A 144,179-nucleotide genomic window follows, 5' to 3' on the forward strand; every position below is an offset into this window, starting at 1 on the left:
CTTACCACCGTCCAGACCCGGCAGGCAGGCTCCCCCGTCGACTCCGCGTACTCCTCGCGGCGAGCAGGGTTACCGGAGTCGACGGGGAGCACTTCTGAGTTCGATTTATCGCGTCCAGACAAGACGCGATAAATCGAACCCAGAAGTTCGATTGCCTGCCGCCGAACCAGCGCGGTAAGTATAGACAAGCCCTTAGTTTTAACTAGAAGGACAAGAAATCCTACCTTCTGCTGACACCTAGAGCTGTGCAAGTGACTGATTTTCAGCTCACTAGCCATGCCCAAAAAAAAAAGTCAATAGCCCCGACACACCAAAATGTTAAATTTTTCACTTCAAAATTGGTTTCCAACCAAAACAACTTGACAAATTCAATACAACCTTGAGAAATATTCCAGTAAACCTAAATCTGCATTTTTTGCTTAATAAAGATTCAGCTAGAAAGATTCACCCAGCTCTAATGCCTGCTCTGACTGTTCACTCAACTGTTCTCCCTTTGTTTACCCATCTGTAAATTAGGGAGGATTGTTACCTATGCCATGTGGCAGGGTTATGATTGGTTAATTAGCGTTTGGTTAATATTTGCCAGAATTCTCACAATATCCTCCAGTGGCTTCTAGACCTCTATCTTATTAGCATATTTGTCCCTAGCATATTTGTTTTTGGCCACTATACACAGACCCCAGCAAAAGCAGTTGGGCTCTGGTTCTCCTGCAGCGGAGGCTAGGCATGACCCCCAACCCCCAAATCATGTTGTTGGCATAACCCAAAACTGTAAGGCCGGGCCTGTGTACAGTGGTGTGCTCACAGTGGACAGGAGGAAGAGAAGTGGGTTATAAAATTGTTCCATCCAAAAATGCTAACTCTGGCTCTGGCAAAGTGATAAAAAACAGAGCTAGTTGAAAAATGGTAGCTTTTAATGAAAATTGTGGACATTTTGGAATGTTGAAACTAGAATGTTTTTGACCAGCTAATAAATATTCTGTAGCACAATACAAAAGAATGGTCCTTAATAAAACTCAGTAGCATCCTTTTTCACTTACTACTGCTCTACAGCGTTAGCAAGAGGTTGTGCTAGTCTATGCAAAGTGGGAGAGATACTGAACTCTATCCTCTTTAATAATTTATATCAGGGACTCTAAAGATCTGCAAAAAAATTGAAGTTAGAGTTGCTTTTAATATTTCAAACATTATGAATATTCATTTTCCACTTTAGCAGTCTCACGCATCCACAAGTGACAAGCACAACTGTTTAAAATGTTTTAAAAGCTTTGTAGGGTAAAAATGTTGTTCTCCCTTTTGCCATATTTTCCCTTCATTCTAAAAATGTTACGTGGTCCTTCATTTAATTACTACCTGTACATAACCCCCACCTCCCAAAAACACTATCACCACCACAACCCACAAAATGAAAAACACAAAAAAACCCAACCTCACAAAACCTTCCCTCCTATAAAATCTGATTTTGGATTCAAAGCAAAAATGCCCCGAGAAATGCACTGTGCTATAGACAAACTCGCACAGAAATGCTAATTTTTGTGGATTCTGTAACTGCATAGCACCTCTCTATTGGGGCAGGTGAATCTTAGAGAGAAAAACAATCAGATATATAGCCTGATTTTCAGTAAAATGCTATTCCACTTGTTTGAACCAGCTGCCCTTGGGTGGTTGCCACTGACAAAAGTATGCTGCCAGTATTTTAACAAGGCGCTACCACCAATTTTTTCTGCCTCTATCTGTGTGCTTGCAGAGAGCAGGGAAGAGGGCCCCTTCTCCTCATGTCTTCTAGGTATAATTAAGGAAGAAGGCAAGAAAACGTGTCAAGCAAACTTATATGAAGAACTCTTACTGGAAATGTTTATATGCTGCACCAGAGACATGTTTACACAGTTGAAGAGGAGTGAGCGGTAAAAGGGTCCATGGCTGTCCACCCCAGCAACAGTTGGGGAAAAACTTGCCATTTGGTGCAATCAAAGGCAGAAAAAGTTGCTCTTTAGAAGTGGCGTTAAGAGCCCTAGGGATCATTCATCTCTAGCAGGGATGATTTAACACTGTACAGAGATGGACGAGAAGTCACCTCAACTATCCATCAATATTTTGACATAACAAGAGGCTGTGGAGCAGGGGTGGGTGGTCACTGGAGGCTGATGGGGCTAAGTCACACTATTAGAGCTACAGCTATGTAGTGTGCCTGATATACTTCAGAGTACTATATCTCTTGCTGGCACTGGGGGTTTCTGGCAGGGCTGTCGTGCTCCTGACCCTGGAGTCGGCCATCTACCTGGAAGCCATCGAGGTACTGCAGGCAGAAGAGGGAGGAAGCACAGAGCAGGGAATTAACAGCTTCGGGTGGGCTAGCCCCACAGAAGCAACATATAAGTCTGTCTGCACATGTGCCCCACTGTAGCTAGTCCTCATTTTCCAGACCCAGCAACAAGTGGTGGTTATGGTGGGGCCTGTCCTGAAGGAGCTTCTGGTCCTGGTGGTGGAAGGTGCCAGATAGGAAGGGAAGGAATTCTGAGCTTGAGTATATTTGCATTTTTAGCATGGAGGGGTGTTGTATTGTTAGTCTGGGGGGGGGGGGGAGCAAATTGCTACCTGCCCCCCATCACTGTTTCTGGTAACAGCTATCACTGCCCCAGCAGCTTCTAATAACTACCTTCAGCTCAATGAAGGTGACATGATGTTCACTCTCTTTATCTTCTGAACATTGTCAATAGTTATTTAATACATTTTCACATGTGATAGGAGAAGGAGACAGAATCAAGATACATTAAAAAAAAAAGACCCAATTCAAACCTCCAAGCGAAACTTGAACAAAAACCATTTTAGAGAATTGGAAGAGTTTGAATAACATTTTCTCCCTTATTCTTTTTCTTTTCTGGGTATCTATCCAATCTTCTTCTGTTTCCTACATCAGAAACCGAGCATGGTAACAAAGGTCCTGAATGCAACCAAAGTTACCCAATGCAATCAGTCAGATTATGGGCCATACCTCAGGATCAACGAGAGTCTCTATAGACAAGGAAGATTTTTCTCTTCTTCCACCCTGCCTTCTTTTCTTCAGTCTTCAGAGGAGTTACTGTGGGAAGGCTAAAGAAAAATCATGATGTGTCAACATAGCAAGTGCTAGGTCCCTGTGTAAGAATGCAAGTTTGTTTTGTTGAGTCACCCTAAACTCAGTTGCTAGAAGCCTTCATAAAGATGCATGGTAATTTCTGAGATTCATGCTGACAGGTGGAATTTGTCACTCCATCCAATATTTCTTTGAGGCTCAGGAAACAAGGGACTGGGGCAGAGGAGGTGTCACAGAGAAAATTCTAACAGACAAATTGAAGTTGAGTTTATGTTTAGATACTATATTATTTAAGTTACCTGTAAAGTCAAATCTCAGGGAATAAGTTTGGACTACATAGAGCAGGGGCAGGCAAACTTTTTGGCCTGAGGGCTACATCAAGTTTCAGAGATTGTATGGAGGGCCAGTTAGGGGAGGAGGTCGTGGCTCAGTCCCTACCTCCTATCTGCCCCTCCCCACCGGGACTCCTGCCCCATCCAACCCCCCTGTTCCCTGACAGCCCCCCCAGGACCCCTGTCCCATCCACACACACCCGCTCCCTGTCCCCTGACCACCCCTGGACCCCCACTGCCGCCCCATCCAACCCCTCCTCTCATTCCTGATGCCCCCCGCCAGGACCCCTGTCCCATCCAACCACCCCTTCTCCCTGTCGCCTGACTGCCCCTGGAACTCCTTCCCCGACTGCCCCCTGCCACCCCATCCAACCCCCCCCCTTCCTGACTGCCCCCCTGGAACTCCTGCCCCCATTCAACCCCCTCTTCCCCCCCAACCGCCCCGACCCCTAGCCACACCCCCGCCCCCTGACCACCACCCCGAACTCCCCTGCCCTCTAGCCAACTCCCCCTGATTTGTGCCCCCTTACCGCACTGCCTGGAGCACTGGTGGCTGGCAGCGCTACAGCCGCACCACCCGCCTGGGGCCAGGCCACACCACCGCCGCCACCATGCAGCACAGAGCACCACGTCAGGCCGGGTTATGCAGCTGCACTGCCCCAGGAGCTCACAGCCCCGCCACCCAGAGCATTGTGCCGGTGGCGGAGCGAGCGAGCTGAGGCTGCAGGGGAGGGGGGACAGCAGGGGAGGGGCCGGGGGCGAGCCTCCCGGGCCAGGAGCTCAGGGGCCAGGCAGGATGGTCTTGCAAGCCATAGTTTGCCCACCCCTGATATAGATCATGTGTATATTCTGTTCAGAGCAGGGTGTTTACAAATGGCTCTTATATATTTTTCTGAAGGTAGTGTAATCTGTGGTCCTTCTAATATATTGCAGAATAGGGTTTCATAGCTCTGGTCCAAGTACTGAGAAAGTCCAGTTCCCTGCATCTGTGGGTTTCACCTTGGACAAAGTCACTTGGAGGAGAAGTTACTCACCTTGTGCAGTAGGGATGGTTCTTCAAGATGTGTCCCCCTATGGGTGCTCCACTGTAGGTGTGTTTGTATCCCTGTGTTGCTGATCAAAGAACTTCAGTAGCAGGGTCTGTTAGGCCCACATGTGCACTGTCTCTCCTTGTGCAGCGCCATGAGGCTAGCCAGCATGCACAGGCTAACTCCCCTCTGTTCCTTCTGTACCACACAGTCATTGACAAGAATTCCAAAGTAGAGGGGCAGATGGTGGGTTGTGGAGCACCCATAGGGACCCACATCTTGAAGAACCATAATTACTGCACAAGGTGAGCGTAGAGGAGCAGACTCACCCCTGCGACGCCTCCTGCTGGTCGTCCAGGGAATTAGCTCACTAGCCTCTGGAGTGCCCTCTGCAGGCTGGTGATCCACCTTGTCCTCTTCTGTACTGCCCCCCCATGTCCCTCCCAGGACCCCAGTGCCCCTTGCTCTGGGTGCTGCCCCCTGGCAATACCCACACACGCTGGGTCTCCCCTCCCTGGGGAACCTCCACCCCCTAACCCCACCTCACCAGTGACAAGGCCACTGCCAGTCACCAACTAGCCCCCACTCTCTGGGGCAGACTGCAGTATAGGCCACTCATCATCGGCTAGGTTGGGTTTGGACTTGCTGCCTTGGCCTAGCCCTGGGCTGCCCTCTGCAACCCCCAGTACCCCTTGGCCTATTACCAGGCCGCAGCCTGGGGCTGTCCAGGCTGGAGCTCCCCAGCCTTTCCCCAGCCCTGTTCCACTACAGGTACCCTGTCTAGCTCCCTGCAGCCAGGCCCTTCTCTCTCTGAAGGCAGAGAGAGACTGTTTGGCCTCTGGCTCCCAGCCTTTTTATACAGGCCAGCTGTGACATGGCCCTGCTGTGGCTGATTCCCCAATTAGCCTAGCTTTTAGAGCTGCAGCCCTCTGCCAGGGCTGTTTTAAGCCCTTCCCGGCAGGAGCGGGGTAGCCATCCCACTACAGTGAGTAACTTCTTCTTCTAGTATTGTCCCTATGGGTGTTCCACTATATGTGACTCCCAAGCAGTATACCTTCTGGAGGGCTGTATAGAATTTCTATATGCCTGGGTAATCATAACTTTAATAGTAACTTTAATATAATTTGTAAAACAGATAGACCTTGTACTTGTGAATGTATGTGTGGTCACTACCCTTGGTCTTTATGTGTTCTTAGAAACTCTAAATCTGGACGCAAGTGGCAGAGGTGACTTTCACTCTCTTACGCTTGAAACTGTAGCCACCAGAGCCAAACCCACAGTGGTGTAAAACCACATTACCAAATTCATTTTAAATAAAATAAAAGGTTACACGTGCCTCCTGAATGATGGCCTTAAATTGGTCACGATGTGACTCGGGCAGTTGTTCAATAAAATCATTCCATTTTGAATAATTTATGTAATCATATTTCACTGTGAGGGCTTGGTAAGTGGTGAAGTGTGGCCTTCCTCCCGAAAAGGTCCAAATGCTTCCCTATCATAGGGAGTGGACCTCATCTGGTGTGGATGGCCGTGGGAGTAAATGGTTTCCCCCACGATGGAGTTGGGTGGAAGGTGGGAGAAAAGGAATTCAGACTGCCTTGCTGGGACATAATAATATTTTTGTCTGCCCGCTTGCAGGTAGGTGCCACTAACACTGGGATCTGCCAGATGGTTCTTGCCAGGTCCAGAATGGCATCATTAATGGATAGGGGGATCTTTGAGAAAGAAGATGAGTGGAATATGTCAAGGAGCCGATGGTGGGTGTCCTTGACTTCCTTCAGTGGTATTTGGAGAGTGTCTGCCATTCTCTTTGCCAGGTCCTGGAAAAGGCAAAAGTCATCCACCAGGGATGGCAGAGGAAGCATGATGGCCTCATCCGGGGAAGAGAAGAATATGGTCTTTGGGGTCACTTCTTCCTCAACTGCACCCTCATGTTCCTCCACAATTTCTTCCAGAGCTTCTGAAGCTCTAGAAGCCATGGCCAAAGGGCCGTGGCTTGAGGGTCCTTGGGTGGGGCTAGAAGTTTGAGAGGTATGGTGCCAATATGTAGCCCCTGGGTCCCAGTATGGCCACTGGGGAGGTGGTAGCGCACATGGGTGACCGTAGCAAGATGGTGGCGATGGGGCCATCTGAGGGTATAGTTGAGGATCTGTTGATACTGGGCACTGTAAGGAGCCTTGGAAGAGTACTGTGATGACACCTCCTCAGGTTTACTATCTGAATCTTCACTAAAGAGAGGGGGGAGCATGACAGGGCAGCAGGGAAGATGCCTGTGCCAATCAAAGACATGGTATGGAGGTTCCAGCACCAAGAAGAGGAGACTCCAAATAAATGGAGGTCATTAGTGTCAGAATTCTGGCGGTGCCGACTGACTCGATGCTACTGGCAGTACTGGGGGGAGACGAAAATATTGTCTGTACTAGTCACTTTGGTGCCAAATGAGGTGTCGATGATGGTACCGATGTAGAATCACGTTCCTGTAATGCCTTCTTAGTGCTTACTGCTGTCCTTGTCCCTTGGCACCATTGACTCAGTGCCCGTACTCTTTGGGGCCATGAGCTTGTTAATGGTACCTGCTGCTGAGGACTTCCATGAGCCATAAATACTGGAATGAAAAGGTCTCAGTGCCAGCAGTACCAAGGATACTGAGAGTGCTGGAGAACATTTGTGGCTGTCTAAGGGCTCACTGTGAAGACTTCACATTCTTTTTAAGTGATCTATGACAGGGGTCAGTGGCTTGTTTTTTTAGCTCATAGCCTTTAGATGTTGAGAGCTGTAGGGAAGATTGACATCTGCCAGGTGACTCATGGTGCATGTCCGGAGAGGGTCAGAGAGCCGCCTCCATGAAGATAATCTTCTGTATTAGCTCTCTATCCTTATGAGACCGGGGCCTGAGTTGCTGGCAAAGGCCACACTTTTGTTAAATGGGGCCTAACCTGAGGCAGAAAATGCATTGGGAGTGCTTGTCTTTGACAGGGATTGCCACTTTGCAAGAGAGACATTTCTTGAAGCCCAGTGAGCCAGCATTCCTCATTGGGAGAAGGGTCCCCAATGAGGAAAAGAAGCAGGAAAAAAAGAAACTAGTCCTTTATGTTTTTAAAGGGGAAAAAAATAAGGAAACAGAAAAAGCTACAGCTAGAACTACGACTAAGAAGTAGGAGGCTAACTTTAGAAATGCAAATAAAAAGTAATGGTCCTAGCAGACTGCGAATATTTCTGGCGATTGAGAAGGAACTGACATCTGCTGGGAGAGCAATATAGCAATGCAGAGACAATTCAGGAAGTTTTTGGAGAGTGTTGGGGACAACTTCCTGATACAAGTGCTGGAGGAACCGATTAGGGGCCGTGCTCCTCTTGACCTGCTTACAAACAGGGAAGAATTAGTAGGGGAAGTAGAAGTGGGTGGCAATCTAGGCAGAAGTGACCATGAGATGATTGAGTTCAGGATCCTCACAAAAGGAAGAAAGGAGAGTAGCAAAATACGGACCCTGGACTTCAGAAAAGGAGACTTTGGCTCCCTTAGGGAATTGATGGGCAGGATCCCCTGGGAAGCTAATATGAGGGGGCAAGGAGCCCAAGAGAGCTGGCTGTATTTTAAAGAAGCCTTATTGAGGGCACAGGAACAAACCATCCTGAAGTGCAGAAAGAATAGCAAATATGGCAGGCGACCAGCTTGGCTTAACAGTGAAATCTTCAGTGATCTTAAACTCAAAAGGAAGCTTACAAGAAGTGGAAATTTGGACAGATGACTAGGGAGGATTATAAAAATATTGCTAGAGCATGCAGGGGTGTAATCAGGAAGGCTAAAGCACAATTGGAGTTGCAGCTAGCAAGGGATGTGAAGGGTAACAAGAAGGGTTTCTACAGGTATGTTAGCAACAAGAAGGAGGTCAGGGAAAGTGTGGGACCCTTACTGAATGGGGGAGGCAACTTAGTGACAGATGATGTGGAAAAAGCTGAAGTACTCAATGCTTTTTTTGCCTCGGTCTTCACAGACAAGGTCAGTCCCCAGACTGCTGCACTGGGCAACACAGTATGGGGAGGAGGTGAGCAGCCCTCAGTGGTGAAAGAACAGGTTTTGGACTATTTAGAAAAGCTGGACGTGCACAAGTCCATGGGTCCAGATCTAATGCATCCAAGGGTGCTGAGAGAGTTGGCTGATGTAATTGCAGAGCTATTGGCCATTATCTTTGAAAATTCATGTCGATCTGGGGAGGTCCTGGACAATTGGAAAAAGGCAAATATAGTGCCCATATTTCAAAAAGGGAAGAAAGAGAACCCGGGGAACTACAGACTGATCAGTCTCACTTCAGTCCCTGGAAAAATCATGGAGCAGGTCCTCAAGGAATATATTTTGAAGCACTTGGAGGAGAGGAAGGTGATCAGGAACAGTAAACATGGATTCACCAAGGGCAAGTCATGCCTGACCAACCTGATTGCCTTCTATGATGAAATAACTGGCTCTGTAGATATGGGAAAAGTGGTGGATTTGATATATCTTGACTTTTGCAAAGCTTTTGATACAGTCTCTCACAGTATTCTTGCCAGCAAGATAAAAAAGTATGGTTTGGATGAATGGACTATAAGGTGGATAGAAAGCTGGCTAGATTGTCGGGCTCAATGGGTAGTGATCAACAGCTCAATGTCTAGTTGGCAGCCGGTATCAAGCGGAGTGCTCCAGGGCTCAGTTCTGGGGCCGGTTTTGTTCAACATCTTTATTAATTATCTGGATGATGGGATTAATTGCACCTTCAGCAAGTTCACAGATGACACTAAGTGCGGGGGGAGAGGTAAATATGCTGGAGGGTAGGGATAGGGTCCAGAGTGACCTAGACAAATTGGAGGCTTGGGCAAAAGAAATGTGATGAGGTTCAATAAGGACAAGTGCAGAGTCCTGCACTTAGGAAGGCAGAATCCCATGCACCGCTACAGGCTGGGGACCGCATGGCTAAGCAGCAGTTCTGCAGAAAAGGACCTAGGGATTACAGTGGATGAGAAGCTGGATATGACTCAGCAGTGTGCCCTCATTGCCAAGAAGGCCAATGGCATATTGGGCTGTATTAGTAGGAGCACTGCCAGCAGATCACGGGAAGTGATTATTCCCCTCTATTCGGCACTAGTGAGGCCACATCTGGAGTATTGCATCCAGTTTTGGTCCTCCCACTACAGAAGAGATGTGGACAAATTGGAGAGAGTCCAGTGGAGGGCAACGAAAATGATTAGGGGGCTGGAGCACTTGACTTATGAGAGGCTGAAGGAACAGGGGTTATTTAGTCTGGAGAAGAGAAGAGTGAGGGGGTATTTGATAGCAGCCTTCAACTACCTGAAGGGGGGTTCCAAAGAGGATGGAGCTAGGCTGTTCTCAGTGGTGGCAGATGACAGAACAAGGAGTAATGGTCTCAAGTTTCAGTGTGGGAGGTCTAGGTTGGATATTAGGAAAAACTATTTCTCTAGGAGGGTGATGAAGTACTAGAATAGGTTACCTATGGAGGTGGCAGAATCTCCATCCTTAGAGGTTTTTAAGGCCCGACTTGACAAAGCCCTGTCTGGGATGATTTAGTTGGTGTTGGTCCTGCTTTGAGCAGAGGGGTTGGACTAGATGACCTCCTGAGGTCCCTTCCAACCCTAAGCTTCTATGATTCTATGACTGAGGGGGATTAGCCTGCGCGCACTGACTAACCTCATGGCGCAGCACGAAGAGACACCACACCTGCGTGGGCCTAACGGACACTGCTACTGAAGTTCTCCAATCAGCGCAGACACACCTACAGTGGAGCACCCATAGGGACACTATTCGAGGAAGCAGCACTACTTGCCTTGGTAGATTGCAGTTACAGATGTAGGGTTACCATTTCTGAAATATTTAAGGTCTATCCCATTCAGAATCTTTAAGCTCAAAAGCAGACACTGTACTTACTTTTTTTGTCCTCTGCGTTTCCTGAATCGTTGAATGTGACATGGAGACATGAAAAGCTTCCTATTCCAAATAACTCCTAGGATTAAAGGTTCTGATAATTTTACTTCCCGCCTCTGGTTACAGTAATGGCGAGACAAGAATGGACATGGGCAGACAGAGGGTGGCAGAGAACATGGGAATTAGCACACTAGATCATAATAGTGGGCCATGTCATCTGGTATCCAGTCTCTGACAGTAGCCAAAATGCTTCTGAAGAAAGTTCATTAAGTCTACACTTCCCCCACACCAATTTATGACTACTGAGACCTTTCTTCCCTTATATTAAAAAAAACCCACATCTAATATAAATGCCAATGTTCTCATTATCACATACATAGATAAACCTTTTGAATCCTAGTGTGGCTGGGGACACTGATTGTTCAAAGCCTCATTCCCATTGGCCAGTTGGCTCTTTTTCATGATGTCACTCACCTACACCAACTAGCAAAGTGGTACAGCTGGTGCCCCAAGGCTGCCTGTTTATCTTTGTCACCTGCCTCCATCATCTATCCCCTGCCCATGCTTCTAACTAAATGAGTGTAGGATTTTTTTGGTTTTCAGTGACGAGGTTCCAGCTGCAAACCTTTCTTAGTTGGGGTATGTGTCAACACTTTCTGCATCCTATCTTGCAATACTCAGCTCAGGACCCACTCCTAAAAATCATAGGACTATTTATACACATATGGATTTGCAAGATAATGTCCGTCCAGTAAAAACTCCTCAGGGCAGACTGCATCTTATTATTTCTATGTAAAGTATCATGCACAACTGTGACTATATATACAAATGTTAAATAATATTAACAACTCATATAAATAAATGTGATATAAATGCAATTTCTTATAGTGTTACATCTATAATGTGCTGAACTATTGTGTAATGTGGACTTTCTATATAATCTGATATGATGCAACAAATTAAGAGATGATAAATATAATATTAGATTGTTATAGAATCTAAGCATTGGTCCAGTTGTTGCATTGATGCTTCACTGTTTTGTCTGTTCTGAAATGGTGACTTAGATTGGGAATAAACCAGAAGCTGCAAAATATTCTGCAATATGGGTTGTTGGTGGTTTTAAGACTGCAAGTGCTAAAATGTTAGGAACTCCTGCTCCCATTAGAGTCTCACTAATTTTAATATACCCTCATTAATGAAGGCTTTGAGTCAATGTGTTGGCGTACAACAGCCAGCTTAATGTTTGAAATGAAAACAAAAAACATTCCTTAATGAAATAGCAAATAACATCAGAAAACCCCCAAGAATGTTTTCCTTCCAAAATATTCTTTTTTGCTGTCAACTCCATCTCTAACTAAAAAACATCTTTGCAGAGGCTAAAATTCTTTCACTTGAAGAGAAAAGTCATGAGTAGTGTCAAACAGTTATGCTGTTCAATTAAAATAAAAAAACAAAATGTAGTATATTTAAATTAACTTTTAATAAGTAGTACAAAAAGATAATGTTAAGCAATATTTTGCATGTGGTTAATAAATATTCTTTAACAGCAAGCAAAGTGACACATTCAAACATAAGTCAAGTTATTTCTTTTACACTTTTAAAAAAGTAACAACTCTGTCCAGTTAAAACAAGGTCACAAATTACAGAATATTATCATCCCCTTTATTTATTTATAATTATGAAACCTAATAAATAAGTGAACTGTCACCCAGAAGTTTTTATATGATGTTGATGTTCAAGGTTAAGTATACTTACATTTAACATGCAGTTTCTTTATTGTGCATGTGCTTTATATTTAAAATTGTGACTATTTTTTTTAAATGCATCAACTTCCTTCTTATTATTTCCTGGTACTTAGCAATATATACTAAGCAGCTATTCTTCAAGCTCCTATACATTTTCAAGCCCTGGTGACACACTGAAATAAACTTACCATCAAGTGTTTAGGTATGTTCTGATTCCCATTTAGTTGAGAAATTACTACCAATGATTTCTCTCTGAATCAAACTTGAATTTGTAAATGCACGTGTATTAATATTTAGTGTGATCACTTCCAACAAATAAATTTAAAGTGCCCTCAAACAATTCTGAGTAAAGTGACTATGTGTGGAAGTTTTTTGTTTAGCAGCTGGATATTATTTATTCAATAGTTTATACTGTGTGTACTGTACATGTGGATTCTAATATATAGCTGTAAAGTACTAAGTTGCATTCAGTTCTAAAGCTAATCTACAGTAGCCTGTTAACTGATTAATTCAGCCAAAATGAACATCTAAATACAAAACTACAAAAACCAGAGAATCAAAGCAATATCTTATTCCATTCTGTATTTGAATCCATCCCAGAAAGCCTAAAAACATAAGATGGAAAACAAAGATGACCCTTGAAGCGTACCTCCTTTAACAGTCTACAAAATCATTTAGTGAAATCTTTGAACACCTTTAATGCATATACATGAGCCCCAGGCCAGCTGACAAGAGTGAAGAATTCACAAAGTTATGTAAAATAAGCAATTAACATTTCAAAGTATAGCTTCATTTAAATAATTAATCATCAAGTTACAGAATAAAAATATTTCTATGTGTGTATGTAGACACCAGCACTAGGAGAAGGGTATGAACCATCTTGCATATTTTAAAACACATTTCAAATTATGTGTTCCTATGTTTTCACAAGTGTTATTCCCCACTTTTAATCCATAATATTTTCACAATATTCATAAACCAACATCAATACAGTACTGGGAGTAAAACAGGCATGCTCAAGGCCCAATTTTAAATGTGGTTGCTTCCTTTATTTAAAAGTTCATCTTCTCAGTGTGAAAAGGTAAATAATCGAGGAACTCCCAGGGAGGGCTGGATCTGTCTCCCATTAGTCAATGGAAAGACTTCTATTGACTTCTGTAGTGCATGGATAGGTCCTTAGAATGTAACCAAAGTCCTGTAAGATCAATGGGAGTTTAGCCACTGATCTCAGTGGGAGCAAGATCAGGCCCTCAAAGTGAATACTTCTCAAGTAAGGCTCTGATCCTGCATTGAGAACCACATGGGCACAAGGATCCACCAGGTGGCTCTGAGCACAGAAGCATGACCTAAGTTTAAAAATAAATGGAGGTTTCATTGAAAATAAAGTGAAAGATAAATATTTATACACTAGAAGCAGAGCAAAACAAGCTATCAATGCAATTAGCATGGGCCATTCCCAAAATTAAGTCTCAAAGTGTTTGCCTTTTGCACCCCTATTTGTGAAGTGGGGAATCTGTCAGCTCACTTGTGGATCCCTGAAAATCCTTATGAAACTGTAATTTAGAAATCTAAATTCAGGATAATAAAACCATATTTTCCAATTGTTAGGGATTTGGATTTATATACAATAATGAAGAAAAAAGTCACCCGCCATATATAATAAAATTAGCATAACAGAAAGTATGTTAAAGCTTAAAATTATGTTGAAAATTAGTTATCCAATGGAAGACACATTATACAGTTCCTGAGGGAAAATCTTTGATATTTTTGAATTAATAGGTTCCCTTATTTGGAACCCTAACTAGTAATAGTTTTTCAGGTAAACATAATTTGATTAATGATTCTAGTTTTTTCAAAAGACTTATTTTTAACTAAAATTTAGAGTTCCTTATTTCTGTGATATCAAATGATAAAGCCCTGATCACTGTGGACTCTATTTAGACTTGTTCCTATGTTTGCACACTTATCCTTCTACTCGCTGTTTTTGAAGGAAGAATTAAATAACCTTTCTGGTTCTGCCAATAACACTCACTTTAACATCTTTTTTTGCTCGGCTTCATGGCTCTGTGTTCTGCTGATCTGAACTTTGGTAGTATGGGCCATGTCTTAACTCAAAGTGGGATTGGGACTGATCATAATTTCATATCCAGATATAGAATTATTTTTCACATAAACACTTAAGTTAGGAGTGCAGATTCTAAAAAAAGTGCAAATAATGGTATTTGATTGTGCAGAGGGCCAATGCACCTCTGAGGCTCCACTTAGGTCCTCAAAATAAGGCATTACATACAACCTGAGGAAAATGTATTGGGAACTAACAGGATTTATTTTGTTCCTGACGTATCTGTTTTCTTTTCAGGAGTTGTGAAGAGATGGAAGAGCACAAAATTAAGCACATAATATTTATGAAGTGGTTAGTGGCATTGCCAATCCAGAGGATTCAAGATTAGGAGTCAGATCACAAAAAAATCATGATTACAAAAATCTATTGGGGTCTGATCTGCCTTTTAGCCTTTAGTGCAAAGCTGTCTGCCCACAATTGGTGTGTGATAACTGCAGGTTTAAAATCCAACCTCAAATGCAAACACAAAGGTACGTAAGCTTTCCCAAGGGCTGTTTAGAAAGGGACTCCACTTACCATCTCCTCTGGAAAAGTGGAGCTGCCATTCTATCCCTAGCTGCCCCATTTCTTCACAATTGCTCCCCACACTGCTCAACCAATTGCCTGTACCTTTCACATTCTCACTTCAAGTACCCACAGTCTCCTGAGCCCATATCCTTCCACTGTTTCCCTTCAGACCCCTTCTCTTCACATTCTTCCTCAACCTTCTCTTTCTCTTGCACTCCCTTCAGTATTTTGCCTACCTCCCTCAACTGCACATAGTTTCTCTGCCAGTTTCCAAACTACAACAAAGCCTTCATGGCAGACATTTTCCCTGAGAGCATCATGGCTCAGATCCTCAAAAGATATTTAGACTCTTAACTTCCATTGATTTCAATGGAAGTTAGGAGACTAAATACCTGTGAAGATCTGGGCCCATGTAACTTCACACCAATTGAAATAATAGGACATGGTGGCCAATTTGAATAAGGCCAAAAATTTGCACGAAAGTGCTGGGAGAACATGAGGACATAAATAAAACATCACAATAGCACAGGAGTTTGCAGCCGCATTAAATATAAATGAAAGGTGAGGTTATTTTGTGTGTCTGAAAATATCAACAAGAATGTTTGGAAGCCAGTGCATTACAACAAATGCACTAAGACAGGAGACTACCACAGAGGGTGCCAAGGCTGATAAACCCAGAGCTCTCTATCTTTTCTCACCCCCTAATTCCAAATTACTTTTAATATTTGGGTACTATTCTCTAGCCTTATGCATCAAGGAGTAAATGTTGCAGTCCTACATCAAAAAGCTATTCTTTAACCCTGGCTTGGAACCCTGTTGAGCCCAGTGCAAGTTACCACAATGTTAGGCCATTTTATTTATTTTTTTAAACTTTTAAATTATTAGTGTATTTGGTTTTTGGATCATGTAAGAAATGCTATAGAAGGCTTGGGAGGATGGCCTGGGAGGGTAGAGGGGGTGGGAATAAACTAGAAAGGGACAGAAGTTAGGCCAAAAATTCAAATTTAGGTTCCTACATCCATAAATAAATCTCTTAAATAAAAGTGGGCTGATTTTTGGAATTGCTTAACATTAACAAATCATATTGAAATTGATCAGGCTTCCAAGGCTATGTCTACACAGGGATAAAAGACCCGCAGCACGTACGCAGCTCACCTTAGTCAGCTGACTTGGGCTCACAGGGCTTCGCCTGTGGGGCTAAAAATTGCTGTGCAGACATTCGGGCTTGGCTGGAATCTGAGCTCTGGGACCCTGGAAGAGTGTAGGGTCCCAGATCTCTGGCTCCAGCTCAAACCCTAACATCTACACAGCAATTGTTCAGCCCCGCAGCCCAAGCCCTGTGAGCCCGAGTCAACTGACCCAGGCCAGCCATGTGTTTTTTCGCGTGTTGTAGATGTACGCCAAGTGCTCAGCATCTATAAAAGTGCCTAAATATGAATTTAAGAGCCTAACTTTTTGGTACCAGGTTTGAAAAATCTTGGTCACAGACTTAAGTGAATTAAAAAAAACCCCTAAGGCTGGCATTTCAAAATTCGTGTTAAGGTCTTGTGTTTATTTAAATCTTCGCATTCAGCTATACAGTTGTCACTCTTAAGAACTCATCAGATTTATTTTTAGTCATTTTCATCATCATAAATGATTTAACATTGGAATCATAAGGACAACTGACAGAAATTGCTTAAAATGCAATAAACAAAAGAAGCCAACGTTAAATCTAGACCAACTGTACAAGACTTTGAGCTGAAACTCCGCTTTTAGATATACCCTTGCAAATCCTACTGACTTCAGCAGGAGCTGCATGTAGTTCTCTGAAAGGATATTTGTGCACATAGATTGCATTTAAATGGTTTTGTTTTTCTACATCTAAAGTATGTGCTAAAGGTCTGGTGGTTATGCAATTTACTCTAAGTGTTGCACAAGTCCATAGGGACTGTTCAGTGAATTAAATAGTTGCTCCTAACACATTATTTCTGACCCTGCTCCCCAAATTCCCATTGATTTAGGTGGGAACAGAAGCAGGCCCTCTGTGAAGCTGAAGGTGCACAATTTACAGCAGGCCCAGTGCAGCTATAAATTAAGCATATTAATTTTCTGAAGCGATGAAAGGACTTGCTTGATTTTGTAAGTCAGATACCTCTGTGTGTATTCCTTTAAAAAAAAAAAACAAGGATACACAGCTCTCTCCCATCACATAATTAAATGCACCTCTGGACACACTCATATACAGTGCTTAATTTGTAATGAAAGAAGTGCCAGATTATGTGCCATGGCTCAAGTCATTTTTTTTGTATTCATGACTGATTCAACAAGCCCAAAGGTGCTGGGCTGGGGCTCAGCCCTGGCACAAATTAAGCACTCCTCATGTATCTAGAGGGCAGAGTTCTGACTTCCCACTATTTGAGACAGCAAACCTAACTTTGTTAAGCTATCTGGGATGTAACTGGGGTAGAATACAGATCTTACTCTTTATAAGCCCAAACCTGTGAGGTGCTGAGAGTCCTCAACTCCTGTTGAAGTTAATGGGAGTTGAGAGCTCCCATCAGGTTGCAGGATGGTGCCCAAAGGTACATGAAAACAGTGATCAGCCTACTCAGAGTCTGAGAGCAGATAAGCTTGGGCCTCCACTATACCACATAGTCAGAGCCCTTTGCCAGAAACAGAGAGAAACATGAAAGGATTTTTCTACAGGACCAATATTTACAAATATTCTACATATGTACATATGTATATATGTTATACCTGGACACTATGACATTAAAGGGATCTTTTATAGTTTACAAATAAAACATTTTTAAAATGTATAATTATACCATGAAAAAACTTTTTATTGCTTGCCTTCAGACCTTACACACTTCATCACCCTATTGCACACATTTCTGTATTACATGGAAGATCTACATTTATATATAAATATAATATATGAAAATAAGGATATTTCTATTTTAATGTTTTGAGTAAAGTGCTTGTTTTTCAACTATCGTTGATGAATTAAGATGGATTTATTAGAGGGGATGAAGGGAATACACATTTCACCAGTGGTTCTCCCTTCTATTTTACTGATGTCATATGGAATATCTTGTTTGACTAAAGTCAAGTCTGTCTTCATTGTAAAGTCTACTAATAAAATGCATTTGTGACCTTGGCATCTATACTGTCATGCAAAGCACAAAATAGAATCACATTAAAAACAAAGAAAAGACAAGAAAATTAAACAGCAAAAAATGCAAGGTTTGATTCTTCTTCGTTTTTGCTAGTTTCCATGTCTTAAGATAATTCATTTATTCATTTTAGAAATATTTGTACAAGTTTGTCAAACTTTGAACATACCTATTTTATGCACTATACTCAAGTACTGTACAAAACTGCAATAAATGACACTATACGATGACATATGTTTCTACTGTAAACACACCATCATAAAGGTGCATCTATTTTAAAAGGTCAACTAATAACTGCTAATGTATATGTGAATCAAAATATTTTTGATTGGCCAAGTATATTAAAATCTAAATACAGTGCACAATTATTAGTTATGCCATAATTTACCAGGCCTTTCAGGGCATAAGGAATATTTGCAAAGGTTCAGATGAAAATTAATTTTACTAACATTAAATATTCATATAAAATTGCAAACGGCAGCTCCAATTTTGTTATATTTTGTGTATAAAATAATTGACAATTACTGATGATGCACTGAAGTTTATTAAAAATAACATTCAAATCTTAGCAAAACCCTTTCTTGTATATAAAGTTAAGTTATGTCAGTGAAATGTAAAGTTGCAATTTACAAAAGCAGCAATAAATCTTATCCATGAGGACAACTTCCTGGATTGCAATCACAAACTGCTGTTTCCTTTGAAAACAGTGGCTTCTATGGGCAGATGTGAGGAAGCCTTTTTAAGGCAGATTTTCCTATAAATACTAAGCAGGAAAAAGAGCATTTTATGTTTCTGATATGCTTGACCCTGAAAAATTTCTGAGTGTCAATTACCAATATTTATGAGCCTGACATCAATCTAATTTAAAAAACAAAAACAAAGAAAACCACACCTTTTCTGACCTTGCTGAATAAGGGAACTTGGTTCAGCAACCTCAGAGAAACAAACACCGGGGAAAATAAAACAATTTTTCTAGTGGAAGTTGATTGATGCTAGAAATTTGATTAATCACTACTGCTCACTTAAATTAGTTGGAATACTTCATTAACAAGTTCAAAGCAGGTCTAGAAGTAAGGAACTATGGCCTTGGCATTCCAATACTCTTTACTAAGTTTTAAACATAACTACTTTCCAAAATGGTTGTGAACAACAGAATAGTTTGAGCTCATCACTCTATAATATACATGGGCACTTCCATTGTATGAAATAAGTTTTTTAAAAAAATCATTTTTAATGACAGCTTTTCTCATTAAAGTAGAATCAGTTATTTTATAGAAAAATATTTTAACTTTAAATTAAAAAAATACTGTTCCTAAATAATTATGCAGGACCATATTTTCCTCTAATTGTATGGAGAAGATATAATTCTGTGTATTTGAATCCCAGTTTTGAGGAAATCCCCTGGGTAGAACTTCTAAAGAGCTGGCTATATTAGCCATGGGTGTTATCTGTTTACAGATCCATGAATAAACATTGTGTGTCTCCTTTGGAGATACACGGATAAGTTATCTATATACACTCTGTACATATTGGTTCACAGATTAGCAGTTATTAGTCGTACTGTACGTAGCAAAACAACCTATCTGATATAATGATTCTATACATCCCCAGTGTAATTTAGCTTTTAGGTTGAGGGAGCAAACCCAAGTAAGACAGGTTCCCTGTTTAAATATGTAGCCCAGTACACTAAGTTAAAAGTACCAAATAAGACTGGAAACACTATTCTAGACATTCTGTCAATTTTGCTAACACTGTTGAATGTTTTCTTTGCTTCTTGCGGCTTGGCTTCTGGCTTTGCCTTGTTGGGTTCTGTGGTTGTAGCACTCTTGGAGATTGTTGGTAGCACTGAGTCCTTGGTAATATTTGGAGCATAATTGGCAACAGCCACTGCATAGGCATTGTTTTTCTTAATGACAGATGCTTTCTCTTTTTTCTATTGGAAGACAGCATGGAGTTAAATATTTACTTCATGGGACATTTACCAAATCAGATTCAATAAAACAGCATTTCAAATGTTTTTTTTTTAAAAGTGAAGATGGAAAAATAAATGTTGGTGATTGATAAAGCACATGTAGATGATGCCCTCAGTCTCCCAGATGGAAGCTACAGAATAGTGTCTCAATCTAGTAAAGAAATATGGAAGCATAGGCCCTTATGCCCACACAGAGTCCCACTGAAGTCAACAGGAGTCTCCAGGGGAGAAAGGGTCCATGATGGTGGATATCTTTGAAGGACTGGCTACTACCTAGATTGATTGAGTAGGAGCCAGCTTCAGTCTCTAGTCTTGACTTGAGGCCCACTGTTCTGATAGAGCTAATAGTAAACAGGAAGCAGGGAATGGATCAGCAAAAGGGCCACCACCAGAAAAAAAAGGTAGGTGAGAATGATATAATCCACTCTCATTGAACTAATGCCCAGTTCCTACCATAGTGAAATGAAAGGACTATTACGACGACTGCTGGAGGGGATAATTAAAGATTGATTGCACAGCCAGATGACTAAGGTTATCTGTCAGTACATTAATATAAAAATTAGGAAGTGGGACATCTCTCCCCCCCAAATCTAATGTTTGCATTACTCATACACCCCATAATTCCACACCAATAAAAATACAAACTCGTACTGTAATTCAATTATTTAAAAAGCAACAGAGGGTCCTGTGGCACCTTTAAGACTAACAGAAGTATTGGGAGCATAAGCTTTCGTGGGTAAGAACCTCACTTCTTCCGATGCAAGAAGTGAGGTTCTTACATCTGAAGAAGTGAGGTTCTTACCCACGAAAGCTTATGCTCCCAATACTTCTGTTAGTCTTAAAGGTGCCACAGGACACTCTGTTGCTTTTTACAGATTCAGACTAACACGGCTACCCCTCTGATACTCAATTATTTAAGATACTCCGGTTATTTGCATATATTTTAAATTATATTTATATTGCTTGCTCGGATGGCTAAGGATATTTTAAAATCCTGCAATGGCTAAAACCTAGGGAAGAGATATCTGTGAGTGAGTAACAGCCCTACTTCCCATTATCATCACTACCTGAGGTATATATCTACTTACCCCTGCCCCAGATCTGATGTCAGGATTGAAGGTAAGGGTAAGCAGGCCTGCTAATGGCCACCTCCGCACCCTGACCCTTCATCCCCTTAATACACAAAAGTACAAACCTGTAGTCTGTACAGGTAGGTTGGCTGTCTATATACCATAACATGGATACCTGAACAAGATGTGAACTAACAAAGCTATGGCTTTTCAACAACTGTGGTCCAAAAAAACCTTTCCACTCTCTTTCCTGCACTACCCAGGATCAGCTCTGAGGTTATACAAAAGAACACATTTTTAAAATCTAATCACCATCTCTCCTATTTGCTTACTTTTTGTATTTCATTCTGCTTGGCACATGATTTTGAAAAATAATTTCCATGTTTTTTTCAATTTATATTTTTTTCTTCTGTGCTAACACAATGCTGCAATGTTTCAGTTGCAAACGCTGTAGTGAAATGTTCAAATCAAAAACAAAAAATTGCTTTTACTGGCATTTTTTTAAACAATCCAACCACCTGAAAAAATATTTCTATTAATATTAAATGTTGTAAAGCTTAAGTTACACAAACTCTATATTTTGGCCTATATTCCTTGATGGTGACATCTTTGACTACGCAAAAAGCAAATGTAATAGTAGACCTAATAATCTACCTTTTCTAAAATGGTGTCAATCAGATATATGAATGAGTGAGCAAATGTAGGTAAACACATACAAGTCTGAGCCATGTCTTGGGTCATTTTTTTCCCCTGGAAAATAGGCCCTCATCTTGCAAAGTGTTCTGTCTGAACAGAGCAAGGTTGACTTCACTGGCCTGGCTTCAACAGTCTGACTACATGCAAGGAGGTTCAAGATCTGGACTTAAAAGACTCAATTTTCCAGGAGACACCACCACCCATTTAGGCAGCTATACACAGCAGTGTAGACACAGCCTGCCTTTCACTGCGGTGTGTAGCTACACATACCCTCACACACCACAACAGTGGTGTGAACTGTAGATGTAGCCTATATTACATGGAAAAAACACTGCTGTTGGTGGCCTAGGGGGAGGAAATGTGATCAGATTCCCCTTGCTGAGTTTCATTCCAGTTCTCACCTCATGTGGGGTATGGTGTGAATTGGTGTACTGACTGGAGTGTGAATGTGGACTGCTATTTACTATGGAAATTCCTATGACCCCCACCTCAGTTCCCCCGTGAAATACAAGTTCCAAGCCTACTTCAGAGTTAGAAAAGAACCTCAGTGGAATGTAAACACAGTCATTTCCCCTTAGAATCATAGAATATCAGAGTTGGAAGGGACCTCAAGAGGTCATCTAGTCCAACCCCCTGCTCAAAGCAGGACCAATTCCCAGCTAAATCATCCCTTGACCCTGACACATTGCTTATTAGCTGGAAGTGGCTGAGCTTTGTGTTGTGTTCATGGTGAGGGTGTGTAAAACCAGAGAGAGAGAGAGAGAGAGAGAGAGAGAGATCCATATTAGCTAATCAGCAAAATCCCTTTTTTCATACCCAGGAAGTGTGATTTTAAAATATTTACTACAGTATTTGCAGTCCCATTAATGGGATTTTTTACATAATGATAAATTGTGGGTTTGGTATTAGAAACAATTGAAATATTGAAAGCTTAACTTTTAGTCATTAGATGATTACAGGGAAATAGATATTTCAGTACTGTAGAAAACCCCAATATGATTTTGTTCTGAATGAAATTTCTAATTTTCAAATATTTAGACAATTGGGTATGGGAAGACTGTAATTATTGAATAGGTTGTTAGAAGACAGAATATTTTCAATTGACAATCGGTAAGTAGCCTTTATAGAACTAATCTTGTCATATAAGAACTAGATGAATTTCAGAATGGACAGTTCATGAGCAGTAGAATTAAGGTAGCAATACTGAAAGAAAGGATGGAATGACTTCCTACAGTAGTCACTTACATAGGAACAGAGCTAGATTCCACATCATTACATCTGAGAGTTGTAAGAAATAAAATAAGGAACAGGTCAACTACCCTGCTCACAAGGAAAGGGCATTTAAGATCAAGAATGACAACCTGAAAAGACACGCTGTTGATGCTGGGTCACTTGAATTTTGCTCGTTTTGCCCAGGAAAAGCATACTTTATCTGTTAAGCAGCTGCCACTTCTGAGATCATTCAAGAACACTGTTACACTAATTTAAAGAAACAGTTGAAGGATGATTGGAGAGTTCAGAAGGTCTTCCTACATCATTTATAATGGAGTGTCAATGTGCCAGTCAGAAAAGCTGCATTTGTTTGACATGCAGATAATCTGTTGGTAAGTAATTCAGGATCTATTCCTAGAATCTAGAAATTGTTGCCTGAAGTTGTGGGTACCTCATTCTTCACTAGGAGCAACAGGTGTTAAGAAAGGATGCACTGTCACTTTTTCTACAGTTCTTCCTTATTATTAATATAATATTTGCACTTATATGTTCCATTTTACATATTTAAAGCACTGTGCAAACATTAACTGTTAATCTTTGCTTCACTTCTATTAGGGAAATATATAATATTGTACCCAGGTTTGGGTCAGGAGCAACCACAACTTGAAGTTTTCCTTAGCAGAGATTCTCTCTCATTAACTGAATGAGGGTACGGTAGAGAGAGTAATTATATAATATATTAAGTCAAGAGACAGCAATAGCATTTGTTCTGTGTTATTTACAATAACGATTTACAGGACTTGACACCAAATCTTGCAATAATGCAATGTAATCAGGTGATTAAAACACTATTATATTAAGTTAAAAGTTTCTTCACACACTGTCCCCTCTATACCAATATCAAAAGTACTTTATGTTTTCAATTGATTCAAACTTCTGTTGGTCTAAGGAGTCCCTGAGGGTATGTCTACACTGCTTTTGGCTAACTGAGCTGTTTTCAAATCCTCTGGAATCCATTACAATTAGCAGTATGTGTCTGGTATCATCCAATTGTGTTTCTGATCCTCAGACACCACTCATTTTAATATACATTATTTCTCATATTCTGTGATCTTTTTGCTACCTTCACTCCAATTGGATTATATTAAATGGCACTGGTCTTGAAAAATGACAAGAATCAAAATTATAATTTATTTGAGAAACAATATAAGTTAAAGTGAGTAATGTCTGATGAGCTAGAAACACAACTGGACAATAACCAATACCTACTTCACTTTAAAGGGATGTTTAATAATGGAGTCTAAGTGATTTGAAAACAGGTGCAACAAGCCAAAGTGTCATCAATATTAGTATGTTTTTGTTCAGAATTTAAAATAAATGAGCTAAATCCTGAACTTCTAATTCAGGCAAAATTTCTGTTGACTTCAGCAGGAATTTTGTCTTAAACTAAGTATGTTTAGGATTTGATAATATATAAATTGAGAGCACACAAAATTCTGGTGTGTGAAGACTTTTTAAATGAAATATTATAATGAGAGTTATTGCAAGATATTGTTGTAAGTCTCGTAGTGTCTTGGCTACTGCTATTACAGTATGTAATATGACTATGTGTTATAACTATATGTTTTCAGTAAATCCAAGAGTGCGACTGAAGATTCGATCTTGAATTGATTCATTCAGATGTCATTTGTTGGCACTAAGAATAGAACATACACTAATTTCAGCTTGTTTGTGGAGGCAGGCAGTCACACTGTGGAAACTAAAGATTCAATTTAATGCCCAGAGAAATCAATGTGAGTCTTTCCACTAACTTAGATGGGTGTTGGATTTGGGCCTAAAAGCTATCAATAGGCAAGGAGTCTTCAGGGTAAAATATTCAGGACCACGTTTTCAATAAGAAGTGCCGAAGTTGTGCTTATAGACTATACAGATCCTGTAAGCACAAAAAAGGTGATTACATGTGCAAAATATGCAGTTATTTATGCAAACCAAGTTTCTGTGCGTGGAACTATTTGATGCATGAAGATAACTGTTTAATAACGGCATTCTTATTTTGCAAGTGCTCCTTAGACTCCTACTTTTGAAAGTTGTCCTACAGTGTAAAAAAGGAATTTCAGATTGAGCTTTCCAACCAACAAGAGGTTACAATTAACCGAATGGATGAAGTGTATGTTAGAGGCTAGAGCACAGGACTGGGGGTCAGGAATGGCAAGTCTTGGTTTCTGGTTGGCCACAGTCTCACAGTGTGACCTTAAACAAGTTACTTCACTAATGTCTTTTTTCCTGATCTGTAAAATGAGAATACTTCAGGGCTACCACATGCGCTGCTAGGCTTAATTACATTATTAAGGTTTGTAAAGTGCTCTGTGATATTTGAAGAATGCTAGAGAACAGCAAACTATTAACATCTACTCCCTATGATATCTCAGAAAGCCTAACATTCAACTGAATATTAAGCAAATTGAACCAGAGTCAAAGTAACGATTGTAGTAAAGTATCGCTCTCTGGATGGCCATAGGGAGCCAAATAATATTTTCTTGACTCTCTTGCAGATTGATGAAAGCTGCCAGTAGAAGTGCAAAAAGAGCTGTTACTGAGAACTTGAGCAAAGAGGGTTCCGCATAGTGCAGACAAATGTGCACAAGGATCAGCACCATGATGTAAACTCAGCACTGATGGCTGAGGGAGAAAGTGGCCATGACCAAGGGGCAACAGTGCCTGAGACACAATGTGGTCAGAGCACAGCTGTTTACATGCAATCCAATCAGTAAAAACCATGAGTATGGTGCTGGCATTTTAATGATTTTCCATTACTCCTACTGCTTGTCTGGAGTGTGTTTACGAGCTGCACTTGAAAGAAACTCAGAGGCAGAGCAGCCACACGGGCCAGCCACTGAGAAATGTGTCCTGAGTTTTAAGGAAACAATTTCTGTCACTCCTAGCTGCATAATACCTTGTTACCTAGTCCGGACAGGCTATTCTTGCCAGCCTACCAGGCTGTCTTTCCTCCTACTCTCAGCTTCCTCCATTATGCTTAGAAGTCTTACTAATGATCAGCACTTACTTGCACCCTTGCCAGATCGAGCTACTGATTCGGGTGATGATAAGATGGACAAGAAGAAATTTCAGGTAGCGTAAGAGATTCATAAAAACTAAACAGGCCTCATCTTCTGAAATTAAATTGGTCAGAGGACCATTATGTGCTTGCATTTTTCCATGCTTTCTGGGATCTAGATAGCAGGCCCATATTCAAGTTCTATTATTTTTTGCAAAGTTCCTCACAACCAGTGATACAAGTGGAATCCATTTCTTACTGGTACACTCCCCCCTCCATGGGGGACACAGGACATCCTCATGTGACCCTCCACGTGACTTCTCCCTGCCCTGCCCCCAGCCCGCGCCTCCCCATCCCCTCCTATGATCCACCCCCCTTACCTGGGGAGTGGAGGTTCTCTGTCCTCCTTCCACTGCGCAGGAGACTTCCCTCTGTACAGCAGCCAGCCCCGCCAGGGGACAGGGCTGCGGGGGGAGGGGCAGGGCTGGAGGCAGTATGGCAACCACGTCAGAGGAGCTGCCGGCATGGGGCCACCCAGTAGCATCAGTTCAGGGCTCTCCCAGGAACCACAGCAGGGAAAGGAGCAATACGCTGGCAGCATCTCCAGTGGCTGTAACTCCCCCAGCCCTGTCCTCCAGCGGGGCTGGGTGCTGGACAGAGGGAGGAGACCCGGCATGGAAGGGCTGGGGCAGTTCAGCTGCACCGGAGGAACTGCTGGCGTGGGGCCCCCCAGCAGCCCCATATTCTGCTCCTCCTCTTTCCGGTACGCCGTACCAGTTATAAATATCTTGCTGGTACGGCATACTGGACCATACCACCCTCCTTGCACTGCTGCTCACAACACTCTGGTCCATCTAGAATTTGCTGATTTTGCATGTGCCATGGTTAGGGACAGTCTCTCTTGAGTGCATGCCTCAAGTGACAGAGCTGGCCTCCTGCACCTTGTTCTGAGTGGAATCACATTGTCCAGCTATGCTGAGACTGGGTCTCTAGGCTGCAAGCCCTCCCCCACATTTCTCAACCTGTTAGCTAAACAGCCCCAGTTGAGATTGGCACCTATAAACCTTTTCCCTTCAGGTGTCCGCGACAATATAAGTGTGAAGTGACTCAGAAACACTGTCTTCAAAACAAAGCATTATTCATTAACCCAAAAGTAGAAAGCACACAGAGCAAAGGGTTAAACAACAAAGAGTCCTACACGTATACTGTCCCTTACCTACACTTTAATCTTTCCTTGAACACTTTTGTAAATTGCCCTTAACCCAGCTAACTCCCATCTCTAGCTGGGAGGAGCAGACTCTCCTGCCTGCAGCATGCGCACTTTGCCTTGGTGTCTCCTTGTCTGACTGTTAGCTCTCCCTGTCACTCCCTCGGCAGCCCCCTGTCATTCCCATGGGCAGCATCTTTAAGATTTTGGGACCCCCTTTGATCCTAGGCCTTCAGCCTCAGTATGAGTAAACTATGCAGCCTGGTGGGAGCTAAGCAGGGCCATTCCCTAATTAATAGTTTACCCCCCCCTTAATCCCTTAAGGAGACACTATTTTGGTTCCTGTTTGCTTCCCCCTTAACACCCTCTTTGATTTAACTCCTGGCATTTGGGCAGGTTAATATCAGACATAACCTGAGGAGCAAATTATATTTATAAATAAAACCCTACATATAACTCCCTCATTCTTCACAGTAATGCCGATAAAGAACAAGAGGGAAATGGATAACTATAAAACAAACAAGGAAATAAAGAAGTTGGGTGAATGTGACAGTATCTCCAATGTTTTGAAATGTAATGGATGCAAGTGTAGGAAACTTATTTTCATTAAGTCTGAATAAAGATTTTTTACAGAAATATTACTCTGATTTTATTCATTTCCACATGAAGGACTCAGGAACATAATGTGGTGTAACCTCAGATTTTATATTTTTTGACATTTAACGAGATTCAAATAGGCTATTGATCAATGTGGAGAGAGCCTTGACACAATAATCATTTCTCCAAGGACTGCCTGCTAGAGAAAGTTCCTGTATGCAGTTTAATTTCTGCTAGAGTTTGGCAATTTGAGCACACACTTTACAATATCTTTCTATCCGCACCTACTTTCATCTCACAAGTCATAACCTTTCAATTGGTTTGAAAATTCAAGTATTTTTTCAGTAATAATCAACTATCAAAATATCTGTTAAGCTATTTTCTTAGAATTGACTGGAAATATAAATGTGTTTACCTTATCATTGACTACGCTTTTTCCATCCCATGCCCATCCTCGTTTTGTGAAGTAATTTACAGTGGCAAATTCTATCAATGCAGAGAATACAAATGCATAACAAACAGCAATAAACCAATCCATGGCTGTTGCATAAGCTACTTTGGGGAGGGAATTTCGTGCACTGATGCTCAACGTTGTCATTGTCAACACAGTGGTTACTCCTGTAGAGGGTGGAAAAAAAGAAAATGTCAGCAATTTTAATTGAATTTTGAAATTGAATAAGATTCAGAACGGGAACATCTTACAGTACATTTCTAAGAATTATAAAAATGCTTACATAATGTTCATATAGTATGGTGGCATACTAGATGCACCATATTGAAGGTGGCAGCAGACTTTTCCTTTGTAACCTTCTAGTTTTGATTCACTTTTTTTTTTCCCCAAATAAAATTTTGGTGAAAAATGGCTGAAGATAATGTCTTGAAAATACATACAGATTGTTTTTTCCCATTTTTTGATTAATCAGACCTTTTGGGGAAAACCCCACACCAAGGCAACTAAATTAACTAGTTTGCTTAATGGAGTGTGTCAAATCACTTTGCAGCAGTATAGCAAAAAGGACATGTTGATGAACACTTGCAATGCCAATAATCCCTGCCTCCTCCCAGTTTCCTGCCATTTTCTAACCATAGAACCCAAGAGATGGTCAACTTTTCTGAGGTCAGCCTGGCTTCAACTGCATTGCAAACAATGGAAAAGAATTAATGGCTATCTTTCCAAGGAGCAGTCGTTTGTGGCCACTTTCAAAGACTATACATGTATGGCAGCCATTCTGACTAAGGACAGTCTGTGGTTTCACTCCCATGGGGAACAATAGGAGATTGCAGGTATCTTTGCTAGTGGCTGTCTCACTGCCACATACAATTATTAAGTGAGGTAAACTGGTCAATTTCTCATTGAAGTAAAACGGATAATGTTATAGTACAACAAATTAATTGAAACTTTCAGATCTACTATTTGTATTTAAATGTTGAAAAAAACAGGGAAAACAAACACAAATACTTTGTGCTTCATGAAACCCCAATAGTGGATGATAAAGCCATACTCAAAACACTACAAAAAACAGGATATACAGAAAAAAGCCATATACCAATATAAATAATCTTTTAGTCCACTCATTGACACAAATACACCAACAATTCCCCTAGTAAATCAACCCTACCCAACCAGAGTCACCAAAATTACACAAAGACACCCTTAACTCTTCCATCTCTGGAATGCCACCAAAAGTGTGTCTCTCTCCTGGATAAGAAAAGTTGTACACATACCAGAGATAAATATATCCACACTAATATTGACATATAGTCAAAAGAGCCTCAGTGACAAAAAAGAATTACTAATAGCATCTCATAGCTCACAATTCAAATACTGCAAACAGAAATTATGTGTTATAACTGGTTACAGTTACTAAGAGGAAATAAAACCAGATCCCTAAAAGAGCAGGAATAAATATCAACTCCACAGAAGTACAGGAAGGAATACCAGCATCAAACAAAGACTGGAGAATTCAGGGAGGGAAAACTTGGCAAGATCCTCCATCACTGGAAATCAGTCATCCAGGCTCTGCAGAATGGGGCTCCACCATGTATGTCTCCTCTACCCCAATATAACGCTGTCCTCAGGAGCCAAAAAATCTTACCGCGTTATAGGTGAAACTGTGTTATATCGAACTTGCTTTGATCCACCGGTGTGCACAGCCCCGCCCCTCCGCAGCGCTGCTTTACCGCTGCGTTATATCTGAATTCGTCTTATATCAGGTCGCGTTATATTGGGGTAGAGGTTTATGAAGTTGTCTTTTTTAACTGTCAGCCATGCAAACCCAATCTGTGATCTGAAAATCAAGCTATTTTTCTTTCTTTCTTGTGCCTCACAGCCAGTAATAAAGATTCTCCAGGCCAAATACTTACCTTATTTATACTTGTGCAGCAGCCCCATCTCCTATCCATTCCTGCATTTGGGCATTCTTTTAAAGAAGTGTAGCTGCAATAGGGATATTATATGATTGCAATGGGAGTGGAATGTGGTTTGCACTATTGCATATAGGACGGGAGATGGTTTAGGAGAAAATCTTGCTATTAAAAAGTATTCCACTTTGAAAACATTTTGAGAAGCCCTGTATTAGTCTGAAACCTCTCTATATCTTAGCATTACATGAATGAACTAACAGATGTAGCTCCAAAACAGAAATAATAATAATAAAAAATTACTAGTGATGCATAGAAATGAGCATCAAATGGTCCCAGGCCATCTGTATAGTCCCCAAAAGACAGTCCGGATGGACTATCTTCCCTCTCCTATTCAGTGTACAGAGAGGGACTCACAATGTCCTAGAATTCAATATCAACTCATTACGGTTTAATTTCTAGTACAAATGTGAATACTCGAGAGTGCCCTCAATACACTGGACATGTGTATAACTCCTACAGTAAAAAACAGTGGAAAAACATTATATGCAACTTCCTGTTGATGCTCCTCACTTTGCCTTTTCTGAAGGTGATTGAAGTGGTGCTAGAGGAGTTCGCAGGGGCTGTACCACCCCAAAATTTGTCTTAGCCTCCCTGTAGCCACCCCTCCCAGAGCAACGGGTACAGTGGTGGATTAGCCACTGGGCTGGGCCCAGGGGCCCTGGCCAATTGGGAGGCCACTGGCTTCCACCGCCTACCGGGCAGGAGAAATCCCGGTGCCTCCCAATCCCATAGCCAGCAGAAGCCCCGGGATGGGGGAAGCCCCCTGCAGCACCCAACCCCATCCATCCCCAGCAGAAGCCACGGCATGAGGGAAGTCCCCCAGCAGCCCCCAACACAGTCTCTGGCAGAGGAAGCCCCCAGTACTCTGACCCTGTTCCCGGCAGAAGCTGCGGTGTGGCAGGGGAATCCCCTGTGCCTGACCCAGCTCTCTGGCAGAAGTGCCAGGACCGCGGGGGGTATCAGGGGAAGCCCCAGCACCTGGACCCTTGCTGCAGCCCTGGGACTAGAGGAGCTCTCGCTCCCCGCTATGGCCCAAGGGCCATGGTGTGGGGACAGAGCTTCTCCGGTCTTGGGGCCTCAGTGGATGGGGGGGGGCAGAAAGGAGCAAATGGGTTGTATGGCGGGCAGAATTGGGGGGGGGGGGGGCTGGGTGGAACAAGGGCAAAGTCCTGGGGAAGGGGAAGAAAGGGGTGGGGCTGTGGGCAGGGCCACAGGCGGAAGGGACAGAACATGGGCGGGCCCTCAGGCAGGAGTGGGGAAGGGGGGGCCCCCCACTTGCTCTGGCCCAGGGCCACAGGAAACCTTAATTCGCTTCTGAACCATGCCACGCTTATTTCTGCGCTGTTGTTGATGCCGGCACTGCCTTCAGAGCTGGGCGCCTGGCCAGCAGCCTCTGCTCTTCCGTCACTCAGCTGTGAATAGAATGGCAGCTGCTGCCTTCAAAGCTCAGTGGCTGGAGAGTGGCGGCTGCTGGCCGGGCACCCAGCCACTAGCAGCATCACAGAAGTAAGGGTGGCAATGCCATATTGTGGCAGTGCTGCCTTTAGAGCTGCGTGCCTGGCTAGCAGCCACCACTCTCCAGCTGCCCAGCTCTGAGTGTTGATGTCCAGGGCCGGCCTTAGGAAAAATGGTGCCCTGGGCGAATGGAGTGGGTCAGCTCCCCACACAGTGACTCCTCCCCCCATTGGCTGAGAGCGATGGAAGCAGGAAGTGAGGGGAGATGTGGAGCATCCTGCAGTCAGGGGAGGTTCCCGGAAGTGGGTCTGTGCCTCTCCAGCCTGGCCAGGACTAGCAGCTGGAGTACAGTGCACGGTAGGATCCCCTGGCAGGGGTGCGCCTAGCCCTGCCCCTCCCCAGCTCCAGGCCCAGAGCTCTGGGATTAAGGGGCCTTGGGCTGGTTGTGTGGGTGTGGGGAGGTTATATGTTTAATGCAGTCCCCCCAATTTTCTGCCTAGACCACCTCAGTCCCCCACCCCCCACACTGGGAGGAGGCTGGCACTGCCCTGAAAGGGATCAACCATTTCCTCGTTGCCAGTGGACAACTGCCCATATCACCAAAAACACCGTCACAACTGGTATTCTCAAAAAATCACCATTATGTGTCAGCAATGAATGAACACAGAAATGTTACAACCCTGTCACACTATAGATTTATCCATTCAAGGTCAGGGTTGGGTCCATTTGACAGCAATAGATATTTGTACTGTCACTGAGGCTTGTTCTGTGCACAGGACACATCGTTCTCCATGGCTTTTAATCTTAAAAATCAAATTGGTCATATTTTGGTTTCCAGGATAGAGGGATAGCATTCAGGATGTGCCCAAAATTGACAACCATCTTTGGGGCAAATTACATCAACTACTTAATAGCGCACAGCAACAATACATTTCAGTATAAGAAATAAAAAATAGAGTATCCATCTAAAAATGTAGTGGGAATTTGGGTAGCTAGAATGTAAATAAAGAAGTTGGAATATGACCATATCATATGGGTTTGTGCTCCTGTTTTTGTGAAAAGAGCCTACCAACAAGTCTTTTGATTTTACATCTCATATGAAAGTTCTGTTCTCAAACTTGAATTGTCTTTAGTTCAGAGTCCCATTCTAACACTATTACATTTGGCAGCAGCAGCTACTCTGAAAATAACATTAATAAACCTCCACTTAGTAAACAACCACCTGAGGAAGTTCTTGTAAAGAATCATTTTATTTTCCCTTTCATCCTGCGTGACCTCAAAGCAGAATGGTGCTCAGCTCAACACCATCCAAAACTGCCATCAACCAATCAATACTGATATGGAACAACAATGATGGCAGAATGCAGCCTTGCCAAACTCCTATGGACATAGGAAACCATGCTATGTATCTGTCATTGACTCTAATACAGCTTTCAGTTCCATTACAGAACTCTTATACTAATGACGTTTTCTTTCCCAGGGACAGGTCACCTCACCAGATTCTACAAACTTCCTTGATGCACTGAATCAACGGCTTGATGGAAGTGTATAAAAAGTGCAGAGCATGACTTATTAAATTCAACCTCAAAAAGCCATCTCAATGTAAAGATCTGGTCGACAGTGGAACGACCACATCTAAAGCCACACTGAACATATTAGGAGATTGTTAAATCCCATTTCCTTATTAAGAGGCCTATTTCCAATGTGCTATAATTCTAACATATTACACTATTACTTTTTTCCTTAAAAGGCAGTGGAAATGTTAGCTGGTAAACAGAGGTAAATCTACTGATGCTTTTATCTTTCCTTTATCTTTCTAAACCCCCAGTGCAAAGGGCATTCCCCAGTTTCTGCCATTTATTTTGGTCATATGCTTGTCTATTCAGGCTTCTGAGCATCATGATGGATTTGGCTTTTTTCTCTACTGTTCTACATAATATTTCTCTAGGTTGCCCTCTTTTTTTCTTCCCAGTGTCCATATTATCACATGACGTGAAAACCCTGTTGGTGGCATCCTTAAATCAGGTCCTAAATATGTCCATCATCATCATCTTACCATGTTTGATGCTTTAGGCTGGTTTGTTCTACCTAAAATTTCTGTTGTTGCAAGAAACTCTTTCCAATGGACTCTGAAAATCTTCCACAGGCATTTATTTTGGAATAAGTTGATTTTATCAATTTCCATGACTCTGCTCCATATATGAGGCCAGACATGATACCAGTGTTAAAAATTGATATTTGTGTTATCAATGCCAATTGTACTACTTTTCCAAATCTTTTCAAGTTTATTAACATTATTTGCTGCTTTTGAGATTTGTTCTTGACATTAAGTGATTAGCTAGATTAGTATAAAATATTAATATAAAGATAGTAGATTATATCTATGGAATAACAAAGAAGAAATAGTCTTACATAAACAAAATACCTTGGCTAACATTTTCAAATGTAGGCATCTAACTCTGTATTAGACACCTAAATGAGTGATCTTATTTTCAAAGGGTAATAATATTCTCCCTTTTATTCATAAACACACTTTACTTCTAAATCAATAAATCACATTAGCAGGACATAAATGGAACTCTGAATATTTTTCATTCTAGGGTACTTAAGAAACTATCTGAAGCAATCTCAGAAACATTAGTGATTGATCAATTTAGAAAACTCATGGAGGATGGATGAGGTCCCAGAGGACTGAAAAATGGCAAACATAGTGCCTGTCTTTAAAATGGGGAACAAAGAGAACTCAAGGAATTATCGATTAGTCGGTTTAACTTTGATACCTGGAAAGATAATGAAACAAATATTTAAAAAAATAAATTTGTAAGCACTTTGAGAATAACAGGGTAATAAGGAATAGCCAACATGAAGTTGTCAAAAACAAATCATACCAAACCAGCCTAATTCCTTTCTTTGACCAGGTTAATGACCTAGTGGATGGGAGGGAGGGGGGAACTGTAGGTGTCATATATCTTGATTTTAGTAAGGCTTTTGACACAGCCCCATGTGATATTTGCATAAGCAAACTAGAGAAATGTGGTTTATATAAAATTACTATAAGGTGGGTGCACAACTGGTTGATAACTACTCTTTTAGTACAATTCTTCAATGGTTCGCTATCAAACTCGTAGGACACATCTAACAAGGTCTCGCAGGGTCTGTCCTTGGTCTGGTGCTATTTAATATTTTCATTAATACCTTGGATAATGGAGTGGAGAGTATGCTTATAACATTTGTGTATGGAACCAAGCTAGCACTTTGGAGGACAGGATTAGAATTGAAAATGACATTGACAAATTGGAGAACTGGAGTGAAATCAGCAAGATAAAATTCAACAAAGATGGAAAGTACTTCACTTAGGAAGGAACTACAAAATGGGGAATAACTGGCTAGGCAATAGAACTGCTGAAAAAGATCTGGGAGTTATAGTGGATCACAAACTGAATATTAATCAACAATGGAATGCGGTTGCAAAAATGGCTAATATTCTGAGGTGTATTAACTGGAGTGTCATATGTAATACATAGGAAGTAATTGTCTCTACTTGGCACTGGTGAAGCCTCGGCTGGAGTACAGTGACCAATTCTGGGTGCCACATTTAAGGAACAATATGGAAAAAGTCCAGAGAAGAGCAACAAAAATGATAAAAGGGTTAGAAAACCTGACCTATGAGGAAAGGTTAAAAAAACTGGGTATGTTTAGTTTTGAGGGGGAAAAAGACTGAGGGGGGACCTAACAACAGTCTTCAAATCTGCTAAAGGCTGTTATAAAGAGGATAGTAATCAATTGTTCTCCACGTCCACTGAATGTAGGACAAGTAGTAATGGGCTTAATCTGTAGTAAGGAAGATTTAAGTTAGATGTTAGGAAAACCTTTCTAAGGCCTGGTCTACACTATGATTTTAGGTCGAATTTAGCAGCATTACCTCGATTTAAGCCTGGACCTGTCCACACGACGAAGCCCTTTTTTTCGACTTAAAGGGCTCTTTAAATCAATTTCTTTAATCCACCTCCGACGAGAAGATTAGCGCTGAAACCGGCCTTTCCGGGTCAGATTTGGGGTAGTGGGGACGCAATTCGACGGTATTGGCCTCCAGGAGCTATCCCAGAGTGCTGCATTGTGACCGCTCTGGACAGCACTCTCAACTCAGATGCACTGGCCAGGTAGACAGGAAAAGACCCGCGAAATTTTGAATTTCCTGTTTGCCCAGCGTGGTGGAGAGCCCAGGTGAACACACAGATGAACACTCATCAGTACAGGTAACCATGATGGAGTCCCAGGATCGCAAAAGAGCTCCAGCATGGACCGAATGGGAGGTACGGGATCTGCTCGCCATATGGGGAGACAAATCAGTGCTGGCTGAACTCCATTGCAGGAAACAAAATGCCAAAACATTAGAAAAAGTCTCAAAGGGCATGAAGGACAGAGGCCATAACAGGGACGCACAGCAGTGCCGTGTGAAAATTAAGGAGCTAAGGCAAGCCTACCACAAAACCAGAGAGGCAAACGGAAGGTCTGGGGCAGAGCCACAGACATGCCGCTTCTACACTGAGCTGAATGCCATGCTAGAGGGTGCAGCCACCACTATCCCAACCCTGTGCTTTGACTCTGTCAATGGAGAATCACGAAACACGGAAGCGGGTTTTGGGGACAAGGGAGATGACCATGAAGACAATGAAGATAGCTCACAGCAAGGAAGCAGAGAAACTGGTTTCCCCAACAGCCAGGATACGTTTTTCACCCTGGACCTGGAACCAATAACCCCCAAACCCATCCAAGGCGTGCTCCCAGACCTTGAGGGCACACAAGGCACCTCTGATGAGTGTACCTTTGTAAATATTACACATGGTTTAAAAGCAAGCGTGTTTAATGATTAATTTGCTCTGGCATTCGCGGCCAGTACAGCTACTGGAAAAGTCTGTTAATGTGTATGGGGATGGAGCAGAAATCCTCCAGGGACATCTCCAGAAAGCTCTCCTTCATGTACTCCCAAAGCTTTTGCAAAAGGTTTCTGGGGAGGCCTGCCTTATTCCGTCCTCCATGGTAGGACACTTTACCACGCCAGGCCAGTAGCACGTAGTCTGGAATCATTGCATAACAAAGCATGGCAGCGTATGGTCCCGATGTTTGATGGCATGCAGACAACATCCATTCCTTATCTCTCTTTGTTATCCTCAGGCGAGTGATATCATTCACGGTCACCTGGTTGAAATAGGGTGATTTTATTAAGGGGACATTCAGAGGTGCCCGTTCCTGCTCTGCTGAACAGAAATGTTCCCCGCTATTAGTGATCATCCCAGAGAATTGAGTGTGGGGGGAGGGAAGAGGGGTTAGTTGGGTTTGTGCTGCACGTTAACCCAGAAACCGCAGCCCCTCCTTTTAAATTGCAACCCCATTTTAAATGGCCAACCCAACGGCCGCTTGGTATGGGAAATGAGGGCGCTGCTGTTTGAAACCATTCCCACATGTTATGAAGGTTAAAAAAGTCAAAAGACTGTGGCTTACTATGGCTGCCTGCAAGCTGAATTCTGTTGCCTGGCAGTGTCTGAGTGATCTCTCACATCAAACCGGCAGGCCCTCAATATAAGAGGAAAAATGAGACCTTGTAACGAAAGCTGAGACCTGGTAATGAAAGCACATGTGCTGTGTAATGTGAACAGCAAGATTTAACGTGAAAGAATGTACCCATTGTTCTCTAAAATGTGTCTTTTTAACTACCACCTCTCCCTTCTCCTCCACCAGCTGCAAATGTTTCTCCTTCGCAGAGGCTAGTGAAGATTAGAAGGAGAAAATGGCAGACTCAGGATGATATGTTCTCGGAGCTCCAGATGTCCTCTCACGCTGACAGAGCACAGCAGAATGAGTGAAGGCAGACAATGTCAGAGTGCAGAAAAGCACAATATGAATGCAAGGAGAGGTGGCGGGCTGAATCGCGGGCTGAAGAGAGCAAGTGGCGGGCTGAAGAGGATAGGTGGCATCAGCTTGCTGACAGAAGGCAAAAGTCAATGCTCCGGCTGCTGGAGCATCAAACTGATATGCTCCAGCGTATGGTTGAGCTGCAGGAAAGGCAGCAGGAGCACAGACCGCCGCTACAGCCTCTGTGTAACCAATAGCCCTCCTCCCCAAGTTCCATTGCCTCCTCACCCAGACGCCCAAAAACACGGTGGGGGGGGGCCTCCAGCCACCCAGCCACTCCACCCCAGAGGATTGCCCAAGCAACAGAAGGCTGGCCTTCAATAAGTTTTAAAGTTTTAAAGTGCAGTGTGTCCTTGTCCTTATCTCCTCCTCCACCCCTCCCGGGCTACCTTGGCAGTTATCCCCCTATTTGTGTGATGAATTAATAAAGAATGCATGAATGTGAAGTAACAATGACTTTATTGCCTCTGCAAGCGGTGATCGAAGGGGGGAGGGAAGGGTGGTTAGCTTACAGGGAAGTAGAGTGAACCGGGGAAGGGGGGGGTTCATCAAGGAGAAAGGGGGGGGGGGTTCATCAAGGAGAAACAAACAGAACTTTCACACCGTAGCCTGGCCAGTCATGAAACTGGTTTTCAAAGCTTCTCTGATGCGCACCGCGCCCTGCTGTGTTCTTCTAACCGCCCTGGTGTCTGGCTGCACGTAATCAGCGGCCAGGTGATTTGCCTCCACCTCCCACCCTGCCATAAATGTCTCCGCCTTACTCTCACAGATATTGTGGAGCGTACAGCAAGCAGCAATAACAATGGGGATATTCTTTTCACTGAGGTCTGAGCGAGTCAGTAAGCTGCGCCAGCACGCTTTTAAACATCGAAATGCACATTCTACCACCATTCTGCACTTGCTCAGCCTATAGTTGAACAGGTCCTGACTACTGTCCAGGCTGCCTGTGTATGGCTTCATGAGCCATGGCATTAAGGGGTAGGCTGGGTCCCCAAGGATAACTATAGGCATTTCAACATCCCCAACGGTTATTTTCTGGTCTGGGAAGAAAGTCCCTTCCTGCAGCTTTTGAAACAGACCAGAGTTCCTGAAGACATGAGCATCGTGTCTTTCCCGGCCATCTCACACTGATGTTAGTGAAACTTCCCTTGTGATCCACCAGTGCTTGCAGCAGCATTGAAAAGTACCCCTTGCGGTTTATGTACTCGCTGGCTTGGTGCTCCGGTGACAAGACAGGGATATGGGTTCCATCTATCGCCCCACCACAGTTAGGGAATCCCGTTGCAGCTATGACCTGCACATTTCCCAGAGTCACTACCGTTGACACCAGCAGCACTTTGATTGCGTTGGCTACTTGGATCACAACAGCCACCACAGTAGATTTACCCACTCCAAATTGATTCCCGACTGGCTGGTAGCTGTCTGGCATTGCAAGCTTCCACAGGGCTATCGCCACTCGCTTCTCAACTGTGAGGGCTGCTCTCATCTTGGTATTCTGGTGCTTCAGGGCAGGGGAAAGCAACTCACAAAGTTCCATGAAAGTGCCCTTATGCATGCGAAAGTTTCGCAGCCACTGGGAATCGTCCCACACTGCAACACGATGCGGTCCCACCAGTCTGTGCTTGTTTCCCGGGCCCAGAATTGGCGTTCCACGGCATGAACCTGCCCCAGTAACACCATGATTTGCACATTGCTGGGGCCCGTACTTTGTGAGAGGTCTATGTCCATGTCTATTTCCTTATCACTCTCGTTGCCGCGCTGCTGTCGCCTCCTTGCCTGGTTTTGCCTTGGCAGGTTCCGGTACTGCATATACTCCAGGATAATGCACGTGGTGTTTGAAGTGCTCATAATTGCTGCGGTGATCTGAGCGGGCTCCATGATCCCAGTGCTATGGTGTCTGGGCTGAAAAAAGGTGCGAAATGATTGTCTCCCGGTGCTTTCACGGCAGGGAGGGAGGGAGGGAGGGTAGGGCCTGACGACATGTACCCAGAATCACCCGCGACATTGTTTTTGCCCCATCAGGCATTGGGATCTCAACCCAGAATTCCAATGGGCGTCAGAGACTGCGGGAACTGTGGGATAGCTACCACAGTGCAACGCTCCGGAAGTCGACGCTAGCCTTGGTACTGTGGATGCAGTCCGCCAACTTAATGCACTTAGAGCATTTTGTGTGGGGACACACACAATCAACCTTATAAAAATGATTTCTAAACAACCGACTTCTTTAAATTCGACCTAATTTCGTAGTGTAGACATACCCTAACTATAAGAATAGATAAGTACTGGAGTAGGCTTCCCAGGGAAATAATGGAATACTCATCACTGGAAGTTTTTTAAGAACAGGTTAGACAAACACCATTCTGGGATGGTCTAGGTATGCTCGGTCTTGTCTCAGCACAGGGGGCTGGACTAGATGATCTCAAGATCCCTTCCAGACCCACATTTCTATGACTCTAAGTAATGTAGTCTCTATGTGCCTCAGTTCCCTATCTGTAAAATGGAGAGAATAGTCCTTCTCTACCTCACAGGGGTGCAGATAAATACATTCGAAATTGTGAGGCACTTAGATTCTACAGTAACAGGGGGCATGTAAGTGTATGAGATGCACAGAACTCCTTGATCTCAGCTGCTGAACCCATTCACTACCTCCCTCCTTGCATCACACTCTGGTTTGGCTGAGGAAGAAGGATTTGGCCCAGAAGCACATGTTCACTAGAATAAGAACTGCAGTTTGCACACTGCAATATTTTGAAATGATGTGCGACTTCCATTCTGCTTAGTTTATAAATAGAGCTAGAAGTATATATAAACCTACACCACACTAACACTTGTTGATAGTATAGATGAAATATTTCAGAGCCAAACCTCAATATAAATACAACATTTAACTTGAAAACATTCAAGATTAGAACCTTATTACTTTATATGCAAACTGTTCCCTTTAAAAAAAAGTCAAGGAAATATCTGTATGCCACTTTCATATGCTAATTCTCCTGAAAAACCTCAGGACTGTCAGGAGATCTGTAGCCTGCACCTGAAGGTTCTATGGACTACAAACAACAGCACTTTGTCACTTTCTATCATGAACTTGAATCAGAAAGGATCCTTCTAACAAGTTCCTCTGCCTCCTGAGCCCCCTCATGGCCAGAGGTCAATCTGTGGAACCCCACCTCTGCTCCTTCCTCTTCAAGGCCCCTTGCACAGACTTTTTCTGTGGTCAGAAGCATCCTCCTCAGACTCTGGGTTTATGCATAGAAAGTAAACTCAGAATAAAACAAAGTCCAACGAACATGTTTTCTCACGGTCTCCCCTGTCTCAGCAGGCTGCTCCCAGCCCATCCTAGCTAGAGTCTTAGTCCCAAATCCCAAGACTCTGCTTGCTCCTGAAAGTCTCTGCTCTCCCTAAGCACGCACACATGCTTGCCTCTTCGGAGTGCTTTTTATAGGGGAATCATCTGATTCCACTCTTTCAGTAAGCAGGGTTGGCTAGTCCCAGGCCCTCCAGCCCATACAGGGCAAGCCACCCTATAAAAAGAACTAAATGGGCTTCAGCTGGTTTCAGAAATCTTACTGACCGCTGCAGATGTTGCCTAATGCACATGCCATGTGTTCCTCAGAATACTCACCAAAGACTGTTCTTGCAGGTACAGATTCTCTGTTCAGCCAGAACGACACTTGGGAGAGAATGACTGTCATGATGCAGGGGAGGTAAGTCTGAATCACAAAATAACCAATTTTTCTCTTTAAGTGAAAATGAGCTGTCATTACTGTATATTCACCTAGTATGTGAAAGAGAAACAAACAAAAAACCCTATAAAATGAACTATTAGCCTCTATAGACAATTCACTTTCCTGGCAATTAAAGGTAGCATGGTACATATATGTGAAACAAATGGTCTGTAGATGCAGTCTACAAAACTATTTAGGCAGAAAAATCCTAGTGAATGTAAATGAACTTTTTGACTTTGACTCTGTGGGCTGTATCCTACTATCACTGAACTCAAGGAAAGTGTAGTCATGGGCTTCAATGAGAGCAAACTTGGATCCAATATTTGTCCTGCACAATATATTCTAGAAGTGATTTTTTATATTTACAAGGAAAAAACTGTGTGCCATGACAAAGATGCTAGGCTTCAATCTTGCATGTTCATATGTATGGGCAGACACTGGTGGACATACAAAGTCCCACTTAAGTCAATAGGGCTCCATGCAGATGCAAGGGTCCACTATATGTATGAGCTTTTGGGATATACCAACAGGAAATGCTAATAATCCATTGTCCAGGAGAAAAAAAAATCTAATCACATCATGAAAGTAGTAGACTAAAAATGGCACTTCCGATCTTTCACCTTAACTAAGGTTTGGGTTACAAAGATTCATAAAAACCCTTGATATTAGGAGCCCTGTGGAAACAGCGATAGGGAGCAATTACCTCCACTGACACTTGCTATTTCATTAAGCTTCAAGGAATTAGCAAATTGTTCTTACAGGCTGCTCATAGTATACAATATTACTGAAATGGAGTAATCTTATTACTGCCAATACTGGTTTTGGCAGCCGAATGACATAATATCACCAGCATCTTATGCTTACTATTATAAAGCAACTATCCTTTTCTTCCAATGTATTTTACTAACCTGTACTCGATTTAACGGTCTCCTTTCCAACTGTTTGGCCTAGCAAATCATACTGATTCAATCTAGAGCCATCCGGTGCAACCTGTACGGAATCAGATGCATTGTAAGTCCAAATGTAGGTCACTTCTGAAGTTGTGTATGCATCTATGGGAAATATTAAGAAAATATTTTGTCAGCATTTTAGAACAAAAAGTGTCCATGATTTGCAACTTCAGGGCATAAATAATTAGAACTACTTAATTATTTTCCTAAAACCGTCATTATAGTCTATGACTGACAGGGCAAAATAATATTTAATTGCTTGAGAATATGTAAGTATGCAAGCCTCACAGTATACATGCAGCACAGGACTATATATTGTTAATTTTCATTGATATAACCAATTGAACATCATTGCTGTTGAGTTACAAGCAAAATCTATTTATAAACTGTTAAAATATTCATTGGAGATTACTTATTAAATGTGCCCTAAAATCTGAATCGGAGTGGGTGCCGGGTCAATGATTTGTTATGTGTATGACAGATTAACTTTCTGAAAATTTGTTTCTGCTCATCTATGGAGTCTGAAATGAGCTACAAGCTTTTCCTGCTTATTTGACGTTCATATCTAAATATGGTGTTGCAGTGTTAGGCAGACCCAAGATTGTCTGTGCCCTGCTGTCTCTGGGCCTGTTTTTCCCCCTTAAATTTCACTCCATAACCTGGCCCCTTTGAAAGGAGTGGGACACACAGACAGTTGGAGCTGCTCACACAGTACAGTCCAGAGGACAGCAAAAGGGAAAATACCCACTTTGCCAAGGAGCACTATGAAGGGGCCCACCCTCACTCCTGTAGAGAGGAGACTAATGAGCTATTCTGGGCTCATTCAGCACCAACCAGGCACATTTGTACGGCTTACTCTGTCTGGAGCGGGGAAGCTTAAAAAAGGAACACTAGCATAGGAAGGGGTTGTGAACAGGAAGAAGATTGCTACATCTCATAGACTGCTGATCACAAGGACAGATCGACCAAGAGGGAGACAGTCATAGGCCTCACTGCCCTTGAAACTACATGGGAAGTTCAAAAGCAGGGTACCCCAAGAGAAGAAGCTGGATGTAGACCCTAATTAAAGACACTATACCAGCTGATAAGCCAAACCCCAAAGGGGTGACCCCAAAAGGCTGCCTAAGAGACAGACCACCTTTGCCTTTCTTTTCTTTTCCTCTGATTCCCCTTTCGCTCAAGGGAAAGAGAGAGAAAAGGACCTCTCTTTTGTTTGTTCAGTTTTATTTGGAGAACCCCTCATGAGCTGCAAAGAGGGGAAGGACACTATAAACACCTTAAATTGGGGTCTGGTGGGGGCTCAGGGGAGCCCCAACCTTCCCACAGGATTTTTATTGCAAAACTAATAGCACTGCCAACATAAACTAAAAATAGAAGGAACTAAAACTGCCAGCATTAATGCATCTTCAGTGACTGGGAGACAGAAAAACACTGAGTATGTTCAGCACTTCTAGCTTCCCTTAAAGGTGGATGCGGTCATACAGAGTGTGAGTGTGTTTTTCTATGTGTTGTTAGGATACTGGCTTAACACTTGCTGCACGGGATGCTTGGGGCTGTTTATTACACAAGAAGTAGGAGAGTGTTTCAAGCCTGGGGTGCAGCATGGAGCAAGACATAAAGAGCATAGTGGGACAAAGGTACAAAGGAAACAGTAGGAGGGAGATTTGTGCAGAACAAAGGCCATGAGATGGGAAAGATATTTCCATTGCAATAATAGAAGCTGTACACAACACTTAGAAAGTGATTCAGAAAAATTGTCCATGTAATCCAAATAAAAACACCAAGGGGAATAAAATTCAAGAAATAGTATAATCCTGTCCCTTACGTTTATTTTGTAAAAGAAAGGAACACACTTTTCCAGTCTGATATCCCCAATTGGCAAATGGGGCGTGAAGAGAGGAGGCTAAAGCATTGATGGAAGAAATCATGTTCAGAGTCTGATAGCGATAAGTAAATTTAAGTCCTATTCTGTGGCTATAGTGCAGGTGGAGAAAGAAATACAACATATCACCTAGCTGAGTTTCAATCATTTTCATTTGAGAAAGCTCTAGAGGTCATGGAGGAGCTTCTTCATGCAACCAGACATACCCCACATGGCTAATAAAATCTAGCAGAGACCAAAACTGCAGAGACTGTTAACTCTTCCCTGCAGGATAATGTGTTGCCAGCTTCCTACATATATACTATTATTTTTTAGTTGATTTTATGTAACACATCTGGTATTATGTTGTTGTGTTACTTAGTTTAGGTAACACATAGCTAAATTAGAATATAAAGCAAAAGATTACTTCCATGAGAAGGAAATTTGATATGTATTCAAAGTAGGCTTGTAAGAGTCGACTCTACTCAGTCTTCACTAGGCACAACTCCCATTTGCAAAAATGTATAGTTAAATAAAATCAGACTAGAATCTCTAGCCCCTTCTATTTCAGTGCAAAAAGGAATAAAAGATACTTGCATCTCTGCAACCGGGAATTCCCCGCACATGGAGATGATCCCAGAGGGCATAGACGTAGTGCAGCCCATTCCTATGTCTTTTCCCCATACACATCAGAGGCATCATCAGAGTGTACAGGGCTCTGACAATGCCCAGCTTATGAACAAAATTACCCCTTTAGTTACCACCCGGTGGAATGTGGGGGTTGCTTGCTTTGTACTCTATTAGGCCAGTCTGAAATCAGCAGAGAATCAGATAGCAGTAACCAACCCCTTGAAGTTCACCTTCTCTTTTGTGCTCAGCAGTGAATCTGCTGCTATCTCTTAAAGGAAAATAAATGCAATAAACCAAGGAAATAGATACAATATTTAAAAATCCTCAGCTATTATAAATCATGGGCCTGATTCTGATCTCACTTATAACAGGAGTTATGCCACTGAAGTTTATGAAGTTATGCTGGTATAAAAGTGGTGTAAGTGAGATCACGATCAGACCCTACATATTAAATTACAAAATGTACACTGTAACTTTAATCTCAATAAGTCATTTGCTGCAGCCTTCACTGACTAAGAATGAAACAACACATACCATTAAGAGAGTAAATGCACTGCAATCTAAACTATGCCAATTAGAATCTTTAGAAACTTCAGAGATATATTTTTGAATACGTATCTTTGTTTAGAAAGCTTTAGTTTTCTTTGTATAAATACAATATTTATATTCCATACACATAGGTCTTGATTCACTACTGTGTTACTGAAAACAACAGAGTTACACTAGCATAAAACTGGAACAATGCAGTAGTAAATTAGCCCCACAATATTTTTAGTTAAAGCAGGGTCCAGGAATTTTTCAAATGCCTTACAGGATAGAACACTGAAAAAGATCTCACCATGTCAAAATACATGACACAGTATAACCTTCTGTACCTACAGAAATCTGGGCAATGACAATTTGTGAAACAAAGTGATGTTGAACCACACAAGATATTCATTAGCCAACGGCTATACTTCTAGCTATGTACTTACAGCTGCCAAATTTCAACGGGCATGAATGAGCATCCATAGGAAAGTCCTCCAAGTGCATTGGACATTCAGCTTGGACTGTAAGCCTAAAAGGCAAAAGAACACTACATATTTAAGTCAGTTAACAAGACAAGAAAATCAATTCTACAAAAAATGAACAGAGTTCATGCTGATTTAGGAGATGAAATTGTAGTGTTATATTAAACTAATTAAAATTTAAATCACCTCTTCCTTCTTCACTTTTATGTGGTCCTTCAGAATACATTGATTTATCACATCAAAAACTTACAGATGACCTCAAAACTATGAGAAAAGGTCATTTAAATGAAAATATAAATTATATAACTGTGGGTTGTTCAGCATAGTCATTTTCTTCTCCTAATATTCAGAGGCACATGTTGCATGGCTCCTAATAATTTGTTACAAAAGCACATAAAGCATAGCTGATTTGCATAAGGAATGTGCTCCACTAGCCTCTGAACCCTTTTTTTATTTTTTACTTCTTAAATGGAAAGTGTGAAAAAAATGCATTCATTTTCAAAAACATGGCTCTTCTCATTCCTCAGCTTACTACAGTGCATACACGAATGCCAAAACATTAACAATAAATACATGGAATGTCCTGAGCGAACGTGCTTACATCAAACTCAAGGATAAACATAATCTTAAAACATCTGAAATAATTTCTCTCAGATTTTTCATCTGGATTAGTTTTGATTAAACACTGAATTGCATGAATGGACAGGTCCCCAATATAGACCATCTCTAGGTACAGTAAGTCATGAAAAGAATAAATTCTAGTAATCACAGACTGAAAAACAAAACTGTCTATATTAAAGCAGGCATCTTATTTTCCATTACATAGCTTTAGTGCTTCATTTAGCTTTATTTTCTCAAGATTCATAGTCAGAAGTTAAGCAGAAGGCTTATATTAATCATACGGTAATTTGATACATGTACATGTACAATGGCCAGTTCTGAATTTATAAAATGAAAGTAATTTAAGACATGAATTTCACAGCTTCAAGAGCAACGTACCTCTAAGTAGTCGATTTATAATCATACACAATTGCATGATTAATTTTATCTGGCATAATCTATCAGTTTACATTAGCTGTCTCTTTTTTTAATCTTTTCAAATTGGGGGGAAACGGCATTTTCTTTGATTTGCAGCACAGGATTAAAGACAAGTTTCTGGATGGCTGACATTTCAATCAGTTAATACAAACATGGTTTCAAATATTGATTTGATCACAAGTGAAAATACTATAAATGGTGATGGCCTCAATTTAGTTTCTAGTAAACTTTTCTATGCATCTTCAAACCATCACATAATTCAATATAATTAGCGGTCTATTTATCAAGACTCAGAAGTGTAACTGCTTGGCAGCTGTACAGCAAATCAGGATTAAGGGGCACTGACAGAGCTATAAGACTGCATAGTGCCTGATTGCTGTGTGGTTCATGATTTATGCCTTACTCTAGCGGGGGAGATGGTGTCCACTTTCACAATCAGTACAATTCATTAAATTTGTTCAAAGAAAATCATTTAAAAATAAGTCAGAGGTTTTTGGAAATTGTTATACAATGGTTTTAAACTAGGGTTGCCAACTTTCTAATTGCACAAAACTGAACACTCTAGCTCCACCCCTTCTTCGAAGACCCACCTTCTGCCCCACCCCTTCCCAAGGCCCCGCCCCCACCCCCCGCTCACTACATTCCCTCTCCCTTGGTGGCTCGCTCTCCCTCACCCTCACTCACTTTCACTGGGCTGGGACAGGGGGGTGAGGGATCTAACTGGGGGTGCGGGCTCCAGGGTGGGGCCAGAAATGAGGGATTCAGGGTTCAGGACGGGGCTCCGGGTTGGGGTGCGGGAGAGGATACGGGCTCTGGGCTGGGGGTGTGAGCTCTGGACTGAGGTCAGGGATGAGGGGTTTGGGGTGCAGGAGGGGGCTCCAGGCTGGGGCCAAGGGATTTGGAGTGTGGGAGGGGGCTGTGCATTGAGGCAGAGAGTTGGGGTGCAGGAGAGGATATGTCTGGCTGGGGGTGCAGGGTTTGGAGTGCAGGAGGGGGCTCCAGGTTTGGTGGGGGTCTCAGGGCTGGGGCAGGGGGTTGGGGCTCAGGATTGGGGCACGGGCTTACCTTGGGCGGCTCCTGGTCAGCGGCACAACGGGGCTAAGGCAGGCTCCTTGCCTGTCCTGGTTCCACACTGCGCCCTGGAAGTGGCCAGCAGGTCCAGCTCCTAGGCGGGGGAGGGGGATGGACGGCTCCACGCACTGCTTTTTCCCAGAGGCACCACCTCCACAGCTCCCATTGGCTGTGGTTCCCAGCCAATTGGAGTGTGGAGCTAGTGCTTGGGGAAGGGGCAGCGTGAGGAGTCCTGTGGCCCCACCACCACCTAGGAGCCAGACCTGCTGGCTGCTTCCAGGACACAGCGCGATGCCAGGTAGGAACTAGCCTGCCTTAGTCTCGCAGCATCACCAACCGGACTTTTAATGTCCTGGTTGGAGGTGCTGACCGGAGCCACCAGGGTCCCTTTTCGACTGGGCATTCTGGTAGAAAACCGGACACCTGGCAATCCTATTTTAAACTGACCAGTAAAAGTAAGAGCATTGCAATAGAATATGTAAATAGCAAATTGCCCATCGTACTGAGACACTTTCTAACAGAAGGTTATGTTTTGCTCTTACTAATTTTCTAACCAAATTGACTCTTTAGGTACATTTTTTTTTCCTAAGGATAACTTTGCATTTTCTTAGAAACTGATCATACATAGGATGTAAAAATAAAACATTAAATTAAAAAAAATGTTTTAATAGGATACAAAGAATGTTATTAATTAAGATATAGTTTTGCCTGGAGTTATTGTTTGGCAGGACTTTGAAAGCCAATCTTTCTCCCTCCTCATTTCTCTTAGTCAATAATCTGGGTACTAAATCTGATCAATGGACCAATATCATTTAACTCCATCAAATCACTGTCAGTTACACACAAACAATTTGTATAATAACAAGATGTTTACTAGAAATCACGTGCCAGTTTAATCACTGTACTAGCCAGCTGGTCATTGAAGTTGGTAAATTGTTAACACCTAGCTCTTATACAGCGTTTTTCATCCATAGATGTCAGAGCAATTTACAAAGGAGATTAGTATCATTATCCCCATTTTACAGTTGGGGAAACTGATATACAGGGAGGGCAAGTGACTTACCCAAGATCACCCAGCAGGCCAGTGATAGAAATGAGACTATGACCTAGGTCTCCTGAGTATCAGTCCAGAGTTGTATCCATGAGGCCACAAGTGAAGCAAAAGAGTAGCCTGGAGACTGAAAATGATATGTAATTTTCTATTTCCATATTCTATTGTAATGCTGTTACTTGTACTGGTCAGTTTAAAACCATTGTATAACAATTTCCAGAAAACTCTGACTTACTTTTATATGATTTTCTTTGAACATATTTAATGAATTGTACTGACTGTGAAAATGGACTCCACATCTCCAGTTGGAGTAAGGCATAAAGCATTATCCTTCAGAAAAGCCATGTAAATAAATGTACCTCATGGTATACAAGAGAGTTCCATCATCCTGGATTCGTAGTAGTTTGTTTGGCATTGTCATGTTATGAGCTACTGACTTCTTCCCATTGTGAAAGAATGTGTCTGGGGTCCAGATTTTGCTAGCCATTAAGTTGTTCAGTCGAAGGATGTTCATTGGGCCTTTAAACTTTAACCTCTCATCTTTCCATTTTTGACGGAAGAAAACATCTATTGTGTACTCCTATAACGGAAAAAGACATTATTTTTGTCATACTGAACATCAGTCTGTTTTCCAAGCACAGAACACTAAAATGTTGGTTGTATAAAATCTGTTAATAAAAGTATTTGAAGGGGAAAAGTGGTTGACAACTATAATTGTATAATATCGAGGTTAATGAAGAGGAACTTAGAGAAAGCATTTAGGGTCTATACTCCCCTTGGTAAGGGCACACAGAGTAATGCTCATTAACCTTAATAGACATGCTACGTTAGTATATATAAGCCCTAGATGACTGTAGTGCAAATTAGTGCATGACAATTAGATGACTGTAGTGCAAATTAGTTTTCATAAACATTTTTCCATTTTGTTCAGAAGAAATGAAGATCAATACAGACCAAATTAGAATGCATTACTGCAGCAAACACGCCTGTAGAAAGAAGCCAGTACTTCAGTAGCATTGAGAATGGCCATGTTTTGAGACAAGAAAATAAGCATGTTCAGAAAGGGCAGGATATATCCAGGAATATTAATATAAGAAAGATTATTCCCATGGGGGAAAAAATAGTCAGTAACAAGGCTGTTGAATAATTATGGGCTTTACTAGCATAAATACATAGATAAGGAACAGTGAGCTATACCACTTCACTGACATCTGATGAACAAAAAGGGGCAGACTGTCTGCTGAAATCCATGCCTATGAAGGGGCTGATAGAAGTATGCCTTGGTATTTAATCTTGGGAGGAATTTGTGCTCAGAGGAGGTGGTTGTGGAAGAGGATTGATGTTCTACTTCCAGGTGCATGAATCACTAACTGCTATCCCACTATTCTGTAAACATTCTGTACATATCTTTAGGCTTGTTTGTTGTTCTAGCTAAGAAAAATATTGATTAAAGTATAAGTTTATCAAGTAAGTTAAAATTGTATGTGTCAATTATCTAGTGGTTTGTAACTATCAGTACTGCAGATAAGTTGGAATGTTAAGGGTATGAAAATTTTATAGGCATAAAACTATAAATCGTTCATTTGCAATATTACGTCATCTGGTGCAGCTGCAGTTTTGGTGTATAGCTGCAAAATGTAGTTGTACACTTAAAATAATCAATATGTTCCAATAATCTGTTCTATTGTAATTACTTTGCAAATACTACACTTTATGGAGATTGTCTTATGTGCACATTATGCTTGAATGACAATTAAATATCCTCTTATAATCCAAACAGTATAAAAAATAAGTTAAAAGTAGTTTGTTACTACACCTGCCTCTAACACTTTCAGTAGTTATACTGTCGTGTGTGTGTGTGTGTGCGCGTGCGTCTGTCTGTCTGTCTCCCTCCCTCCAACCCCTCTGCAAAGCCCCATGAAAACAGAGGAAACTCACACAGGCCCCGATCCTACAAGCAACTCTCTGCAATGAACTCACGTGCCCACCTGGACTTTCAATGGGGCTCTCTTTCAGGGGTCCATGTGCAAAGAGCTGCTTGTAAAATCGGGACCTACCTGACTGTACAGAGCAAACAACAAAACTAGTTCTACAAATATGCAAAAAGTAAATGAACTGGGGAAAAAAAGAGAATTTCCATTTACAGATATTGTAAAATTAGCAATTAAATATTTTTTCAGGCAGATGTGTGAGTTTTAATTTAACAACCTCCCTTTAAAAGGTCCTTGCAAATCCTTAGAAGAAATTTTGCTAAATGCAGCTACTGAATGAACCAAACTGCTGGTGAATGATTTGATAGATCGTTTCAGTATCAAAATAAAATTCATTTCTGTACAAGTTGCAAAGTTTCTGTTGACTGAATCCTAGTATCATTTACACAAGCAAATGACGGAAGAAGTGGATCTTTGAAGTTGACAGAACTTTTCTACAACAGGGAGAGGAAGAGATGGGAGATCAGGCCTTTGACAAAGCTCTCACACTGGCCTCCTATGTCTGTTTACAAATACTAGGGAAGATGGGGTGGGGGGGTACCTTGTGGATTTCAGCCAGGGCAGGACCTTGTTGATTTAAGATCACGGGCAGGAACTACATGCCTGGGGTGAAATCATGGCCCTATTGAAGTGCCACTGATTTCAACAGGACCAGGATTTCACTCGGATGATCTGCATACAGAAGAGGAGCTATGGGAAATACTGTCCCAAGCACATAAAAATAAAAACATTCCTAGGACATCATCCTTCATAAAAACAAAAAACAACGATGTGGTGTCTGTAACGTACCCACATAGCACACTGGGCAACATTAGGGCTCAATAAAGTGAGGAGCTGAAGGCATTGAGCTGAGCCAGGCACAGTAAGAACAAGCACTGGGAAATTTTCTCAGTTTTGCCAGTGCAATCCAACCCTGACCTGCTATTCTGAACTAATAAACATCCTTATCTAAACAGTCACAACTCATACAGAATATTCTAAAACTACAAGAGTTGTGGGGAGTCTGGTACGTAATAACCATAAATCCAATCTAAAGGTATTCCCTTATTTGTCCTGAAAAAAAAAAGGAAATAAAAAGTTAGAGGCATGAGTTGGCAAAAGAAATATTGTTAATTAGTAACCTTATGAAATTAGCAAGTGTTCCTGGGCAGAGGAAGCACATATAACATGACAATTCCCACTTGCAGCGCTCATCACTTGCAGTATCCTCACTCTTTGCAGAGGTAAAAGCAGCCACAGAGTTCAGTGGAACTAGCGTGAGAAACTCTCAACCAGGTATTTGTAATACACCATATCTATTGCAAATGTTGGGCTTGTGGTTTAACAATAAGTGTACTAGAAGTGTACTAAAATTGCACACAACATGAAACACTAAAGGAAGCAAAATCAGAACTTCAAAATCTATTTGACTTTGAATTTACTAAAATACTTTATTACTCATGGAATCATATAGCTGAAATCTTTATGGCTCCCATGTCACTGCATTCATGCGGGGAGTGAGAGGGGGAGGAAGACACAAAGGTAACTAGCCCAGAGCTACACTGAATATACCCCAGATAATAGTTTACCTTTCACCTATTAGTTCTATTCCTCTGATGCTACCTTCTATTTGTAATCATAAAAAGAAAAAGAAAAAGCTGGCTTAAATCCACAAGTTACTCCAGCTTCCTTAGTATTTATAAAACATATTAAAACCTGGAAAATTGTGTAAAATCATACTGCCATATTTTCTCCCTTAATATGCATACCTTATATAACTTTATTTTACCAGCCAATGTGTTTCTCCTCCAGTAGTTGCTACATGTTTCAGAGTTTGCTGTAAGTACATTTATATATCTTTTGGTATGGTACTGCCTCTGACTTTTTGCTGAATAGTAGCCTAGTCCCAATATAGTGGGACTTCTTTTAAGATACCCTATTTAAACATTACTTATTAATGAGTGCTCCCATGAAATTAAGATGTGCCATAGTTTTCCAAGATACTATTATGTTTTAGGTTACGAACACCTGGCCTTTGTAGCAGTGAGGAAAGGACAGACATAGTTCTCAAATATTTAATGTAAGACAAGAATGAGGCAAAAGGCCTCTGTTCTTTTCTGTAGACACTCCCTCATTACTCCCTTTCCTCTATGGCAGGCCAGGGTGAATTGTCCTGAATGTTTAGCTGCTATATTTCTTGTAGCTCAAGATACTATTTAGAAATCCCAGGTTGCCTAACACCCCTCAGTTATCAGAAATCTGAAAGTCAGAGAGGATCAAGAACAGGAACTATTCAATGATGAGAGGAATATATGAAATCTGGCTAAACATACCAGATAATTCAGAAATGACAATTGTCCAAAAAGCTTCAAGATGATTTTCACCTGAGGTTCTGCCCAGTTCTAAATTGAGAAGCTGTACTAACTATTCAAGAGAAGAAATCACTGCTGTGCATTAGAAGATTAGTCCTTGAGCCATACAGATGTGATTTAAGGCTGGAATTTTCAAAGGAGCCTAAGGGAGTTACATATCGAAATCCCATGGAAAACAGGTGCCTAACTTCACTAGATTCCTTTAAAAATATCTGTCTTCATATACACAAATCTAAATGTCTGCCTCTGCTATTTCTAGTGTTTCCATAAACAAAATATAGCTAAGGGTCCTATTCATTACTGCATGCACCTTATGTACACAATTATACATGTGCAAATCAGAATAGCAGCATTTTACACACACTTCACACAGATGGAAAAAGTCTACAGAAGATGCAAAGTAGGGGAAAGCATTTATCTGACAAAATTGTCAAGCTCTATAGCTAATTCTAACCTCTCTGAGGTTACGGGAAAATTTCCCCTCTTCCATCCGTACTGTTGCATAGAGTGTTGCATAGAGTGTTCTGTGCGGAACATGGAATAGAGCAGGGATTGAGCCACATCATCATGAGTGTGTCTCATGGTCAACCTCCATGTACATTTGAAATCACTTGGACCAATTCCTACCCTATCCACAATCATATAATGTCCCCATGGCAACTTCAGCACTGAGACTGGAAAAATATTAGGAAAGTATTTTGTCTGTCTTTAGTGTGATAAATGCTTTTTCCTTTTTGACTAAAGTTAATCTATTTGTTTATTCTATTCATTTCATTGCCCTTTTCCATCTTTTCTGTTTCTGAGCTTGAGCTAAAGAAGAGAGTCAGCACATTGAGACTAGCCAGCTCTTGGTGGACCACCAGTAAGTGTTCTACAGACCACAGCATAGGAATCACTGCAACAGAAGATCAAAAAGGAAAACTTTCCCCCAAAAATGTGCAACCTAAGGGGAATGGATGGTATGTAAAGTGACATTCCTTGTGTTGCTCTTTCCTATAAATCTGGTCCTCTATATTGTTATACAGATGATTGAAATATTTGGTCACATATGCAAGTCTGTAATTATTGAAACATAGTGGTCTCCAGCAAAAAAAAGTCAGCATTTGCCAAAAGACACCACACATTTACAGAATGCTTTCCTAGTCTAAATAGAAGGTGAAACTGTGTTCTTAGATACCACTGTGTGGTAGCTGATGGCAAACACTTCCTAATGCAGACTACTGCTTTGTATAAATGTAGAGATGGACTCTAGAAAAAAAGAGCCTTAAACCGATACCTTGAATGTGTATTGTAAATTTTACAGGTACTCTTTCATCGAGAAAGATGTATTGTCTATATACTTGGTATTAGTCAAAATATTATTCTGCACAGTACCTCCATTAAACTAGAAGAGTATACTTTCAGTGTTACAGAAATCTGCTGGTGCTGATTTCTGGTCTAATGAATACTCCCTGTTGATTTGTATTTGAGATCATGGTCTCACAGCTGGATTCTAATACTGTACATTTATACATGTTGCATTAGTTATCAAATTTGTATCCTGCCAATTGCTGTAATATTTTATATTACACGGTTAAAATTGTTGGGCCTGTTTTCTCAGTGACTGGACAGTGGTGTAAAATCATGATAGGGATTTCATTCTTTTTCTTGTAAAAAGCTGTTGTACTGGACGCCTGTGTGAGTGAAGACATTAGATGCAAGTCAGTATCTCTGGAGCAAAGTTTCAAATTGAGTCGAGTCTGAGCAATTCTCTTCCCTTACTTGACAATCTTTATTATGAAGGCTAGATTTGGACAGAAAGAGTTTGGGGAAGGATGGGGGAACAAATTATCTCTCTCATCTGTCCATGACTGACAGATTGTGGCAGCCTTTGCATCTGGAAGAGAGATGGAAACATTCCAAACACTTCAAATATTGTGAGTGCCCATCAGCATGCAGCACTGACACTGAGCAGGTTGAACATTTATTAATCACGTCCTATAACCCAGCTTTTTTATTCTGTGACTAGATCAAGCCAAAATTCCTCATTTACTGACTTGTTCAGATTTGTCCAAGTTGGTCCTTTATGGTCAGATTGGCCTTTTATAATATATTATTAACTCTCTGAAGCAATACACAAACATAATCAATGTAAACTGATTTAAAATAAGGTAAGTGGGGAGCAATGAGAAGTTAAAGTACCTTTTCACTGACTTTTTAAGGGCAGTAGGAAATATATGTGGTTGATAAACTGATGAGAACAATAAAAGAGCTTTACAAACCTCCTTTTCGAACCAGGAGCCTCAGTGGGGGTTGCAACCATGTAGATGAGGGCAGAACTGGGCTCTGGTTATTTATTTACAAACTACCAGTTGTTTTGTTTTGTTGTTTAAAGTACCAATGCTCCTGGTATCACATCTTAATTTTTCTTACTGAGTCTTAAGGCAATTCAGCCTACTAAATTAGTCCTGCTTCAGTTTAGTTTCAAAGCTATTAATAATGTTACTCTGCAGCTAACTGTCAAACACGTCTGTGAAACCAAAGGAGCAGTTTTAGGCAAGACCCATAAGAAAAAGTAATTATTCAAACAGACTCATCTGTATTGTATCTGAGCCTTTGGAACACATCTGCCTCTTTGTTATAATGTGATATTTGCCTGAGTGATGAGCACTCGGAGAAAGTAGTGTAAGTCCTGCAACTTATTTTACTGGTGAATAATTCATCACAGCTCCTTTGAATAAATGCTAAACATTTCCAAACTCAACCTCAACCTGAGGTAAGTTCTGCAGTGGTAGCAATAAGCCAACTTTTATTTGGCTTCATCATTTAATTCTCTGTGGGAAGACTTCACTTACAGTGCAGAGGACCAGTTCAAGGCTGTATGCACTGCCAATGTCACACACAGGGTTGTGCACAGAACGGCAGGCAGATGGTTACCTGCACACTCACCATGTTGTGTAGAGAGCTGCCAGTCCCCCCGCCCCCCAATTGTTGGCACTTCACAAATCAGTGTGCTATATTGCAATGGGAATATTTGCGCTAATCCAGTGGTCAGCAACAGTTTGTGCAACTTGAATAGCAGGAGTGGAATAGCTGCCAAAACTGGGGCCATAGCACTGAAGAGCAGACAAGGCTTGGGATGGATTTCTCCACCTCCACCTCCTCTGTCCTTTACCACCTGAAGACCAAATACTTTACATTGCATATCATTAGCTATTAGCCTGACAGTAAGTCCTGATTCCATAAAAGGAAAAAAAAATTATCTTTCCCCAAAGCCAGACAAGCTTCTGATCTTTACAAGCCAAAGACTATAGAGGACAAGTACTTGGAAGTCAAATGTTTTCATTCAACCTTCAGGGGATTTGAGGCAATTCTACCTATTGTTTAGTGGAGTTTACTGTAAATATTGAAGTACTGTTTCCCAGTACCTTTTCTCATAACACAGGACACTGGTCTAAATGTTCCCTGACCCTGGAAAAACATGGGGGAGAAGGCGCTGGGAAAATTTATGAAACTAAAACTGTAGTTACCAAAAAAGACCCCTCTCATGACAAAATGTTTGGCCAGAAACCGCATGGCTTCACCAGATCCACAGAGAACTCAAATCTAATCCCATGGGTCCAGGAATGCAGGAGAGTTCCGTGTAACTCACAGCCTCAGCAATATAGTACACTGGCTTTGATCCCTTGCCTGCTCTCTACAACCCAGTTCTGAGGGAACTAGAGCTGGGCTGGCCAGGATTATCTCTCACGTATATTTCCACGGGGTTTCCATAGGGGCACGTAGCATTATCCTCACATCCATGGATTTCCATCCCTGTGGCATCCATGCTGAGGGACTTATATGGGCTCCTGTGGGTCACAGAAAGGTGGGGGAAATGTGGTCTGTAGCCATTCCCCCTCCACTACTTTTGCCTCCCTTTAGGCAGATTCCACCTCTTTGCTCCCCTCCATGACTTGGAAGACAGGGGAACAGGGGGCCCATTGCTTTTTGCCTAAAACCAGGCTAACAACTTTTTGCTGTACACACATTTTTTAGGCATTAATAACAGACATGCCCTCATGGATTCTAGAGGAAAAAATAATGCTTACTAATGAAGTAAAAACTAACATACACCTGTAAGCAACAAACTCACTTTAGTTTCATAAAAGGAGGAGATTCATCCCTGTTCGAAGGGCCAGCACAAGTACCCTATTTTGAGGCCCAATGAAACTTCAGTGGTGCAAAGGCTTTGTGCTAGACCACAGCACCATACAGCTGAATGGAAAAAAAAAAGTTTTTTTTCCTCTGTGGAAAATGTTTTTGTCAAAACTCTTCTGCAGCAAATATTGACTTTTCAGTGAAATACAAAATAAACCTACATATTTGGGCCAAATACTTTTTTTGGTTTGGGGCATTTTTGATAAAATATCTAAATTTAACATGGAAAGCAGACACTGTTTAAAAAAAAAAATGTAAAAAAAAATGGGAAATTTTCAACCAGCCCCACTATGCAGGGGTAAATCCCATTCAAAATGATCAGTTAACTTTCAGGGAATTTGTATTCAACTTTTTATTTGAAAAGTAATTTCTGCTACTTTAGAACTATCAAAAGAGGGTAGTATTACTGTATTGAGTTATAGCAAAACCTTTCTATATTTGAAAGATCCATTCCATTACGAGCCTTAATTTTCCATCCAGCTATATGGTGCCATACTCTTGTACAAGGCCTCTGCACCAATGAAGTCCCATTTGGACCTCAAAACAGGGCCTTGTGAAAGCTCCTGATGCAAAGTTAAGCTTAAAAAATAAAATATAAAAATGTCAGGAAGTAAAATACAATATTCAGACCAAGCCTAACCCAGTTTTTGCACATGCTTATCCAGATTCTGCTACTTTACACACATTGAGTAATATCTCACTCTGAGTAGTGCCATTAGAAATAGAGAAAAGGAAACTCCATAAGAGGAACTTGGCTGCGGTTTCCTCTTAGTGGCACTCCTCTACAAATTGTATGATCTGGCTGTGTATTTTGTGCTCCATATAATGACTATTGCTCAAAAGGTAAAAAATAATATTTTCCATTTAACATTTACAGGCCCTTCTCTTGAGGAGATCAACACATTTTGCTTCTTGAGAAACTCTAGATGGCTGAGTGAGAGGGAGGCTGTGTCAGACAATAACTCAATTCTGAGGAAAAGATGTAAAAACACTGAGAATCGAGGGGGAAATATACAACAAAAAATAAAGATCTCCTTAACTACAGTATTAGTTTTGAAAAGGGCATACAGAAAGAGACAATTTTAATTGCCTGAATTCACAAACCCACTTCAGATTTTGTCATCTTGTCAGCCATGTTCCATTCTAAGTTTTATTACTTTCTACCTAAGAATTTTCAAATGTTAAAGCTTTTTAAGCTTAATTACAGATGCTGTAATTAACTGCTTTAATTACCAATTAGTCCTATAACTTTCCTTGGACAATTATGGTAATTAACAATTTAGAGATACTGCTTTGTTTTTCAGTTGCTCGGTTTTTGTTTTTTACGTATTCGGCTTTTTCCTCTCAGGCTAATGTCACAATAAATTTACATCACTGACCTGGATGGAAGCCGTTAGGGCTTTACATCATGATACTGAATGTATACATTTCATAGAAATAATAATGCAACAACTGACACTCTAAAGGTGCAATCTGCTTTATTTTGCACTTTGGCTTCTCTTGATTAGTCCCTATTACTCGGCATAATGAAGTTGAAAAACAACTCCAGCGTATTCCCATTTTTTCCCTTTGACACTAAACTCTGTGGCCTAATATATTTCCATATCTTTATTAAGCAGCTAGTACAGGTGGATCAGGATTTCAAATTATATAGAAAATTTACAGCAATTCTCCCACAACCAGTCTAGCACCAATGCATCAGTGGGAGAAATGCTAAAAATTCTTATTGTAGACAGCAACAAAGAGTCCTGTGACACCTTATAGACTAACAGATGTATTGGAGCATAAGCTTTCTTATTCACCCACGAAAGCTTATGCTCCAATACATCTGTTAGTCTATAAGGTGCCACAGGACTCTCTGTTGCTTTTTACAAATCCAGACTACACGGCTCCCCCTCTGATTATTGTAGACAATTCATGAGGTTAAGTTGCTAACATAGTAACTTTAAGTAACACTGTTTACCTTCAGCAAGGCTAGATGAAAAGGTATAGTATTATTTGTAAGAAAGCAATTATAAGGTCTTGAATTCAGATGCATATGCCAGAGTTTCAGTGTGGCAGAGGAGAGCACAAGAAAAGGAATTCATAATTTGAAAGTAACAAAAATGTAGTTTAAAGAAAACTTGCACTAATACACTAAATGATGTCAGGTGACATGCAGCTGTTCAGGTCTTTTTTTAAAAAAATCAGGACTAAAAGGTAGCTTGACAATTAATGTACAGTTTCTTCTAATCACATATCCACATTCATAGTGGTAACAGATTTTGGTTTTTAATGTTAGTTATCCAATTTATTTTTTGCTGGACTCAAGTCTTTCTATTCAAAAGCATAGTACTCTGACTAAAACTAAAAAGGTGAACTATGTTACAAAGCAGTAGCATTTACTTTATTTCACCAAAAAAATATTCAAAAAGTAATGGGCCCTATTCACCATGGAATTATTCCAGTCATATGCACGTGTACCTATCAGAATTGATTGAGTTATGCCAACATAAAAGTGAATTTGGCACTGTATCTTTTGTCCATAAGCACTTTGTGTGACAGTGAAAAAAAGATATCTTCAACGCTACAGCCATCTGAAAATTTACTCTTCTTTGAAGCTTCTTTACTAGTAAAGAATACTACCAGGTGAAATTTAAACCAAGATCATTTTGATACAAAGGTAGCTGTAGCTATTGAGCTGAAGAATAATTTCCATTAGTTCTCAGTATAGAAATACAAACAACTTTTTCTAAGTACTATAGAAGAGAGTCATCCCATTTCACTTTCCCATAATCCTGAACTGCATGAGCTCCAGCTCACAAAGTTTATCCATCTCAGAATTAAACCAGGCATTTATTTTGGTTTGGTTGGCTATTAAATGTATAAAGCAATGATCATGTGAAAAAAATGAAGACGAAAATTGGGCTAAATGGAGAAAGGACACAAGACTCGGGCATTAAAGCTTACCCAGATAGTCTACCAATAATGTAATGAAGATGGTGAGATAGCCCATACCTGGTTGAATAATCCTGATATTCTTTATGGGTTTTCCCCCCAGGCTTATATCATAACATATACCGGGTAAGTGCAACAGATAACAAGCTAATGAAGGGACAATGGACAAGAGTGCCTATGACTTCAACTTCCAAGTTCTGTAGTGGGTATATACATGAACTACATTGATGATTTCAGGATTCTCTCAGCCCCTGTCAGCTTGTCAAATTCCTAAGAAAAATATTTCAAATAATTAAGAAAAAAAAAAAAAGTGTCAACTCATAAGAATCCCTGACATCTATACAGGGCCAGCTCCAGGCACCAGCTTAACAAGCAGGTGCTTGGGGCGGCCAAGGGAGAGGGGCGGCACCTGTGGCAATTCGGGGGCGGCAGGTCCCTCACTCCCTCTAGGAGCGAAGGACCTGCCGCTGAACTGCCACCGCCGATTGCGGCTTTTTTTTTTTTTTGCTTGGGGCGGCAGAAATGCTGGAGCCGGCCCTGCATCTATAATGACTCCACAGAAAACAAAATGGAAATGATTAAAGCTGTTTTACAATGGGCGATTTTTTTTGGGGGGAGGAGGGTGCAAACAAAAAAAAAAATCACAAGTGAGTCATGGCAAGTTTTGATTAAATTATAGATGCATAACATAGATGTGGATTTTTGTTTTGAAGAATGTTCTTTTGTAACTTCTGTCTCCTGTCGTTGGAAGGGAGAAACCAGTATCTGCACCTCCACAAGGAGGCAGAGGTGCAGGAAGAAGTCACACAGACTCCCCAACCTAAATAAAAGCAGAAATGGAGGCTATGACCTATCATGACAAAAAACTTGAGCTCACAGGACATAAAATTTGTGACCCACCACGACAAAACATCAGCACTAATGACATTTCCTTCTATTGACACACCATAAATAGTTTTGAACATCAGAGTAAAAACAGTTACCATAAATGCACACATTCATGCTGTAGTTCTTTTGAACTTCAGTTTGTGCAACAATTCTAAAGCCAACAACTGGGACATTAGGTAACTCTCAGTTTATTTACAGGAGATAATTTTTTTTTCAAACTGGTCAAATTAATTAAATCTTGATGAAGACTAAATCAAGGCCCAATTAAAGGATTTAGCACAACTCATTAGTACAAAAAAAAGTCTTCACTTTTTTTATTCTTCCAATGTTAAACTATTGAACCATATTTTGTCAGATTTACTCACAATATTTCCTTGACAGCCTGATACCAAGTTTTGAAAGCTTCACAGTGTAATGTTTATTTCAGCCAAAATTATGACTGGTTGAAAAAATTTGGAATTTCAATGGAAACCTGTATTATGGCATTGGCTTCAAGTGGCAGATTAGATACAAAATACATTAGCACTAACGGAAATTGAGCCATAACTGATTCCTATTAATTTGATAACAAACAGTAATAATGATCATGAACTCTTTTGTTAGCAATGTGAATAACCAATGCTATTCAACCACAATTCCATTTGCCCCATTCCTATCATTTTCAGTGTGGATCTTCAGTGTAGAATTTTTTTGTTTGCACCCTCCTCCCCCCCCAAAAAATCGCCATACAGAGGGCGAGGTCAATGTGAACCACACCCACACTATTCCCCAGACCTTTTCTGTAGACCTCACTCCACATGCATCACTCTTCCATCCCAAGATGACAGTGGAAAAACTGGCAGAATGTTAACGCAACCCAAGACTGCAGTTATTGTTCTACGACCCCCAACCCACCTCCAGCTGAGGGGGGGGGGGGAGAGGGAAGCCTTAAAAAGGAGTCCTAGAAGCACCAGTAGCTATGGGACCATCTTGGCAATGAAACTGCATTCTCAGAGAACCTGATTTGAAAGTGCAGGACCTCAGCAATAATGATCCTATTTTCCTGAAGATCTCCTGGGATTCAGGTGGTCTGGGAGCAGGACCACTGCCATTCCATTGGAGAACTAAGGCCAGGGGGGATCAAACCCATAGTCGAGTGAAACAATTTGGGAAAAACTCTGAAAGGGAACAGTCAGTTTCAGAGCAACTGAACCTGTCTTCCCCCTCTGTAGTCAACCAAGGACACCCACTTAAGGCTTCCAGCTCCACACCCATCACCTTCCTTGGGTGGAGACACACATCTCCCTCCCTCCCTCCTAATTAGGAATCTTAAGGCTGCCCAGCTCCCTGCCTTACATTGTGATATCCCCAACAAGCCAGACACCCTAAAAGGCCAGCACCTGTAATTAGCTCTCTCTTTGAGGGCTCTGACCAGTGAATTGTCTGCAGATGTAAGTCACCACACATCTCCTTCGAAGCAAGCACATTTATTCTTAAGGTAAAAAGCATTATAGAGAAGCATATTAAAAGAATAAAAGAACCTACACAGATGCTAAAAAGCTTACCAGAGGTCACCCCCAGCTCCAATCTAGGGCTCTGGTAGGTTTTAGTCCTTCAAAACTCACAATTGGGTTTTCCCCATGATTACACATTCATACATCTTAGATCTAGGACCAGAACGAAGTCTGGGCAGATCAGTCATTTATACAGCTTGAGTCTTTGATATTGGCCTTCTGTAATAGGTAGGTAATCAGTGGACAATGGCCCTCTCCTCAGGGCGTAGATTCAAACTGCTAGGTTTTTGCATAACGGGAGATGTGGAATTTGCATTAGCTACTCTCTAGGGATTCCCCAAGGAATCCACTGAACTCTTATTGTCCTCACAGGTCCATATTTATCTGGCACAATTCAATATGGTCTTTTGAACGCCTTTAAACTTCCCAGATTTCACATCTGTCATCTCTCTCCCCCCAAGAGAAATTACATACAGTCTTGGCCCACCTTAATACATAAACTTAATAAAATAAGGTCTTCCAAAGATATTGAAAGAAATTGCCATATCAGTCATGGGAACATCAAAAAGTTTTCCTCTCTTCAGAGCCTCCTCATACAGATATTCTGTGGACCCATGTATAGTGGTTTACATTTACACTGAGTCCAGCTGAATATAATATTTGCTTGAAAGTAAATTTATGGCATTTACATAAATATCATTTTCATGTTTGACAGGATACATGATTACTTGGAAATCAATAATTATTTTAAACTCAGTTTTTTAGCTGACTCCTGGTATGCATTACAAAGTAATTTTATAGGAGTCAATTGCACATGTTATTTAAGCCTGAAACTTTGGTGTTAGATAAATAAAAGTGGTTTAAGTGTGCACTATCTACATATCTGCAAACAGATCTACAGCCAATGGTAACAACTGTCATTTTGATTCACTGTATTTCATTTCCACAAGTATCCCCCTGAAAACTGCATTTATAGGACTGATATCATAGGACCTGATTCTCCATTGCCCCACACCTTGTGTAGTCATTTACTCCTCTGCAAAGTCAAACTTTGGAGAGGAAGGATGATCCAATGGTTAGCAGCCAGGACTTGGGTTTAAGTCCCTACTTAGCCACAGACTTCCTATGTGACTTTGGGCAAGTCACTAAGACCCAAACCCACAAAGGGACTTGGGTGTTGCACTTTTAGGCACCTAGAAAATGACTGGAACAACAAGGGGATCAACAAACCCTGAGCTAGTTGCCTAGCTCCCTATACAATGAATGGGGAGAAACAGTTGCTTTAGAACTCAATCCACAAAAGCCAGCAGGTTAGGCAGCAAGATGCCTAAACTAGCCCCTGGGAGATGCCCAGGAGAGGGGTGTATTCTAAGCACAGCCCCTCTCACTCTCACTCTCACAGAGTTCAGTGTCTACCTCCAGGCTACAGGGAGGCAATCTTTCTGCTTCCGAGCCTCAGCTGGGAACCACTCTGCTGGAGTCAAGCAGCTTGATGCCTAAGGTGTTTCTTGTGAGTAAGAGTTAGGTGGCTGCCTTGCTCCACACAAAATGGCAAGTGGTAGTGATGGTGGTAGTGGAGGAGGTTAGGATACTCAGCTGCGATGTGGGATCCTATCCTCAGCCCATCTTCTCCCACTTCATAGATCACTTTGGGGCTTAGGTGGATATAGGTCTCCAAGTGCCCAGAGTGAGGCAGCAATGAGCATGCCCCGAGGCAGAAAAATAGGTGCCTAGGGAACCTTTTCAGACAGAACTTATGTGCCATGTTAGTTTAGGCATCTACAGGTTTAGGTGGCAGCTACGCAAGAGTTTTGTGGATCACGCCTTAAAGTGGGCCTTAGGTGCCTAAGTCCCTTTGTGGATCCAGGTCTAAGTCTCTCTGTGCCTCAATTACCCATCTGTAAAATGGGGATAACAGCACTTCCCTACCTCACAAAGGTGTTGTGAAGATAAATGCATTAAAGACTGTGAGATGCTCAGATATTATGGTAATAGGGTCCATATAAGTACATAAGATAGATAGAATTTTACACCTGTTTTGCCCTGATGTATATTGCTGTGGAGAAACAAACCTATAGTGCTAGCTAACAAAATACAAATGATTTTAGAAGCTTCATTTCATATCCTTAGAGGGAAAAAACATTTCCTGCTGTTCACAAGAATCAAGGCCATCTATAATGCCGCCCAAGGAAACAAACATACTTTTTTTCTAAAATCAGCTTTTTATTTGAAATATCTAATGAAATCCAGAATATAGTGTGTCAGTTGCAACTGGCAAATATTTATTCGAAAACGGTGCTATTTTTTCAAGAAAAAAATAATTTGGTATTTCTTTTCAAAATTGCACCCATTTCATGAATCAAAAATCCCTCCAAAACCTCATGTTATGCATTTCTCAAATTCCTTGTATCTTGCACAGCCCTACCACCACCTAACCTGTTAACAGTTGTCAATTACAGAATAATCCATAGCATAACATGAGGATTCAGAGACAGAAAGAGCCCAGAATAGGGAGCCAATTGAGAAAGCTCTCCATAGACAAGAGAAGAGACCAGACTTAGGGTTAGAAGCTCAGGGCATTTGCAGTGGATGCCAACTTCTGGGGGTGGCAAATTGATATCATTAGGTGAGAAAAATGGGGGAAGGAGATTGGTATTGTTTTTCGCAGCCATTTGGGGAAAACATTTTCCACTCTGGGTGATAGCACACCTAGGACTGGCCCTGTAGGCCAATATTGTTAGCTTCCTTCTTTTAATAGCCATTGGTCCTGATCCTGCTGGTCCTTCCTGACCTGAGTAGTTCCAATGACTTTCAGGAGACTACCTAAGAATAACTTACACAAGTGTTTGCTGGATTGGCACCATTGTTCGAAACTGCCTGTCAGAAACTCAAAAGTACAAGGGCCCTCTCCCTTCCAGTAATTTTTCTCAGATCATTTAATTGTGGGGGCGGAATTTGAGGCCCACCCAGAACAAACCTCATAGCTCACTCTCTATCTCTTTGTCCCAAGCCATTCACCCAAAGTCCTTGAAAGCTCCTCAACTTGTCCAGTGATTGGGGATCTATGCTCTTCTTTATAAAAAGTGTATATAAACAAAGCCATTCAACAAGACATTTATAACAACTTGGGGACTGTTACTGATAGGCTTTCCCTGCCTTGACTTCACTCTGGGTGAAATCCACCCAAGTGCAGAGGACCAAAAGAAAACCTATGACCACCTAAGTCACACTCTACATCTTTTGACGTGTATATCAATTTTATATTGCCATAATTCTATTGATTTCAATGAATTTACTCCTGATTTGCTCCAGTGTAAATGGGAGCAGAATGTAAACATTCTTAACAGTTAACAGTAGGTCTCCTCAGCCTTTCTGTGCTATGCAAGCAAAAGATTAGTTCACTCAGGAACTCACCATGTCTGTATCTGAAACAGGTCCAAAGCTGGTTACGTAGATATTAGTGAAGACTTTCGTTATACTGTCTGATAAGAGAATAGAAAAACAAACACATTTTTAGCACATACATTTTCTGTATTCTGCAGACAGAGTGATGTGAAACATTCTGAACCAGATTCTGCTCTTAGTCATACTGTTGCAAATATGGAGTAACTCCACTGACCTCATTAGAATTACTCTGCTGTTACACTGGTGTTACTAGAAGCTCCCCTCCCACCCCCACCCCCACCCCCTGAGTGCTTCACTTACAGCAAATATAAACATCTTTCCCATTTTCACAGCCAGCAAAAATAATTACATTGCCTGGTATTTAATAAGGTGCCACAATTCTAAACATAAAACACCTTTGTTGCAGAGCTATTATTCCTAGTGTTGTAGATCAGTGCTGTTAAAAGCTTTCTAATTCAAGGCTATTTTTTTCAGACTGAACAGCTTTTTTCAAAGCCAAAGAAACTGTTTACAATACAACTACTAATGGTGCTAAAAATAATTGTTCAACAGCAGCCTATATTTTAATTGTTTAAGTGACAGATGTTTAAGAAAAATAGTCCCTTCCCTATGTTCACTCTGCTGCTTAACTGTTGTTATAGCTGTAGAAAGAATGTTCTCCTAATGATTATAGCTGGACAACCATGATACCAGCATATTAATTATTGTGCTGTAGGGAGAAATAATTGCTCAGTTTTCTATCTTCAGTTTTCAATGAGGCTCAAAACTAAATAATATGCGCTAATAGGGATGGGCCACACCAGCAAAAAATTTCCCACTACATGTTTCCAACTACCATGTAGGTATCAGGCACCTAGAATGTTAAAAAATTGTTGTAAAGCAGAATATTCAAGTGAAAAAGGGGGGGGGGGAGGGGAAGTACTTACATAAAGCTAAGTGCAATTTGACAATGAAAGCACCATGCCTTTTCCTAAAAAGAACATTGCACCTCGTAATTGCTCTTTGCTGTATCTTGACCTCCATATTTGATCAAAACAAAGGACCAGGCATTTAGTGCTTTCTATTCCTCGTTAAAAGCTGTTCTAAAAAACATTATTTTGATCAAGATGTTGTATGATAAGATTTAATTTTTCATTCAATTGATTAACACAATAATGTAGGCTTTGCATTAGAAGCCCAGAATGGAGACCTGCATTGATTAGTTTCTTATATAATCAATGTTTTCCTGACAAAGAGCAGTGCAATTGAACATACTAGTGTGCATGTGCGCCACTGCCCTCTACTGAATAAAATCAAAAGTGCTCAATTGTTTATATAGGCTCTATATAGCTAACAGTCCCTTTTATTTTTATTAACAGCTAAATTATATACTCTTGTGCTTTGGGAATGGTGTAGAGATGCATCCCCACTCAAGAGGGAACACCAGGAGCAACTGTGCTGGTACAATTCCTTCTGGAGCTTCCTGGAGCATAGAGGAAATGCATCCCTGTGTTGTCGTTTATGATGAAACATGCATTCCCCTTCACAGCCAACCAGCTGTGCCTAGTGGGTCCTAAAAGAAGCTGTCGAAGGAGAGCACGGAGCTTGTAATTATGCCTTGCTGCTACACAGGGGGATGTGAAGTGCAAGAAAAGTGGAAAAAGGCTTTTTGCGCCTTGCTGCCTGCACACCTTAAAGAGGCCACTCAATCTAGTGGTGAGGGCCTGTGATTTTGGAGTAGGGCAACCTAAATTCTGTCCCCATAGCTACCATGAAGTTCCAAGTAGCCATATTCAGTAGCAAAAGTTCCTAGGTAGTTACACATTTGTTACAGTATAGTATTCAATATATATTTGCTCCTCACAATACTTTTACTTTGGGATTACTTATAATTTATCTGCTTTTTTAGAAAACAAAAAGAAAAACGAGGAAAAGAAAAAGAGATCCAATGTGTCCAAACCAAGATTATATATTTATATTATGTATTAACACTTAGGCACTCAGTTGTACATCAGGCCTCCACTGTGCTAGGTACTGTACAAACACATAGCAAGGAGACTGTCCCTGCCCCAAAGAGGACAAGGGACAACACAAGATGTTGGGGTGCATGCATGTTCTCAGTATTTGGCTAGGAATAAGCATAGGTTTTGCTGAAATAACATGTGGAAACCACAAGTATGGTTCAAAAATACAGAGACTGAATACTGTCTGTCAGAAAAATCTGAAAACGAGGATAATTATCTCCAAATGGGCACCTGTTACAGGCTGAGAGGAAATTAAAAGTGACAAGACAGAATCTCTCTCTCTCCAGGGCACCAAACAGTGCTATAGAGAGTAACTGTGAAAGTTGGCTTGCACTATTCCAAAAACTCACAACCCTAATTATTATTCTATGCAAAAAAGGTGTTAATGCATTACTGACAATCAAGCTTTCAAAAGGCAGGAAGCCAGATCTAATCTCAGTTACCCTGTTATAATTTGGAGTAATACCATTGCAGGCAAAGGAGTCACTTGGGAGTTACTCCAATATAACAGATTTGAATCTAAACCAAAAAAAGTAGAGCTATGATAGGGACCTCAACATTGTCCTGTTATATCTTACAATAGATCTTTATATTGTTATACATTATTTGTCAAATAATACAATATATAATACAAACTGCAATTTCATTACCAGTTTTGCACACAGTAAACTATAATGCATACAGTCCTCGAACTTGGCTTCAATTTTACATCTCAATGCAAGCAATTCAGTCCCAAATTCTAAGAATATAAACACACCAGTAGGGTTAAACTCCTGGTCCCCCTATTGAAAAATAGAAAGTGAACGCACAGTGTTGAGGGAGATCAAAGAGGCAACACTGAAAGGCTGAAAAGCTGTCGTAACTATCTGGAGATTCCTCTAGCTGTCCCTAAGTTACCTCCTTTAGAGTCCCCAACCTAAGAGCAGGCCAAGGATGTGGCTGGAAGAAAGAGACAAGCTCTACAGTGATTCTCAGCTGCTAGAACTTTATGTCAGCCAGATGCAATTCAGAACAGCACTTAGGCTGATCTAAACTGTTCCAAGGCCAAGTTTGAAAATGTTGACCTGTGTGTGCATAACAGAACAAAGGTCAAAGAGGGGGTCTGTGTCAGCACTGGGATTAGGCCCTTGCTTAGTCAACTTGACCATACTACCTCATGTTCCTGAGCTGGCCCTCCTTGTGGCCTCAAGTCATGCAGTCTGGCTGGTAAGCAGAAGAGCTGACTCAGCTGAAAGTAGTTGGCAGGAAATCTGCAGTGGCCTTAGTGCCATCAACGACAGCCAGAATAGGACTGCCCCCTTCAGCTATGAAATTGATCTGGTATCTTCCCCCCCAAAATGAAAGAATCTATGCCCTGGTTTTACACGCACCCCAAAGCCAAGCTCGGACTGGCTGTGTTGGGAGGATCTATGAATAATCTGTGGCCTTTAGAAAAATATATTGTTTTAATAAAGCTAAATACCCAAATTTTTCTTAACAGGACAGGGCATCTAAAATATGCAAACACATAATTCTAATGCACAGCATGCAACAATTTTTCTATCGTATAAAGATTATTTTGTATGTGCAATAAATAGTACCCTGGAGAATGCCGCAATGTTGTAATTTGATTGAAGAGCTATTATGGCATAAAAAAAGTGAAAACGAAGCACTGTTTATTAATTATGTCAACATAAAATGAAAAAGAGGGTCAAGTTTAAAGTGCTGTGGGAGCCTTAAAACAGGATTTCCAAGCTTGGATGGAAAAGCTGTCAAAACCCTGATGTTATTTTAATTATTTTTGATTAAAATGTATTATTTAACTAGAATTGACATTGTTCTGACATTGTAATATGGTCTCCACAGATACGCTTGGCAATTTTGCCCAAAGACACTGAAATTGTGATTCATAATACAATCCAGGAGCTGCACAAGTAAAACAGCCAGAGCCTTAATCCATCAGTATTCCAGCTCAACATTCTCTCCTTAGCTGACAAGCTTGTTAGTATAGCTGAAAGTGCCAGCAGAAGACACTTTAGGGCTGGGGGTTGGATAATTGGGAGCTCCAGGAGTGGAGGAAGGAAAGGGAATGTAAATATTTCAATGTATATTTTGCTTCAGTGATTTAAGGACAGCTGTATCTGTCCAATTATTCAGCTTTTTCTACTGTTACCCACTGTCATCAGTTATAATAAAACACTTTTGAACCACTTATGGGTACTTAAGTAAGGATGTACATAGGGATTTCAGCTTGTAAACTGAAGCTGTGTTTTAGGAGAAGAGGAAACAGATTCATTTTCCCCACTCCTAACTGTAATACCTCATCTGCCATCTCCCTCAGCCTTCCCTTGATCTGTTTTCAAGAAGATTTCTTAATGGGATCTATATGTGAAAGTATCCGTACATATTCTGTCTACTTGACTAGACTCTATTTAATCACTCCTGTCTACCCCATCATAGCAGTGCTTAACAAAAAGCTATGTAAATGGTATTGCTAGTTCCAAAAAGGTAGCCACAGAACAAAGCTACTTGGCAACAAAAATGATTAGGGGGCTGGAGTACACGACTTATGAGGAGAGGCTGAGGGAACTGGGATTGTTTACTCTGCAGAAGAGAAGAACGAGGTGGGATTTGATAGCTGCTTTCAACTACCTGAAAAGGGGGTTCCAAAGAGGATAGACCTAGACTGTTCTCAGTGGTACCAGATGATAGATCAAGGAGTAATGGTCTCAAGTTGCAGTGGGGGAGGTTTAGATTGGATATTAGGAAAAACTTTTTCACTAGAAGGGTGGTGAAGCACTGGAATGGGTTACCTAGGGAGGTGGTGGAATTTCCTTAGAGATTTTTAAGGTCAGGCTTGACAAAGCCCTGGCTGGGATGATTTAGTTGGGGATTGGTCCTGCTTTGAGCAGGGGGTTGGACTAGATGACATCCTGAGGTCCCTTCCAACACGGATATTCTATGATGGCCATATTACAGCTTCAAAACCGATGCCATGATAAAGCAACTATCATGCCTGATTCTAATCTCACACCAGAGTAAATCAGGAGATACTCTTATTGAAGTCAATGAAGTTACACTGGTATAAACCTGGCAAAAGTGTGAGGTAAATCAATTTCACTGTTTCTTTGGAACAGACGTAGGAAGGGTCTGATCCCACTTCCACTGAAGTCAGCAGCAAAATGCACATTGACTTCAATGGGAATAAGGTTGAGACAAAAATTATAAATTGTTCTTTATACCTCCTGAAGTGTACGCATATCAAGTTATGCAATCAAAAGGATAACTCAGAAGGAACGGATAGGATATGACATAATAAAATCTATTAGTGAATTGCAATATCATATTACAATTTCAGCCTTATGTAAAAACCTAAAGAAAGAAGCAAAGTTAGATATTTGAACAGAAGATGGCACCTAACACCAACGAGATAAAGACAGAAATAGCTATGTTACAAGTAACCGGGTCACAAGTAACCAGCCAAGATGGAGATTCCTTAAGACCAGTTGCTGAAGCATATATTTGTGTGTATACACACACACACACACACACACACACTGAGGAGTGAATGAGAAGAAGAACAGGAAGATGAGAAAAGACTGATGAAATGGCATATGAAGAACTAGTCCTAGACCACAAATTTCCAGTGATGCAGACCGGGAAGGTGTTGGAATCCAGAAAACCAATGAATCTGCATTATATTATTATCATCTATTTCTATACAGTAGCACCTACAGTTTTATAGATTCCAGAAGGAATCATTGTGATCATCTAGTCTGACCTCCTTTATAATACAGGCCATAGAACCTCCCTAAGCTAATTCCGGACCCAGAGCATAAATTTGAGAAAAACACCCAGTCTTGATTTTAAAATTGCCAGTGATAGAGAATTCACCATGACGCTTAATAAATTGTTCCAATGGTTAATTATCCTCACTATTAAAAATTTGCGCCTTATTTCCAGTTTGAATTTGTCTAGCTCCAACTTCCAGCCACTGGAGTGTGTTATACTTTATTCTGCTAGATTGAACCCATTATCAAATATTTGTTCCCCTTGTAGGTACTTAAATGGTGATCTAGTCACCCCTTAACCTTGTCATGATCCACTTCCACTGAGTTTTCCCTTGGGGAATTCCAACAACACTCCCCAATCAGCAAGGAGGGAAGAGACCCAGACTGGCACAGCAGTCTGACATCATTTTTTAAACAGACTTCCCTTTGTATGATGCTGAAATATGATAGTTCTGTAAGGGCTTCCATGTCAAAATACAACAAAGAGCCTCAGGTCACATCCCAAGGCAACTCATCCAGTTCATAGAGAGTCTTTAAGTATAAATTCATGGCGCCACCACTAACTGGGCTGGAGACCTAGACTGACACATCCGAGGGAATGACACACTACTAACAAGAACTAGAGATCCTGACCTGAGTCTACTCCTGGCTTTGCATGGGATTGATAATGCTGTTGTTCTATTGTTAAGTGTGGTGCTTATTCCAGGGGGTTACTCTGACCCTCCTAGGGGCAGGGTTGGTGTTTGTGCAGAGGTCTGTGGCTGGGACGTAGGATTCTTGTCCCAACCCTGGGAATCCCCCATGTGACAATTTATCTTAGCAAAGAGAAGATTAAAGGGTGGCTTGATTACTGTGTGTAAATACCTACATGGGGAATAAATATTTGATAATGGGCTTTTCAGTCAAGGAGACAAGGTTATAACACAAGACAATGGCTGGAAGTTGAAGCTAGACAAATTCTAAGTGGAAATAAGGCATACATTGTTATCAGTGAGGGTAATTAACCATTGGAACATTTTACTAAGGGTCATGGCGGATTCTCCATCACTGGCAATTTTTAAATTTAAGATTGGATGTTTTTTTTCTAAAAGATCTTCTCTAGGAATTATTATGGAGAAGTTTTACAGCCTGTGTTATACAGGAAGTCAGGTTAGATGGTGCCTTCTGGCCTTGGTATCTATGGATCGATGAATCTATGACAAACGTTGACATAAATAGAGACTCTTCACTTAAACTTTTCTATTTTGTTCTTGTTTACCATCACAGAGATATACTTTGCAATCCTATTTACTGTAATGAAATAAACTTAACTTATAGCTGGTCCAGTGTTTAGGTCACTAGTTTGAGACTCAGGAGATGTGTGTGCAATTCATCGTTCTGCCACAGACTTCCTGAATCACCTTGGGAAAGTCACCTAGTCTCTCTGTGCCTCTATTCCCAGCTGTAACAGCAGTTGCCAACCTCACATGGATATTGTGAGGATAAACACATTAAAGACTCAGTTGCCCAGATGATGGAGGCCATAAAAGTACTTAAGATATGCACAATTAAGTACACTGATTTTTTGTATTAACTAATGGGGAAACTGATGAGAGATGCATAATAAACAAGTGAATAAGTTACTTGGGAGGCAAACATGGGAAGGATATAGGATAGCTTGCTCTTGTGCCTTTATTAAGGGCACAAGAGCAAACTATCCCACTGCATAGGAAAGATAGGAAGCATGAAAAGAGACCACCTTGGCTTAACCAAGAGATCTTTAATATTTGAAATTCAAAAGAGAGAGTCCTACAAAAAGTGGAAACTAGGTCAAATTTATAAAGGATTAATATAAACCAACACCACAAACATGTAGGACAAAATTAGAAAGACCAAGGCATAAAATGAGATTAAACTAGCTAGAGACATAAAGCTAACAAGAAAATATTTTACAAACACATTAGAAGCAAGAGGAAGACCAAAAGACAGGGTGGGCCCATTACTTAATTGGGGGAGGGGGAGCGGGAGACGAAACAACAACAGAAAATGTGGAAATGGCAGAAGTGCTAAACAACTTTTTTGTTTCAGTTTTCACCAAAGTTTGATAGCAATTGGACATCTAATATAGTGAACACCAGTGAAAATGAGGTCGGATCTGAGGCTAAAATAGGGAAAGACCAAGTAAAAAAATTACTTAGACAAGTTAGATGTCTTCAAGTGGCCAAGACCTGACGAAATGCATTCTAGAATACTCACGGAGCTGACTGAGGAGATATCTGAGCCATTAGCGATCATCTTCGAAAAGTCATGGAAGACGATAGAGATTCCAGTGAATTGGAAAAGGGCAAATATAGGGCCCATCTATAAAAAGTGGAATAAGGACAACCTGGGGAATTACAGACCAATCAGCTAAACTTCAGTACCCAGAAAGATAATGGAGTACATAATTAAGCAATCAATTTGCAAACACTTAGAAGATAATAAGGTGACAAGTAACAGTCAGCACAGATTTGTCAAGAACAAATCATGTCAAACTAACCTAATAGCTCTCTTTGACAGGGTAACAAACATTGTGGATGTGGTTGGGGAAGGTAAGTGGTAGATGTGGTATATTTTTACTTTAATAAGGCTTTTTATACTGTCTTGCATGACCTCATAAACATTGGGAAATATAACTACTAGCAGCCCTTTATGTTGGCTGGATTGGACTAACTTGCTCTAATCCAGGGGTGCTGAGCCTCATCTATCCATAGGGACCAGCTACCCTGAGGCACTTCCTTGTGCTGCAGGTCATAAACAAAGTAGGGAAATACAGCCTAGATGGAGCTACAGTAAGGTGGGTGCATAACTGTCTGAAAAACCATTTCCAGAGAGTAGTTATCAGTGATTCATAATCAAGCTAAAAGGGCATATTGAGTGGGATCCTGCAGGGATCAGTTCTGGGTCGGGTTCTATTCAATATCTTCATCAAGGATTTAGATAATGGCATAGAGAGTACACTTATAAAGTTTGTGGACGATATCAAGCTGGGAGGGGTTGCAAGTGCTTTGGATAATAGGATTCAAATTCAAAGTGATCTGGACAAACTGGAGAAATGGTCTGAAGTAAATAGGATGAAAGTCAATAAGGACAAATGCAAGTCACATTGGATCACAAACTAAATATGAGTTAACACTGTTGCAAAAAAAACACAACAAATTTATTCTGGAATGAATTAGCAGACGTGTTGTAAGCAAGACACCAGAAGTAATTCTTCTGCTCTACTCGGTGCTGATAAGGCCTCAACTGGAGTATTTTATCCAATTCCAGGTGCCACATTTCAAGAAAAATGTGGATAAATTGGAGAAAGTCCAGAGAAGAGCAACAAAAATGAAAAAGGTCTAGAAAACATGACCCATGAGGGAAGATTGAAAAGAATGAGTTTATTTAATCTGCAGAAGAGAAGACTGATGGGAACAGTTTTCAAGTACATAAAAGGTTACAAGGAGGAGGAAAAAGTTCTTGCTAACTTCTGAGGATAGGACAAGAAGCAATGGGCTTAAATTGCAGCAAGGGTGGTTTAGGTTGGACATTAGGAAAAACTTCCTAACTGTCAGGGTAGTTAAGCACTGGAATAAATTGCCTAGGGAGGTTGTGGAATCTGGGTCATTAGAGATGTTTAAGAATAGGTTAGACATACACTGTCAAGGATTGTGCCGGTAATACTTAGTCCTGTCTTGAGTGCAGGGTCTGGACAAGATGACCTCTTGAGGTCCCATTCAGCCCTACACTTCTGTGATTCTATGACTTGAAGATAAAACTAATTCTCTCTCCATAAAGCTAGCCTTTGACTAAAACAGAAATGGATTCGTTAAAAGGAAGATAAAACACTCCTCACAAATTCATCATAAAATCCAGGCATCTTACCCACCCATATGCTGCAAAAACCAAACAAACCACCCCCCCCCACCCCAAAACAGGCAATATCCAGTTATATATAAAAGAATCTTGCTCTAAAATGATAATTAAAGAACATAAAGCTAACTATTGAGTTGAGTCCTGTTCTGCTTGTTTCTTTTCAGTCTGAGGTTATGTAAAAAAAGTGTACTGGAGATTTAAAATTGGAAGCTGAAAGGAGATTAGAGTTTGGCTCTAAAATGTCTGATTATACTGACACTCACAAGACTGAGGTAAAGCTTAGTTATCAAGTGTCAAAAAAGGTGTTTGACAGTGAGCCAAAACTATGTCAACCAAACTAAAAAGCAAACCTTTTGGCATTCAGCCTCATCCATTGAGCCATTATAGCTTCCCCCAGAATCCAAAGAGCTTGCACATAATAACAAGGTCCAAGTTATTAATGGGGCTATTACCATGTTTAGATCAATAGGGTGAGCATGATGGAATGCTAAAAAGGGCTGGAAAGCCCAAGGGCTTGCATCATTGTCCAAAATATGAGAGAATGTTCTGGGGTGAGTCTGGGGTGGGAGGATAGAAGTTTCTGGTGAGAGAGAGGTGGGAAGGGATTGACATAGGCCAGTTTGAATCATTGCTGTTTGACTGGCAAAAAAAGGAAACAAAATATCCATTCCCATCCTGGTATGCAGTAGCCTGTCTCAGAATATTTGAGGTGCAAGGTGGGTGAGGTAATATATTTTATTGGACCAACTTCTGTTGGTGAGACAGACAAGTTTTCAAGCACACCACTCTTCAGGTGTGGGAAACGTACTCAATGTCACAGCTAAATACAAGGTGGAACAGATTGTATTTAGCTGTGACACTCAGAGTATAGTTCCCAGATCCAAAGGAGAGCTCTGTGTAAGCTCTGAAGCTTGTCCCCCTCCCCAACAGAAGTTGGTCCAATAAAAGATTTTACCTCACCCACCTTGCCTGTCATTGCCATCCTGGGGTGTTTTCCTCCTACTCTTTTCAGGGGTAGTTGGAATGGTACCATAATACACATGCAGGACAAAGTGGTTTATACACTGGAAACACACCAAGTCAGCATTTCAGTTTAGAAATTAATATGCAAAAGGCTTATCTGATTTTTTTAAAATGCTTGAGTTTGGCAACCTTAATTTGTTTGCTAGTCAGGAGCACCCTTGTCAGTCTCTGCAGCAGTATCTCTTTGAGCACATTCCTGGTTTAACATCTCAGTGGCCTGTGCAACGATGTAGTGTTCCCTGATCAGCAAATTTGGATCTTTGCACCTCAGGACACAGTCTGCTTCTGTTTCCACTAATCACTTCCCCCTCCCTCCAAAGAAGCAATATCATATTAAAAAGGTATTTAAATAAGCATAACATTTTGCTACAAAGTAATGAAATTGTCCCATCAGACATGGCTTTCCTTATCTTTCTGAAGGGCTGTGGGTGCCTGTTTCTTCACCTGACTGTGGAATATATCTCAGGGAAAGTGTGCTGTTTGCATGTTCCTCCTTAATTATTACTGGACTTAAGGATGCACAGTCTCAAAATTCTTCTGGACTCATCAGTACAATTAGCCCTCCAAATAGAAGCAGTACCCAGAAATGTGTTTTCCCCATCTTCATAAGACTAATGCCTCTTCCTTTCAGGTGCAGACCAAATCTTCTTCACCTCCAGACTGGACTGAAGGAATATGATCTGAATTTCAGACAGAAGCTTCGACTAGTCCAATATGCAGTGGGCTGCCTACAAGATAACAGGCTGACAAACGCACATCATACCAGCATTGGTACTCTGCACTTGCTCCCTATCCAATTCCAGACTGGCTTCAAGCTCCTGATACTTCTCTTTCAAGTCCATCAATAGATTGTGGCCTGGCTCTCTTAGGGTATGTCTTCCCAGACTTAATCTGGTCTCTCACTCAGCTGTTGCACCTAATCTCCCACCCATCCCCACACAAGACCCTCTCACCAAAATTTAGTGGTGCTTTCAACCCAGGCTAGCTGGCACAACTGGGGGTATGTGCTAGAGCCCAGGTGCTACTTTCACTTAGATGGGTAAGCCACCTACTTTGCAATGAAGACACAGACTAAATCACCCAAGTGCTGATAGCCCTTCCCACATTTTGCCCCACATGCCTAGAATGACAGCCAAGGTCTCCCACAATTCACTGGGAAAGAATCAGAGTGACTCATTTTACTGCAGCACAAAGAACCATGGGTTATGCCCCCAGAAGTCCTAGTGACACACATGGTGAGTACACCTCCAGGTAGGACAGAGTAACTTGAGTATGGCTTTGCAATGTGGCTGTTCACACTTGGACTAGGCTAACCCAGGTGTTCAGACCTAAGTGTCCATTGCCCAGGTTAACTGTGCAGTGAAGGGCAATCCAAAGCCTATTGGTATCAGTGGAAAAGACTCCATCAATGGGCTTTGGATGAGGCCCTTAGAGAACAACCTTTTCTCCCCCCCACCTTTCTGTGATATACAATCAACTGGGCTGTTGCAGTTGATGGAGTCCAGGATGAAACTCTGGGAAGCCAAAGGCCATGCTTGCTCTGTGACAAGCCCTCATATGTCACCAGAGGTCAGCATGAGCCCAAGTCTTTCTGCCTTTATGTTTCTGCACAAGCCTTCAATGAATAAAACATCTTTAGAACGGCCGACACAGTCTCTCCTGGAGACAAAGTGAGAACATTCACTTATGAAAGTATTGCAAATGATGGAGACTATGGTCCTTTCAGACAGACTATTTTATTACAGTGATGGGTGGATTAAAAATAAACACACCTTTATTTTCCATTCTTAGCTCAGTATTTTAAATACAGAAGCTACTGATACCAGGGTAGAAAAGCTAAGTGTCTTCATTAAGTATAGCTTTTGTGTCAGTGGGGCACTGACAATGTACTGCTGCAATAGGAGGCTCAAAAATATTTGTTTTATTTTAATCAGAAATGTTGTAAGAAATTACAAAGGAGAATTTCAGCAGAGGATACTGAGGCAGAGCAATTAGAGAAGCCCCAACAAAACTAGAGATCCTTTGAATCTATTTATCAACCTGACAGCAGTTCTTATTTCATGGTAGGTGAAAGAACTAGTAAGCACAGGAAGTTAATCTTGAGCCAGAGTATTCTAATAAATACACTTGCAAAAAAAGTTAGCATAAGCCATCTGTAGCGAGCCAACTGTTGTTAATATGTTAATAACTATATTTCTGGGTCTGGAATCTATTTGATATTCTCTCTCTTACAAGAATTAGAAGTTTTAGTATTAGGGCTGTCAATCACAGTTAAAGCAAGCGATTAACACAAAACAAATTACCGCATTTTTTAACAAGAGTTAATCACACACACCTCTGTTTTGACCCTCTTCACTTACTGTACTTCATCGCTTGGCGGACATTGGCACAGTTCTACTGATTTTTCTCATGATCTGGAGTGATTAAATATCAGGAAAAAGTTAATGGAGGAAAGAAGCAAAAGTTCAGGTCTTCTGAATGGGAAGTTTATTTTTAAAAAACTTCTGGATGGTTCTCTGGATAAAAAAAAAGGTTATCAGTAGCTATTGCAAGGCTGAGTTCCAATACCATCAAAGTATTTCAAGTCTGCAGTGCCACTTCATGCTTTTGCCTCCAGTTCTTGTGCTAAAGATAACCCACTGTTAGCAAATGAATGCTGGCAATCACGACAGAGTACACTTACAGAGTCTCAGGATGGCTACAAGCCCATGGATCAAAGTACTTGTATGAGGTGAATTGAAAAATACTATTTCTTTTGTCTTTTTTACAATGCAAATATTTGTAATAAAAAATAATATAAAGTGAGCACTGTACACTTTGTATTGTGTTGTAACTGAAATCAATGTATTTGAAAAAGTATAAATATTTTTGGATATTTTTCTAATACATTTAAATTGGTATTCTATTATTTAACAGTCTGATTAAAATGACAATCATGACTTTTTTTAATCTCATGAGTAACTGTGCTTTTTTTAAAATCATTTGACAGCCCTACTTATTACTCATTTTTGTACGTATTATGGATGAAATCCTGACTCTACTAAAGCTCCTATTTATTTCAATGGGGCCAAGATTTCACCTCGTATCTCCTTGTTTATAGATAGTTCACTGTGTAGCTAAACCTTAACTGGGAGCTACTCCAATGCAGGGAGATTTGCAGTGTCCTTGCTGAATTTTGTATAGACTTGGGTTTAGTTTGTTTGGTTTGTATTATTTGTGTTTTACAGTAGCTTTTTTTAGGGCCAAATCCTGAACTCTTTGCTCCAGCAAAACTCCCACTAAAGTTAACAGCTCAGATCCTCAGATGGACCAGAGCGATTAAGTAACCATTACACTTCCCTGATCCCCGGGGCTGTATCCTTGCACAGGTCAGAGCAGACTCAGGCCTGCCTTCTCTTGATCCTGACACACCTCATTCATCAGGATTTCCTCAGAAATCTAAGGGGTGGGAGAAGGGATCGAGCTTCTTGCCAAATAATAGATTTAACAAAGCAAGGGGTTCAGGACTGGGTCCATAATAAAATTTAAACAAATGTTAAGAATATTTAGTTTTTGACTTAATTCAAATGGAAAAAATCATTATCAAGAAGCCAGAAATCAGAATTTGGACATTTGGGTAACTGTACATCTTTTTTGTAACCAAAGTTGAATATGTCATTCATATGTAAGTTACCGCTTTCAGTTATTTCTCCATTAATACACATTCATAGTTAAAACTTAAAAATAAAAAGAACAGCAAAGATTTAGGGAGAGATTCTGTGCTGCCCCTGTAAGCATCACAGCACAAGCCTGCGTCCAAGTTACAGCATCCTCAGGCTATCTTATGGGCTGCCTGGAATCCTGGACCTTGACACTTCTCCCACCTTCAGCATGCCCCTCGTAATGGGGTTTGCAAGGTGGGTCCTCAGGAGGCAGCCTTATGGCGGTCTTTCACCGTTTCTGCAGCACAGGAATCCTCCGCTGGCCAGATATGTGGCTTTTGGGGCTCCTTTATACTGTTTCAGCACTTTTATGTGGTGTAAACAGGCTGGAATGGGGAGCGAGGTGAAGATCTCACCCTTAACATTTAACCATGAAGCTTTTGCACATAGAAAGCACAAAGTTTAATTGTTCTTCAAAATGTTCTCTAACAAATGTGTAATAGGAGTCCATCACTTTGAATTAATATGATCCAGTTTCTTAGCTTGAGAGCTCTTTGGTGCAGGGATCACGCCTTCATATGTATATGGAAAGCACCTAGCACATTGTGTGCACTAACAGAACACAATATCTTGTTTTATAAGTATAGGGTAACCAACAAAATTTTCTCTTTGATTGTCCTATGATCAACAAAGGAATGAATGAGTGGGAATAAAGTATGCTACACTCAGTGACAGCTTTAAAACCTTACACAGAACAGAAGAGATAGTTAATGATGTGATGCTCTGTAGTCTAATATCACAGACTATTAAATTTCCCCACTTTTCCTCTTTAAAAACTTTTCCAGTAGTAATATTTTCCCTTTTGTCCACAAAAGGTACCTTGTGACACAGAACCAAGCCCAAATAAAAAGACCCAGCAGCAAGAAGCTCATCATTCTGCACTTTATCAACCATGTGGACACTGGTAAGGATATGAGTGAAAATACCATGGTATGTCCTCAGCCTGATATAGGGCTATTATCAAGACAACATTGAATCCACCCTCTCCTTTTTCACGGTCATTTACTCCCCATTACAGCCACTTACTTGTGTTTCACCCAGAGATGTTTAATCCTTCAGTCAGTGACCCTGCAAATTGTGAAGGAACCTTAATGACCCACAAATAGTGAGGATAAAAGGGTATCTATATTGGCCATTAAACTGTCAGTCAGGAGGAAACATCTAGAACATGTGGTGGATGCTGTGGAAGAACCACAGACTTTTCAGCCTGTCTCTGGAATCTTAAAGAAAAATCCAGACTCCTCCCCCTCCCCCCAACTGTCTCCAGCTCTGCTGAAAGGCTCTGATACTAGAGGGGGTGGAAATGGATGTAGGTCTAACCACTCTATCTCCTGGCAAAAAGTGGTCTAAGGAATCTATCATCTCACGGCAACAGAGGATGGGTGCAAGAGCAATGGATGTGTTGAGAGCCGATTGTCTCTGTTGGATGAGACACTCAGCAACACGAGAATGACCAATACAAATAATTCAGGATATGCAGCTCATCCATAAAAATAAATTATCTATTTCCGAGAAGTCATTCTGTAAAACAGTGAAGTTCCCAGACTGTCATTATGCAGCTGAAGAGAAGAGCATTATACAGGTCAAAAAGAGCATGAAATATTGACAGAACTCCTATGTAGACCTGACAAGTTAACAGACTAGGGTCACCTTTCTTATAATTTTGTGATAGGGTATTATATAATTACCCTATCACAACATTTCTACAACTTCTCCTATTTTATAGTTTATCTTGCTTTTCTACTATACAGAGACCCAAGAAGGAGATTAGGAATTTCTAAATGACAAGGCAGTCATTTGATCACAAGATATATTGTTTTTCTCCCACATCTTTGTGAAAGAAAACTGATCTAGGCGGGTGCAATTTTTTTTTTTTTTAATTCAAACTAAAACCAAAAACATCTTTGGGACACACATTGTTCTACTCATGATAGTAGTCCCATGGAAACCACACAACTACCTGTGTGAATAGGCCCTTTATGTGTACACTGCCTTTGTATATTTCAATGCGAAAAGTAATCTGTATAAAAAAAGAGAATATATGTAGAAATAATATATTCAATTAAAATATATTATGTTTACATACCTATGCTATTTGGTATTTTAGTTCTACATCTGATATTTCTGATTTTAGTTATGGGTCTCAGACATGCTATGAGATGTGATTTGTTATATTTTATATACACACGTATTTATGCTTTTTAACTAAATTATGCTTAGATAACTGTGTGTGAAAAATTTTGAATATATGTACAAGAATATAATGATTTTCAAAGGTGAAGTGTCTGAAATTTGGTATGCAATGATTTTTTTCCCACTAGTCATATATATTTATGAGATTAATAAATATATAAACACTTTTACTTAGCATTTTTACATATCACAGATTGACTTGAGTGACTATAAGGCACACATCAGTTTTCCTAAAGAAGTGCCAAATTCAGACCTCTGACATATGCACATAACTCTCTTTAACTTCCACAGAAATTGCACATGTGTAGCCAATGACAGAATTTGGTCCAGAGAATAGAGAATATCTTTCCTAGAATATTTTGTGTCCCAAATTGCACATAATCATCTAAATAACAGAATGCTGATTTGGGGCATATTTTACTAAAATACCTGCTTTAAGTGTCTGAGACATATGGCATGCAAGAGCAGAACTTATATTCAAGAGCTCTCTTCTGCAAAGCATTAATGGAACCACATACATGAGAGTAAAGTTATCGGGATCAGGCCATACCAACAAATACAAATTTTTAGAAACCTGGCTCTGATAGATTTTGAAATATAAAAGCAAATATTTTGGGGAGTAAATAAAACTTTCCTTTCCCTGGTGATTAACTCCATTTGTGTATCAGCCTGAAAAGATGACATTTAAAAAAAATGCATGTGGGGATTTATCTTTGCAGTGTTGCTATAGCCATGTTTGTCCCAGGAAATTAGAAGACAAGGTGGGTGAAGCAATCTCTTTTATTGCACCAACTTCTACTGGTGAAAGAGAGAAGCTTAAGAATTTGCAGAGATCTTTTTCAGAAACCTGAAGCGCTCTGAGTAAGCTTCAAAGCTTGTCTCTTTCACCAGAAGTTGGTCCAATAAAAGATATTACCTGCAGGATTTATCTTGACATATTAAAGCTCTCCAATTCTTATAATTAAAAACAATTAGATGATTTACTATTTTAATTCAGATTCGTTGTCTGTTGTTCTGATTTAATAGGTTAGTGAATTACAAAACAACACAGCAGCTTAAGTAATATATCTTCCATAGCTACTTTTGTGACTGACTCATCATTCGAATCCATTAATGTCAGAATGAAAAAAACTGCATAGACCATCATGATCCAACTGATTATGTTAAGTGTTTCATTTGGAAGTTTTGAGCTGGGTTTTTGAAAATACTATTATCCTTAATTTGTCACTTGTTTAATCCATTGACCAATGTACGGTATCTCCTTTTCAGTCCCTCTGTTGTGCTTAATCATTTAGCATCATTTATAGACCTAAATGAACGATTTAACAAACCACCTGTATGGGTGTGCCAATAATATGATGAACTGTCTCTTCATCTGTGCTCCTGATTGGGATCTTTGAGTGCTACCATAGTATATATAATCAATTACAATAACTAACACACAAAATGTTGTTGCGAAACATTTAAAGTTACTACACACAACATAACTGACACTTAAACTGGCCTTCTGCACACACCCTATTATCAAACTACATCCACCCCACACCCTACTAGCTGTAAATATTGAGTGCAGTAGTTCAGTGTTGGGAGGGGATGGTTTGGTAAAGAGGGTGATGAAATGATGGCATTCCTCTTAGACAGCATCACTGGTATGCAATCAGGAGCTTTGCCAGAAGCACCAGATCTGCCATAGACCACCACTAGTACCAACAGCATTATACTGGCATGAATGGAAGATTAGTGCCTAGGCTGTTCTGGGGGTAGGGTGGAACCCATCGTCTCATGTCCAGCCAGAAAGCCTCCCTGAGATTTTTCTGCTTACTCAATCCCATGACAGATTGATTGGTCTAATGAAATCTAACAAACAAACAAAAAAAACCACAAACACAAACACCCTAAAACCTACCACAACAAGGAACTCCACTGCATATGCTTCTTCCCCCTGTGGGGAGGCTGAGAGAACAAACACGTGACAGATGTTAGTCACGTTGCTTAGCACATTACTGGAAGGCACTCATACACTAGAGTAATTAGTGTAGTATAAGAAAATACATAGAATAGAACACAATAGAATGCAGTGTATGAGAGATGGTATATGGGAAGAGGCAAAGGCAACAACGGAATTGATGTTCAAGACAGCGAGAGATTACAATGAGATGTAATTGGGGTCAAAGTCAAAGATGGAGTTGGCGGGGAGGGGCTGACCAGTGTTGGGAAACGATGGGAGTTTTCAGATGAAGTGGAGCGAATGCTGGGATTTTGCGTGAGGGAGAGAGAGGGATATTTTCCTGGAAGGATAGCAGATGATGGAGTTTTGGGAAAAGACTGAGTTTTGTTAAGAGGGGAGAGAGGAAACTTTACAAAGGGGAAGAGAGAGACAATTTGCCTCAAAGATACTTGTGAAGGGGAAGGTTTGCGGGTGTTTGTTTTGGGCCTGTGGGATGTGCAGAGGGGCAAGGTTTGTTGTTGGGGGTGGGGGGGGGAGGTAGTTTTGTTTTTATTCTTCAAGGAGGCTACCAAAGACCTTACAATGTGTTAATATTCCTTTCTGCAAACGCCACTGGACCCCAGTGCTGCTACTGACTTGTTACACCTACCTTTAGTATTCCATATTAGTATGGGAATGATTCTGTGAAGTATTGTGCATCCCCTGAAAGATGCTGAGCACTCTCATTGACTTCACTAGGAACTAAGGGCACTCAACACTTCATAGGATCCCATGGTAGTGTGGGGGCTGGACAAAATACATTGCTTTGTCCACTTTTCACCTGCCAGTGCAGCCCTGGCTTCTTCACAATAATACCAAGTCCTAGGCAAGGACTATCCAAGAGAGCAAAGTTATCTGCTCTCTAGCCTTTCCCGGCCCTCTCAACTTCACTCCAGTTCTTCCATCTTGTCAGTGGTATACTAATTATGAATGATTTTCTACTTTCTTCAGATAGTTTAATCTTTTCACTTAAATATATATTCTTGGTTAACATTGTATTTAAGGACTGAAGTTGTCAAATGTATTATACTGTCACCTATCTTAGATTAAAATTAAAATCTGCAGCTATCTTCTGCTAACCCCCCCCCCCCATTTGTAAATCAGCACTAATTATGCTGAAAGTCAATAGAACTGTCCCAGACTAAAATTAGTCCAAGTGAAAAAAATAAATAAATCCTGTTGTGACATTGCACTCCATACATTTCATGCTTATGAATATGAATATGATGTAACTGGAATATGCTTTATGCAAAAGGTCACATACTGTACTTTAGAAGAGGTCTCTGACTTTTAAAAAGGTATTCCTCTTCTAGGTAGTGCCTAGAGGTGTGGTAGTGCCTAGGTGTGCAGGTGTGAAGTCTTTAGAAGAGGTACTCTGGCCCACTTCTGAAGCTGCAACCAAGGAGTGTCAGGCAAAACTGGAGAGGGGGTATAAAGTGGCTTTAATCCACCATTCTGCAGGCTCAATCCTAGGGCTACTCCATGACAGCTTGGTCCATAGGAATGAGTTTAGAATAGCCTGAGTGCTGCCTTAACTTCTTCCTGCTGCCTATGGCCCCAAGAGGCATTGCATTGCCCCACTGCCCATGGCTGCACCCTCTTCGTTGGCTGCAGGGAGGTGCTGTATAAGTCTCCACAGTGGTTGTGCACCCATCTTGAGGACTCCTGCTGTTAGGATGGGCCTCCAGTGACCAATACCATTAGTTTTACAACAGTTTTGCACCAACAATACAACACAAAGCTGCCTTAGCACTCTGGATAGTATAAACTTCAGAACTGAAACATATGAACTCATAATTTTAAAAAAATCAAGTCATGTAGCATACACACACACCTAATTTCTCAACAGGCTTGATATTAGGAGTTTCTGAATTTATCCCAAAATTTAGGAACCAGGGTACAAACAGACTCTCACTTAGCTAGAGATTACACAAACCCTTTGACAGAACGTACAGTTATTAGAAAAGTTTCCTTGTATTGCATTTTATTTTTCAATAATCAGCTAAAACATTTAGTGGTAAACTAACACTACCTGTTTCGATATTAAGCATGAAGGTATTAATTTTTATTAAGCTCCACAAGTCCCTAAGTATAGGGGAGAAAATTCAGCTAAGTGACACTTTTGGAAATGTGTCAGATAAACAATTAACTGGTGCATTGGATTTTCCTTTCAAAAGGCTTCAAAGGAATCCATGTCAGGCGTTTGATAGTAATGGTTCTGATCTGAGTTATACTAATGTAAATAGAGTAATAATATAATCTAATCTGTTATGCCCAAGTAAATGCTCTAATGACTTCTGGCTGAATCTGAAGCAACTCAACTGTTTATCTGAGATCAGAATCTAGTCCAAGTAACTCAAATAATGACATATATACCAAGATTAACATCCAGGCAAGATTAAAATGCAGTAGTCTACATGAAGACACAATTAGGACCTACCAACATCTACCAAGCATGCAATTTAAAAGAAAACTTCAGTAACCAATGTTTTCACATTCTCACCATAGGTAACCATTATAAGAAAGAAAAGGAAAGAGAAGACTATACAATTTTTGTAATATTCTGTAGAAATAACATACTATCTCTAAAAAGGCTATGTAGGATATATTATATCCAGGACCAGGCTTTTGATGTTCCGTTAAATTACCAATATTCTTGCAGACTAACATTATCACATATCATGAATCATTATTGGTTCAATATGCATGACTCACTTTCATTTCACACATGTTCTGCATTGGTTGATGGCATGTATGTCAATGCTGAACAGATGTTAATCCCTTTATTTTCATGCTTACCAAACATGTATTAATTACCTGGGAGGTTTGGGGATTTTCTTTTTAAAGATATTTATGTGGACTTATTTTCAAAATTTAAAAATCAATTAGAAAGATAAAAATAGAGTTTGCATCCTTTAAATTCACGCTTTCAACGTTTAATTCCAATTTTCTCAATTTAAAGATCAATATGCAAAGCAACTGCAGACAGTTTTTATTATTTAGCACGTTCCTCTTTGTAAACAGGCTGAGAATTTTTCCATTACTTTTGCAATAAAAAGGTTTTTTTAAATAACTACAAATTAAATTCAATTTTCTGACAAGTTATTTCTGCATATCATCTGTATGGCAGTCTGTTCTTACTACATCAGAATGGTTTACGAAAGGACTAATAATTCTGCAAAGAAATAGTATCTACTTGCAATCAATCACTATACATGTACATAAATCCAATTATTGTACTGTACTTCTCATTTTATGAATTATCTAAATATAAAGCCCTTTAAAATATAAAATAATGTATTTGCAAATATCTACTGAAGGGAGGCCAGGATTGGAAATAAAAAGGGATTCCATGTCAAGATTAATGTGTAATGAGAGAGCTATGCATAGCTTGTGCCACTTTATGCTGGTCATACGCTAGCCAAGGCTTTCCAAACTGGAACAGCAGGGGAGCTACCGGTCCACTGATTTCAAGGAGAGCTGAAGCAGGCCCTTGCTAAGGGCCTGATTCCAAAGAAATGAATGGCAACAGAAGCGGGCTCTCAGGAAATTTGCCATTGCCCACACTATGCATGGCTTTAGCCAGTTGTAACAGTTTCACACTTGAGCACTGTACCTATCAAAATTTCAAACAAAACAAAAATAGACAGAACCACAAAATATCAAGAGCAAGACATTTCATCATTCTTTAGTGCTCCATGGCGTATCAGTGTGTGCCATCACTTGTAGCCAAAACAAATTCTTTATATTTGCCACTTGGATAATTTTCTCCATTGGAATACAGTTTTAAAATTAAAATGCAAATAAGATAAACAAACATTTTGAAAATCATGTACAACCAGGACACAACAGACCCCTGACTCCTCCCTCCAATCTTTCTATTATTTGGGCACTAGCAAAATAAGAAATAGGGGTAAGATGTCTAGCATCATGATCTTTAAAGGCCAAATCCTGGCCCAATGAAGTCAATGACATTATTCCCATTGACTTCAACAGGGTGAGAATTTAGCCTGAAACAAGTGTTACACAAACACTGTGTGCGTGCACATGTGTCCATTGACACCAGTATTCTGTGACTACATGTATGTATTCATATACTCATTCAATTCCAAGGGATCCTTGTTCACGCAAATTTCCCATGGACATTCATGAGGGTTTGGGATGTGCAAAGGAATGATCAGACCTATATGCACCTTCGAGATCTCACAGTAAAAGCGACTGATGCCGAAGGAGTTCTAATTATATGGAAGAAGACTTTTTTCACATCCTATTTCAGTTTTCTTACCACCAGACTTTTTTTCTTTTAACAAAACATAAATGGTTGCTACTAGTTAAGAGATTTTATTTCCATTGTACCTTTATTGTTCCATTAATTTTTGTCAAACAAGTAAATATGGATTAATAAATGATTTAGCAGCATTGGGAAAAAGTTCCTAAGGGAAATATATATTTATTTAAACAACAAATTATGCAATATAGAATCTGATTTTATATATTTTTTAAAACAAGTTTTAATGTTTTGTTACCTCCTAATCCAGGTCTAAGACGATTATCATAACCATCCAGAAGTCTGTCTAGTATTCTTGTAAAGATGGTGATGTTATTCTTAGCTTCATCTTCTAGGGAGTCAGCCAGCACTGATCTAAAACAACATTTTACAAACTAAAATATATGTTTATGTACATTCAGTATGCAACTAATGTTATCATTTAGCTTTGAATGTGTCAGTTGTTGCCCTCTAATCATCTACATTATCCTAATGATGCCACCTTTTCCTTATAAAAATGTACATTCAGGAGTATTCTGAAACATGAAAAATATGTACTGTGTAGTGTAAGTGTATACGCATACACTATATATTAAACAATGGTTTGGAAACATATGATTCTAAGAAATACAGTTTTAAATTGTCAAGCACTTCATTTTCTAACAACCTCTATTTTCAGCACATATTAAAATACAGTAAATATTGCTTCCTAAGAGCTCAATTAAAAATATGGCTGTTCAGGTACAGAACCCCCCAAAAAAACACCATATGCTTCCACGCGTCATTACTCCTGGATTGGTGTCCTTAGTTCCAACACAAACTATCTCCTTGGAGCGGTTGGCCTACTCCCTCACTCCCTGCACACATTATCTCTCGAACAGATACTTTGGTTATGCCTCCACCCAATGGCCATATAACGTACATGAGCAGAAGTACTGACATAAGGGAAAACTCCACTGATCATGCTCAGGGAGTCCTCTGATGTCAGTACATAGTGGGTGGGCACAATGGGGCTGACAGCAGCAAGCAAGCTGGGTGAGAACTGTGAACAGTCCAAGAGCTGTAGTTGATTTTAAATGGTATTTAGAAACAATTCTTGTCTTTCAAAAGACAAGAGTATTTCCCTATGTTTTGCCAGATCCAATCACATCTTATAAAAGTTGGAGTGAAACCATAAATTCACCTATCAAGGAGAGGGTGTGGACCATCTAAATGTATCTGACTTCCTTGTTGAAGAAAGAGACCTAATTCTCTCCACTGATCATCTCTTCTTGGAAAACAGCAATAAATCCAATGAAATATGATTCTGCTGTCCAGTCAAGAATAGTGCTGAACATATCACCTGGATGTGGAAACCCAAACCATGGCTTTTTATACTTTAGTTGTTTCTCCTATATAGAGCCTTCATATTGAAATGTTCTTGTGTAACCAAATTTTAAGCATAATTTATGTGAAATAAATGATATCAGACCATCTTTATTTAATATCAGGGTACAGCATTAGGGCAGTAAAACAGCATGTTAGATGCATTACCAGTTTATACTGTTTTTCAAAAATCTGCAGGTATTTTTATCGTTCAAATTTTTTATTTTTTTGTGCATGCTCATCTTCTGCAACTGCAGTGTTGATCAAGGAATTTTGATTGAACTATTTGTACTATATAAAATTAACACACTTTGTCTGATCTACAGCAAAAGAGATTAGGTGACATCTTTAAATTTATGACAAAACCACCTAAAAATTAACAAAGAAAGGATTTTCCTTTCACCCTACAATTAAACATCATGGAGGAAGTATTTAAATGTAAATTATTGCAGTCTGTGGTTTCCAAGATACTACCCTTATAATCAAGCATAATCAGTTAATTTACAAACCAAACACCAAGATGTTACATGTAAAATAAAATTAAAAGCTCGGTTTGGAAATTAAAACTATTGTTGTTTTTTCTTCACCTATACTTTGATAGTATGAATATCTGCCTTTTATATTACTCTTATAAAAAGAGAATCATTTCTGAAGTCAAGATGTGATTGAAAAACCCAGTTTAGATAGTTATAGCATGTTAGGATGTAATCCTACAAATTTTATTCACATGAATGTCCTTAATTAATATCGAAATTGTCTCTTTGATATCAATGGGGTTACTTATGTGAGTAAGGGCTACAGGATTTGGCTCACTGTGACTTAACTAATACTGCACCATGTTTGGGTGCAAAGTATGATAGACGACCTATTTTTAAAAATTAGGTAATTCTGGTCACTGAGAGATAACCACCAGGTAATTGTACCCGACCAAAATAAATGAAGGGATTTTCAGCCATATGAGGCCCCTATAATTTTGAAAATCATATTACCCAGAAAACCTACTGCAGTCACAATTGAAACAAGTAAAATCAAGTTACAAATTACAATTATTTGCATGTTTACGGAGCGTAGGCAACACTAAACTAATTACGTTTAAAATTACTTTTTGGTATGTTGTCACTTTAGAAATGGAGATCTCTAAACAACAACATGAAAAATTGATTAATCAACCAGGCTATTCTTTTATTATACGGGACTGTGAAGTTGTATGCTATCTCCACCTAGAGGTTTAAAGCTTAAATATCATTTCTGGGGTCTGTTGTGTTGACCAAAAAATAAAAATAAAATAAAATAGACAAGCCCTTACTCAAAAATGCCAACATTATTTTAGAAATTGTAGTTTGCTATTTGACTTCACAACAATCTATTGCTTTGGCTACACTGTTGTTCTATGCGAATAGCTTATGACGTAAACTGGCAGTGACATACTGATTCCAATACATCTCTTACCAACTCAGAATGTTACAAAGAAAATATTTAAGGGTGTATTTTTTGTCTTTCAAATGGCTTAATTAAAAACATCAAGTCACCCTTGCAGCAAATTGTTTAAGACAAGTAATTAATTTTACGTTGTCCCCAGAACTCGTTCTGTCACTGCACCTGATCTAGAATCTGCCAAATATTGTATTAAAACAACTAACCAAGACTTTTTATGAAATCTTACCCCCTGCTAGCTTTTATCACCCCTTATAGGACTAAGAGCAGATCAAAACACAATATGCTTTTGTTGAACAGCAATAAGAAACGTTGTGCTCACCTTGTTGGCACCCCCACCAATAAAACGAGAAGAACCAACTGCATCTTGTAGAGTGTTAGTTTCCTCTTCATAGCTGCTCTTTGCAAAACCTAACCATGCAAGAAAAATACAAACCCACTCAGAGCTACAGTGAGTCTCCACCAAGCAAGGCTTTCAACTTAACCAAAGGAAAAATACATGTCACTTCAATGGAGATGAGAAAATATTGGATTCCTGCTGCACTTTCCCCTACTAGCAACTTATAGCTCCATCTTTTGCAAGGATCCTGCTTTGTATAAGCATGTAATGCATAATCAAAAGTGGCACATGAGCAAATGCATCAAATGCTTCTTTTTTCTGTAATATGAACGCCCCGACAAGACCAAACAAATAATCGGTTCTTAATCATTCCTCGGTTCATAACAATACTCCGCAACCCACTCTCACCCCAAAATAATCATCATGCCCATTTGCAGAGGTTCAATGGCATGACTGTGAACCAACCGGTGCAGCTGCTGCCAAACGCTGAACATGTTGGACAGCCGTTTAAAAAAAATAATAATGGCCATAGACTCGCATCAAAAAGCAAAAAGGGGCAACCACAGTGCAGTGTAAAGTTGCAGAATACAAGGATCTTAGGTAATGCAACGTCGGGTGCTTGTCTTGTCTGAGGCTAAGAGAGGGGGCCAATGTCGGAGCCCCCCCCCCTTGTCCATCTCCCCCCGAAGACACTCAGACTTTCCGGGGGTGGGGGCATGCCCAGCAGCGCAAGAAGAGAGGCGATGGGGTCCCTACCTGGGAGCAGCAGCAGGAGGCGCTCCGAGAAGGGGTGGGCGAGGGGGAGTCCCCCCGTGCGCTAGTCTCCAGAGAGGAGGATGTTGAAGATGGGGAAACTTGGAGCCGAATAGCCAGACTGCAGCGGCGTTGCGAAGAGGAGCCGCTCCGGAGTGCTATGTGCGCGAGGAGGAGCAGCGCTAGGCTGCTGGGGTGGGAGGGGGGGCAGGAGAGCGCGCGCGCGCGCGCGCGCACACACACACACAGCTGGCGCGCGCTCCCCCTACCCCGGAGGAGTGGGAAGTGGAATCGCAGAGCTTGCCTCTCCGCCGGCCGGCGCGAGCACTGGGAGCCCGCGCGCTGCCGCAGCGGGGGCTCCCGCGCGCCTGTCAAACCACCTCGGGCAGGGGAGGCGCTTGCCCAGGGTTCCCATACCCACATACAGAGCGTAGGGAATGCTTTGCTGCGCTGCCCTGCAGCGCCAGGCACCCCACCCAGCGCGGGGCACTTCCGAGGAGTGGCAGGGAGCGCCCAGGAGCAAAGCCCAACCCCCTGTCTCCCCCCCCACCATCTCCTTCGCAGCAGCCGCAGACCTCACCGGGGACTGGGGACACAGCACGGGCCCGCTGTGCGGCCGCCTCCTCCCCCCAGCGAGCTTCTCGGGGCAGCAGCTGCCCCGTGGGAGTCCGATTCTCCCTTGCAGCTGCTCCCCTCCGGGCATCCCTCTTGATGATCTGTCCGGACAGGCCACCGCAATCGTCCCTGCCACCAGCTCGTACCCCAGCCCAACGTGTTCAAAGAAGTTTGCACTGAAAGGGGGAGGAGGGAGAGAGGAGCTGAAATGTGACTTGTGCGGCCGCTGCACCAGCCCAGCAGCAGCGGGAGCGACTGAGGCAAAATAGAGTGGGGAGGAGGGTGGGGTTGTTTCCTTATTTAGCCTTTCACTTGTCAGCTCCATGTGCATTGAAGAGCATGTTATGTAGAGCTCAGCTGCAAAGCCCCCTCCACCCTCTTCTATGGGGGTGTGTTTGATCTTCCTTGTTAGCAGTCTCTGTTTTATCTCAGGAGATGAAATGCAAACAGGGTGATTGCACGAAAGTGGTACCTTCTTCTGTTGATGCATCTAATTTGAGATGAAACTGGCAGACGTCTAAAGGAAAAGAGAGACATAGCTGCTTATAAGGTGTGTTTAGAGTGCAACCCTTGTGAAAATGCAAAGCGGGAAAGAGAGGAGCTGCGTGGTTAATTTCTTTCTTCACGACTGATGAATCATAAGTTAGGATGATCTGAGCATATTAAACATACACGAGACACGACATCCCCTAATGACAATGCATGAGTAAACGTGAACACATAAATATGGTAAGATACTGAAAAGACACACACAAAAAACAGTAGCTTTGTCTATGCAAGAATAAGTAGGGAAGGAAGAGATCTCTTAAATGCTAAATAATATATGCAGTGGCCTTTTTAACCTCTTAATCACCACTTTCAAAGTAAGTGTTTAATGTGCTATAACCTAAACAAACAATTACTGAGTTTTGTCTGCTTATCTAATTCTCATCCTGTATCATTAATATGCTCTTCCCCACTTGTCCATTGGCACAATCTAATTGAAATTCAGAGAGATGAAAAAGTCTGTCATTTAAACGGAGCTCAGGCTTCAGACAGCTGAGGAAACAAACCTCAACTTTCTACCCAGCTTGCATACTTGCTGTTGCTCTTTTATATCATGTTGTCTTCCTTCTAGTATACAGTCTTTCGTTGATATTGACTGAACTACTCTTAATGGTTTTGCTTATTATTTTGGATTTTCTACCATGAGTAGATCATGCTTTGTTTGGTAATTGAAGAACTAGATTTATTTTCAACCTTGCCTTATTTTCATTCTTAAGAAAACATGAAAATACGAGGAAGAGCTAAACAGCACCATGCCCAACATTTGTGCCTTTTCTTGGCTTATCTCACCCCACTCTAGCTGCTTTTTCGCCGTGCCCTTCAACCTGCTAAGGCAAGACTCAACTGCTTCAACTGTATTCCAACATCACTACTCTTGCTGTTTATTACCTTTTGCAGGAAGTATTTGTACCCAGGTTTCATATTTACTCCTAGCTTCCTAAGTAAAAGGTCAAATTTTATGTAAAATTTGTAAAGAAAAATTCAGTATATTTCTGACTACAATACAGCTAGTTGAAATTTTCATTTTTTTTCTACAAACGCTATTCCTAATACTTCAAACGTTTTTAATTTTGAAGCCTTTTACCAGTGTAGAAAAAGATTTGACTAGTTATTTGTCCAGACTATTTCTATGGGCCTAATACAGGGATCAAATAAAAGCAAGAGTTACTAGCAACCAGTACCAATTATTTATGACCAGCAATTATATTACAAATGTAAAAGAGAGACTTTTTATTATGGTCATTGTTACTCTCCTCTGTACACATTTTTAAATATTGGCACTTCTTCAATTATACAGGGGCAGCTACTGCTACAATCAAGGAAATTACGAGGGAATTTCTAGCACAGAATTGTTAACTTAGTTAATAGGTTAGTTTCCTCTGTTTGTAAATGCCAATCTAGACACACTACAACAGTTTGTTCTAGGACATACAAATTTGTAGTGGTGTCACCCTGGTCAACTGAGTGGTTAGCATATGGTACAACTGCAAGATCAAGCCATTAATTTACTGGTGACTCTTGTTATGTCTCCTCCTCTCATGCCTTGGCACAGTTACCATCACCTTTAAATTGCTCTGTCTATTTTTTCTCTTTTGTATTTGTTTATTTTTCATCTTTATCTTGATTTTCTTTTTATGTGGTTTTCTTTTTTCGCTGTTTTACATAGGTTGTATCTGTTTTCTTTGTTGTCTGCTGCTCCCAAGGGTAGACCCTATACTTTCTCCCTCTAGCCCTCCTCTAGTGGTTCCTCTTCTTTTGCTGACTTCATGTTGCTCTGATTGGTAGATTTCTGACCACTGGTGTGTCTACTGGGCTACAGCTGAGCTGAGCCAAAAGTTGCAATGGGGGAGGTCTAGGTTGGATATTAGGAAACACTATTTCACTAGGAGGGTGGTGAAGCACTGGAATGGGTTACCTAGGGAGGTGGTGGAATCTCCTTCCTTAGCGGTTTTTAAGGCCCGGCTTGATAAAGCCTTGGCTGGGATGATTTAGTTGGTGTTGGTCCTGCTTTGAGCAAGGGATTGGACTAGATGACCTCTTGAGGTCTCTTCCAACCCTAATATTCTATGATTCTACTCATAGCTGTAGGAGCATATTTGCAGTTGAGTACAAGGCAATACTTTCCACATATTGCTTTTCCTCTTCTTTGCCCAATGTCTTCCCAGATTAGTTTACTGGGAAACACTGCCTTAGTCTGTTGATTAGCCTATGTGCCAATGAGTGGCTGAAACAAAAGCATATTAATACATTTCAGTCAGGCTGATGTATTAACTTTTATCTTTACTCCATATTGACTTACATAGAATTTAGTTAGCTGATCCTCACTCTATTCTGAACTCAACTGGTCATTTTAGAATGTCTTGATCCAGAACTGTGAGGAATGACAATCATACCCAAGAATAAGGAAATATAGTGAATTGGAAATTTTGTAGTCAATATTTCATTAAGTGGAAATGCAGGTTTGAGTGCATTAGTTATTTAATCATTTGTTATTTTAAGAGCCAAATTAGTATACCTTTTATTCATGTCAAGTAGTACCCTACTTAACAAATAATTCTATTTACCTCAATGGAGCAACTTGTGGAATCATTGTGAACCAGTGTATCAGAATCTGACCCTAAATGATTTTGCCAAAACAAGTACTGACTTCTGTTGAAACCAATATCAAGATTTCTTAAGGTGAATGTTACAATGACTCATGTATGAGGACGGAAACTACTCCTAACCATTTATCTTGGGAAGAAAATCATGGAAGTGTTCACAAACAAGAGTCTTGGCAATTTATTCTTATGTGGAAGGTATGAGTCTCTGAAGACAGAAGTGGAATAAAGACTTTTCACAGTTATGCACTTTCCCGCCAAACACCTTCTTCATTTAATCAAAACACTTAAAACTAGAGTCCTCTCTAAGATTTACATGTGGGTTGCATCAAGAAGTGGGAAAATACTTGTGAAAATTCTACAATTTGCTAATAGATTCTGTAGGATGTAATACAATTCTATCAGTCACTATTAGATTCTCTAGGGATGCTGCCTAGCCTGTATTATGCCTTGGTGTTAACCCATCCCTCCAAATCACTAACCTCTAACCAAATCACTGACCTCTAACTTGTAGGGATTTAGATAATTCCTCCAGTTAAGGGTGATCACCTTTAAGTCCACTGCAGAGTAACTGGAATTAAATTCAACAGTTGGACATTAATATCAAAAGTTTCATGACTCTTTCATGCAAACAACAACCACCTTATGTACTCAGTGCTGAATCACAGAATCATAGAATATCAGGGTTGGAAGGGACCTCAGGAGATCATCTAGTCCAACCCCCCAGCTCAAAGCAGGACCAATTCCCAACTAAATCATCCCAGCCAGGGTTTTGTCAAGCCTGACCTTAAAAACCTCTAAGGAAGGAGATTCTACCACCTCCCTAGGTAACCCATTCCAGTGCTTCACCACCCTCCTAGTGAAAAAGTTTTTCCTAATATCCAACCTAAGTATCTGAGCTCCTCCCAGACTAATGTATTTTTCCTCACCATTCTCCAGTGGGTAGGGAAGTATTATTATCCTCATTTTACTGCTTATGTAACTTGCCTGAAGTCAAGCAGGAAGATGTGGCAGAGAAGGAAATTGAACATATCTCTCAAATCCCAAATTAGTGCCCTAATCACTAGACTACTCTTCCTGAGCTCACCCTGACCTAACCTCATACTCTATATGCAGCATTAAGATTCTCAGTCTTTTTTGTCAAACAAGCAGGCCTGTACAATGTGAGCTAATGGAGAATCACTTTTAGCTATGAGTAGAAATGAGGCTTATATAATAACCTTTTTAGACTAGACAAGTTTCTCCTCCCAAGACAATCATAAAACAATGAACACTTCATCCAGTAGAGGGCAAAACAACATACACACTAGCCAGGATATTGAAGTGAAGATGATCACCACAAACATTTATGACTCCCATTCAGGAAAACTAGGTGCCGGCTCTGTAATGGAGGAGAGGGAATAGGTGGCCTTGTAATTTTCTCCATCTACATATTTATTTCTTACACCTGTATAAACAGTGGTGAGCTGAAGCTGGTTTGCACCTGTTCGCAACAACCGGTTGTTAAATTTAGAAGCTGGTATAGAACCGGTTCCTAAAGGGGTGGGTGGGTGAGCAAACTCCAGTCCGCGGGCCACATCCGGCCCGTGGGACCGTCCTGCCCGGCCCGTCTGAGCTCCCAGCTGGGGAGGCTCCCCCGGCGCCTCCTCCTCTCCCCCCCCTGCAGAGCCCCAGCGCGCCGCGCTGCCAGCACCAGCGCTCTGGGCAGCTCTGCAGCTCCTGCTCCTTTGATCGGCATGGTAAGGGGGTGGGGCTGCGAGCGCCAGTGGTTGCGCGGCATCCTTACACAGCAGCATGGTAAGGGGGCCGGGCCGGGGCTGGGAGGAGGGGTTGGATAAGGGGCAGGGAGCGTTTGGAGGGGGTGGGGGAGGGGCGGTCAGGGAACGGGGGGAGGTGGGGTAGGCGTGGGCATTCCGTGGGTCTGTCGGGGTGGTGGAGGATGGGGTCGGGGCAGTCAGGGGACAGGGAGTGGGACGAGTTGGGTCGGGGTGGGGTCCTGGGGGGCAGTTAGGGTGGGGGGTCTTGGGAGGGGTTGGTCAGGGGACAAGGAGCGGGGGGGGTTGATGGGTTGCAGGTTCTGAGGGGGGCAGTCGGGGACAGGACGTGGGTTGGGGTCGCATGGGTTGGGGGAGAGGGGGAGACAGGCACGTGGAGCTTGTACTCACCGCGCAGTTCCCTACCAGGTCTTCGGCGGCACTTCGGCGGCGGGCGGGGGGGTCTTCACTTGCTCCAGGTGAAGTACCTGCTGCCGAAATGCTGCTGAAAACCCGGAGCGAGTATTCACAACTCCCCCCACCCCCCGGCCGCCGAAGTGCCGTCGAGGACCCGGTAGGGAACCGGTTCTTAGGATTTTGGGAGCTCATCACATAGACTCATAGACTTTAAGGTCAGAAGGGACCATTATGATCATCTGGTCTGACCCCCTGCATGCTGCAGGCCATAAAACCGTCCCTACCCCTTCCCTGGACTCTGCTGTTGAAGTCCCCAATCCTGTTTTAAGTGACCTCAATCAGCAGAGACCCTCCTGCTAGAGATCCCTGCCCCATGCTGCGGAGGAAGGCGAAAAACCTCCAGAGGCTCAGCCAATCTGCCCTGGAGGAAAATTCCTTCCCGACCCCAAATATGGCGATCAGTAAGACCCCGAGCATATAGGCAAGAGTCTCCAGCTTGACCCCGTCAGCCATTATACTATTTACCTACCATTGCTTGGTTTTCCTTGACTACTATGCTTTACCATTAAACCATTCCCTCCATAAACTTATCTAACTTAATCTTAAAACCAGACAGGTCCGTCGCCCCCACCGTTTCCCTCGGAAGGCCGTTCCAATATTTCACCCCTCTGACGGTCAGAAACCTTCGTCTAATTTCAAGCCTGAACTTCCCCATGGCCAGTTTATATCCATTCGTTCTCGTATCCACATTAGTACTAAGCTGGAATAATTCTTCTCCCTCCCTTGTATTAATCCCTCTAATATATTTAAAGATAGCAATCATATCCCCCCTCAGCCTTCGCTTTGTCAGACTAAACAGCCCAAGCTCCTCTAGTCTCTTTTCATACGACAGGGCTTCCATTCCTCTGATCATCCTAGTGGCCCTTCTCTGCACCCGTTCCAGTTTGAGTTCATCTTTTTTAAACATGGGAGACCAGAACTGCACACAGTACTCCAAATGAGGTCTCACCAGCGCCTTGTACAACGGAAGCAGGACCTCCTTATCCCTACTAGATATACCTCGCCTAATGCATCCCAAGACAGCATTGGCTTTTTTCACCGCCACGTCGCATTGTCGACTCATAGTCATCCTGCGGTCTACAAGGACCCCTAGGTCCTTCTCCTCTTCCGTTACTTCTAACCAATGCGTCCCCATCTTGTAACTAAAATTGTTATTAGTCATCCCCAAATGCATCACCTTACACTTTTCACTATTAAATTTCATCCTATTTCTGATACTCCAATTCACAAGCTCATTCAAGTCTCCCTGCAGGATATCCCTATCCTCCTCCGAATTTACAACGCCTCCCACCTTCGTATCATCCACAAACTTTATCAGCCCACTCCTGCAATTGGTTCCGAGGTCAGTTATAAATAGATTAAATAAAATGGGTCCCAAAACTGAACCTTGAGGCACTCCACTAGTAACCTCCCTCCAACCTGACAGTTCACCCTTTAATACTACCCGCTGCATTCTCCCCATTAACCAATTCCTTATCCACCTCTGGATTTTCATATCGATCCCCATGTTTTTCAGTTTAACCAATAACTCCTCATGGGGTACAGTATCAAATGCTTTACTGAAATCCAGGTATATTAGGTCCACCGCATTTCCCTTATCTAATAAATCCGTTACTTTCTCAAAGAAGGAGATCAGATTCGTTTGGCACGATCTGCCCTTCGTAAAACCATGTTGTAATTTATCGCAATTGCCACTAACCTCCAGGTCCTCAACTAGTTTCTCTTTCAGAATTTTCTCTAACACCTTGCACACTACAGATGTTAAACTAACAGGCCTGTAGTTACCCGGATCACTTTTTTTCCCTTTCTTGAAAATAGGAACCACATTAGCTATTCTCCAGTCTAACGGGACCACCCCCGAGTTTACAGATTCATTAAATATTATCGCTAATGGGCCTGCTATTTCCCGTGCCAATTCCTTCAATATTCTTGGATGAAAATCGTCCTGTCCTCCCGACTTAGCCCCATTAAGGCATTCAAGTTTTGTTTCTACCTCGGATACGGTAATCCCCCATCCTGAATGCCCCTCTGTAGTGGTGCTAGTATCCCTAATACCTTCATTGGCCTCATTAAACACCGATGCAAAATATTCATTGAGATATTGCGCCATGCCTAGATTGTCTTTAATCTCCTCTCCGGCAATAGTCTTCAGTGGTCCCACCTCTTCTTTCTTTGCTTTATTCCTATTTATGTGGCTGTAAAACCTCTTACTATTGCTTTTAATTCCCCTCGCTAGGTCCAACTCTACACGGCCTTTGGCCTTTCTCACTCTATCTCTACATTCTCTGACTTCACTTAGGTACATTTCCTTACTGATCCCTCCCCTCTTCCACTCTTTGTACGCTTTCTGTCACGGAGTATAGACTGTGGACAGAGGGAGGCAGTTAGGCAACTCACACAAAGCATGTTTAAGGTAAAATACTAAGCAATGCTAGACTTTTGTCCTGTATAAATATTCCAGAAAGCAAAAAGTGTGAACATATTCTAGCTTTAGAACTATTTTGAGGCTTTTAAATTATTTCAATTTAAATTATTTTAATTTTTAATTTTATCAAAGTTGCTTTCCAGGAATATAATGCGTACTATCTTGTGTTTGAGGAGTAGCTGTAAGGATTTTAATTTACAATAGCATTTCAATATCCTATTAAAATCATTACAAGACACATTTAAATCTAATTCCTTGGCCATGTTTTGCAAACTGTATCTCACACATGATGCTGAAGAAACAATGCTTAACTGGAAGGTTGCTTCTTCTTGATGCAGTTATTTGCTCTGTTTTGAGCAACTTCAGAGCTGTTCTAAGCAACTTCAGAGCTGTTCTAACTTGTAGAATCTGGCAACTGCTCCCAAGAGATGGTTCTGCAGCTGGGAGCCTCCCGGGTGTGGCTGTTTTGATGGTACCCCTTTCCCCCCCATATACTTCTGACATGCCCTCTAGACTGGCACCAGAAGGGAGCATGTAGGGACTGCTATGCTGGATCTATTCTACCTGGGAATTCCCTCACACCAAGGGAATCTCCAAGCAGATGGTTAAGGTGGCTTTCCATTTTCTTTGCATTGCAGATGAAACAGGGAGCCAGAAATTGGCCTATGGGTGGAGCAAGATAATCATAGAATCATAGAATCATAGAATATCAGAGTTGGAAGGGACCTCAAGAGGTCATCTAGTCCAACCCCCTGCTCAAAGCAGGACCAATTCCCAGCTAAATCATCCCAGCCAGGGCTTTGTCAAGCCGGGCCTTAAAAACCTCCAAGGAAGGAGACTCCACCACCTCCCTAGGTAACGCATTCCAGTGTTTCACCACCCTCCTAGTGAAATAGTTTTTCCTGATATCCAACCTGGACCTCCCCCACTGCAATTTGAGACCATTGCTCCTTGTTCTGTCATCTGCCACCACTGAGAACAGCCGAGCTCCATCCTCTTTGGAACCCCCCTTCAGGTAGTTGAAGGCTGCTATCAAATCCCCCCTCATTCTTCTCTTCTGGAGATTAAACAATCCCAGTTCCCTCAGCCTCTCCTCATAAGTCATGTGCTCCAGACCCCTAATCATTTTTGTTGCCCTCCGCTGGACTCTTTCCAATTTTTCCACATCCTTCTTGTTGTGTGGGGCCCAAAACTGGACACAGTATTCCAGATGAGGCCTCACCAATGTCGAATAAAGGGGAACGATCACATCCCTCGATCTGCTGGCAATGCCCCTACTTATACAGCCCAAAATGCCATTAGCCTTCTTGGCAACAAGAGCACACTGTTGACTCATATCCAGCTTCTCGTCCACTGTGACCCCTAGGTCCTTTTCTGCAGAACTGCTACCTAGCCATTCGGTCCCTAGTCTGTAGCAGTGCAAAATCTCCAGTGCTGAATCTCTAAAAGCCAGAATCTGTTCCCATAAAAGGCAATGGGCATTTTGCCATTTACTTCAATGACAGCTGGATGAGGCTGTGACATAGGGTGTAAAAGAATGAAGGAATACAGAGAAAAAAGTTCAGTTTGTCTTTTGTCAGGTCACAATTCAGACTTTCACCTCTACACGTCAAAGTTTCACACAGCTTCTCTGCTTTGCATTTATTGGGTCTCAGCATTTGGCAAATACCAGTCTAATTAATTGTATAATGTATTTGCTGTATAATGTATTATATTTGCCCAGTAGGATATCATCCATGACAGAGCCATGCAGGATGTTATTTTAAAATGCTGCCATTTTTTCATCTCCTTACATCCCAAGTGAGTGCCCATGCCACTAGGCTATTGTTGGGGTGGGGGGCTCTCCCTCTCACTCACATTTTTGCCAGTAAAATTGGAAAGGCCTCATTTTCATCCCAATGCAGAATTAAACCAAACTGTTGAAACCTCAGAATTTTTGACAGAAGGGAATCCCCATCCCCCACCCCTCCCAACAGTGGTCAAATGGCAAATATATTCCAGCCACTGGCAAGCAAAGAATAGATAGTAAATCTTTGAGATATGGGAAAGGTTAATGGAAGACCAAAATAAGGAAATAAAATGTTCTCAATGATTTAGTTAGGGACTTTGATATTGAAGGCTAAAAGGGGAAAACAGAAGTTCAAAGACATCTGGGTATAGAACAGTATCTCACGGACAGAAAAATGTAAAGCACAAAGACTTTTTAGTAGATGGGCTTTACAAAATAAGGCAGCTGTGTAGAAGCAGAAGAGATGAATTTTGATTCCACTGAAAAATACCATTTGTTGGCAGGTTTTTTGTTTAACCTGCAGTGCTCATTCAAGCAAAGCAATTGTGTTCAGTAATTTCCCCCACTTTTTAACTCTTACAAATGAGTTGAATAGAGATAAAGAGAAAAAAACAAAAACTGAATTCCTCACTTGTTCTACAGGAACAGTCCAAGAAAGTGCAAGCCCTGCCAACGTATCACAACCTTGCGTCAAAGGAGCCGCCATCTTCAACATTCAGTGCATGGCCTCTGGGACTGCAACTACGGGTACTGATTAGATAAGGGGTTTTTATTTTTATATTTATTTATTATTCTATTGTGATCAGGAAAAGTTTAGATGACCAGGCAGCAATCAGATTACAATAGCTTTTCAGTGCCATTGACCAGGGATGGATTTGCACTAGTGGCCTTATAGTTTGAAACTCATTACCAATCTCATCCAGTCTCATATGAGATTCAATTAATACCAGCAATATAGGCCATTTTATGAAAAATATAACTCTGACAGTGTACAGACTGTACAGACTGGTAACTGAACGTATGCATGCAGCATTGGGTTACCATTCAAGTCTTCCCAGGTCAGAAACATCCTCCATTGACCTAAGGAGCAGCTGTACTCACTCAACCAGAAGAGGGAGCTGGCAAGTGCTTGAATAGGCCTGATATATTCTATCCAGCAGAGGGCAGTAGAAAACATGAAAAAAAAAAAAGCTCATTGCAGAGTTCTATTGTGTAGTTATATATGCAGTTAGGTAGGTAGTTTTTAATACTGCATTTAATATTAATAAGCAATACTATTACCTTTTCACTGAGATTTATTGAATAGATGCATCCTAATTTGCAGTAGGGTAACCAGACAGAAAATATGAAAAATCGGGACTTGGGTGGGGGGTAATAGGAATCTATATAAGAAAAAGACTCAAAAATCGGGACTGTCCCTGTAAAATCGGGACATCTGGTCACCCTAAATTTGCAGTAATATTCACTTGGAGATTTAGGTAAGTGAAGGGACTCTCAAAAGAACACATGAAAATAGAAGCTCAAGTTTTCTTCTGATTTGGAAAATACTGATATATTTATTTTAATTTATTTAGATTTAAAATAATAGAGATGCCTACCTGATACAGTAATTACGATTTCAATTACATCCCAGTAGCAGCCGTCAGTTCCATGGGAACTTAGGCACCCAACAACCTCTCAAAAAGCATACCACAGGCCCTCAAAAAAACCTCTCAAAGAGCCATATTTTGAAGCATGCCTGGAAAGTCCCCAACTCGAGCTATTTTGAAATAAGTGGGAGCAAGTTCCAGAGTCTGAGCATTCTCACAGAGAATGCCCTGCTGTTCCCTCCATCTTGTTTTATACTGAGGAGGATCCAGCTGGAGCACCTCTGCTGATTGCTGCCACGGCAGTATGGCCCAGGGACAGAGGTGACCCCTTGGGTAGACAAATCCCTCCTCAAAAATTCACCACTGCTGGAATGCATACAGAAGAATTGCATCATAATGGCTAGGCAGGTGGCAAGTTGTGTTCACTGCTACTGACTAGCTAAGAATTGCACACATTTTGTTAGACACATTACCCTCTCTACCCCTCTCCCACTACAGGCTATGCGTTGGTCGTGTCCTCCTGTTATATCTTGTCTTTAGACTGTAAGCTATTTGGGTCAGGGATGGTTACATATTACAGCCCAGATTCACAAAGGGATTTAGGTGCCCATTTGACCCACAACCCCCCACACTCAGCTGCTACCCAATCCTGTAGGCACCTAAGCTCATTTGGTGCCTACATTTTCACTGTAAAAGTTATTAGGCACCTGAATTTCTGCCTCATGAAAGCCCACAGATAAGCCAAACTCCAAAGGGGTGACAGAGACTGCCTAAGAGATTAAACACTCTTAAAAATAAAAAAATAATTGATTCAGTCTGTCCTCAGGGAAGGAGAGGATAAGAACTATTTTTCTTTGTTTGGAGAAACTCTTATATACCACAAGCAGGGGAAGGACTCTGCCTGCCCAGATTTGGGTACCTAACTCCCACAGACAAGTGGGGCTCAAACACACCCCTTTCCTCAGGTCTTCTCATTGGCTAGTTTATGTGGCTCCTTGCCTAGAATGCTGGCTTTTGTGGCTCCCATTCTTAAGGACCTCTCTCCCCCCATGCATTATATAGAGAGCTTGGGCACCTAACTCAGGGTCTGTGAATTCTCCTGGGTGGTTAGATACATAAAAGTTAGAAGTTGCAATGTTTAGCATTGCAACACTTATGTCCCTTTGTTGGCCTAGGCTCATCTGTTTGTTCAGCAGCCCACACAAGGAGGCTCAAATCAGATTGTGGCTTTTAGGCGCTACTATAATATAAACATTTAATACTAATACTTCTATTAATAGCCTTACCCCCCAATTACTTCTCAAAAGATTTGAGAGGCCAAATGATTTTTTAAAATAGAACATAATTTAGAATTGCTATTTTCCAAGAAGCAAAATAATCTAACTTGTATTATAAAGTGAAATAAAACATTCAAATATCTCACAGAAAGCTTCAAAAAGCAAATAAAAAGCAGCATTATTTTACTGGAGAAATAATGCAACATGACCTGTGAGGATGGATAATTACTCTCACTCAGCAAGTCTACCCTTATCAATAAGTAGTGTACAAAATACTAGCCACCATTTTTTAGTAAAGATAGTGTAAAATGTCACCAGGCCAATGTGCTTTTATCATACCTATGTTCAAAAAAAGAAGAACAGGAGTACTTGTGGCACCTTAGAGATACCTATGTTGATCACCTGGTTACATTTTTGTGCAGAGCCTACTAGAATGCTTCAAAAAGGTACCCAGTTTGCTTAACCAAATAGAATGCCTTTCAGTTTCTGCCAGCAGGGTCTACACAGGGCAGTTAGAGCATTACATGTTAGAGTGCTTTACAAAAATCACACCTCTCTGGAGTGCTTTGCCGGGCTGTGTAGACAATCGCTGAGCATTTAGCACTGAAGTTACTTCCAGTTTTCATTATTAGTGCAATTGGATGCCGATAAGATGCATAAAAAGCAAACACCCCTGTGTTTTAAAAGGTGGTATGCTTTTGTCATGGAGATTGTCATGCTTAGCTCCTGTGAAAGTGTATTTAGCGCTGGGAGAGGATTAGATGTGCTTATTTGTTTACAGTATCAGGGACACAGTTTCAGTTCAATGAATAACTAGCCCCATATTAGAGGCTTGATTTATGCAGGTTTTGTTTGTTGAAAGTGACATATTCTAGTTTATAAATAAAGTTGACTCCTTATGTTTTCATTACCAAGAAAAAATAAAAATCAATGATCATCTTCCTCATGTGTAACGGTAGTGCGCAACTTTGTTTCTGCTGAAAATCCAGGTTTCCAAAATAAATTGAAAATTATGTTTTTATATCTAAACTATGTACTTGTATAGCCTGCCAGTCAGCATAGTACCAAAGCAATGTGTTTATTTTAATCAAATACTACATGTCTGTTACTACACCGTTCACAATGCTGCTTTGAGGTGAATGGGTATGCTTCCCCTTTAAGCAGCATGAAATGTGTGGGAGCAGGGTTACATATGTCACACAAGTTTATACATTTCTTCAGGGATCCAACCATTTAAAAATTCTTCCCTCACTCAGCTAGAGAAAAGCCTGTCCTCCAACTTTATTTGCATAAACCTAATTACTCCTCCCAGGAACAAGGACAGGCTTAGGCAGCCTCAGGAACCCAAATTAAAGGCAGTTTCCTTTGGGCCAAATTGTGACACCCTTACTCATGCTTAGTGCCATTCTGAGGGGAAAATTCCACCATTGAATATGAAGTAGTCACCTTGGACAGAAAACCCTGAAGCTTGTGGAACTCCTGTAGTTCAGTTGGCTGTGTTACTCCAAGTAGGGTTCTCCTGCCTACCAGTTCCATATCAGAGTAGGATGTGCAGAGTGAGTGACTTCTTCATTCAGGTGTGGAATAACCCAGGCATCTGAAAAACACTTACACCCTTCACCACTGATTTTAAAAAGCAGTTTGGGAGTGGTGCAAGAAGTCAGCATCCTATGGGAAACAGGTGGGGAAGGGGAGGGAAGAAAGGAAAGGGGAGAAGGCAAGGGCTAGTGGGAACATTTTGATGGATTATGAATTTCCAGATGTTAGAAATTGTATGAATTGTACCTTGTGCTGAAAACAGAAATCTACATGTGAATCTGGTCTTAACCACTTAGGAATTGCCTAACTTCTAGATCGGGGTGGGCAAACTACGGCCCAAGGGCCGGATCCGGCCCCTCAGAGCTTTGGATCCGGCCCAAGAGATTGCCACCCCCGGGCCACTCCTGGAAGCGGCCGGCACCACGTCCCTGCGGGGAGGAGGGGGCAGAGGGCTCAGCGTGCTGCCCTCACCTGTGGGTTCCACACCCGAAGCTCACATTGCCCACGGTTCCCCATTCCCAGCCGCTGGCCGCTTCCAGGAGCGGCACAGGGCCAGGGCAGGCAAGGAGCCTGCCCTGGCCTCAGTGTGCACCGCTGCCACCCCAGAGCCACTCCAGGTAAGCGGTACCGGTCCGGAGCCCACACTCCAAACCCCTCCTGCACCCCTGCCCTGAGCTCCCTGCCACACCCCACACCTCTCCTTCACCCCAACCCCCTGCCCTGAGCCCCCTCGTACACTCCGAAACCCCTCCTCCACCCCAACCCCCTACCCTGAACCCCTTCCTGCACATCACACCCCCTCCCACACACCAACCCCCTGCCCCAGCCCTACATTCATGGCCCTGCATACAATTTCCCCACCCAGATGTGACCCTCGGGCCAAAAAGTTTGCCCACCCCTGTTCTAGATGCTTAGCTAGCCAGTGGGATCCACAAAGTCTGGGTTAGATGTCTAGGCTCTTTATACAATGCATGGGGAGAGACAGGAACCTAAGAATGGGATCCTCAATTGCCAGTACATGAGGTGGGAAGCCACCCAAGCTAACCAATAGCATATGTAGAAGAAATTGGTGTGTCTAAAGCTCCACCCCATTCTGAGTGTTAGGCTGGACTGGAGGGAAGTACATATCAGTTTGGATCCACAGTGAGGAACTCTGTCCTACAGTTAGGTGCCTAAGCCGTTCTTGAAAGACTAGCAGTAGCAAATGCCTTAATCCACCCAATAGAAGTCAGTGAGGTGGCAGCAGTTGCAGTCTGCTTCCACTACTCCACAGGTTAAAAGGGAGAGACTAAAAAAAAAAAAAAAAAAAAAGAGTGAAATCCAATAAGATTTTTTTTTTTTAATTCAGACAACCACCATGCAGCTCCAGAAACAGTCACAGCAGAAGCCCCAACCCAGTAGTATCATACATCCTCTTCAACTAACAGGAAGCAGAAAATGTTTTTAAACTCAAAGACTACAACTCTCAGCCTGCAATTCTGGATCTAGCAACACTACATATTCCCCCATCTCAGAACAATAATAATAGCAAGTTAGTGTATTAACACCAGTTTAGTTTTTATTTATTTACTAATTACTTAAAAGAAATGGTAATGTAACTATAATTCGAACACTAGTTGTAAGAGACTTAACCTCCTTTTCCTTTATTACATAACAGTCTCTAGTCCATGCAGGTGGCTGACTGACAGCATGTCTGTCAGGTCCAATACACTGGCGATTATCCTGTATTATCAGTGGGAAAGTAAAATCATCAGGATCAGTTAGATGATCTAAAACACCTTTGCCTCACTATTGGTAAGCAGATACGAAATGAGTAGCTATACATATCTGACTATCTGATAGCTTTTAACCATATAGTCCTTTTTCTCTCCCACAACAATTGTCAGTGGAGATGTGAACCTGTGTCTCCTGTTTCTAAGATTCTAGATTTTTGTATTCCTGATTCACATTTGAATTTCAGTTCCTTGGCCCCCCAACATTTTATATTTTTTGCCTTTTCTGTTCCATTGTTTGTCTTATATCTGGCTGCATGGATATATCAGAGGTAAGTCCCTGTAATCCAGCAACATTTACATTTAGTATACAACTCTCTGCTATGCAATACTTCCGAAGGTGACCTTTGCATTGTAGCATGGTACCTAGCTCTATACATTTGTAAAAAACTTTAGTGAAGGTTGTCCCTGCTTTTCTTTCCAGTGTAGTTATCCTTCAGACTGTCTTTCAAACTTCTACTGTGCCATTCAATTTCAACCTTAGAGTTGAAGGTAATACACAGATGAGCTTCTATGTCTAATGCCCTCTCTACCAGAAAAATTTCTAATTCCAGGGAGGTAAATTGTGTTCTGTTATTGAATACTAATTATTTTTGGTACCCTTCCCTGCTAAAGAGCATCAAGAAGAACTTGATCATCATAGTAGATGTGACCTGTGATGTAAACACCACTTCCAGCCATTTACTGAAGTATGCGTTCAGGGTGATAGCATAGCTAGTCACCTGCCACATTGTCAAATGGACCTATAATGTCAGTGGCAAGTTTTTCCCATGCTGCATCTGGAAAAGGAACAGGCTGTAATGGTAGCCCAGGCAGGACAAGATGGCAGTAATGCAACTTGCAAGTAATGCATGTCGATATAGCTGCTTCAACTTCAGCATCCATTCCTAGCCACCAATACAGGTTCTGTAGAAATTATTTCATTTTGACAATTGCTTGATGTGTCTTGCACCAAGTGTATGAATTTTGGCTGCAGTTCATCTAGCACTCAACCGTTAAAGTATCTCATGTCATGCACCAATCTCGAAGACAAAGTTTGTTGTTTACTGTACAGCAAGAGAGTAAAGCTGAATCAAAGCATTTGGAATTGTGTGGCCATATTGTCAGCAGTTCCTACAATCTTTTTCTAAAGCAGGCATGCTAAGCAAACAAATTTGAATTGTTCTAGTTTAACAGCTGTGAAAAAGTGGAACTACTTTTTAGTCATTATCTGTCTGCATGTCAGGAGAAGGTAAGAGCAGGTGGGTCAAGCAATCAGCAGTCACATTCTTAATTCTCACATATGACAGAGTATAGGCTGCAAGATGGTCTTGCTGACCATCTAGAAAATCATTTTGCTGTGTGGAGATGTTTTTTGTGTTCCTCAGGTTTTCCTGAATACAGTAAAATCATCCAAACACATTGGACTCCAAGCCAATTTTTTAGAATCACAGGCATCATTCTTTGCAAAGCGTTGGGTCCTGATGTAAGTCCATATGGTACACATTTGTAGGTCAAAAGTAGAAAACATCTTTGTTCCATAAAGTTCCATAAACACATCTATAGATGGGAATGGATAGCTGTCAATCACAATGGCTTTATTAGGCTCTCTTAAGTCTATGCAAAGACAAATACCTCCAGTCTTTGTCATCATTATCAGAGAGACCCATTCAGATAATTCAATCTCTTCTATAATACCATTCTGTACTAGTTTTAAGCTCGTATGATACAGACTCCTTAACTGAGAATGGGGGTTCTCCTCTGTACCATTCTCATTAAGTGCAGAATTGGAGTTGGTGCTTAATGGTGCCAGATGGGGTAGAAGCAATGCACCCATTGACTACCTGCACATTTAGCTAAGATAGGAGTACATCTATGCACAATATAGAATTCTGCTAGTATGTATCAAAAGTCAATTACACGGACGCAACCAAGTACAGGAATGCAGTTAATCAAGTAGTACTGTAGGCATAAGCTTTTTGGCAAGTGGCACACATTCAAAGCACTGCAAGTAAAATTGATTCAGGTAGCATAGAAACTGCTGAGCCAGTGTCCAACATTAATTCTACCACCTGGGGCTTCTCTTCTGCTGTAGCAGAAACATGAACAATACACATTATTTTATCCACAACATATGTGGAACTGCTTCTGTTAACACTCAAAACAGTAACATCAGGCACAATAAGGACACATACTTGTTGATTAGGCTGGTTGCTGCAGCATACCTTAGAAAAATATCCAGTCTGTTTGCAGTGATTGCACTGAGCTGCCTTTGCAGGACATACTATGTAGTTTGTGGTGTGTTTAAATCCACAGAGGTAAAATACTTTTCCCTTGTGTATTTTGAAGTCACTGGGCCTGTGACTTCTAATTTGTAGTACTCCTATAATACTTTGCCTGCCTTGTTGTAGTCCATGTCTTTAATGGTTGTATGGCTTGGATTGCAGTCGCTGTAGCTGGACTCTATTTTCACCTCCACCATAGCTGACTCAATATGATTAGCAATGGTTATGAGTTTCTATAATGTCATGTCTGATTCAAGTAGTAGGGGTTCTTTAGTGTGGAGCACAACCAATTTCTCCACAAGCTGATCTCAAATTATTTTGTCTGCCACGTTGCCAAAAATCACATCGACACTCGATTTCCTTAAAGCAGCAATATACTGATCTGTTGACTCCCCTATTTTTTCTTTACGCTGGCAGAATTTATAGCATTCCACTTCCACATATACTTTAGGCACACAAAAAATCTTTAATGCATTGAGTGCAGTCTCATTTATCATTCAGAAGGGGAAGAGTCTAGAATATACGTGCTCCTTGTGCTCCAAGGCAATAAATAAGCAGATCATATTTTCTTGGTTTGGAAAGTTCTTTGTCATTAATGGCAAGGACGTAGCTCTCAGACATGTTAAATCCAAGCCTTAAAATCAATTGGAGGCTCACCCAGTTTTTAAAGAAAGGGTAGAGGTGATTGAGGGGCAGGAGAGCCATCCTTGTTGTCAATTTGTGGAGTAGCAGAGGCAGAGGCTGAAAAAGTGAAATACAACAAGGTTTTCTTTTATTATTATTATTATTATTATTATTAAGACAACAACCTTGCAGCTCCAGAAGCAGCTGCAGAAGCTTCCCTGACTCAGCTGTGTCACATACCCACTTATACTTCCAGACAGTTTAAAAACAAGTAGACCCCTAAGACTACAGCTCCCAGTATGCAGTACTGGATATAGCACCACCACATAACTCCATTTCTATCGCTCCCACCCCCTGCCTGATGAGGAGAAGGGATTTGAACACGGGCTTCCTATCTCCCAGGTGGATGCCCTAATCACTGGATGACAGAATCACTCCATCACTCTCTGGCCCAATGCATATTTAGTTTATATCAATTAGAACAGCTTCAGCAGGAGAGATTGAGAGAGTCCCACTTCAAAATATCCCAGAGGTCAGATCCCTTTCCTGAGAGGTGGGGAACCCATGTTCAAATCCCTTCTCATCAGGCAGAGGGGTAAAGTGATCTGGATCTCCCACATCCAGAGTGAGTACCCTAACTATTGGGCTAAAGCTTAGAAGGAAGGCATCCTTGTCCTGTCCCCCACGTCCCCCAACGTTGTTTTCTGTAGAGTTAGACATGTTCACAGCATGCAGCATAGGTGGGTGTGTGTGGGGGGACAACTAGTTTCACCTAGTTTGAGAATCCCACTGGGGCTTAGGTGTGATAGGTGCCCAGATGCCTACACTGATATGTTGTGTACATGCCTAACAATGGAAACTTGGGGCTTAGGCAGCTTTTAAAGTGAAAATTTAGGTGTCCCCAGAGTTCGGCAGCAGCTGAGCAGGGGTTTTGAGGATCTCAGTGGCACCTAAATTTTGGACTTTGGCACCTAAAGTGGGAGTTTGGTGCCTATGTCAGTTTGTGGATCTAGACCTAGATGCCCAATCAGCATTCAAACCTCAACTTCTCATAAGATAACAGGCGTTTGAGGGCCTTAAACATTTCAGCCCAAGAGACCTCACTTAAGTCATTTTCCTTAGATAAGTCTATGCAGACCTATAGGATTTAACCCTTAATGCTCAGCTAATGGTTTCAGCTAAATTCATACAGTGTACTCACCTAAAAGCCTGTTCAAATAACCCAGTATATGCTTAGTAAAATATATATAGTTTAATTTAGGTTTGATTTTATGCCTTGATGTATTTGAAGACCTTGTAGAAAACATAAGCTTTAATGCTATCCCCTGATATTGCTTAAGCAATATTATCCATTGCAGTCCTTCAGAATATTTTTATTCCAGCTAATAGCATGTACTGCATGATCAAAATGGTGTCATTCACCACAGTGAAGATTTAAATAATTATTCTTACAAGGATCATAATCACTTTATAGGTTTCATTGTAATGCACAATTACTTGATGTTTAACATGTTGTGCATTATTACTACTACTTTTTTTCCCCTCTTTCAAATACAACTCATTATAACAACAAAAGGGAAGATGTAAAGATTTGCAATAAGGAACCTGTTGTTCAGTAAGGAGGAATATTTTATATCTTGAGGCCTGTCTGGAGATTTTACTGACTTGCCTCCCACAAAATATTATAATCAATTTGAAGAGATATGCAGAGCATACTGAAAAATATAATCTGTCATAACCCTCTGAAATAGCTGCATGATGACTACAGTCTAACTTCAGATGTTACTCTGGGGAAACTTGTCCATATATTAAACATTACAAACAAAATTGGCATCACAAATGATCCTCTTGCTTTTACTCTGGGAAGAAAGGAGAGGAATAGATGGACATGGAGGCCCAAACAACCTTCTCGCTGCTAGTGTAGGTCTCACAAAGTTGAGTCAAAACACCTTGGAGAAACTTATACTGCCCTGTAGCACCCCATGCTGGCAGAGCATGGCTCTGCTGAGTCCTGCCTCAGTTTCCCCTTCTCTTGGGGGGGACCCTTAAAAACTCCACACAGTCCAAAAGCACTAGGACAAAATTCCCCTTCTAAAGTTCTACATTTTTAAGTCCATATAAACTTGAACTAAAGTCTCTTCCACACAGACTCAAAATAAAGCCTTCATGGTCTGTCATTATCCTCTTGGGTTCAGGGGGTTGCACAGCCCTCCTTTCTTGGAGCCTGTTCTGGGCTCTCAGCTGCTCCTCTAGCAGCTTCCCTAACTGCTTCCTTCAGGAACCCTTGCAGCAGTTCTCTATGTAGTTTTCTCTTACCTCCGTGGTGTAGGACAGATCAATAGGTAGCTCTTCCTCTGCTGCTGTCTCTCCCTTCAGAAGGCCCAGGTTCCTCCCTTTAAGGAAGCTGGGCAGTAGGTAATCAGTCACAGCTGCAGTGGACCACACTCTTAAAGGGGCCAGTTACCCTGTGTCATGCTCCCGTCTGTGATGCATTTCTTTGGGAGGAGGAGAACAAAACAAAAAAACCCTTCCTCCCTTCGTCTCTTGTCCAACATCCCCAAGTGTTTCATCCAAACCTTCCACAATTAGAAGAGTTACTTAACCTTTTTCCACACAATTTGCCTGAGTTGGACCACATGCCTCTCAAATTGCCAAAATATCATGACTGTGGCTACTCCTGTTTTTCCAGGACAAACCACTCCAATCTCTTGTAAGAGCTAGTTCCTGATTTCCATTCCATTTTTTGCAGTCCCAAAAGGTGTAGAACAGCTTTGACAGCTCAAGAGAAGCATCTGAATTTCTGGGTGCTTAACTGAATTTAACCTCCAATCCTTTGCCCACAAATAGACTTCATTCTCCTTTGCTGCTAATCTAGCATGGTTGCTAAATTTGCTTAGAAATAATTAAAGAGAACAAACCAACTAAGGGCATTCTGCCTGAATTCTAGCTGCTGCTGGGTTGTGTCACATTCTCCCCAGTACCCCTCCTAAGTGTAATACTCAGACATTTTAGAAAACAAACAAAAAACAGAATACACCATGTACCAGGACGGAATAGTTTATCGCATGAAAACACAAGCTGTGCCTTGCAGAAATAATTGCACAGTAAGCCCTAGTTCTTAAAACTAGTTCACCGTAGTAATTAAAAGAGATGTTAACCTGACTTAATTCCCAGTTAGGACTTTATAAAAAACTCATTTTAAGATATAAAGTCAATGTCTCCCTGGCCATTTTAAATATGAGCTCGAGCTCCTGTTAATTTAATATATTAAATTAACAGGGGCTCCTGCATATATGATTTTTATGTAATGTTTTATTATTTCATCCATGGTTTAATGGTTTTAAAATAATCAGTCTTTAAAAATCAATCTGAGAAGTGAAACACATTAAGAAATTGCTGTGTTCAGACTGCTGTGACCTTATGTATATGATCCTGTTACTAACCTATACTGTTTTTATTATATGTCCATGATTATAGCATTTTTTTTTGGGGGGGGGGGGGAGGGAGATAAAGACTTATTCATAACACCTCCTTTGGGACAGCATATCTAATAAATAAAATGCAATGCATTAAACTTGTAGACTTGTTTTTCTACTCTTGATCTACAGAGTGTGTATATCACTAAGACACAGCTAGAAAAAACAATATATATAAAAGTTTCAGGTATTACAGGCCCCCTATGAAACCAACTAGATTACTAAATTGCATTCATTTTAAGCTTCTTTTGATATTTAAAAGTCACTTTGCCCCTCATTCTTTTAAGCAGAATGAAAAGTCATTTGGTCAATTTAACCGTAGTGACCCAGCAGGAATTTATCTCTTTGGCTTCAAGAGAAATTACTGTTATTCCCTTTCATGGGCAGCTTTGCTACTGGGTTCTAGTGAAATTGACTAAAATGTCCCTTGTAGGTATTCTACAGAATATCATCTACCTCTAGTTCATTGAAGCCCTTTTCTTAAAGTAAGTCATTGCATTTTGTATAGACATCACACACTTGATACGGATTGGAGAAATTAAATTATTTTTAACACCAAAAGCAAAGACAGCTGGAAATTTTCCTTTCATCTTTCCAAATAGTATTTTGGAAAGAATAACCTATTCTCAAATTAATATTATGATTTACCCTTCATATGTGCTTCAACTCAGCCTTTAAATGTAAGTGTTAGGGGTCAGCAGCAGAGGTAGAGGAGGGGAATTCACTTGCAGAGAGTGCAAAAAAAAGAACTAGATAAATTCATGGAGGATAGTTCCATCAATGGCTATTAGCCAGGATGGGCAGGGAGGGTGTCCCTAGCCTCTGTTTGCCAGAAGCTGGGAATGGGTGACAGGGGATGGATCACTTGATTACCTGTTCTGTTCACTCCCTCTGGGGCATCTGGCATTGACCACTGTCAGAAGACAGGATATTGGGCTAGATGGACCTTTGGTCTGACCCAGTATGGCCATTCTTATGTAAAAAACCATTCACGGGCATATCTGTGAAATGCTAAGTGAGGAGATTTGATCCAACCACATCCATACCCCATTTGGTTTTGTTTGGTTGACTCTTGCCTAAGTATTTGTTTTGTGTCTATATTAGATGGAGGGCTCTTATTTATGCACATAGGGAAAATTCATCTGTCCATGAATGGAAATTGGCCAAGCTCCATGGGGCCCCTACACATGCCTATCACAACAACTTGTTGTGTACCTCATCCAGTGCATTAAATGTCCCAATAACAACTATGTGGGTAAAAAGCAGATAATTACTATGCTCTCTAATGAACTCACACTTGAAAAATGATAAAAGACAAAAACACCATTTAACCTGTGAGTGAAAACTTTCCACAAAGTGATCACTCTATAGCTCACCTATCTGTCCTCATCCTCAAAGTATACCCGCACAACACTTTCAAAAGACAAGTCTGAGAGGTTAAATTCGTAAAGTTGCTAGATACTAAAAATCATGGACTGAATAGACATTGTATTTATGACTTATTACAACACTCTGTAATCCACTAACAATGCCCCCACTCCACACTTCCCTCTTATGACTGGAGGGGTGTTAATCGGCTACTTCATCTTGAATGGTCCCTTGAAATGTGTTAACTACTTATGCTAAACAATCTGTTCAAATCTTGTATTTAGCAGTGACACTGAGTTAATTTCCTAGACCTGAAGAAGAGCTCAAAAGCTTGTCTTTCTCACCAACAGAAGGTGGTCCAAGAAAAGATATTATCACAACCACCTTATGTCTCGAATTAGGCAGGATGGTCAGGGACATAACCCAATGCTCTGGATGTCCCTAAACTTCTGACTACCAGAAGCCAGGACTGGACAACCGGGGACAGATCACTCAATAATTGCCCTGTTCTGTTCATTCCCTCTGAAGCATCTGGCACCAGACACTGTCTGAAGACAGGATACATTGGTGATCCAGTATGTCCATTCTTATGTTCTGCATGCAAATCTATGTCTTAAGATGACCATATTCTGCTCAAATACTCATATTAGAAGTGTCAACCGATCACTAGATGCATACTAGCTTCACATGTTTGGCAATGAAGGTAGGTGGTCAATACATCTGAAAGTCAAGCAAATAATATAATTATGGCTTAGGTGGTGTTTTCATTGTACAGTTTTCCCCCAAAGTTACTATGGGGGCCAACGTTTTTCGTGCTTCTCTTCAGCATAGAAGTGATTTGTTTTTCTAAGAATATTGAAATACGTTTGGTTATTTTAACTATTAGAACATGAAAAAGTGAAATTTAGATGTTATAATTTTTGTTTTGGCACTGTAAAAATTGACAGCCTGCTGTAAGATATTTTGGGCAAGATTCCTTGTTTCACTTAGTTATTTTTAGTTAAAGCACAGTAGACACCTTTGGGACTAGACATTAATTAATTAAAGTTCAAATTTGGCATGTACTCTCTATTGTCCTTAGTTAGGGATATGTATTTTGCCAACATGGAAGATTAAAGGATAAATTAAAGAAATTATAAACAAGTGAAAGTTTTTTACTGCCCAAATCACATACCCAATTAGTCATTCTTTTCTTGTGTCCATTTTAAATGAATAACCTCACTCCACTAACCTGTGATAGTCCCTTACCCTCCAGATCCGTCCTTAGTTCCCCCTTTTCCACCTTGCAAGCGAGCTCTGGAGTAGGTACAAGTATTGTAGCTTTTCTGCTGATCTTTGTGTATATTAGAATGCTTGAACATGGCTGGGCTGTGCCCCCCAAAATTCATTGTACCTTGCAGAGAATTAACACTGACCCTGGTGGTGACAGCTCCTGTCAGATTAACCTATCATATCACCTGCTGTCCAACCCCATTTTAAAATGAATGGGGTACACAGTACATCAGAAAACACCTACTTACTTAAGTGGAAGTCAGCTTCTTTCTGTAGCCCGGTCTATGTGGTTAATGGAAGAGAGACAGGAGGCAATGGATTAAACCTGATACTTTTCCAATACCCTTGTGTAACAATGCCTCTATTTCTGAGGGAGCAGATTTCTAAAGGATCACAAGAACCATTATGTTTCTTAGTGCCCTGGGGTCACATTTTCACTATTAAGGACAAGATTCTGACAGCAAATTATACCTTATTCTTCAATTAATGCTACTGAAATTAACAGGACTACTCAAGGAGTAAGATACTACTCACTCTGAGTAAGAGTATCAGAATCTGGCCTTATGTTTTTATTCAGTCTTAATGCAGGTGAAATGCCTTTTGATTTCAATGGGAGCTTTGCCTGAAGACTATGGTTTGAGCATGAACTTCAGGTTTGTCCTCAGCCTCCAGCCAAACTCATACACCTGGTAGGACACATGATGTTAGTGTCCAGATCAAGAAGAATATCTATGAATTGCTATGCCACATGAGTCTCTATACATAGGATATCCATGGGTCAGATAGTGTGACTTGGATTACGTGTGCTCATGCAAAGGATTAAGAACCCCCTTTGTTCCTTTGTATGAGCTAGCGAGGCCTTGGGTCTAAATGCATAGAAGTGGGCTACTCACCTGGTTTGCTCACTCCCAAGCAGGTAGGCAAGGAATGGGCTGAGCCTTGACTTCACCCCCTGACTCCCTGAACCAGCATGGGAATGGAAAAGGGACAGTAATTCACTGTTGATGTAGACCAGGATTAAATTACAACCCCCTGGGACTATGGAAGAAGCAGGGGAAAGGTTGTGCCCCAATGATGTCTGAGTCACAAGCCTCCATAGGGCTATTCTTGCAGCGGGGCAGTTTACATACCACTGCTTGCTAAAGCAACAACCAAATCCTATACGTCTGCATGCCTATTGTGTTGCTGACTTCCTTATTATGATCCCCCAAGAGACTTCTGTAACCCACTTGCCATATATGCCACAAGACCACCATTGTTCAACGAGCTGTTCAAGGGTTAATTGATTTTAGCGGTCACCCTATTCTGATGTACAGTTACACCACCACCCGTGTGCTGTTCATAGGATAAAAGAGGAGGAAAAAAGGTGAGAGGGATGAAATATGTAAAGGAGGAATCTAAGAGTAGAACAGAGGAAGAAGAGCTACATCTGTCTGTTTCACCCACTTAGGTAACATGATCTGATTTTCCCAAATGTTACAGCAGAATTCGTATCTAGTAAAGGAATGTCTTATTTCATAGGGTAGAACTGGACTGCAGAATTTACACTATACACAGCATAACCAGGTAGATAGCCAGGAACAGATCAATGTTGTCCTGAAGGGATTATTCCCATTCCTTAGCTAAACAAAGAAAAGTCATGAAATTATAGTTAGCAAAGAAACTGGTACCTATGATACTGAGGAACCTATGTTCACTATCACGCCAAAAGTTTGACATACCATATTAAAAGCAAGTCTAGTCAAATTAGACAACTTTGACCTCTGCAGACTCTTCAGTCATAAGTACAGCGTTGTACCTCATTTAACTTCAGTGGTATTTCACTGAACATGTTCTTTTGTGCAGATCAAACAAATGTCCAATATTCCCACACGGATTATATTTGGCCTCTGTGCAGGACACCTTGCAGCATTTGTTCAGTGGTTTTAGAAGCACAATGGAGACATTCAAAGGAACACTGGGAACCTAGAGAAAGTCACAGCTATGGGCTGAACCTTTCAGCCAGCCACTTTGAATAATCTATTAATAATGCAATTTAGCTGGTTAGAATAAGAGCTCTCTCTAATGTAAGATTAGGTTGAAGTCTTTCATGAATTCATGTATTATTAGCCTTTTCCATTAATTGGTCTCTATGCATTTCATTTGTCACTTCAGAACTTCCCCACAATGAAATACACCTCTTTCCCACAACTCCACTTCAAGATGTGAGCCTCTTCATTTACAATTTAACTCTCAGAAGACACATGGCATTTGTAAAACAATACACACACACACTTACTTTAAGGGAGAGATTGTCAAAGGTACAAAAGGCAGTCAGGTGCCCAATTTCCATTGAAGGTCAGTGGGAATTGCATTCATAACTCCTCTTTGTAAAAATCTCCCCCTACATTTCGTAATGGCTGAAGTATATATTTTAGCCACTTCTGATAGGTACATTTTCCTTTTGTGGCCAAGCAGTATGCAGTAATATTTTTCAACAACACCCCTGTTTTGTAGCATTAACTCTGTTATACCAACTAACCCCCTCTGGTCCTGAGCACTGACCTATTCACTTAATATTTGTATTACTCATTTAAAAAAATGCATTAATTTAATGTCAGAGGCTATAAAATTTCTGCTCTGAGGCTTCTTGGGACTACCCGTTGCATTCATTAATCATTACTATAAAATTATTCATTCAAATAAAGCTTATACAAAGGATGTAATAGCTCTTCAAAATTAATATTTACAATTGGTTTAATAAATAATAATTAGTATTTTGTTCTTCTAACACGTTTCTTTTAAGATGTGCTATAAATTGTAGCAGAGAAATAAAACAGTCAAAGCCCTAAAGGATCACTCAAACTGAAAATGATATGGTGGGAGAGAAGGGGCAGTGGTAACAGTGAGAATGACCCAGGAAGATGATCTTAGCAGCTGTGTTTTGGGTGTATCAGAGAGAGGGAGGTGGTGATGGTAGCATCAAGGTGGGGAATGAAAGTCCTAGATGGATGTTTTTGTTCTCAGCAGCTTGGAGAAGGGGCTCAAGACCCAGATTTTAAAATGTGTAGGGGTTGTTCGACTCAGCATAGGGACACCCAGCCCCTAGCCAGCTAGTGGAATTTTCAGTCCAGTGTTAGGTGGCTCATGCTGACTAGGAGCTCTGTGCATGGGGATAGTTAAGTGACTCAGAAAGGGATTTTCAGAAGCCAGCTAGCTGAGCAGGGAGCCACCTACGCTAGCCAGGAGAGTAATGCTGAGGAGAGGGTCTTCAGCACCTAAGTGGCTGGCCTGGTGAGCCTGACAGACAGGCTGGAGATAAGCTTCTTGCTCTCTTAGAGTTAGGGTAGATCTACACTGCAGTTAGATAGTCGTGGCTGGCCCATGCCAGCTGACTCAGGCTAAGGGACTGTTTCATTGCAGTAGACATTTGGGCTCAGGCTGCAGCCCAAGCTCTGGGACCCTCCCACCTCACAGGGTCTTACAGCCTGAACATCTACACTGCAATTAAACAGCCCCTTAGCCTTAGCTCAAGTCAACAGGCATGGGCCAGCCATAGATTTTTAACTGCAGGGTAGACAAACCCTTAGGAACCTACGCCAGATCAGCGGTTTAGGTAGCCCATGCCCTAGCCCCCAAAACCATCTGTCACCATCAGTTCCACTCTTACACTTGTCCTACTATTCTCCCTGTGCCTTAGGTGTAGGGACAGCACAGCATCTGCACAAATCGGTGGCCTGCATCTGCCCCTCTTGCTGTGAGGTCCAACAGGTTTTAGGTGTGCTCAGATCATGTCTGATCCCCAATCCCAGGCAAGCATACTAAGTACTGGGCTAAAAGTTATAAGATGGGTGCTGACATTACTAACACTTCCTCTGTCTGTTTTATGTAGTGTGAAGCAGGTGTCTAAGCCACCTGTTTCTTGGGGTGCCCATTCATGGGTCTCAAGCAGAGATATGTACCTCTCTGCAGCCTAGATTTAGGCACCCAGCTCAGAGGGGAAGGGGTTAAGCACAACCCACTCTCATCAGCATTTCCCATTGGCTAACTTAGACAGATCCACCTCTAGAACTTGATCCACAAAAGCCAGTGTTCTAAGGCTCCTGTCTCTTCCCATTCATTGTATAGGGAGCCCTGGTACTTAACTTGACTTTGTGGATGATAGTGCTCTGCCTGTGATCTCCTAGGTGCTTAAAATCCCATCCTTAGATTATAAACTCATAACCAACACAGCAATTCCAACTCAAAATGCTGAAACCTTTGTATTACAGTTTACTATCAAGTAGTGCTCCCTATTTCATAGAATATCAGGGTTAGAAGGGACCTCAGGAGATCATCTAGTCCAACTCCCTGCTCAAAGCAGGACCAATCCCCTGACAGGTTTTTGCCCCAGATCCCTAAATGACCTCCTCAAGGATTAAACTCATAATGGTAGGTTTAGTAGGCCAATGCTCAAGCCACTGAGCTATCCCTCCCCCCATAGGGTCTATCCTTCTAGAGTATATGGAGAATTCCAAGTGCAGAACCTAACTTAGTCAGGGCTGCTCAGAGAGCCCTTTTATTTACAATCCTGAATCTTTAACTTCAATCAAATCTTCAAGTCTTCAATCAAATCTATAGTCTTCTTTGACCTCAGCCCTGGCCTGCCACAAAAGACTCCTCTCACATACACAGAGTGTGAAATGATGTGGATGGGACAATCTCAAAATTAAAAATGAAAATATAGCAGATTTTGAAAGGCTCAACTATGGGGAGGGGTAAGAGGCAGACCACTTGAGAGAATTATGGAAAGCAATGTTCTCTGCAGGTATCAAGGAATGCTGAGATAGGATATCTTCATAAATTTAATTATCTCCCAGAACTGGAAGGGACCTTGAAAGGTCATCAAGTCCAGCCCCCTGCCTTCACTAGCAGGACCAAGTACTGATTTTACCCCAGATCCCTAAGGGGCCCCCTCAAGGATTGAACTCACAACCCTGGGTTTAGCAGGCTAATGCTCAAACCACTCAGCTATCCCTCCCCCAGTTACCTCTTGCTACACCTGTAGTCAGTGTTGCTCTTGGCACAGCCATCCTGGCACATCAGAAATGAGTCACCATTCCATTCCCCCCTCCCCCCCGAAGCACTGAAGTGTCCCCACTATAAGGCTGCTAGAATGCTGGCTGTGCTATCCAGCCATCTACTTTGTGCTTCCTGGTGCTTGGAGCCAGATTATGTCAAAGCCCTGCACAGGCATTCTAGGACAAGGAGAGCCTCTCGAGAATGTACATGAAAAAACAGTGCTAGACCTCAGGTAGGTCACAGAACACATTGACAGACATCTCAGGTTACGTTCCTTACTTTGAACGCATGCTCTACCTGAACTGTTTCTTCATTTCATTGCTTATGTATGTTCAGAATGTAGGGTCCGATCCTATGAGGTATTGAGCACCCACAGTTCCCACTGATTTCTTGGTAGCTACAGGTGCTCAGTAGTTTGCAGAATCCTGTCCTTAAATAGGTTGATTCATGACATGCAGGGTAGTTTAAATGCCCATACGAGATTCCCCATTTAAAGCAACTCATGATAAGGGCTTAAAAAAAATAAAATAAAAACCCTAAGATTTATGTTTCTCTAAAATATATGTCCTTACCAAGGACACACAGCAACCAGATAAGAACATTTTACAATTTATTACACATTCTAGGCCAAGATAAGTCAAAGGTACAATTCAAGCTTAAAAATAATAAATCCTGAAAATCAATGTGGTACCTGGTAAGTGCATGTTTTCTACCACCAAGAAGTTTGATGTATATTCTTTTGTTTAATGAAAATTAGATTTATTTTCTGTTTATAATATTAAAATAATGATTTAGTCTGTAACTCAGCAAGGTATTCATGTATGTGTCTAATTTTAAGGCATGTGAATTCAATAGAATGACTCATGCTTAAAGGTAAGCACATGCTCAAGAACCGTGCTGCATCAGATTTGAATTAATAATAGATACATTTTATGAATAGGAAGACATTAACACTCTAGAAACTATAGACTTTTGAGACATAATATCAGCAAAGAAAAAACAGGTTACTCTTGACTTAGCTATATGTATCCTAGGTGACAAACATGAGGCGGGTCAAAACATCTCTCATTTATTTAAGACTCCTATACAAAGCTCTAGATACCCTAACACAATGAATATTACAACATAACCCCACAAGCATTAGAACAAATCAGTCACTCAGACAGAAACCAACTAAAAAGTTCCTTCCTCATCCCCTCATCATTTTGACATAACTATTATTGTGCAACTTAGTAATTAAAGTTCAATATCATTATCCATGTCTAAACTAGGATTTAAAGTGTGATTTTAACACATTCTAACTAACATGTTTTTAAAAAGTTTAGTGTAGATAAGGCTTAAAGTGTCAGTACATTAGTTAACATGTACTAATATCACATCTTTAAATCCAAGCCTAGAAAAGACCATTGTAAGAGCAATCATGCTAAAAACAGGCTCTGAGAAACTCAACTTTGATGGAAGTCGATGGAATGGAAGCCATATGAGCAAACGCCGAAAGAACTAGTTACGTTTTGTTTGGAAAAGAGGAGATTAAGGGGAGACATGATAGTCTTCAAATGCTTGAAAGGCTTCATGAAAAAAGACTGAAAAAAGAGTTGTTCTCTTGCCAGGGCAGGAGAAGAGGCAATGGGTTAAAACTACAGCATGGTGGATTTAGATTAAATCTCAGGAAAAAAACTTCTTAACTGTAGGACAATGGAACAGACTGCCTTGGGAGGTTGTGGAAGCTTCTTCACTGGAGGTTTTCAAAAGGAGGCTGGACTGCCATCTGTTTTGGATGGTTTAGATACAACAAATCCTGCATCTTGGCAGTGGGTTAGACTAGATGACCCTTGTGGTCCCTTCTAATCTTATGATTCTTCTAGTCTGTATTACCAATTGGTTCACATGAGCATCTGAAAATTCTTATGTATAACAGTTTGGGCCTAATCCAAGGTCCATTGAAGTCAGTGTAAAGACTCCTGATTTACTTGAAGCATGTTATTTGAGTTATCTGGCTGGAAATTTCACACAAAGAGTATGATTTTCAGCACTTCCAGCAGAAGCCAAGAAATTCAAACTTGTTTCCAAAATTGAACCACTTCTTTGAACTTCAGAAATAGACTCTTTGAAGAGGAGAGGGAGTTGATCTTTATGAAGGAGGGAGAGAAAAATATATATTTTTAACAGGCGAGGACTGATTGTGAGTGGGGTGAATAATCAATCAATACACAGGCAAATTTTATGTCAACTTTATATTAATAAGTTATCCAGTTTTTAGATAGGCCAATGTAGGCAGGTCTGCATGTACTGTAGACATGCAAAGTAATTTCATATACTGTCATCTTCTAGTTGTTTACTATACATTCCAGTTATAAGTGATTACATTTATTATGGTAGGAATAGGACTCCAATCCTGGAACAGGACTCCATTGTGCTAGGCACTATGCAAATACAGAACAAAGAGGTAGTCCCTGCTCCAAAGAGCTTCTCTCTCTTGTGTGCATGCTTGTAACATTGTCATGATGAGAACTATTTTGAGGTGCTGTGTTTTTACTGATAGAACATGTAAAGGCAGATGTTATATTGGATATCTGCATCTGAAATTCTGAATATTTTAAAGAGACAATGTGGGTTAGGTAAAACCTTTTAGTGGACCAACTTCTGTTGGTGAAAGAGACAAGCTTTCAAGCTCCACAGAGCTCTTTTTCAGGTAACCTTGAGAGAGACCCACCTTGTCTCTCATATTCTGGGACTAATATGACCATTTTAAAGCAAGTCTGGTAGTGTCCATTTGGTACAAGTTTATCTACTCTAAGAGTTTTACTTAGTGATGGGGTGGGAGGGAGAGATGATTTCTTTCTTAAACAAGAATTTTACAGTGGAAGAATAGAAGAAATTGTTCATAAACAAGTGATTTTAAAGTTGTAAGTAATGCTAGTTGTGCACAGACCTAAACCAACAAGATGTGGTAAACTGGGTTGAATATTAGACATGACATTGTTGTCAAATGGCAAAACTCCTATGTACTTCAATAGGGCCTCAATTTTGCTGTCACAAAGGATAATAACTCAATAATTAAAAATTATTCCCTCAGATATGCTCATGGTCAGTTCTCACCTTTAATATTCTATTTTCCCAATGGACAATCCATTCATGCATGGAGGGCAGAATACCAGAATAGTGACCCACTCAGGCTACATCTACACTACAGGGGGGAGTCGATTTAAGATACGCAAATTCAGCTACGTGAATAGCGTAGCTGAATTCGACGTATCGCAGCCGACTTACCCCGCTGTGAAGACGGCGGCAAAATCGACCTCCGCGGCTTCCCGTCGACGGCGCTTACTCCCACCTCCGCTAGTGGAGTAACCGCGTTGATTCGGGGATCGATTGTCGCGTCCTGACGGGACGCGATAAATCGATCCCCGAGAGGTCGATTTCTACCTGCCGATTCAGGCGGGTAGTGTAGACCCAGCCTCACTGTACTGAGCTGAGAGAAATTGGCTCTCTGAATCTCATTAGGGAATTAAAGGTGAGTGACTCCTTTCCCTATTCTTCCCCCACCCAATTAAACACAAACAAAAGGAAGTACTTCTTCACCTAACAGTCATCTTGTGAAACTTGTTGCCTTGGGACATTGTGAAGGCCAAAAGTATAACTGGCTTTAAAAAAACTGAATATGTTCATGGAGGATGGTTGTTAGCCAAGATGGTCAGGGACAATCCAATGCTTCAGGGGTCTCTAAATCTCTTACTGCTAGAAGCTGAGAATGGATGACAGGGAACAGATCCCTTGAACAACTGCCCTGTTCTGTTCACTCCCTCTGAAGCCTATGGCACCACTCACCTGTCCAAAGATGGATACTGGGCTAGATGAACCAGTGGTTTGACTCAGTATGGTCACTTATGTTTCCAACTCCCCCGCCCCCCCACAAACTGCAGAGTTTAACATTTTATTGCACAAAGAATCCAATATTCTGAAGTTTAAAAAGTTCCACTTGTGTAGGATGATTAATTTATTCTATAAACTGTACTTCCTACACCATTTGAAAATAAATGCTTCCTTTCATTATAAGCATTTTGTGTTCTCATTTTCATTACATCATTCATTACAGGACTTAACAGAAGAATTAAACACTGTCCAGTCCTCAGTTCAGGAAAAATGGGCAATAATTAATATTGGATTCCTAGTCAAATCTAATGCAGTCATTATTTTAGCACAGTTAGTACATAACTATAAACACAGGTACAGACATCTATGGCAGTTCCTGGACTCTGCCAAAGTATTGGCACAGAGCAAAGTAACCTTTAAGCCACCCTGACAGGGTAGCTGAGGATTCCCTTGGAATGGGGTAGTCATCGGCTGAAGAAAAAAAAAAAAAAGGATCTGTCGGGGGCTAGCTAGAGATAGAGAGGTGGCAGTCTGAGACAGGGAACATGTGTGATAAGGGCGGAAGGTAGTAGGATGAGAGCGGGACACTCAGCCAATCCCTGGCTCATGGGCACCCAATCCCTAGGGACCATTCTATGCAGCATAAATTGAAGATTAGTTTTAGTGTAACATTGTTAATATGTCATTACTATACATAGGTTTCTGAAAGGGTAATAAAATACAGATACAGTATTAACAAGCCTTGAAATCAAATACTGTTTTAAATGCCATAGTTCTCCTATGAGGTGGGCTTCTGAGCACACCACTCATCCCTTTTCCTCAGTTCACCTTTGTGAATCTAATTAGGTTCAAAACAGTCAAAGCATGTAAAAACAAAACACTCCTACCCCAATAAATAACTTGGCATGACCCACTTCGCACCTTCGGAAGTGGGTATAAGCATACGTGAAACAGTCACCAAATGGTTTCATTCCAACTCTTTCATACACTGGAGCTAGACAAAGTTTTCAGTTTTGAACTTATGAAAGTTTTGTGATGAAAATGGAGCAGTGAGATCTGGATGCCAAATTTTAAAGAATTCCTTGAATGTTCAAGGAGGAATTAAGATCTGACTTTCAAAAGCACTTAGGCTAACACTAACTGCTCCCATTGAGGGAATGGCAAAATTGCCATTGACTTGAGGGAGCAGAGTTAGGACAATAAGAAATTTAAAAAAAAAAAATCTCACTTCTGAGTATCTATAAACCACATCTCCAAGTTAAGAGCAGCCCTTGGTTTTCTAGCAAGCAAAATGTCAATGTACAGTTCCCCAGTCTACTACTACTGCAGGTAAGGAGCAATTTATTGGTCTCATATGAATACCTCATGCTAGAAGGCATCCCTTTACACACCTTCATCACCACCCCAAATTCTTGGGGGCAGATCTGTGGCACATAGCCTTTGCTCTGCTTCGCACCTTGTATTTGAATATTGGCTATCAACAATTGCTGGTATTTCTTTTCTGTTCGCTGTGCAGCCAGCTGAATTACAGATTTTTAAAATCTAGTCCTAATGTCTGAAAAGTACTTAAAGTGTGGCTTAGACAGTATGTAAAAACCAGAAATTCAAATATACCAAGACAGCAATTTAGAAGAAAGCCCAACTAAAGACAGAAAAAAAAATCAGAAAGTTCAGGTTTTCAGAACAAAGGTACTATGAACCCACACAGGAAGTAGGAGGAGCAGTGCTTAAAAAATTGAAAAAAAAATATAAAAATGACTGCATCCTCAATATACCAGATGCCACAAAGCATGATGAGTTATTGCTGCAAGATGAAAAATTACCTGGTAATACTTAGCAACATTAATCTCCAGAAGTAAGTGACTGAAGGCTAGTTCCAAATTTATAATCAGGGTTAACATCCCTAATCAAAGAGTAGGGCGGATAAAAATCAATGATTTAAAAAAAAATCGGATTTTTTAAATTTAAATCGGATTTTTTTGATAAAATGTTTTTTGTAGAAAAAACTAAAAATAGTTTTAATTAAGATAAGATATCTTTGAGGTATAATGTATCATGGAATAGTGATTATAAATTCTAATTCTATAGTATGAGAGGATATATTCATGTAATATTAAGAAAAGTTTTGTAAAAGGGTTCCAATAGTTCATGGTTTAGGGATCCAATCTTATGGGGTTCCACGGGCTTCTGTATAGATTACGGTATTTAAATTAATCTTTCTATCTACCCAATGGGACTCAGTGCTTAGTCTAGAAGATACCATCAGAGATACTTAGTTTTGCAGTTCTCAAACTGTGGATTTGTGTCTCCAGAGATAACATGCTTGTTAACAGCAAAATGTTTTAAAATAAATAAATAAAAGAGGTGAGAAATAACAGACCTCAACCCTATTGTCCCTCTGCAAATTTGTGTACACAGAGTCAATCCCTTACCTCTCTCTAATAGTGCAGTTTCAAAAAGTTCAATGAATAGAAGATTGTTGGGGGCGGAATAGATCTGGACAAGGAAAATGAGTCTGGAGATAAATGTGAGAAGGGAGGGACAGGCAGTGGAAACACAAGTGTAACTGTTTGAGCAGTATATTTCAGAAGTCTTGAGGTCTTTCTGAGTGTAGCCTTCATTGATTTGAGATCTACCATACTATTCTCTCACTAGAAGGGAAAAACTATAATGGCAGCAGGCCAAAAAAGACTCAGTTTGGGAATATTTTAATGAAGTTCCTCTACCTGTGGGTAAGACAGGCATGGGTGCAAAATGCAAACAGTGCACCAAAGAAATGCAAGGCCTGGTTGCCCGAATGAATCATCATCATGAGAAGTGTTCCTTCTCAGGAGGGAGCTGCGTTGAAGATGATTAAAGGAACAGGTCTGAACATGCAGGATCTTCAGGTTGGTAAACTTTTTTATTTCATACTTCTTTCTTAAGGACTGCCTGTCTTCCTTCTGGACTATTCTTGAATTCTCATGCTTGAGCAAAAAATATAGTTGTTACTCTACGGTACTATCATTTTAGATGCAGTTGTGATAAAAAATAAATAGCTGAAATAGGCAGTTCTTCCTTTTACAATTTCACCTTTAAAGTAGTACTGAGTGTCTGTGAATGCAATGAGTAATATTAAATGAGCAGAATGGTAATAATAATTAAATAACTTCATTGACTTATTTTGTTTAGGAGAATCCATCCTCAACATATAGGATTCTGAAGACTATCCACCTTCAAGATCACCATCATTTTCTATAGTTTCAGAGTTATCTGACAATGATAGTGTTTCAGTCACATCATGTATGTCACATAGCCACAGTATATCACCTATAGCAAAAAGGAAAAAAAAAATCTCCATAATCTAGAAACAACCATAGATAAGTTTGTGATAAGAACCAGCAGATTACACAATGAGATAATTGATGAAAAAATTGCCCGGTTTGTTTATGTAACAAACTCTCCTTTCCGTATGATTGAGAACCCACACTTCATTAACATGGTTCAGTCATTAAGACCAGGATACAGTCCACCCAACAGAGCAGATGTCACACGCAAATTGCTGGATAAAGTGTATGAAAGAGAAATTGAGCAGTGTGCAAAAGGTCTAGAGGGTGAAATTGTTAACCTGAGTCTTGATGGGTGGAGCAATGTCCACAATGATCCTGTTGTATGTGCTTGTGTGACAACAGAAGAAGGGAATGTCTTCCTTACAGAAACAACTGATACATCAGGAAATGCACACACAGCAGAATACTTACAAAAAGTAGTAGTAAAAACAAAATAAACAAACTGAAAAAAAATTCAAATGTCTAGTACGCAGCCTGGTCACAGACAATGCTACAAATATATCCAAGATGAGAAAAAATTTAGAAGAGAGTCCCAAGCTAACAACATATGGTTGCAGTGCTCATTTGATGCACCTCCTAGCCAAAAACTTCAGTGTTCCAGAAATAAAGGCTAAATGTTGTTGAAACTGCAAAATACATCTGTAACAACCACTTTACCGCAGCGGCTCTGAAAAGAGTGGGAGGAACCAAGCTAACTCCCACAAGATGTGCGATGAAACTCAGTAGAGAACTGGCCTAATCTGATGACAGTTTGAACAAAATCGTGAAAAAATAGATGGCATTGAGAACAGCCAAAGTTCTCAACATTGGGTTTAAGAGAAATGTTGAACACATTTCTGAGTACCCTGAAGCCTGTTTCTGTAGACTTGAACAAAATGCAGGGAAATAGCTGTTTTATTGCTGACACTGTTGAAATTTGGAAGGAACTGAGTGAGATCTTAAAAAGAGAAATATGCAATGACAGAGTTAAATTACAAGCATTAAAAAAACGAATGGAAAAAGCACTATCTCCAGCTCATTTTCTTGCAAATATTCTCAATACTCAGTACCAGGGTCAAACCTTAACTGCTGAAGGAGAGGAGTTGGCCATGACATGGACATCCAGCAATCATCCCTCCATAATGCCAACTATAATAAACTTTAGAGCTAAGGGTGAAACATTCAAGAAATATATGTTTGCTGATGTTTTAAAGAAAGTCACACCAGTGAACTGGTGGAAGTCACTTAAGCACTTGGATTCAGAGACCATTGAAGTGATAATCTCACTTTTAACAGCAGTAGCTTCTTCTGCCGGTGTAGAAAGAATAATTTCTTCCTTTAGACTAATTCATTCCAAATTTAGAAATTGTTTGGGACCTGAAAAAGCAGGAAAGCTTATTTTCCTTTCCAGATTATGAACAAAACAGGAAAATGAAGATGAAGACAACTGAGTTAGCTGCAGAAGCCAATATTTTAAGTTTCTCATGCTGACCTGGCTAACATAGTCAATTTAATTTTTTTTGTTTTGTTTTTAATATTTAATTTAACTATTGTAGTTAAAAACAATTTTAACAAAAACATACCTGATTTTAAAAAACTTGAATGTTTAACTAAATTCAAAAATTCATATGCTTGTTTTGTTAAAATATTATGTTTGCTGTTGAAGAAAAAAAAACAGGATATATAATGTTGTTTTAGTTAAATAAAACAATTTAAATGTCTGTCTGGTGAAGTTCTACTCCTAATACAGCATGGCAAGAAAATCCTCCAAATATTAATGCTTAACCTGTTGAATTGGAGATATTTCACCTCCCAATGACTTCATAAATATCTGCTTTATTACCTTTGGTAAATGAAAAAACCAAACAATCATTCATTTTCTGATATAGCTGTAAAACTAATCTGAAAAGTTTTCAAAACAAATCACTTTAAAAATGTATAGTGTGTACCTTCTAAAAATGAAACCTACATCTCTAAGTTGTGAAGAATATGTATTAAGTTTATAACCACCAACAAGAATGCACTTTTATGTAAAAATCCATGATTAAATCAAGTCTTCTTGACTAGTGATTTAAATCAATTTGCTTTAAATCAAATCCACCCTGCCAAAGATTATTTCCTACAACTGTGGGACAAAGTAATGTTTATGTATCAAAACTTAAAAATGTAGACATTTGCACAAAGAAATGTATTCAGGTTTTCCTTAATGTCCTCTCAGAAATTTAGTACCACGGTAGCTAATACATGGACAATTTTTTTCAGTGGCCTACCTATGAAAGTCTTTTAGAGAGACAGAATCTATGACCAGCAATATAATAGAAATGCAGTAAGTTCTGTAGGAAATTAGCAATAAAAGTCACAACGGAATCACTTATTCCAAATGATAGTCTAAACAGCTAATGAGCAAGAATCATAAAGCTAAGCACAATGAAAAGAAGCAGCTGGGGGAAAGAGGCAACAGCAGGAGATACTTGATGTTGTCAGGGAGTCCACTGACATGTCAGCTCAAGCAACAAGCCGAGAGCAGTAAAACGAGAACAGCAGACAAGAAGCAGCAGCTCAATCATTGAGAAGCAAAGCCAGTTAATGGGAAGAGACATCTAAATATCATGAAGCCAACTATCTGGAACAAACCCACCTTCAAGGAAAGATGGTAATATAAGACCACTTGAAAGAAAGTGGCCAGCTGTACCCAAGGAGAATGAGAGAGGGAGATTGAAGGCATAGATACAATATAAGATCTTGGTCACATTGCAACCATTATTTGAAATTAAATTTTAATTCTGACCACATCTTAACTGTAACACAGCATCCACACTATAGTGGCCTTCTTTTCCAGAAGTGCTGGGTAACCTGAGCTCCCCCTGATTAAAATGAGGTATCACAATAAGAGATGGGATGAGTCATCACCTCTGAAACCGTGGTCATAGGTGTCTAAAATTTAGAGTGTTTAGCTGAATTTAATGTAGAAGTTCTCATTCACAAGGAAGTTCCATTCACTCAATGTCAGGGTGTCCTGTTATGCCAAGCTCAAAACCCAAAATTGTATGCCATCGTGGAAGAGTGTCCTAGTGATTATGGCTCTAGTCTGGGACTTGGGAAGCCAGGATTCAATTTACTGCTCCATAACAGACTTGTGTCACCTTAAGCAAGCTACTCAGGATTCTCTGTTCCACATCTGACAAGTGGGGATAATAGTACTGCCCCATTCAACAGGGGTATTGAGCAAATATCATACTAAACTCCTCTTCCTTTCTCTTAAATATTGGTGGACTGTTATCACAACCCACCACAGCCTTAGTCATCTTGAGCCAAGCTATACATTTATCCCTAGCCCTTGATCAGATCTGTTGCTGCTCTCTGCCCTCCATGCAATTTATCTGCATCTTTCTGGCAATATAGTTTTCAGAAGCAGAAACAGTATTTTAATTGTGGCCCCTCAAGTACAGTATAAGGCCAGATCACCCTTCTCCATGGTAACAATCGAAAAGGAGGGAATTAAAGGCAGGGGAAGGGGGAAGAACCTTCACAAGTTTCCCCTTGTGGAAAACTGCTCGAAGTGTGAGGCGATGTGTGAGAGGGAGGGGCATGCGGGGTAAAGTGCCACGCGCCAGATTTCAGCAAGTGCCAAGCTGCCATTGCAGGGCTTGCTCTGCTTGGCCTGCCAGGGAAGGGAGTGCTCTGTCCTTCCCCTGCTGCGCCTCCCCGCCGGAACATTTCTGGCTCACTCAGTCACTCTCCCCAGCAGTTGGGCCGGGGGTGGGGGGAGAACAGAAGAGGTGGAACAGAGCTGCTTCTCACAGGGTGGCTGCTCCTCTGTTTGACTCAGCGGCTGCCTGAAAGAGAGCCCAGCTGGGGAGGCAGCAGTGGCCAACCTGCTCCTCTTGCAGGCCTGGCCACCAGGGACAGAGGCTGAGAAAGCTGGAAGTGTGCCGAGGATTGTGGGGCTCTGGCCTGCTCAGATGCTGTTCCCAGCAGCCAGGCCTGGGTGTGGAGCAGAGGGGGTGGGACATTTCCATGTCATAGTTTAATCATCCCCCTCATTTACTAATGGACTAATTTCTTTAGACTCTTGCTGATGTTAGAGTTTCTATTGTAGGCAAGAGTTTGATCATTTTCCATGTGCTGTTGCACAAGAGATCCTGCAGCAACTCCAAGGAAGCTGACTTTGGTGCCCTGATGTCTGAGAGGAGCCATAGTGCATAACAGGTAACAGCAGCAGCTGGAGGCTTGGGGAAGACAAAGCCTGACACCTCTGGGGCTAGGGTGACCAGATATCCTGATTTTTATAGAGACAGTCCCGATTTTTGGTTCTTTTTCTTATATAGGCTCCTCTTACCCCCCCCCCCCCCCCACACACACCCCTTCACGGTTTTTCACATTTGTTGTCTGGTCACCCTATCTGGGGCTTTGTGATTGTGTCTAGTGGCCAAAATTGGTATTATGCATGCCCATTCTTCACCATGTTAAGAGTATTAGTTTTAGAGAATGGTTTTCAATAGTGCTGATTGAATATTTTTCATTGGAATGATTTTCTGATGAAATATGCCCTTTTTTGCAAAACTTGAATTTTTAATGGGAAAATGTGTTTTGCTGAAGAATTTCTGTTTCTTTTTGTGGGGAGAGATGCAGGTAAGGAGAGAAGGCTCTTCTCTCCATCTAGACGGCTCCGATTTCACTTTTGACAGTGAAATTGACAAAAGCTTTCTTGGAGCGCTGCAAAAGTGGAGAGCTCTGCTTCTCTGCCTCCCCCCTACCTCAGGCTCTGGAAGATGGGTAGGCTGAGTGTGCAGCCTCTTTGCTTCTCCAGCGCCAGAGTTGTGGGGAAGGAGGGAGGTTGAGCACTGGGCTGACATATTCCTCAATTTCATGAGTGACAGTCAACTGAAAGATTGTTTTGATTGTTCCAGAACAGAATTATGTTTGAAAATCCTTCCCATGGTTGCATGGGACAATTCATCCCAGCTTGGGATAATGCAAAGTTTTTGGTGGGAAGGGATTTCCATTTTCCAGCCAACTTAGGCCTTCAATTATTACTATATGGCACACACACCACTATAAGCAAAAAATAAAGAGTCACTCAAGGTACCAATTACCGCCAGATCCTACTCTAAAATTAAGTATCCCCAGATGTTATTTTAATCAAATTTATGACAAGAGTACAAGTACTTGAACTGACACATTAATATCGGAGGGAGAGTAGGTGAAGATGTAATCTGAATTACAATGGAAGCCAGCTGCATAAGAGCAAACTGCTGCTGCTATATTCAGAGCAGAGAATGATTCCAGCTGCCTATTCACATTTTAATTTCTTTATCACTGTTACTGAAGGATTTTGCTGTATTGCCACATTTAGATAGCCCTCCAAAGTGACTGACAAATTGAAGACTGAATTTCATCTTGTTGACTTCAAATCAAAGATGACAAGTGCAAAGTACTACACTTAAAATGGAGATTTGATTCCCCTCCTGTCATTGTGTAATAGGCAGTAGTACTGTTGAAAAGGATCTGCGGGTTATAGTGGATCACAAATTGAATATAAGTCAGTGTGCTGCAGTTGCAAAAACAGGCGAATATCATTCTGGGATGTATTAATATGAGTGTTGAATGAAAGACATAGGAGATAATTGTGCTGCTTTACTCAGCACTGGTGATGCCTCAGCTGGAGTACTGTGTCTAGCACTAGGTATTGCCACCCCCGCTTTCTCTTTTTTGTATTATTTATTTATTTATTTATTTTAGAGTGGACAAGTTGGAGAGACTGATAAAAAATTACTACGAGGACCTCCTGTGCAGAGGATGCTCCACAGTGACTGGAATAGCAGCCGTAACAAGTCTGAAAAACAGCCATAGTTGGACTGTATTGCTACCCCACAGCCTGACTGTACATTGGAAGGGACTTCTGTGCTAATCACTGCTTAGTCCCAACACAAAGCCCATTTACTCAGCCATTAGATGAATTTCACCCATTAGGATCAATAAATATGCATCCAAGTCCAAGTGGGATTGGTTTAGCAAATTCTACTGACTGAATGTTTTTGTTTTATACTCCTTGGGGAATTTTCCATAACACAATACTTAAGCAGCTTTGTAGGGATGTAAAAAGCAACAGAGGGTCCTGTGGGGGCTGTGGGAAGCGGCGCAGGCCGAGGGATGTGCTGGCCGCCCTTCCTGCAGTCCTCATTGGTCTGGAGCAGCAAACCGCGGCCAGTGGGAGCCGCGATTGGCCGAACCTGCGGACGCGGCAGGTAAACAAACTGGCCTGGCCCGCCAGGGGCTTTCCCTGAACAAGCGGTGGACCGGCTTTGAGAACCGCTGCTGTAGGTAACAAGTTTACCTTGGAACTAGCAGGTCATGGGTATAAATCCCATTTAACGAAACATAAATGTATTCTCCTTATAAAGCACCTATGTACGATCTCACTATGTGAAGAGGTTGAGAGACAAATTGTTGTTTCTTCAGCTTTAAAAATCCTAACAGTTTCCTGGCAGTCACAGTGGAAAAACTAATGTTTTAATGTACAGAGCACTGAATTACCCACCAAAAAGAATTATCCATAAAAAATTCAGATTACTTGCTTTTGATCTGTTTGTTACTAGAACAACCCAAACTCACGTTTCACACTTCATATTTACTCCTAAATGGCTAATATTTTCAATGTTAACACATCCCTACAAGTATCAGAGGGGTAGCCGTGTTAGTCTGAATCTGTAAAAAGCAACAGAGGGTCCTGTGGCACCTTTAAGACTAACAGAAGTATTGGAGCATAAGGTTTCGTGGGTGAATGCCCACTTCATCAGACGCAAGTAATGGAAATTTCCAGAGGCAGGTATAAATCAGTATGGAGATAACGAGGTTAGTTCAATCAGGGAGGGTGAGGTGCTCTGCTAGCAGTTGAGGTGTGAACACCAAGGGAGGAGAAACTGCTTCTGTAGTTGGATACCCATTCACAGTCTTTGTTTAATCCTGATCTGATGGTGTCAAACTTGTAAATGAACTGGAGCTCAGCAGTTTCTCTTTGGAGTCTGGTCCTGAAGTTTTTTTGCTGTAAGATGGCTACCTTTACATCTGCTATTGTGTGGCCAGGGAGGTTGACGTGTTCTCCTACAGGTTTTTGTATATTGCCATTCCTGATATCTGACTTGTGTCCATTTATCCTCTTGCGTGGTGGCTGTCCAGTTTGGCCAATGTACACAGCAGAGGGGCATTGCTGGCACATGATGGCATATATAATATTGGTGGACGTGCAGGTGAATGAGCCTGTGATGTTGTAGCTGATCTGGTTAGGTCCTGTGATGGTGTTGCTGGTGTAGATATGTGGGCAGAGTTGGCATCGAGGTTTGTTGCATGGGTTGGTTCCTGAGTTAGAGTTGTTGTGGTGCGGTGCGTGGTTTCTGGTGAAAATATGCTAAGGTTGGTGGGTTGTCTGTTGGCGAGGACTGGCCTGCCTCCCAAGGTCTGTGAAAGTGAGGGATCATTGTCCAGGATTGGTTGTAGATCACTGATGATGCGTTGGAGAGGTTTAAGCTGAGGACTGTAGGTGATGGCCAGTGGAGTTCTATTGTTTTCTTTTTTGGGCCTGTCTTGTATCAAGAGGCTTCTGGGTACACGTCTGGTTCTATTGATTTGTTTCTTTATTTCCTTGTGTGGGTATCGTAGTTTTGAGAATGCTTGGTGAAGATCTTGTAGGTGTTGGTCTCTGTCTGAGGGGTTGGAGCAGATGCGGTTGTACCTCAGCGCTTGGCTGTAGATGATGGATCGTGTGGTGTGTCCCGAGTGGAAGCTGGAGGCATGAAGGTAGGCATAGCGGTCGGTGGGTTTTCGGTATAGGGTGGTGTTAACGTGGCCATCGCTTATTTGTACTGTGGTGTCTAGGAAGTGGACATCCCGTGTAGATTGGTCCAGGCTAAGGTTGATGGTGGGGTGGAAGCTGTTGAAATCATGGTGGAATTCTTCCAGGGTCTCCTTCCCATGGGTCCAGATGATGAAGATGTCATCAATGTAGCGTAGGTAGAGAAGGGGCGTGAGTGGACGAGAGCTGAGGAAGCGTTGTTCCAGGTCAGCCATAAAAATGTTGACATATTGTGGGGCCATGTGTGTGCCCATGATGGTGCCACTGGTCTGGTCATATTGTCACCAAATTTGAAATAATTGTGCGTGAGGATAAAGTTGCTGAGCTCAGCAACAAGTTGTGCTGTGTCATCATCAGGGATACTGTTCCAGCTTCCACCCCAGACACACCACACAAGACCAACACCTACAAGATCTTCACCAAGCACATCCCTCGGCCTGCGCCGATTCCCACAGCCCCCATTGATGAACCACGGCCAGTGGGAGCCGTGATCGGCCGAACCTGCGGATGCTGCAGCTAAACAAATCGGCCCAGCCCGCCAGGAGCTTTCCCTGAACAAGCAGCGGACCGGCTTTTGAGAACCACTGACGTACAGAACTTATCACTTCCGTATAAAATACTGCAAATAGTTTGATGTAGTCATCTATTAACATTTTCAACAGGCATAAAACAAAAGTTGTCTTATTTAAATCAGCGATTTCCTTTGTTTTTTCTCAGCAAATATCAGGCAAGAAAAAGAAAGTTATTTAAATGTTAGTCAATTTAACTTGTCAATTTAACTAAAAAACAAACAGCATTTGAACAAAGAATCTGCAGCTTTTGTTAGCAGTGAGACTCTCACATTCCTATGTTTAAATTATATGAGGAAAAAAGTGAGGCACTCTTGGTATTTTCCCCCCAAAACAAAAACTTTAAACTACAGGAGCTTCTGCCTCCCTCTGTTTAATAAAAGTGCACTGTGAAATAATGCCATAAAAAGAAAAACAATTGTGAAAATTAAATGAATTACATCTAATGGAAGATCCATTTAAATCCCTGAGTCTGTTTAGAATATTTCAACCAATGACTTAAGTGTTTGGGCTATCTTGCTATGTAAGGCCTTATTTCATGTGCAATGCAGGAAACCTCATTTATTTTATGGAAGTTTGTCATGGCTAAAGTTACGAAAAAATGAAATATGGACTTCCTCAGATAAGAATGAAAAGTTAGAGGCTTATAACTTCTAGAGACAGTTTTTCCTCTACTCTTACAGGGGCTGATAACAGTATCAAGACAAGATGGAAGAGTCTGGGGATTTTCCTGTAGATTGGCAAATGACTGTTTTTCCTTTCAGCAAAAGAAAAGAGGGGAAAATGCACATTACTTGCTTGATTTCTTAACAGTAAATATCAAAATAAATCCTATAACTTTTCAAATGCTTGGTCTGTCATCTCCCCTTGGTATTAGTACATTAGGTTGCTATACTCATTTTAGTCAACACACACATTTCTTAGATCAGTCTATAGGAACTGAAGGATGGATGCTTTCCTACTTCAATATTTAGGAATTCTCTCCTCGTCATAACAATCCTCGTCAAAGTAATCATTGATTGTTATGTTTCCAGCACAACTAGACTAAAGAACATTGATAAGTAGGGTAACCAGACGTCCTGTTTTTAAAAGGACAGTCCCATATTTAAGCCCTCCTGCAGGTGTCCCTACTTTTTCTTATAAACGGGCAAATTGTCCTGCATTTTCTGTCTTCCCCCTATCAGTACTGATGGGTCCTGCTGCTGGTCAGATCCCTGCTTGCCAGCCGCATGCCCACTGGTGGTGAGTGGGGGAGTCCAGTGGCCAGCAATGGGGGTGGGTGTCCAAGGCTGGTGGCAGGGCAAAGATGCAACGTACGGGGCTGGCCGCTTCCTCTGCTGGTCCATCAGCACAGCCCCTGCTGCATGCTGGCTCTTGGCCAGGAGGGCCCCACCCCTGTCCCATTTCCGGCTGGCACTGGCTGCACAATGTGAGCCGCAATGGCTGGTGAGTGCGGGCAGGCGCCAGACAGCGGCCAGTTACGTGTCGCCTCTGCTGTCCATCCACTGACCCTTTATGTGCTCCCCCCTCACTGTCCTCTCCTTGCTTTGCCCTTTGCACACACACCCCCAGCTCTGTTACTCCTCCATATCCCCCCTGGCAGGGTGCGTCCCACTCCCAGCGCTGTGCAGAGAACCAGCCCCTGGTTAGAGCACTCAGCTCACCAACAGCCTGGCCAGCAGGCTCCTTCCTTCCCCCACTGCCTCTGGCTGGGCTGGCGCCCCAGGAAAACCCAACACCCTCAAGCCCGGGGGGCTGGCCAGGAGGAGCTGAGACCTGCACCTCTCCAGCCCTCAGCTAAGCTCTGGAGTGGCGGGAGTTGGGGGAAAGCAATTTCCAGCCTGTTCACAACCCAACCCTGGAGGCTCCACAGAAACCCCTGGGGCAGAGGCTTATAACCCTCTTCACACATACCCCACCGCCCTGGTTCCTGTGCCCAGGGAGTGCCAGGCTGCTCCATCTCCTAGGCATCCTCCCCTGCTGAGCCACCTCTCTGGTCAGGTTGCAGTCCGGTTCCCTGGGCCCTGGTGCACAATGCATCCTTCGGGCTTGTCCCCCGGCTGCAGCATGGGCAGGAAGGGGTTAAGAGGTGGCCAGGTTATGTTGATGGCCAGCAGTAACCTGGAGGTGTTAGTTGCCTTTCAACACTGTGTGGGCAGAAAGGGACACGCTGCTTCCAGCCACACGGAGGAGCAGGGGAGGGGGTAGGAGAGAGAAAACATGAGCTCTTCAAAAGTCATGGGCCAAGTCATCCCTTCCCACAGCTGGAACTAGCTGACAAGTTAAAGAAGTATGGGCTGGATGAATGGACTGTAAGGTGGATAGAAAGCTGGCTAGATCGTTGGGCTCAACGGATAGTGATCAATGGCTCCATGTCTAGTTGGCAGCCGGTTTCAAGCGGAGTGCCCCAAGGGTCTGTCCTGGGGCCGGTTTTGTTTAATATCTTTATTAATGATCTGGAGGATGGTGTGGACTGCACTCTCAGCAAGTTTGCAGTAACTAAACTAGGAGGTGTGGTAGATACACTAGAGGGTAGGGATCAGATATAGAGGGACCTAGACAAATTAGAGGATTGGGCCAAAAAAAACCTGATGAGGTTCAACAAGGATAAGTGCAGAGTCCGGCACTTAGGACGGAAGAATCCCATGCACTGCTACAGACTAGTGACCGAATGGCTAGGTAGCAGTTCTGCAGAAAAGGACCTAGGGGTCACAGTGGACGAGAAGCTGGATATGAGTCAACAGTGTGCCCTTGTTGCCAAGAAGGCTAACGGCATTTTGGGCTGTATAAGTAGGGACATTGCCAGCAGATTGAGGAACGTGATCATTCCCCTTTATTCGACATTGCTGAGGCCTCATCTGGAATACTGTGTCCAGTTTTGGGCCCCACACTACAAGAAGGATGTGGAAAAATTGGAGCGAGTCCAGCGGAGGGCAACAAAAATGATTAGGGGTCTGGGGCACATGACTTATGAGGAGAGACTGAGGGAACTGGGATTGTTTAGTCTGCAGAAGAGAAGAATGAGGGGGGAATTTGATAGCTGTTTTTAATTACCTGAAAGGGGGTTCCAAAGAGGATGGATCTAGACTGTTCTCAGTGGTACCTGATGACAGAACAAGGAGCAATGGTCTCAAGTTGCAGTGGGGGAGGTCCAGGTTGGATATTAGGAAACACTATTTCACTAGGAGGGTGGTGAAGCACTGGAATGCGTTACCTAGGGAGGTGGTGGAGTCTCCTTCCTTGGAGGTTTTTAAGGCCCGGCTTGACAAAGCCCTGACTGGGATGATTTAGTTGGGAATTGGTCCTGCTTTGAGCAGGGGGTTGGACTAGATGACTTCTTGAGGTCCCTTCCAACCCTGATGTTATATGATTCTATGAAGCAGCTCCCATCCCATCCCTTCTGCAGAGTGTTGAAAAGCTGCTGCTGGCCACATTCTGTTGTGAACCCTGGCAGAAGGATGGGGAGGGGAGGCGGGGTCATGTGACCCTGTGTGCCTTCCACATGGTGCCTTGGGAGGATGCAGCGCCAGGTACCAGGAGAGGAAGGGTCCATCCTGGGGGCCTAGCCAGGCATGGAGGACAGAGAGCATTGGGCAGGGAGGGCTGGGTTAGTCAGTAATCCCCCCCTCTTTTGGAGAGGTGTACAGGAATGAGTTTGTGTGGGTGTATGACCCCTCCCTAGGTAAGCCCTAAAACCTTAAAGATAAGAGAATAAATAAAAAAGAATCCAGCTACGCAGTGTGCGTGTTTTATTTATTTATTTATTATTTTAAACAGGCCTCAGTCAACTTGATGTTAATTTGAATGTTTGTATTGCATAATTCTGATGTATTCAAGTGAGTTCAATGGCAATCAAAGTAATTTTACCAGGTGACCCTACTGATAAGTATCAGAGGAGTAGCCGTGTTAGTCTGAATCTGTAAAAAGCAACAGAGGGTCCTGTGGCACCTTTAAGACTAACAGAAGTATTGGGAGCATAAGCTTTTGTGGGTAAGAACCTCACTTCCTCAAGTGAGGTTCTTACCCATGAATGCTTATGCTCCCAATACTTCTGTTAGTCTTAAAGGTGCCACAGGACCCTACTGATAAGGTACTTGAGGCTGAACAGGTTTATAGATTTTGTTAAAAGCTATGGGCTCAGTATAATGTATGTACTGTTGAGGAGTTGATTGTCACTAGCTATTCTTACTTGAAAAGTTATCTACTTCACATATGTATAGAAAGAAATGATTTCTAGTACTCACTTATTTAAAAAATTACATTTTTTCCATGACTATTTTATACATGTACACAGCCCTACTCAGCACCTACTGTGAGACAAGGCACATATTCATATCTGAACATGAGTAAATACAGGCTGGGCCTACCTTTCCTACTGTCTGTCCTGCAGAGGGAGACAAAATGCTTCCATAGGTGCTGGAAGGTGCACATACCAGGCAATGCTCTGCTCCCTGCTCTTCACACCACAAAAAACTGGCTCAGACTCTACTGATGTTTATTCACCGTGTCTTTTATTTGAGTTCCCTCCATCAACACCTCCACAGTAACATGAAACAATACGATTTACAACGTGCTGTGTGCTTTCCAGCCTCTCCTCTGAGCCTGAGAAGAACAGCGATCTCTCTTCCATGAGGCCTCTGAGACTGGGCTTAGTTAGTCCTGTTCTCTCTCCCCTAGCACTGCCTTCCTGTGCCTGTTTATCAGTGGTGAGCTGATGGATTAATTGGCTCATAAACTAGCCAAGTCCATCTTGTTAGCTAGCTACCTTTAATTACTTCAATCAGCTTTTTCCAGGGGAACTAACGGGTGTCAGAGTGCAGGCTCACCTGTTAATTACCTTCACCTTGTCACAAAGCATGCTATGGAATGGCACTTCCACTGCTTTTTTGATCCACTCCCAGCATAAGTTTAGAAAATCTTGTATAGTCACTTCCCATCCTCAGGCATGCTCTACATGGGCATGCTGCTCCTCTGAGGGCATTATGATCTCCCATACATGCTCAAAAGGACACAATTCTGCAAAATGCAGAACACCCTCAGCACCCATGGAAATAATCGGTGCCGTCAAGAGGAGTTGTGATATAATATAATTTGTACTTATAGAGCATCTTCCATCTCAGGATCTCAATGTGCATTAAGCATCATTGAACTAAGCTTAACCCCCAAGTTAGATAATGGAGGTACAGAGAGGTCAAGTGAATTGACCAAGGTTTCACATTGGAAGTCTGTAGCAGAAACAGGAACACAGCTCTCCTGACTTCCTTTTCTCTGCATTCGCCACAAAAGCAATGTTAGTCATGGTGAAAGCATCTGATATTAATGAGAATAACTACCAGAGGAATTACATATTGTTCACATCTTCTGTGCTGCCAGTT

At 41.3% G+C, this 144,179-nt stretch overlaps 1 protein-coding gene across 2 annotated transcripts; it reads right to left on the reverse strand.

Moving 5' to 3' along the window:
- Positions 1-16,252: 16,252 nt before the first annotated feature.
- On the reverse strand, positions 16,253-92,948 carry GABRA2 (gamma-aminobutyric acid type A receptor subunit alpha2). 2 transcript variants are annotated; one of them, XM_054030890.1, is made up of 10 exons: positions 92,779-92,948; positions 92,005-92,093; positions 89,143-89,258; positions 66,073-66,140; positions 49,179-49,399; positions 45,624-45,706; positions 42,117-42,260; positions 41,106-41,258; positions 28,104-28,306; positions 16,253-19,812 (listed from the first exon to the last, which is right to left on the reverse strand). In XM_054030890.1, exons 2-10 carry the CDS (start codon positions 92,073-92,075, stop codon positions 19,504-19,506), a joined length of 1,368 nt encoding a protein of 455 aa, XP_053886865.1. In that variant the 5' UTR covers positions 92,076-92,093; positions 92,779-92,948; the 3' UTR covers positions 16,253-19,503. The 2 variants fall into 2 exon arrangements, with proteins under 2 accessions (XP_053886865.1, XP_053886866.1); XM_054030891.1 differs by lacking the exon at positions 92,779-92,948 and adding an exon at positions 92,488-92,621.
- Between the last annotated feature and the right edge of the window lie 51,231 nt (positions 92,949-144,179).

Source organism: Malaclemys terrapin, chromosome 5, assembly GCF_027887155.1.
Source record: "Malaclemys terrapin pileata isolate rMalTer1 chromosome 5, rMalTer1.hap1, whole genome shotgun sequence".
NCBI lineage: Eukaryota > Metazoa > Chordata > Testudines > Emydidae > Malaclemys > Malaclemys terrapin.

Coding starts and splice junctions, on each gene's coding strand:
- GABRA2 (XM_054030890.1), bottom strand. CDS start 92,075: ATGAAGAGGAAACTAACACTCTACAAGATGCAGTTGGTTCTTCTCGTT. Junction 45,707..49,178: donor ACTCTCTTGTATACCATGAG/GTACATTTATTT, acceptor TTTGCCTTTTAG/GCTTACAGTCCAAGCTGAAT. Junction 28,307..41,105: donor ACCTGCAAGAACAGTCTTTG/GTGAGTATTCTG, acceptor CACCCTCTACAG/GAGTAACCACTGTGTTGACA.